This window comes from Musca domestica, unplaced genomic scaffold (genome assembly GCF_030504385.1).
Source record: "Musca domestica strain aabys unplaced genomic scaffold, Musca_domestica.polishedcontigs.V.1.1 10, whole genome shotgun sequence".
NCBI classification, from domain to species: domain Eukaryota; kingdom Metazoa; phylum Arthropoda; class Insecta; order Diptera; family Muscidae; genus Musca; species Musca domestica.
Window position 1 is genome coordinate 1,865,422 of NW_026712115.1, and position 144,179 is coordinate 2,009,600.

General features: G+C 34.9%; 5 protein-coding genes across 10 annotated transcripts in view; 1 reads left to right on the forward strand and 4 right to left on the reverse strand.

The window, feature by feature from the left end:
* Window positions 1–4,904: 4,904 nt before the first annotated feature.
* Window positions 4,905–37,272, reverse strand: LOC101893740 (spermine oxidase). 2 transcript variants are annotated; one of them, XM_020035022.2, is made up of 2 exons: window positions 37,122–37,272; window positions 4,905–7,601 (listed from the first exon to the last, which is right to left on the reverse strand). In XM_020035022.2, exon 2 carries the CDS (start codon window positions 7,482–7,484, stop codon window positions 5,970–5,972), a length of 1,515 nt encoding a protein of 504 aa, XP_019890581.1. In that variant the 5' UTR covers window positions 7,485–7,601; window positions 37,122–37,272; the 3' UTR covers window positions 4,905–5,969. The 2 variants fall into 2 exon arrangements, with proteins under 2 accessions (XP_019890581.1, XP_011290450.1); XM_011292148.3 differs by having other exon boundaries at window positions 36,991–37,272.
* Window positions 37,273–38,822: 1,550 nt separating this feature from the next.
* Window positions 38,823–41,461, reverse strand: LOC101890237 (exocyst complex component 3). Its single transcript, XM_005178334.4, has 2 exons — window positions 40,282–41,461; window positions 38,823–40,217 (listed from the first exon to the last, which is right to left on the reverse strand). The coding sequence occupies exons 1-2, from the start codon at window positions 41,251–41,253 to the stop codon at window positions 38,976–38,978; spliced, it is 2,214 nt and encodes a 737-aa protein (XP_005178391.1). The 5' UTR covers window positions 41,254–41,461; the 3' UTR covers window positions 38,823–38,975.
* A 2,127-nt stretch (window positions 41,462–43,588) lies between these two features.
* On the reverse strand, window positions 43,589–45,348 carry LOC101893908 (uncharacterized). The gene is made up of 3 exons (XM_005178356.4): window positions 45,078–45,348; window positions 44,786–45,013; window positions 43,589–44,049 (listed from the first exon to the last, which is right to left on the reverse strand). Exons 1-3 carry the CDS (start codon window positions 45,195–45,197, stop codon window positions 43,651–43,653), a joined length of 747 nt encoding a protein of 248 aa, XP_005178413.2. The 5' UTR covers window positions 45,198–45,348; the 3' UTR covers window positions 43,589–43,650.
* Window positions 45,349–47,821: 2,473 nt separating this feature from the next.
* On the forward strand, window positions 47,822–53,103 carry LOC101890411 (uncharacterized protein DDB_G0281497). The gene is made up of 2 exons (XM_005178335.4): window positions 47,822–48,879; window positions 48,973–53,103. Exon 2 carries the CDS (start codon window positions 49,445–49,447, stop codon window positions 52,238–52,240), a length of 2,796 nt encoding a protein of 931 aa, XP_005178392.1. The 5' UTR covers window positions 47,822–48,879; window positions 48,973–49,444; the 3' UTR covers window positions 52,241–53,103.
* Window positions 53,104–92,180: 39,077 nt separating this feature from the next.
* LOC131803706 (arfGAP with SH3 domain, ANK repeat and PH domain-containing protein-like) overlaps window positions 92,181–144,179 on the reverse strand; it is a 53,588-nt gene continuing 1,589 nt past the window's right edge. For 4 of the 5 annotated variants that reach the window (XM_059125280.1, XM_059125277.1, XM_059125278.1 and 1 more), the window contains exons 2-17: window positions 144,144–144,179; window positions 105,072–105,144; window positions 104,126–104,271; window positions 103,801–104,055; window positions 101,728–101,813; window positions 100,205–100,644; window positions 99,973–100,132; window positions 99,628–99,903; window positions 98,831–99,311; window positions 98,645–98,764; window positions 98,185–98,575; window positions 97,181–97,693; window positions 97,039–97,115; window positions 96,776–96,823; window positions 92,871–93,152; window positions 92,181–92,557 (exon numbers count right to left, since the gene is read on the reverse strand). The exon at window positions 144,144–144,179 is cut by the window's right edge. In XM_059125280.1, the coding sequence (XP_058981263.1) occupies window positions 92,360–92,557; window positions 92,871–93,152; window positions 96,776–96,823; window positions 97,039–97,115; window positions 97,181–97,693; window positions 98,185–98,575; window positions 98,645–98,764; window positions 98,831–99,311; window positions 99,628–99,903; window positions 99,973–100,132; window positions 100,205–100,644; window positions 101,728–101,813; window positions 103,801–104,055; window positions 104,126–104,271; window positions 105,072–105,144; window positions 144,144–144,179 (3,582 nt within the window). In that variant the 3' untranslated portion in view covers window positions 92,181–92,359. The remainder of the gene's footprint in view (window positions 92,558–92,870; window positions 93,153–96,775; window positions 96,824–97,038; window positions 97,116–97,180; window positions 97,694–98,184; window positions 98,576–98,644; window positions 98,765–98,830; window positions 99,312–99,627; window positions 99,904–99,972; window positions 100,133–100,204; window positions 100,645–101,727; window positions 101,814–103,800; window positions 104,056–104,125; window positions 104,272–105,071; window positions 105,145–144,143) is intronic. The other variant, XM_059125282.1, reaches the window with a different exon arrangement.

A 144,179-nucleotide genomic window follows, 5' to 3' on the forward strand; every position in this document is an offset into this window, starting at 1 on the left:
TACAAGCCAAACAGGTAGACCTCTATACTTGCAATTTTTTCGAAGTTAACCTAACTTATCTTCTTTGTGCCATGCCTTCCACCATTCTATGGATGGTATATTAACTTTGTCATTTCGTTTGTAACTCCTCGAAATATTCCTAATAGACCCTAAGACGATCTAGCGATATCTATCTGTCTGTCTGTTGTAATCACGCTATCTTTCGAACGAATTGACATAGAAGGCTAAAATTGTACATACATGCATAGTTTACCAGTAGGCAGGTTAAGTTCGTAACCGATATTCGGTATTTTCATGATTTTAGCGACAGTATTTGCCGGAATCATTTAAATTTCGTATTGGGAGATCTTACTGGTTACTACAACCTATGGAAAAAAGTTTCGTAAGCAGGTCCGCGTCTTCGTATAGCCCCTATATAACGGTGCCTCCAGATATTCGGTATTATCATGATTTTAGCGACATTATTTACCGGAATTATTTCATATTTCGTATTTGCTACAGTCTATGACAAAAATTTTTGTTTGCAGGTCCACGCCTTCGTATAGTCTCCATATAACAGTTTTCATTGGTTTTCAAGTGGTAGATTTCGGAAGTTTTTTTTTTAAAATTTTCAAGATCCTTACAAAAGGTTTAGGGTATTAAATGTTCGGCCCGACCAAACTTAGCTGCTTTTTTACTTGTTTTTGGATTAAAAATAATGCAGAGCGTCTAAAAGTATGCCATTAAAATGCTACAGATAATTGTGGACAATTTACATATTACTCTAACATCATGCGTAATATAGACCAACATAAAATACATATTTGGAGAAAATATTTTCAGTGTCACTCTTAACATCTTAGCTGTAATTTCTGCAACAATATTTAGTGATGTAAATATGTGTAGCTAAAAATATAACCGAACTTTTTGAAAACTACATATTTAAGCTCTGATTTAGGCAGATATATGCGTTACAAATTTTCTTTCATGAAAATACCCGATTACTACAAATACTCAAAAAGTTTATATTAGCATTTCTAAATTGTTGCTGATGTTTCCATTTTGTTGTTCCACACATATATTTTTTGTTTATTTAATAATTCTTTTTTGAACATTATGCTGTATATTAAGTGTAATATCTTCAGTGATATTTAATTTGTATGTAACATCTTGCAAAAGTAGTTTCTTTCTATGTTTTTTGTATATAAATATAATTCACAATTGCATAGCAACGATTTATTTGATCTGTTATAATATATATATTATTTTATAATTATTACAAATATTTGCCATTATTTTAATTCAATTTTTTTATTGTGTATTTCAATACAATTGTCTTTATGGTGTGATTAGGCAGATGGTTTACAGGATATTGTTTAATAAAAAGAAAAAAATAAATAAACTAAGATTAAAATTATTACAAAAAAGCTGTACAAGGAGCGGGTGTAGCTAAAAGACATACAAAGGCGGTTAAAAAACAAACAAATTTTGATGGAAAAAGAATTAAGGAAGGAGCAGTACCAAAAACTGCGTCTAACAGTACGTTTACAGTAAGTACTTTACAGTAACAGTACGTTTAGTAAACTCTGTAGATTTAAATTTATCAATTCCATTCCAGGGTGAGATGAAAAAAACTGCAACCATCTTCAGACTGCTGTCATTTCTAAGCCACTCGTCCGACAGCTGTTAAAATTATTCCAGTGACAGCTCATTATATTGTTTACAAGCGTACAAAAGCATTTTGGTGAGAATTTTTCAGAAAAAAGTTATTCGTGATGGAATTCAAGCGTGATAGTATGATTTCTTTATATTTGGTGGAAAACCATAAGTGGTTATCGTTAGAGCACTCCAGCATTTAAATGTGAATAAATCTTTTGTGTCTGGTACCATCGCTCGTTAGCGTGATACTAGTAGCGTAGCCCGATGTCAAGGAAGTGGATGGAAAACAGCAACATCAGCAGAAATGGTTTGAAAAGTAAAGGAGCGACTTGATCGGAACCCGCGTCGCAGTGGCCGAAAATAGCTCGTGAGCTGAACATATCGCAATATTCCATTCGGCAAATATTGAAAAATGAGCTCGGGATAAAGCCATTGAAATTCCAAAAAGTACAAAAACTTGCACCGCAATAGAAAGAAAATAGACTCAAAAGAGCGAAAAGAAGTGTTGCTTCGCTGGGCCGAAAGTGGTGAATTGTCAAATTTGGTGTTTTCCGATAAGAAAACATTCCAGCAGTTTGTAAACAAACAAAATGATCGTGTTTACTTGCCACAGAAGCCAGCGCCGGCCATGGTGATGATGTGGGCTGCCATAACAGCCGATGGTCGCTCTCCGTTCGTATTAATCGACCGTGGCATCAGAATAAATGCCGGTGGGTGTATTAAAGCCTTGGGTACTCAAACATTTTGGCCGCAGACCTTGGACATTCCAACAGGACTCAGCACCATCGCACTCAGCACGCGCCACTCAGGAATGGTTACAAAATGAGGTTCCTCGCTTCATTTCCAGCTCACACTGGCCACCAAAATTTCCGGATACCAATCCGTTGGGCTATTGTGTCTGGAGTATTTTGGAAAGCAAGGTTAAAAAATACCAAAGTGTTGATCACCTCAAGCAAGCGCTTCGCCGAGAATGAGCCAAAATACCGCAGAGCAATATTCGGGCAACGTGTGACGGTTTCATTGGCCGTTTAAAGGCCATAATTCGTGCCAAAGGTGACCAATTCGAACAAATCTAAACTTATTCTAAAATTTGATGCTGTTTCTGACATTTCTTGCTTTCATTCAATAAAATTTAAAAAATTTAAAAATTATGGCATTTGATATTGTTACATTTTTTTATCTCACCCTGTATACGCCAAGTAAATCTTTTATAGTGGAGTTTAACCTTGCAAAAAGTTACAGCCTTTTGCCGTGTTTACCTTCTTTATGAGAATTTAGTTGACGTGTATGCAATGCATTTGGCTATTTAAATCCACTGGGTATAGTTAATTCGGGAACGTGTAAATGTACTATAACTTGAATATTATGTTTGCTCTGTTCCAAACCTGCAAGAATCTAATAGATTTTTTCGATATCGTAAGAGAAATAAGTTATGGTTATTAACAATTATGGTTATGGTAGTAACATTTTTAAATTTGACAGATCGGCTATAACTCGAAGTAGGAAAGAGAAAGCTAAGTCAAATTTTAATTTATATTTTACGATACTTTCCATTAAATTATCCTTATCTGCCATAACCGCCTTCGATATCTCTTATAAAATGAATCTCAAGGTGTATCTTTAATACTTAGCTTAAAAAAATGTTTTGTGTTTTCCAATTGATATATGGTATATCATGGTAGAATTAAGAAGGTTACCTCATTTTAAATAAGCATATTCAGCCCTGCTTTTTATATAATTAACCTTGTCAAATTTAACTGCCTTTAAATGTTTTCAAACCTAAAGTTTTATAAAAAAACCAAATAAATGATACCAAAAGATTACCTTATTAATTCTACCATGTGCCATATAAATTAACAACAACAAAAAACAAAATAATATACAATCATGGCCAGAAATAAAACGAAAAAAATAATAATAAATCAAAATGTGCGGATTTTCAAATGAACAAAATGAATTTTGAAACAAAAAAATTTAACGGCTACAAAGCTAAAGAAAACGGGGATAAGAGGATAATGAGGGGTAAAGGCTGTGGTTTCAAGTCCTCATATTGATGAAAATTATCTATTTTTGGTGAGTGGACATTTTATGCAAACACATGCTTTGGAACAAATATTAAGTGTATTCTATTCTATTCTATCTAAGGAAAAGGTCATTGAAGAGAAGTTATTTTCCATCCAAAGAAAACCTCGAAAACCTCGAAAAAAGCAATCTGAAAGATCTTCCAATGGGACACAAAAGCAGACCTCTTTATTTAGGTCTTACATCCAAGGATCTGCCTTTTTATATATTTTTGCAGAAATTCGATCCTATTTGTAAAAGGACTTCGTCAGGCCTATTATATATAGAAAACCTTCTAACATAGAAAAACTACAAGATTTTAAAAAGTATTCCTCAACAGGTTTTCTACGAATAGAAGTCCTTTTACAGATCTGTAGATGGAAGCAGTCTTACATGACTTTCATAAATGCTTTGGAAGGTCTCCATATGTTGGGTAGGCAATAGCAGTAGGTATTTTCTGAATAGAACATTTTTAGAATGGCTTCTTTGGACAGAAAATACGAAGCAGAACTTTCACGGACTGAAGAATTTCGGCAGACAACTATATGCAGTAGACAGTCTGTCACAAGGACTACTTATAAGTGTTTTTTTTTGTGGACAGAGGGCCACTAGCAGTTCTTTTGTGGTCGCAAGACCTTTGAACGGAACACCATAATCTGATCTTCTATGTATAGCAGAACTGTAGTAAGATTCTTGCAGACAAAAGACCTTCAGCAGGATTCCTTAAACCTTAGACATTTGGCAGATCTTCTATGCACCTCAGCAGGTCTTTTGTGGACAGAAGACTTTCAGCAGGCTTTCTACCGAAGGAAAATATTAAGCAGGTCCTATGTGTACACAACACCTGCGGCATGTCTTCTGTGGTCAGAAAAACTTCAGGAGCTCCTTTGGTACTTCTGTAAACAGACGACCTTCAACATGTATTCTGTAGACCAAAGCCCTGCAGCAGGCCCTATGTGAATAGAAGACCATAAGTCTGTAGATTTCGTCCAGGACTTTTGTGAACAGGAGACTTTAGTTCGGGTTTCTCTTTGCAGAAGACCTTTAATTGGCATTTCGTGGGTAAAATTTTTTCAGTAGTTCTTCCATGGCTAAAAGATCTTCAGCAGAAAATGATGGTCTTCCATTCATAGGCATTCAACTGAATGTAATCTATTCATAGAAGACCTGCAAAAGGATCAGAGGACCAGCTGAAGTTTTTCTGACCATAGATGACCTGTTGAAGTTTTTGTGTCAACAGAGCACAAAACTCCTCAAGTAGATATTAGCAGGTTTTTGTCCACAAGAGACCGTTAGCAGGTCTTCCATATACAGAAGACATTTAGAAAGGACTTTTGTCAAATCTTGGTATTCTCTTGACAAAAGATATTTCAGGAACAGAAAAACTTCTGCAGGTGTTCTAAAAATCTCTAAAGAAAGAAAACCAAAATTACTATTGATCCTCAACAGGTATAAAGTTGACAACACATAGAAATATTTTTCCGGCATAAGTCACTGGCTCTCTTCTTCGCAAAAAAAAACAAAGGAGCGTAAGGTGAACACGTATAAATGATGGGTCGAAATTGAACTAAGTCAGCTTACAAGTCTTATGTTCTTTTACAAAGAAGTCAGCCGACGACTTAAGCCATTAAAACTATTTTTCTATATATCTGCATCTTAAGACTTAAACTGTGGACCTTACGGATTATTCTCTTTAGTTGTCTCCCTATCAATTTAAGATTATCTGGCGGTGTAAGTGGTTTCCGTGGATAGAAATGAGACCTCATACGAGTTTCAGACTTTTAGAGATTTTCTACATACATTTTTTTAGAATAAAATATTCAAAATAATCTTCACTAACACCCTTCTCCAGTCCTGGTATTAAAAAACCCTGTCAACATTGTCATCTTGCAGAGACATACAACACTTTCTTCTTCTTCTTCTTCTTACTGTATTGTCCCTTGAAACCACCGTGCGTCTCTATGGAATATAATGGAAGTAAAATGTTGTGCTTTCTTTGAAACTCAAAACATAGGTTAACGTTTTTTTCTCTCTCTCACTCTCTTTCTTTTTCTCTCAAAGGTAACCGCAATTTTTGTTTCCTTCTCTCAGCTTATTTTCTTTTGTGACAACCAAAAATTGATTTATTTCACTTTTTTTTCGTTTTATTTCAGGACTTTAAATGTCTCTAAGGATGTTAAAAGGTATTCGGCGAAGAACTTTTTCTGCAGCTCCCCACCAATTACCTAAAACATCCAAATCACTTAGTGACATTTAAAGTCCTAAAATTGTTATAAGGATGATTTGACAGCAGCCGAGCAGTTCTTCCTCAGCATGCCGTAAAAATCGGCCAAACGTGTGGCCTCACGCCACCCCGCTTCCACGGCACCGTGCACCGTTGAAAAGTAATGATCACTGGTTGCCTCACCGGCAAATTGCACTATGGGTTTATCACAACGTGATTGATTGTACAGTGGTTCTACCGTGGGTTCACCATTCAAAACAGGTTTGGTCGTGACCACACTCAGAGGTTGGGCCAATTCGCGGGCACTGGTACCCACCTCTTCGGTGTACATGGAACGAAATGAATAGGAACCACGGAAATTCTCGTTGGTATACCATTTGGATACCCGGAAATTGCTGGGTTCAGGGATGTCCCATTGCAGGAATTTCCTGAATAAAAACATACAACCATCTAGGATTTCATCCTCTGGCAGTGTTTCCATGTGCCGACCATTGGCACCGATGATCCAACCACTCAACAGCCTAGGTTGATTGTGATCACAATAGAAGCCGAACACATCCTCCAGCCATGCCCGGCTTGTGCTTCGAATCTCCTGGATGTCTTCGTCACGCCACAGCATTGTGAAACCAGTCCATTTGTCGGGCCAAAACTGCTGGGGAAATTCAATGAAAATTTTATTCACCGTGCCAAAGGCCAAGCCATCTATGGCCCGTTGTTTTTCCACCGGTAGTTTCGGTTCAAATAACTTCAGTTGTTGTTCCTTTAACACGCCCAGGGACACCGTTAATATCACGTGATCTGCCACAAAGCTATCACCATCCACGCAGCGTATCTGAACGCAACAATCATTGCGATTCCATTCAATTCTTGCCACCTGTTTGTTGAGCAGTATCCTCTTCTCCAATATTCCCCACTCCTTTTTCACCTCTCGCGATTTCATCAGCAAACGTAAGAACTCCACATAGCCCTTGTCTTTCCAGTTCAGCAGAATATCACCTTCACATTCCCAATATTCTAAATAGCCCTTACCCGACACATCGTCCAGGGTGTCGGAAGCCTCAACAGAATTTTCAAATTTTTTATAGTTTTCAAAAAACTCCTTAGCTATCGCCATATCAATATCGGAATTTTCCGGACGCCTCAAAGCCTCATAGAATTTATTGTTCAAATAACTGCCCAGCGATCCGTTGCAGTTGCGCAGTTCCATTTGTCGTGTCACCAGACTGTCGTTGACAATATCTTTCAGTCGCTGGCTGACGTCTTCAGGTACAACTTCACGATTTGAGCGGACACACTGATAGGATTCATAGACATCACCGGTGGACTCGAGCAGGTCATGTTTGTGGGCCAATTCGTAGACCATATTGTCCTTCTCGCCATGACACCACTGGGCACCCAAGTCGATGACATTGTCGGCAAATGGTATTGTGTGAATCCGACCACCTATCCTTGACTCAGCCTCAACAATTATCACATTTTCGAAACCATAATCCAATAGTTTTGTGGCGCAGGCAATGCCGGAAGCTCCCGATCCAATTATGACTATTTTCGGTTGATTCATTTCCACAGCAGCGACAGTCTCAATGTAGTTGCGTTACAAACTAAGGAGGTTTTTTTGTGGGGGGATAGACTTGGAAGAAAGGATGTAAGTATAAGATCAAACGAAAGGAAGATAAATCTGTAAAGAAAAAAAACATATTGAGAGGATTAGCATTTAATAAAAGAGATATAATTTTGTTGTTGCTGTTGCGAAAAAGTGAATTGTTGCCTTTGTTATCTCTTTTAGACATATTCGTCGGAGATTCAATAATATACATATATAAAGAGTAGTGAAATAACTGACTGACTGAGTATCGGGCAGAACGGTTGAAGCTGTAATATTTAAAATTTTCACGAGCATCAGTCCTGGTACGTTGGTGTGTAATAAAGCTGAGTTTTTCTAAATCCATACTAAAGTGAATGAAAAGTACTAAAATGTACTAAAAATTGAATGCTTTGTATTGGACAAACGGAATGAGGTAGAATTCTGAAAGCTATAGATAGGATAGATGTATCAAAGGAATTTTGGAAATTTGAACCTTTATGTTTCCAAACGTACTACAATTTACTCAAACTTTAATACTTTGTATCGAACAAACGGAATGAGCTAGCTAGGTGTACATACAGGGTTATCAGAAATTTTAACTTTGAGGCTACGAAAAGTTCTAAAAGTGTACTAAACTTCTAAAACGGTACCGTTTGGTATTATTCGAACGGGTAGAGCTAAAAACTTGAAGTTCGGTATGAGAATAAAGGTTGGAAAATAGGATTGATATATGAAGGTGGTTTTCGAAATGTGTACTAAGTGTAATAACTGTACGAAATTGTACTCAATTTCCAACAATTTGGCATATGGTGAATGGATTAAGCTGTAATATTATTATTTATTTTTTTTTTTGTAAATGTGTACTACAAGTGCACGTAGCCTGGATACATGGGGATGGTTTCGAAAATGTATATTATAATTGTACTTAAAGTGCTGAATGCTAATGGTATTGATTGAATTTGTAGAGATGTTATGCTGAAATTTGAAATTTAGATTACTGATGTTATCTGTGTTTGAGATTTGGAAATGTACTAAATGGTACTAAATTTGGTATTGGGTTAAGGAGTAGGGCTGGAATCCTCAAATTTGATATTGAGGTCTCATTGGTTATCTAGTTTTGTGGTTTAGAGGTGGGTTTGGAAATGTGTACTAAATTCAGTAATTGGCGAAATTACAGAGCTGAAGCCCTGAAATTTGATAGATCCCACATATTTTAGTGAGGGAAGTGGCCAGGAAAATGCCACAAAATGACCCGTTAGGTTATGGGATAGAGACGGAATTCTGAAAATAGATATTTAGATACTTTTTGGTAGCTGAGATTGTGATATGAAACCGTTTTCCAGATAAGTACTAAAATTATACGAAAACAAGTAAGCAAAGGCTACAGTCGAGCGGGGCCGACCGTTGAATACCCTACAACAATATAATAAACGATACTGTTTATATAGTCGAGATACTCGAAAGAATTCCACAAGATATTGAGACAAATAATAAAAGAAAACCATCAGGTTTCGTTCTCTAATTTTCGAATAATAGCAACTTAAACTAATTTGCTAATTTCCAATTTATTGGAAGATGTTGCACGTAAATGGTCTTCCTAGATCTGGAACCAATATTTCCCAAAGACCTATAATCTCTCAGAAGTGGCAAAAGATTAACATTTATTATTGGTTTTTGACTGAAAGGCATCTTTATGAGATACAGACATTTGATTATATTCTTCAACGAAATCAGCGCTAATGAAATAGTCAGAAGTGCGTCTTTCCTGTATTTGTGAATTCTCCAAAAAGTCACTGGAATGGACATTTTCGTATTTTGTCTACAAAAGTTGGCAAACTATTTCGCACATTGAATATTTTGGATGGCCATCCAAAACAGCTTGGCTTTTGCAATGTCCGGTAACCCCCATTCAAATGTGCGTGAGGATCGGGCGATAATTACGACCTGCTGACAATTTTGCAGTTTTTTGGTCCATTTCAACCCCTAAATATATGGCGATCATCTCCAAAAAGAGTAGGCTTCTATTCTGACCCTCATCTTATCCCCATGCAAAATTTCATAAGGATCGGGCCATAAATGCGATCTGTATATGATATCCTGATATCCTAACTACTTAGTTTTGTTAGCTGTAGAAATATTACCAAATGTTTAATTCAAAATGAAAATATGCCAAAAATATGACAAAATTGAAAAAATATGAGAAAATTTTACAAAATCAATATTTTCATCTTTAGAGAGATATTTTTATGCGATTTTTTTAGACGTTTTTTGTTTCCTGACAAGAGGCCATTCTGAATTAATGAGAACTGTCGAAATCAGTTCAGCCGTTCTCTACATATAAGAGATCTTTTAAGCATATCTTCTTTGATAGACTATATATCGCACATATTTTGCTATATATCCGTTTTGTTGGATGTTAACATCAATGTAAAGATCAGAAGTAACCTTGTCATGGCTTTGTGTTTTCGCCGGGATTTAAAATATTCGCGTTTAATGAAAATTTTTGAATTTTTTCAACAAAAAATATATGGCCTATTTTACCCGCTAAATATTATCCGATGACCACCCAAATTGGTAGGCTTCTTCCCCGCCCTAAACTCTAGCTACATGCGAAATTCGTCGATTGGTCTATAATTGCGACCTGTATAGCTACTGCAAAATCCAACATTTTTTCAGTATTTGGTCCATCGTTAGGATCGGGCCATAATTGCGACCTGTAGCGTGATTACAAATTAACATGGACAGACGGACAGACGGACGGACGGACATACATAGCTAGATCGACTCAGCTCGGCGAGCTAGGAAGATCCATATATACTTTCCTATATGGGAAACCAATATTTCGAGGTGTTATATAAATTCTGGCCCAATCAAACTTATAATACCCCCAACACATAGTGTTGTAGGGTATAAATACTAAATGTTACTAAATTTGGTATTGGGTGAACGCATAAAGCTGGAATACCGAAATTTTATATTGAGGTCTATGTTGATATCTGGAGGTGGTTTTGCAAATTCGTACCATAATTGTTCGAAAAGTTCTAAATGGTACACATTTTTTATCACTGTTGGTGTCTAGAATGAAGTGATGTAGATTGTTTTGGATATGTCACTGTCCGTGTCTTTGGTAAAGGTTTTGTAAATACGTCCTATACCTGATCACTGTTAGTAAATAGGATGGAGAGATGTAGATTGGATGGTAAATTGGATGTAAGTCCATTGTGCAAGGGTTTTACAAATAACTCCACGGCAAACTTCAAATGAACGATTTTTAAGACTATTTGGTGTAAAAGGAAAAAAATTTCCTTTGGACTTTACGAAGAGGAAAAACTTGAATAATATATAAAACCTTGAATGTCTGAAAATTTAGTACGTTGTATGAAGTTTTGATTAAAATATTTTGTCCTAGGCCTAACACTAACCGTTGGAACGATTCTTAAATTCACTGGCGAAGCAGTGGGCAATTGCGAGTATATGTATATTTTATGATTAACTTGGTCCAATGACTCATCAAGGCCCCGGCCACACTGGTTAAAATAGATCACGCACGTTGCGTGTTTTGCTTCACAAACACCTTCAACTGTTCGACAAAATTCAACTCAATTTATTTTAATAATTACAAGGATTGGGAAAGTAGAGCTGAAATAGGAAGACATGTGTATCGGCGTTATGAAAGTTTACAGCGCATAATAACCTATTTACAAGAGGCAAGTTTCCCCTCTTCCAATTTTTTAAAATTTTCAGACTACGATTCCTTCAAATCCGATGATTTTCGGTATATAGGGTGAGATGAAAAAACTGCAACCAACTTTAGACTGCTGTCATTTCCAAGCCACTCCTCCGACAGCTGTTAAAATTATGCCAGTGACAGCTCGTTATATTGTTTATAAGCGTACAAAAGCATTTTGGTGAGAATTTTCCAGAAAAAAGTTTATTCGTGATGAAATTCAAGCGTGATGGTTTTATTTCTTTATATTTGGCTAGAAACCACAAGTGGATATCGGTAGAGCACTCCAGCATTTAAATGTGAATATATCTTTTGTGTCTCGCAGCATCGCTCGTTACCGTGATACTGGTAGCGTAGCCCGACGTCAAGGAAGTGAACGGAAGAAAACAGCAACATCAGCAGAAATGGTTCGAAAAGTAAAGAAGCGACTTGATCGAAACCCGCGTGGCAGTAGCCGAAAAATGGATCGTGAGCTGAACATATCGCAATATTCCATTGAAAAATGAGCTCGGGGTTAAAGCCCTTAAAATTCCAAAAAGTGCAAAAACTTACACCGCAACAGAAAGAAAATAGACTCAAAAGTGCTAAAAAGTTGCTTCGCTTGGCGAAAGTAGTTAACTGCCGAATTTGATTTTCTTCGATGAGAAAACATTCGTTGTCCAAACAACAAACAAAATGATTGTGTTTATTTGCCAAAGAGGTCAGCTGAAAATGAGCACCTTTGGTTGACCACCAGAACTCAAGCGCCGGCCATGGTGATGGTGTGGGCCGCCATAACAGCCGCTCATATTAATCGACCGTCGCATCAGAATAAATGCCGAATATTATCACAAAAATATTCTGGAGGGTGTATTAAAGCCTTGGACACGCAAACATTTTGGACATTCCAACTGGACTCAGCACCTTCGCACTCAGCATGCGCCACCAAAGAACGGTTACAAAATGAGGTTCCTCGCTTCATTTCCAGCTCACAATGGCCACCAAAATCTCCGGATACCAATCCGAGCTATTGTGTCTGGAGGTTGGCACTAAAAAATACCAAAGCGTCGATCACCTCCAGCAAGCGCTTCGGGAGAAATGGGCCCAAATACCGCAGAACAACATTCGGGCAGCGTTTGACGGTTTCGTTGGCCGTTTGAAGGCAAAAATTCGTGCGAAAGGTGACCAATTCGAACAAATCTACACTTTTTCTAATATCTGATGCTATTTTCGACATATTTTGCTTTCATTCAATAAAAATAAAAACAAATTAAAAATCATGGCTTTTGACTTTGTTGAATTTTTTATTTTATCTCAACCGACAGTGACTATTTGGACCAACACAATTTTAAGTGGTAGGACCAAAAGGACCTATGCCATCAGTCATATAACTACAGGGGTATATATGGCCAAAACGTGCTTTATCGAAATAACGGGTTTAGGCCCCAGGTGTCCATGGACCAAATTTATTTCGGGACATTTAAAGTCAATCTGGGTATGTCCGTCCGACCATCTGTCTTTCTAGTTGGTGCTCACGATAACTCTCGAAGGGAGTATCCGATTTGATCCAAACTTTGTAGATCGTAATATTTTTTACCGAACTTAGATCGAATTTGGAGATGGGCAATATCGATCCACTCCTGCCGGTATCACCCCCATAAAATTTTCACAGACATTAATTTAGTGTATAGAACAAGAAAGAATCATCCAATGTTGTGTAAACTTTGCAAATCCCCATATTTTTGTCAGTGCTAGGTCACTGACACACAACGGGTCAACATTTTGAGAAATTATAACAAACATAAAAAGCGAAATAAGCTTCTGATTCTATCCAAGTTACACACATCTCAATATTTCCCAACACACTAGATGGATGAAATATATCGGACCCCATTTTCTGGTCAAAATGTTAAATAGTTTAAGTCTTATAAGATGTGAAATAACAGTCCGATTGTATCCAAATTTCGCACATGCCAATATTTCTACCAACACAAGATCTGGTGTTGGTCAACGGGTCAAAATTTTGAACAATTATGACTACTCCAATATTTATATTAACACAAGATCTGGCGTGAAGGTAATAGATATCTACTTACCCCTTCTGCTACCTCCCCCACAAAGTACCAACATTTTGAATAATTGTAGCTCTTATAAAATGTGAAATGAGGGTCCGATTGTTTTCAAGTTTCACCCGTCTCAACATTTCAAGCAGCACAAGATCTGGCATGAAGACTAACGAGGATTAAAATAGTATAAGCGGCCCAAGTTTTGGTAAAATGTCATTAAGTTCGGAACTGTTGGGCGCCATTTTATTGGTAATCTCTATACATAAATGACGGTATTCATATATATTTTAATATCTTTCAAAGATTTGTACCATTTCAAAATGGCCAAGATGTAATACAATTGTTAATGAATAAAGTCGCAGGTCCTGTCATAATACCTTTTTGGCGTTTTCATCAAATCGATGGCTAGCCAAGATCCCTAAGCAACGCTATCCACACTTTTAAAGTAATCGGTCACAAGGTCAGATTGCAACATTCCATAAAACTTATTGTAGAAGACTATGCCAATTTCCAATACAGTTTTCCCCATTCTTTCGTTATTGGAAATAGTTGCCACACAAGTGCTATTCAACAAGATTAAATTGCATTTTCCCAAATACAAAAAGAAAGAGAAATGAAACAAAAAATCTCTTCTTCTTTTAATTGGTTTTGATTTTCTTTCAATCTCTTATCTTATATTTTTGTGTGCGCCAGCAACCATTCAAAACAATTTTAAGATTTTTATTAAAAAACAAAACACAAACTTAAATAAACAGCACAACGAGATGAGTGCTACTTTTTTGTTATTGTTGTGCCTTAATATTCAGCCGTTGACAGATGCAAGTGCCTGCTCAAATGCCATTTTGTCAATGTTGCCAGAAGTTGGCGCCCAAACGTGGTCCTTCCACCCCAAATTCCCACTCTTTCTCCTCCTTACCTAAATAATTCATGAAAAATGTTTGTTCAAGCCTTTTTGTTTGCCAGAAGGCTCCGACTGCTGCTGTCGCTGCCTTGTCACTGGTTTATTTTCTTTTCATTTTCATTTCTTGTTGCCATTTCGGTGCATTTTCATTTCACTGAATGTGCATAATTTTCCATCATATTATGAACACTTAAAATATTTTGTCACACTTTCCCCCCATTTGTCAACGACATCGTCGGCATCATTCTCTGCTTTAAGCGCGCCTCTCATTGTCATATTCCCAGCACCACGAAGCTTGTCATTCAGCCTACCAGTTACAAAATCCATCATTTGCCTTTTCAACACAACAAACGGCGGGCTAAGCAAACAGAACGGTTTACTTTTTCTCCCATAGTGGGTGGGAAGAGTCAACATACAGTAAATCTTCCAATGACCAACTATTCGACCACTCCTCGCCTTGAAACAATTTCTTTTTCCATAAACCATTATGGCCTGAGTTTTAAAGCTTTAATCGAATAAATTCGTTCGTTGTTTCATTTAACCTAAATTAGAAGGTTCCACTGTTCATAAAATAACCGGAAACTGTAACGTTTTCTTTTTTCCTTCTTTAGTATTTAAAGACTTTTTCTCAGATTCAAAGCGGATGTACTTGTGGAGGTACCTAGGATAGAAGCAAGTAAATGCATATTAAGGCAAAATGGCAAATGAATGGAAGCATATGTAATGAGCGAACGTCCATGAGAGAGGGGGTAACACAAATCCATTACACATGTGTTGAAAAAAAGAATTATTCTTATAAACATATCTACAGCCAATGGGTCATCCTAGCCAAATTTCCAAAAAAGAATCTTGAATTAAATCGGAAGGATGGGTTTAGTTTCGAGAATCAAATGCTAAAAGGTATTAAATACTGTACTGTTAGAGCTACAATTCTGAAATTTGGCAAGGAGTTAAGCTAAAATTACAAAAGTTGGCATGAGGATTACATCTGATGTGATGGGATGGTGAAGGAGTGTCAATCTTGGTCGGAGGGGGTGAGATAAGGACGATTTTTATAATTCCTAATTATGGGTATGACAAGTTCAAAAAACTAGAAATTAATACAAGATTGCTATCGAAATTTTCCGGAGGGATGATAGGAATTTTTGGGTATTCATGCTTGAATGGTATAAAAAGTACAAAATTTTGCATGAAAGCCACAATTTGATAGAAGAGGTGAGAAAAGGAGGAATGAAATTCGAACTTAAAATTGTCCCAAAAGTACTAAAAGTGTAAACAATGATCCGTAAGAGGTAAACGTTTAAAATTTTAGGTAACTCTTGCCAAAAATAGCGGTAAAATAAGCATCTATTTTGTGGACATTCGTACTTCAAGAGAACGAAAGGTACTAAAGGTACGAAATTGACATAAAGCGTTGTATAGCAGCAAGAAATTTTGGATGAGAGTCACTCGTGGTTGGAAGGGGTGAGATAAGACTGAAATTATTTAATCAAAACTTCATGCGAGGACCTCAATATCAAACTTCGGGATTCCAGCTCTATGCATTCACTCAATACTAAATTTAGTACCACTTATACTTTTCGCATAATTTTAGTACTTATTTGCAAAACCGTTCCATATCTCAAGCCTAGACACCAACAGTTATCGCAATATAAAATTTCCTAGTTTCAGCTATAATCCTTCACTCCATAGCAAATTCAGTTCAATTTAGTAATTTTCGAACAACTATATTACTCATTTCCGAAACCACCTTCATATTATCAAATTTACTTTTCCAACCTTTATTCTCAAACCAAATTTCAAGTTTCAGCTCTATTGTACCAAATGGTACAATTTTAGAAGTATAGTAGCATTTGAGAACTTTTCGTAACCTAAATGTTCGAATTTCCCAAAACCCTTTTATCTATCATGAACTCCACCAGTATATAGTATTAAATTGATGGTACGTTTTAGAACTTTTCGTTCCCTTTCTGCTACCAAAAGGGGTGGGTCGATATCTATCATCTTCACTACAGTTCGTGTGTTAATAGAAATATTGGAGTGTGTGAAATTTGAAGGGAATCTGATGCCTTCTTCGTATTTATGAGCGTTTTTGTTATTCAAAATGTTGACCTTTTTTAGGGAAGGTACCAAAAGGAGTGTTCTGACATATTGCATATTCACACCAAATCTTGTCTAATCGGATACTATCTTCGAGAGTTATCGTGCGCACCAGTCAGACGGGCAATGGACGGACGGTCACTCCTAGATCGACTCCTAATGTCCTCAAACGGATTTTCTCCAAAGGAGCCAATTTCAGTTATTCGGTACCAGAAGGAGTGGACCTATATTGTCCATCTCCAAACTCGATCAAAGTTTGAAAATATTATGATGTACCAAGTTTGGAAGTTTGTAGACATATGGCTGAGCGTATAATATACAATGGGGCGTGCCGTTAACATAGTACAAGGACAATAGAGGGTAAGATGAAAAAACTGCATACAACTTCAGACTGCTGTCATTTCTAAGCCACTCGTCCGACAGCTGTTAAAGTTATTCCAGTGACAGCTCATTATATTGTTTACAAGCGTACAAAAGCATTTTGGTGGGAATTCTCCAGAAAAAAAGTTCGTTCGTGATAGTGTGATTTCTTTTGGCAGCATTCAAATGTGAATAAATATTTTGTGTCTCGTACCATCGCTCGTTACCGTGATACGTCAAGGAGGTGGAGGGAAGGTAACAGCAACATCAGCAGAAATAGTTCAAAAAGTAAAGAAGCAACTTGATCGAAAAACGCGTCCCAGTGGCCGAAAAATGGCTCGTGAGCTGAACATATCGCAATATTCCATTCGGCAAATATTGAGAAATAAGTTCGGGGCAATGCCATAGAAATTCCAAAAAGTGCTAAAACTTACACCACAACAGAAAGAAAATAGACTCAAAAGAGCTTAAAAGTTGCTTCGCTTGGCCAAAAGTGGTGTACTGCCGAATTTGGTTTTCTCCGAAGAGAAAACATTCGATGTCCAGCAATTTGTAAACATACAAAATTATCGTGTTTACTTGCCAAAGAGGTTAGCTGAAAATGTGCATCTTCGGTTGGTCACAAGAACTCAAGCGCCGGCCATGGTGATGGTGTGGCCTGCCATAACAGCCGATGGTCACCCTCCGCTCATATTAATTGACAGTGGCATCAGAATAAATGCCGAATATTATCGCGAAAATATTCTAGAGGGCGTATTAAAGCCTTGGACACGCAAACAATTTGTCCGCAAAAATTGGATATTCCAACAGGACTCAGCACCATCGCACTCAGCACGCGCCACCCAAGAATGGTTACAAAAAGGTTTCTCGAGTGTCGATCACCTCAAACAATCGCTTCGCCGGGAATGGGCCAAAATACCGCAAAGCAACATTCGGGGAGCGTGTGACGGTTTCATTGGCCATAATTCGTGCCAAAGGTGACCAATTCAAACAAATCTAAAATTATTCTAAAATTTGATGATATTTCCGAAATTAAAAAAAAAATGTAAAAATTGTGGCTTTTGACTTTGTTGCAGTTTTTTTATCTCACCCTGTATTCTTCTGCGGCTGTATCTATTGTGAAAAATGTGGCTAAAAATCATCAAAGTACTAAATATCGGATATACCAAACATATCGGGCAGAAAATAGCCTTTATTGGTCCACGTTTTCCTAGAGCCGAAAATAGCCTTTTTTTGTCCACGGAAAACGTATATCAATAGAGGCTATGTTCTGCCATTACAAAGACCAAATTTAACAAAGAAAAATCCGATGGAAAATTGGATTATATACCGAATATCCGAATGTGCAGTGTTAGGACGCTACTGTAGAACGTGGGTCTATTGAGTCAATGTTGTTCCAAAATGTTAGTAGGAGATGTTAAACACTTGTGGTTTATATTATCAAAATAGATAATAAAGGAAAACGAGGAACTACCCGAATATTTTTTGAGAGAGAAATAACCTACCCACTGAGAACCCAAAATATCAAATTACAGTGGAAATTATGATCGGAACCTTTAAAATATCAAATATTAGGAGTTTCCGTTATTTTTGCGTTATACACAAACGTGGGTCGATATACCCGATTTCCGCCCATATGTTTGACAATATTTAAGTAAATGTTGTATGTAAAGTTGGCATTTATCTACATTTGTAGCACTCCTATGACTTTTCATACTTTTCGTACTTTGATTCTTTATAACGATTTTTTTAATATCACCTCTGCATTTTTTTAAGAAAGAGGTCTTTTAGGCTCGACTCGGCTGACTCGTGTAAGGGTTACTTTGTTTAACACAAATATTCCTGGTATGTTGGACATTAATATTGCCGATGACACAAATTCATAGATTCCAAGTAATCTTTTCCTCACCCAACCGCCTACGGGCGTATTCACCATGCTCAGTAATAAAGGAAACCATTTACCTATTTATAGTTCTCGGTGCTATAATTTTCCACACAACTGCACATCCTTGATGTTGCTCATGTCAAAACATGACGTATTTTTCTCCCTCGCATAGCTCTTATAAAATAAGTAACCCTTTAGCTTTTTGTAGTAAAAGATTAACATTAAAGTCAACTTAGACTGATTAAAGGTGCTCGCAAAAGGTGTATAAAAGTTACAACACACTAACACCTACTCACACACACACATATATATTACCCATTTCTTCCTTGATATTAATGCCTAAACAACAAGTGTATATTCTGAACACTATATAACGACAGAGGTACGTCTTTTGTGTCAACCGCCATACACAAGGGTGTGGAAAGTCGTCGTCTGAAAGGTAATTGTAAATATAATTTATAGAGTGGGAGGGAGAGAGTGTAGAAGAGAGGAAGAAAGGGAGACACTCTTACTACCATTCATGTCTAGTCAATGAATGAATGAAAAATGCATTTGAATGAGTAGAGTATACAATGTCCTATAAATATGTACATATGGATGTATGGTGTACATACGTGCATTTGTTTACATTTGTAATATTCTTTTATTGTTGTTTTATTTTGTAAGTATAAAAATATGGTGCAAAGTTAACTTGGTAACATTTAATTGAAATTATCAACAATGGTAGTCATCGTTCTGGCTATGAGAATAGATGAAAGCGATGAAAGTCAGTTGACACATAATGTTTCATATGTAAAGTGACTTTTCACATTGTATAGCATACCTTAAGGCGATAAAAAAATTTTATTTATTTATCGAGCCCTATATAACAATTTTTGATCCCAAATCGGAAGAAAACCTCGCAAAAATATTGAATGTTGACATTTGTTTTGTCCATCCGCCAGATAAAGAATATTAGATTACCGATTTTGCAACAATTTAAATTTTGTAAATAAAATAATTACTAGTTTCAAATTTTTTAATTTTTCTACTATTTGCTTGAGGGCATGCCACTTTAACCTGTTGAGCAGTTAAGTCACCTTTGTCGGATGACAAGAGGATTAAACATGTAAGTTGCGGCATAAAAGTTAGACCATAACTAGTTGGTTACAAAAACATATAATCGTATTATATTTGTAAAGTGCACAGCAATGAGTAAAGAAGAATGTGTTTTTTTGTGTGAGTCTCAAAGAAAAGAATCGCACGACAAGAAAGAAACAACACCAAGTGGTTGTGGCAGGGTCAATGCAACAGTTTACAATTTTAAAGGTTCAAACTAAATGGCTGATTGCACATTATGTTCAAGTAGCATACTTTAAGGGTGGATAAAAGAAGATAAAAGACAGTATACAGGGTGAGATAAAAAAACTGCAACAAAGTCAAAAGCCACAATTTTTACATTTTTTTTTTAATTTTATTGAATGAAAGCAAACAATGTCGGAAATAGCATCAAATTTTGGAATAAGTCTAGATTTGTTCGTTTAGGCACGAATTATGGCCTTCAAACGGCCAATGAAACCGTCACACGCTGCCCGAATGTTGCTCTGAGGTATTTTAGCCCATTCCCGGCGAAGCACTTGCTTGAGGTGATCGACACTTTGGTATTTTTTAGTGCCAACCTTGCTTTCCAAAATACTCCAGACACAATAATCCGACGGATTGGTATCCCGAGATTTTGGTGGCCACTGTGCGCTGGAAATGAAGCGAGGAACCTTATTTTGTCACCATTCTCGGGTGGCGCGTGCTGAGTGGGATGTTGCTGAGTCCTGTTGGCATGTCAAAGCTTTGCCGCCAAAATGTTTGCATGCTCAAGGCTTAAATACACCCTTCAGAACATTTTCGCCATAATATTCGGTATTTATTCTGATGCCACGATCGATTATTACGAGCGGAGAGCGAACATCGGCTGTTATGGCGGCCCACACCATCACCATGGCCGGCGCTCAATGGCTTTACCCCGAGCTCATTTTTCAATTTTTGCCGAATGGAATATTGCGATATGTTCAGCTCATGAGCCATTTTTTCGGCCACTGCGACGCGGGTTTCGATCAAGTCGCTTCTTAACTTATCGAACCATTTCTGCTGATGTTGCTGTTTGCTTCTGTCCACTTCCTTGACGTCGGCTACCCTACCAATATCACGGTTACGAGCGATGGTACGAGACACAAAAGATGTGTTCACATTTTAATGCTGGAGTGCTCTATCGATAGCCACTTGTGTTTTTCCAGCCAAATATAAGGACATCACACCATCACGCTTGAATTTCATCACGAATAACTTTTGTTCTGGAAAATTCTCACCAAAATGCGTTTGTACGCTTGTAAACAATATGATAAGCTGTCACTGGAATAATTTTAACAGCTGTCGGACCAGTGGCTTAGAAATGACAGCAGTCTGAAGTTAGTTGCAGTTTTTTCATCTCACCCTGTATACCTATAGTAACAAAATAAGAGGGTATATTATCTTTGTTTTTCCGTTTAAAAATCTACAAAATTTCGGTATATTGACGATTTTAGCGACATCATTCTCCCGAATTGATTCAAATTTCGTATTCGTAATGGGTACTACAAATCTGCGTAATGAGTACTACGTATGCAGGTGCACGTCTTTATTCGGGCTCTTTGAGGATTTTAGCGACTTTATTCATAGCCCACATACAATGGATTTCATTTAAGCGATATTTTCGGAATTATTCTTCGTATAGCCGTATATAATTATAGACTTATTTAAAATTTTTCAAAACTGACTTTTACTTGTTATGAGCTAATATATTTTCTTTGAAAATGGTCACCTCTTGTGGGGGAGGTACTAGAAGGAGTAGACCGATATTGTCCATCTTCAAACTCGATCTATCCTCAGACCTTTTTTTGTTAAGGCAAATTTTGGCGTTATCAAATGATATATATCGCTGAGTATATAACAAGTAAAAAAGCAGTAAGTTCGGCCGGGCCGAACTTTGAATACCCTCCACCATTTGGAACGAATTAGAAAATATTAAAAAAAATAAAATCCATTGAAAATTCGGAAGGTGCCGATATATGGGGGGATATACGCTATTGTGGACCTATATAGACAAATCTATGTCTGGGGGTAAAGTACTCACAAGGAACTCATTGTGTGGATTTTCAGATATTTCCATTGGGAAATGTGGCTAAAATCATCAAAACCCCGAATATCGGGGGTACCGTTATATGGGGGATATACGATATTGTGGACCTATATAGACAAATACCTCTCAGGGGTTAAAGTGCTCACAAAAAATCCTTGTGTGGATTTTCAGAGAATACCATTGGAATATATAGCTAAAATCATCAAAATACCGAATATAGGGAAGTACTGTTATATGGGGGATATACGATATTGTGGACCTATATAGACAATTCCGTTTCAGGGGTAAAGTGCTCACAAAGAACTCCGTGTGTGGATTTTCAGACAATACGATTGGAAAATGTGGCTAACATCATCAAAATACCGAATATCGGGGGTACAGTTATATGGGGGATATACGATATCGTGGACCTATATAGACAATTCTTTTTGAAAATGCCCACAAGGGACTCCTTTTGTGGAATTTCAGACAATTTCATTGAAAAATGTGGATAAAATAATCAAAATACCAAATATCGGGGGTACCGTTATATGGGGGCTATACGATATCGTGGACCTATATAGATAATTCTCTGCCGAGGTATAAAGTACCCACAAGGAACTCCTTGTGTGGATTTTCAGACAATTCGGTTGAAAGATGTGGGTAAAATCATCAAAATACCGAATATCGGGGGGTACAGTTATATGGGGGATATACGATATCGTGGACCTGTATAGATAATTCTCTGACGAGGTATAAAGTACCCACAAGGGACTCCTTTTGTGGAATTTTAGACAATTTCATTGAAAAATGTGGATAAAATCATCAAAATACCAAATATCGGGGGTACCGTTATATGGGGGCTATACGATATCGTGGATCTATATAGATAATTCTCTGCCGAGGTATAAAGTACCCACGAGGAACTCCTTGTGTGGATTTTCAGACAATTCCGTTGAAAAATGTGGCTAAAATCATCAAAATACCGAATATCGGGGGTACCGTTATATGGGGGCTATACGATATCGTGGACCGAACTTGACCTGCCTGCAGACAAAAGAGAGATCTGTGCAAAATATTAGCTTCCTATCTTAATTCGTTTAGACTGTAGCGTGATTACAACAGACGGACAGACGGACGGACAGGGCTAAATCGTCTTAGAATTTTACGCTGATCAAGAATATATACACTTTGTTGGGTCTAAAATGATTATTTCGATGAGTTACAAACGGAATGACGAACTTAATATACCCTCCATACCTTTTTTGGTGGAGGGTATAAAAATGAAAAGACACAGCATCTCAAAATTGAAAGAACTGCACGGGCTATTTGATCGTATACATAATATGTTGAAACTCATATAGCGTATACGCCATAACCTTACTCTATAGGTGTCTCCTGCAGAGAACCAAATATCGGACGTCCAACGCGTCGGCTCAAAGTCTGAAGTTTTCTCCGACTAGTCTCACCGACGTAGGTCCATATTCTGAGCAATTTATCTGAAGTATTTTTTCTTGTTGTAGAGAGAGAGAGAGAGTGGGAGTTTTTTGTGCTAATATATTGTGGATAAAATAAATGCGGAATTGTTGTCGTTGTTCTCGTTTTATTCGTTTAAAATATTTGTATTGTAGGCATATTGTTAAAGGAAAACAAGTAACAAAAATGTAAGTTCGTCGGGTCGAACTTTGAATACCCTCCACCATTTGGAACAAATTTTGAAAAATTTAAATCAAAAATCCGTAAAAAAATTTTGTTATTAGGGTCTATACGAAGACGTATAGCCATTAAAATATTCAAATTCCAAACTTAAAAAAAAATCGGGGAGTAATGTAGTTCAAATCATTAAAATATCGAATGTAGGGCGATACCATTATATGGGGGCTATACCAAAACGTGGACCTGCACAGACAATTTTCTGTCATAGGCTGTAGTATCCATTACGAACTTCAAATACCAAATTTTAAACATTTCCGGTGAACAATGTCGCTTAAATCACCAAAATACCGAAAATAAGTAGGTACCATTATATGGTGGCTATACCAAAACGTGGACCTACATAGCCCATTTTCAGTACTAAAAATCCTGCAGACATAATATACATTTGAGTAAAATTTTATCAAAAAACAATACTATTAGAAAACAATATTGCCCACATACCCTGGGCCTAACTTTGTCCAATAACCCCAATATTCAATTAATATTATTTGGTTTTTACCCAATTCCAAAAATTGTTAGAAAATTGTAAAACAAATAAAATTTTTTCTAGCTCCTTCAATGTGAAACTACGCCGTGGATGTTGGAATTTTAGATCAAAATAATGCTAGGAACACAATTGGAGCGAACGACGAATTTCGCCCTACGCGGCGACAAAATGAGCCGCGAAAATTCGTCGTATGGAACACAATACCGACGAAATTATAAAACAGCTGATGAAGTTGTTTACTTTTTGCTCATTTGTTGACTACAATGAATTATACAAGAACACATAATTCTTTACGTTCTCTATTATAATTTCACTTATGTCCATCTTCTCTATTATAAATTCACTGATATCCATCTTCACTCAGGCGCAAGTACACAAATAAATAAACAAATTAATTATGTTTTTTTATACGAGTAACAGATAGTAGAGTGACCATAACACATTTTAAAGTAAAAAGTAACTTTATTTACTAAAACACATAAAATTCGTACAAGTATGGCCACCTTGTACTGTTTTGTTCGCCGGTCGCCGGCGTATGAAATAGAAATAAAGCTAATTGAGTTCGCGGCGACCGACGAAATTTTCGCCGGTGCCGTGATTGTGTGCACTTCCATATACACATATGTGTTTTATTTTTGACGACGAACATACGCAGCGAAAAAATTCGTCGTTCGCTCCAATTGTGTTCCTAGCATAACCCTTTATAACTCTTATTTTTTTCGGTAACATTCCCGATGACCTTGTATACCAGAAAAGTAAAAATTTGAAAATATCGCAATTCTTAATTAAAAAAAAAAAAAATTAAAAAAAAACATATTTTTTACCCTTCATTTGGGTTACTTAACGATGTAAACTTTCATAATCTACCGAATTTTTCTTGTACTTATGGAAGAAATTGTATTTGATTCGACAGTGTTATTAGGATGATCCACTAGAAGTCCATGTAATCTTGTAGATTAAAAATACCGTCAGATATTGTTGATTATTTTATTCTTCATAAAAATTATTTTAATTTAATGACTAACATATGCTTTTTTGCTCCAAAAATGTAAATTTGGCATTTCTTCTTCTGAGCCAGAGTCCTTCGCCTTTGTTTTCCAATAATCAAACCATAGTTATTAACATTTCCCAAATATTTTAAGGATCAGCTCTTCACTCATAACTTTTTGGCTTCCGGCATCATTTCACCGAAGAAGAACAAAAGCATACAAAAACTATTGTCATTTTTTATCAGCAAATTGCAAAGCTTTATGTAAAACTTAACCTCTAACATTGATGTTATGTAATATTCATAAAAATAAATCTAGTCTCTGCACTCATGTACACACACCCACACACAAACTCAAACCACAAAATAAATATTTCAAAAGTAGGTACCACAAAAATGCTCAAACAACAACAGTAACAAAACATTTTTCATTACAAAATCACTAACGAAGCTCGAACAAAAAAAACCTAGGAAACGGAAACCCTGAACTTCCGAGTATAACAAAACTGTTTTTGATACATTCATCTTTCAGGCATGCACACACATTTGACACTGGAAATATTTGTGTTGTGTTGTATATGTTCGTGTGTGTGTGTGTGTGTTTGTACGTGTGTCAATAAACAATAACGGCAGTGACAGCATTTAACTTTACATTTGCTGATTTGGCGCCAATATAGCTGCCCTATTGAGTTCCATGTGTAAGAGATGAAACAACGAGAGAGAGAGAGAGATAGAGTGAGTGAGAGTGACTAGTGGAAATGTATTGTCAACAATCCTGAGATGGATGGTAAAGGCCTTTAACTACCTTGTTCACATTACACCAAACACTAAAGTAAACCTCATGAAGTTAATTGAAATGCATAAATGTTCGTGAGTGTGTGTATATGCCATAATGCACAAACTAACAATAATAATACCAACAACGGCAAACTATTAATTATTTTCATATTATCTTAATGCATTTTTATACTATGTATAATTGTATTGTTATTAATTTATAACACATGTGAATGTTTGTACATAAAATTACATTACATTGCTTGTATGTACAACGATGTGTTTAAGTTTACATGGACGGAATTAAAGTCAAGGAAAGTCGATTCTGTGACACCATATGCCACCATACTAAAATACCATTGGGTCTTCACATTGAAGACCAGTAGGACTTCTCTCAGAAGATGACTAAGTCTTCTTGAATAAGAAATGAAATAAGAGCTATTGATGCCCGTTTGGGTACCAGAGGGACTTCTTTTTGTAAATCAGTATGTTTTTTAGAAGATCTGAGGATCCTTATGAAAACCAGAAGGACTTTTTATGAAAGATTAGAAAAAGAACATACAATAGACCGGGTCTTCTTAGATAAAATCGCAAACTAATATAATAAAATACCAGGGGGGTCTTCTTACGGAAGGTTTTCTCAAGGAAGGCCAAAAGTTCTTCTTAAATATGGCCAAACTTGATTTTCTTAAAGACCAGACGGCCTTCTTTTGGGAGACCAAGAGGACAACTTAGAAAAGACCAAAACATATTTTCATAGAAGACCAGGAAGTCTTCTCATTGAAGACCAGAAGGTCTTCTAATTTAAGACAAGAAGGTCCGTCCTCTAATTGAGGACCTCTTTATTGAAGACCAGATGGTCTTTTTATTGAAGACCTAAAGATCGTTTTATAGAAGAGCCGAAGGTCTAGTTATAGAAGACAAGACTCACTTTTTATAGAAGACAAGACGGCCTTTTTATAGAAGACCCGGAGATCTTCCTTTAGAAGATCCTAAAGTCATCTTATTGAAGACCCGAAGGTCTCCTTAAAGAAGACCAAAAGATCTTCATATAGAAGACCCGAAAGTCTTCTTATAGAAGACCCGAACGACTTCTTATAGAAGTTACAAAAGACAAGGCGCTCTTGTTATAAAAGAGAAAACAGTTTTATTATTAGAGACAATGACTTCTTGTATAAGTCCTGAACGTCTTTTTATAGAAACCCCGAAGTCCTCCTTATAGAAAACCCGAAACCCTTATTGAAGACCCGAAGGTCTTTTAATAGAAGACCAAAAGATTTTCTTATAGAAGACCCGAACGTCTTCTTATAAAAGACCCGAACGAGTGCTTATAGAAGCCCTGAACGTATTCTCATAGAAGACCCGAAGGTTTCCTTCCTGAAGACCCGAAGGTCTTTTTATAAAACTCCGGAATATCTTCTTCTAGAAGACCCGAACGACTTCTTATAGAAGCACTGAACGTATTCTTATGGAAGACCCGAAAGTCCTTTTTATAGAAGCCCATAAGGTCTTCTGATAAATGACCATGACGTCTTATCGTAGAAGACTATGATGTCTTCAGATAAAAGTCCATTAGGTTTTCTGATAGAAGACTCTGAGGTATTCTGATAGAAAACTATGAGGTCTTCTATAAGACGGTAATCTTATACAACACCCGAAGATAGAATACCATGAGATCCTCTTATGAAAGGTCAGTGAGTATTCTTATGGAAAACTCAGAGATCTTCTTAAAGAATGCCACCAGATCCTTCTTTTGTACATGCCACAAACAAATCCCGAAAGTGAATACGCTGTCTTACAAGTTGGTGGTGGTGTAGGGCATAAACATGGCAACACATTGTCAATATGGCCCAACAACAAACAACAGCCATGCATAACGGAAGGCTAACAACCGCAAACATTATACACAAATTCTATGGTACATACAAACATACATCCATTCGTTACCATGTGTATGTTTGAAGAAAGTGTAATAGCAACAACAAATGATAACAATGAACATCGGCATATTTTCTTTTAATAGCCCCAAAAAAAAAACAAAAGCATATTGCGAATGTTTGCGAGGATAACAAAACCTTTTGCTAAGAGCAACATGGCACGTGTTGGCTACAGATACGTAGCTACGTGGGGTGACCAGCCAGTAAAAAAGAAAACCTATTAGGATGTTTTTATTAGGGCTAAGCTGAATGAGCTTATCGTCAAATATTTTTGATAAAAAAACAAAAACCACAGGGATACGGGTTGATCAATCGTGCACGTCTTTTGACGTCTTCTCTGTCATACAACATATGTAGTTTGTATTTGTGTGTGTACTGTATTAAAAGTCATTTCAAATTCGGTTGTGAGCAAATTTCATGTTTCGCCATTAATTGGGAATAAATTTAAATTAAAACTCGGACTTATTTACTTATTTATTATTACTACTATTTTTTTTTTTTTTTTTTTTTTTTGAATAGCCCTAACATTCTATTCATGTTTTGTGCATTGATCTCAAATCCAAATATCTATCATTTAAGTTCTAAACCAAACAAAGTCATTTGTTGCATATTTTAAAATTCCATTTGACACAATAAGGCTCTAGTACAAAGTTGCATTTTTCCCACTTATTAAATATTAATTTTGAACATGGCAAGCAACGCGCTGTCAAAAAAAAAAAATATTAACTTTTTAACTAAATAAATTATATTAAGTCGAACAACTTTATTCAATCTAGCCGAACATGTTGTAATGGTACAATAAAGAGGTGTTTCTAAGTGTGCCCGAATTTTGCCAATTTTGTGTATGCATTTATAGTTTTGAAATTTGTTGTTGTGAATAGTTGCTTTAAAAAGGTAATATTTATACCCTACAACACTATGTGTTGGGGGTATTATAAGTTTGATTGGGCCAAAAATTATGTAACACCTCGAAATATTGGTTTCCCACATAGGAAAGTATATATAGATCTTCCTATCTCGTCGAGCTATGTATGTCCGTCTGTCCATGTTAATTTTTAATCACTCTACAATTATTCCCCGATCTTTACGAAATTTATAATGGAGGTCAGAATTGAAGCATATTGCTGTTAGAGATGATCGCATAATATTTAGAGGTTGGAATGAACCAAAAACTGAAAATTTTTCTTATTTTGCAGTTGCTCTATAGGTAGCAATTATAGACCAATCGAAGCGGAAGTTATCATGGGGCTAGAACTTAGGGCTGGGTAGAAGCCTTTCAATTTTGATGGTCATCGGGTAATATTTAGTGGGTGAAATTGACCATAACATTTGTCTTTAAAAAAAGTCAAATTTACCATTAAACCGCGAATATTTTCAATTCCGGCGAAATCACAAATAGACGAACAGGTCAATTCTGAGCGTTACGTAGATGCCAATAGTAAATAAATCGGATATATATAGCGAAATATATGCAATGCGTATATGCCAAGGAAGGGGATGTTAGCTAGAATGCTTATATCTTAAGAATGGCTGGACCGATTTTTACAAATTTTGTCAATTCGGGCATTCTTGACTCCAAATGTCATTAAACTATAAAATATGTAAAAAAAGCGTATAAAAAGATGCCAATAATGATGTTAATATAGATTTTGTAGTATTGTGTGATATTTTATAATTTTTACATTTTTTAGCGCATGCGATTTTTTCAATTTGACTTGAAGTATAAAATTTGTAATAATTTTTCACCGTACAACAAAAGTTGGGGTTATTATATACAGATTGCAATTATCGTCCGATCCTCGCGAAAATTTTCACAAGGGTAGAGCTAGGCTCAGAAGGGCTAGGTCAAGGTTGAAATGGATCAACAACTAAAAATGTTTCTTATTTTGCTGCCTTTATAAAAGTCACAAATAGAAACCAAAGGACATGAAAGCAGTTATAGCAGTTAAAGTTTAGTACAGCGGGTAGAATGGACCATATGGGGCAAATGACATAATTTCAAAAGCGAAATCTTCCAAAATAGATTTGGACATAAGGGGGCTTCTGACATATTGTTGTATTGTAGGGTATCACATGGTCGGCCCCGCACGACTATTGCTTTTGCTTACTTGTTTTTATTTATTTTTATACCCTCAGTCAGTAGAGAGGATATATATCATCCGATACGGTCAAAACGTGCCTTATCAAAATAATGGTTTTATACCGTTTCAGGACATTTGGAGTCAATCTAGCGATGTTCCTCCGTCCGTCTGTCAATCTGGCTGATGCTCCCGATAACTCTCGAAGGGAGTATCCAATTTGGTCAAAACTTGGTACACCGTAATATTATTATCAAACTTAGATCGAGTTCGGAGATGGGAAATATCGATCCACTCCTTCTGGTACCCCCCCCCCCCCCACCAAAGGTCAACATTTTCAAAAAAAAAAAAAAAAAAAAAAAAAGATTTTACTGCACAGAAAGAGAAAACATAAACCGATTTTGCTCCAACTTTACAAATCTTAATATTTTCTTCAGTGCTAGGTCTGGTGCGAAAATGGACAACATCGGTCCACTCCCACAAGTACCTCCCCCACAAAGGGCCAAAATTTTAAATAATTATAACTCTTATAAAATGTGATGTAAGAGTCCGATTGTCTTCAAATTACACACATCACAATTTTTTCATTAACCCAAAGTCTGGTGTGAACATTGTATATATCAGTCCACTCCCTCTGGCACTCTCTCACAAAGGGTCAAAATTTTGAATATCCATGAAACTCATAAAACGTTAAATTAACATCCGAGTCCATTCGGACTTAGCACATCTCAATATTTCTATCAACACAAGATGATAGAGATCGGACCATTTCTTCTGGTACCTCCTCCAAAGAGGTTCAAAGTTTGGAATAACCAAACCGATAAAAAAAATCGGAAATATGCATTCGTTTCCCTTCATTTTTCACACATTCCATTATTTCTACTAAAAAAAAGACCTGCTGTGAGGATTATAGACATTGGACCATTTCTTCTCGTACCTCCCCCACAAGGTTCAAGATTTTCAAAAACAAAACGCTCAAAGAAAGCGAAATAAGCATCTAACATTCTTGCTAACCCAAGATCTGTTGTAAATATGATATATATCTGTCAACCCCTTTCTGGTACCTCACCCACAAAGGGCCACAATTTTCAATACTTTTATCTGTCATAACTTGCGAAACAAGTCAGTGACTCTTTACAACTTGCTATATCAAAATATTTCTCTCAACCAGAAAGCTGAGATGAATATGGAATTTATGCACACATATGTTTTTTTCCAGTAGGTAGGTTAAGTTCGTGAATGGGCCATGTCGGTCCACGTTTTCATATAGCACCCATATAACATTACCTCCCCGACATTCGGTATTTTGAGGATTTTATCGACATCATTCACCCGAATTGTTTCAAATGTCGTATTCCAAATTTGTAAGGGGTACCACAGCCTATGCAAAAAAAATCGTATGCATGTCCGCGTCTTTGGCACTTCCTTTATTCGGTATTTTGATGATTTAAGGGACATTATTCGCTGGGATTTTTTCAAATTTTTTATTTGAAGATCTTAATGGGTGCTACGGCCTATGGCAAAAAATACTTATGCAGGTCCGCGTCTTCGTATAGCCCTCGTATAAAGGTCATCATTATTTTTTGGAATGTGTTTTTCAAGTTCCTTCCAAATGGTTGAGGGTATTAAAAGTTCGCCCCGGCCGAACTTAGCTGATTTTCTCCTTTTGTTATTAACTCGGTTGGCAATAAATTTTCTATGTTTTTTTTTTTGATAATGGTGCGGCTTCTATGCATCTACAGGGTATGATGAAAAAACTGCAACCAATTTCAGACTGCTGTCATTTCTAAGCCTCTCACTCGTCCGACAGCTGTTAAAAATATTCCAGTGACAGGTCATTATATTGTTTACAAGCGTACAAAAGCATTTTGGTGCGAATTTTTCAGAAAAAAAGTTATTCGTGATGGCATTCAAGCGCGATAGTGTGATTTCTTTATATTTGGCTGGAAAACCATAAGTGGCTATCGTTAGAGAGCTCCAGCATTTAAATGTGAATAAATCTTTGGTGTCTTGTACCATCGCTCGTAGCCGTGATACTGGTAGCGTAGACCGACGTCAAGGACGGAAGAAAACAGCAAAAGCAGCAGACATGGGTCGAAAAGTAAAGAAACCCGCGTAGCAGTGGCCGAAAAATGGCTCGTGAGCTGAACATATCACAATATCCCATTCGGAAAATATTGAAAAATGAGCTCGGAGTAAAGCCATTTAAATTCCAAAAAGTGCAAGAATTTACACCGCAACAGATAGAAAATAGACTCAAAAGAGCGAAAAGAAGAGTTGCTTCGTTTGGCCTAAAGTAGTGAACTGCCGAATTTGGTTTTCTCCGATGAGAAAACATTCGTTGTCCCGCAGTTTGTAAACAAACAAAATGATCGTATATACTTGCCAAAGAGGTCAGCTGAAAATGTGCACCTTGGGTTGGCCACCAGAACTCAAGCGCCGGCCATGGTGATAGTGTGGGCCGCCATAACAGCCGATGGTCGCTCTCCGCTCGTATTAATCGAAAGTGGCATCAGAATAAATGCCAAATATTATCGCGAAAATATTCTGGAGGCTACCTTGGGCACGCAAACACTCCAACAAGAGTCAGAAGCATCGCACTCAGACGCGCCACCAAAGAATGGTTACAAAATGAGGTTCCTCGCTTCATTTTCAGCTCAAAATGGCCACCAAAATCTCCGGATACCAATCCGTTGGACTATTGTGTCTGGAATATTTTGGAAAGCAAGGTTGACAAAGTGTCGATCACCTCAAGCAAGCACTTCGCCGGGAATGGGCCCAAATACCACAGAGCAACATTCGGGCAGCGTGTGACGGTTTCCTTGGCCATTTGAAGGCCATAATTCGTGCCAAAGGTGACCAATCCGAACAAATCTAAACTTGTTCTAAAATTTTATGCTATTTCCGACATTTTTTGCTTTCATTCAATAAAATTAAAAAAAAGGTAAAATTGTGGCGTTTGACTTTGTTGCAGTTTTTTTATCTCACCCTGTACATGTCGTGTCTGCAGAAACATATTTTCCAAGTGACGCTTTTAATTCTATAGCTATGGGGGTCAACAAAATTGATGCAAAATTATATCTGACACTTTTACCTTTCCAAAATGCTACAATTTCTTTTTCGGGTCCAGACCTAACCAGTTCATTAAAATTATGTTTTCAATAAAAAAAGGTTTAATTCGCGTAGCCGTCGTTGGAATTACAAACATTTTCTAAATTGTAAACATTTGTAAATAGACGGCCTTCGGCCGGGGCTTGAGATTTTCTCCTCTGGGTTTGTAGAAAATGTGAACACAAGGAATGCTAGCATGGCGTACATATCTATTTTACTTATTTATTTAACAATGTTCAACAATTAATGCATCCTAGGCCTCCCCTTATCGTCTGCCTTAATTTAAGCTTACGCCAAATGTTTTCCTTTTTCACATTTGTTTAAAACCATCCCAATAGAGGAATTTAAATCTATATTTTAACTTCGGTTGTTTTGTAACAAGTTTTCGAAATTGGAGTGCCCACGTCTTTTTTAATTTCATGTTCAACATTTCTCAAGTTGCATTTTGACTTTTGCGATGCAAAGCAAACTTTTTTGTGTCCAACATTTACCCTCGAGCCAAGAGAACAGTTGTCCTTGGCACATAAAATGGTCAAACATGAAATTTACATTTGAAATCTGAAATCGCAATATTTTGCGATAAACACAAAAACAAACAACCAACAGCTGTTTTTATTTTCATTACCGTCCAAGGAATATGCAAAAACAAAATAAAATAAAATAAAGAAGAGCCAACAACAACATTCCCCATCTCAAAACAACAACAAGAATCTAAAAACTTTCACCCAGGCAAGTTTTATTTAAAAGTTAAATGTTGTAGTCCACTTTTGTCGGCATTTTAAAAAATTTTAACTTTGTTTTTCTAAACTAGCCATGTTACAGTTGCTGTTCTTGTTGTAGAAATGTTTGTCGAAATGTGTAAACCGAGTCGAGATTTCTAACATCAGGGTCAGGCAGGATAAATGATGTTTATTAGGACTAAATAACATCATAGCCAACATGGGCGTACCACACATTTGATTATTGAGTCAGACACGAATAGCTATCTGGCCTAGAGCATGTTAAGCAACCAAACAAAAAAATGTATTGGTGGTTGAGAGCGAAGAGTTGCCAGAGTTAGGAATCAATATGGGAAAGTTCCACAGGTAAGATGTTGTCAAGGGAATCAAGGAGAAACTTTAAGAATGACTGACATTGCTGTTTGTAATATTATTTAAACACAACCCATAGTACAAATGATTAAAGGTAAATTAATTCAAATAATATCCAGTTCCGTATTTTTGCCCTCCACCAAATTTATCAATAAAATATATATGATCATCATAACATTGTAAGTCGATGTAATGATCTGCCTTCATTCTGTCAGTTGAAATCAATATGCAGTCTAAATTATTTCAATAGGGGCATTAAAATTTGGCATGAAAGTTTTCTCCGCCTTCAGGGACAGGATAGTGGAATGTCCAATAGATTTTTGGGTAGTTGTGAATCAAATAAGCAGTCTGGGACTGCTGTCCTAACTTACGAGGCGAATGATTGGCGCCCCTAAACTCCACCCAGTCTGATGGAGTTGCCGTAAGCCAGTGACACCCAAAAATGAACTAGCCGTACACAGTGAGGAAATCCTCGACCTCATAAATGAGATGCTACCGAGTGGTTCCAGCCTAACTGACCTCCTCGTCGGCCTAATAAATAATCTCACCCTCGGTCATATGAGGACTCTAATCCGCCAAGTAAATGTGTGTGCCATGCTAGAAGATAATGTCATTTCAAAAAAGCATACCCATCTCTGCATTCTCTGTAATTTACCTTGTCAAATTTCACTGCATAAAAATTAGGTTTCCATCTCCGATTTGTGTATTCATAATGGATTTATAAATATATATTTTGACAATGAGATGTTGTCAAACGAATTATTTTGAAAAAATTGTAGACATATGTATGTTTGCATGAATTTACCTTCTTGATTCTACCATGGTGTGTGCTATCTGATCCGCTGTTTAATTTTATACTTAAATATAACCTCCGAATATGTAACCAGGGTTCAACTAAGACGTTTAAGGCCACTCTAACAATCCTGGACGATTCAATCAGGAACTGGGAAGTATCAGATGAATGAATTCATAAAACCTATAGAAATCCAAGAAGGACTTACTGGCAAAGAGAAGCCTTATGATCGGATGGCGTTATGCCATCGATTATACAAAATAAATCATCACTTGTATACACCACCCTGGAAGCCATCTAAAAAGTTTGTCTGTATCACTTATATTTGCCTCGTCTATGGAGAGGTTACAGTGACACTACACCGAAAGTCAGACTAGACCAATCAGCTATCATCATTTCTTCTAATGGCCCTGGAACGACTGACAGATATGGATATAAAAACAGGCGAGCAACTCGTTGAAACAACTCTTCATGAAGTGATCAGTTATATTGGAGAATAAAAACTACACACCTTTTGTGGATAGCCAAGCGGCACTTACAATCGATTTCTATGCAGTCCTTGGGTGTCTAAAATCTGCACGCAACTCTCCGGCTTTGTTGGTTATTTTACTATAAAAGAAAATTAAAAAGCTGAGTAAATGACACGACTGTGTTCGCAGTCAACAGACCTTGAGATTGCCAACATCTTAAAACCTTCTCTTTGTCACTTTACCAGTGCATTATAACTACTTTTCAGATAGAAAGCAAAAGCAACGAATCGGGGTGTTAAACCGGGATCTACATCCTTTCTCTGAGACTAACAATTCGCATCTACAGCAAACTTCAGGCTACATTCAAGCTTTATGTTCGTTGCTCGTAGTTCCGTCACTTCCCGCTTTGCTTCCTCTAATAGCAGGTCAAATTTGTTATTTCCATCTTTAACGGTCATCTGATCATGACTCAAAGAATCGCCAGTCTCCCTCACTAAAACTTCATTCACGTGCAGTAGCGTATGATATCTTAAATTGGGTATTTGGCACAATCTCAAGTTTTTAGCATGGATCTTCCTTCAAGCTTAAGTCTGTATCTGTCATATTATGCTCAACAACTTCATTGCACGACTCCGGAACAAGCTTAAATTCTTCCTCTAACTTCGTCTGTGGCAACCAATTCGTCTCCCCTTCTGTCTGAAGATCTCAGATATAAAACCCCCTCGGCAAGTGTGTACACCGCAACCAGTTTTCTGCTGAAGTCTCTATATCTGACTCAGCATCATGGCGGATAAATGGCCTCTATATGGGAACAATTTAAGCTATAGTTTTAAGCCAGTAATTTTCCACTCTTGAAGACAATTTTCAGCCTAGCTTACAGAATTTCCTCGATGGTAAGGACAATTTTTTTCAGCAAATATGCGGAGATTTTTTCTACACTTTCTCAAGGAAATTGTTTATTGTACGGAATCCTGAAACCTATATATAGGTGTTTAATGATGAATGGCCCGATAGAACTATTGGTTTTAAGAAGAGCTTTATCACGATATTTGGTGTTTTGGTGACAATGGCCATATTTATTAAGGGATTTCTTTATTGTATGCAATACTGAAACCTATATTTTTAAAGGATTTCTTTACCTCAGCTAACTAAGCGCTTTAAAGGTCAAAACATAGTTAACGTTTCGCTTCATTTTCTTGCTTGTAAATATCAAATTGTATAAGAATATCAGAGCCGCTCTAGAATTCTGACTCTGTTGCGATTTATAAATTTGTCCAACGAAGGAAGCAATGTGTTTCTGTTTCACCCATTCAAACTTCCAAAAGTATCCTTTTTTTAGATACCACGGAACAATCTGGCAACATTTGCAGGAGAGTTTGGAAAAAAAATTGTTGCTGTTTTTATTTCCTGCTTGCAGCATTCGAAAATACCTGGCATTTGTTGTTGTTTTTGTTGCATGATTCAATTTGGGGTTTGTTGCTGGGCATGTTGTGGTTGAGTACTTGAATATTTTTTCTTTGTAGTTCAAGTCTACAAATATAGGCGGTAAGATGATAATCAAGTCATACCAATAAAACATCCTTGCGATAGATTTTAAAATAGATTTTTTGTTTGAAGATGCCTGACAGTACGCACTACCATTCAACGACTGAATGGTGCGTGTGTTTACTGTCGCAGTTTTATGTGATTATTAATTGTGTGAACTCCAGACAGCCAGCCAGTCGGAATCTACGTTTAGAAGAGAATGAAAGACCCTTGTACTCATCCCGCCGCATGACAAAATTATGTTACAAAACCATTTTTTCAAATTCTTTTTCGTTTAGGCATCAATTCAATTTAATTTTCTTATATCTTTTGTGTGTTTTTCAATTATTCTCACACTCACTCACTTGATTTTAGCTATATTTGCTTGCTTTTATTTCACTTAAATTTCAAGCTTATACATATTCAATTACACTCCATTTTCTTCACTTAGCCCACAAGACTAAAGCAATAAATTTAGTATAGAATGTGGGCTTACTTTGCTTTCGCTTTGGACTCCAACAACAAAATAAAAAAAATGATAATACAAAAAACTATTCTGTTTTTCTATTTGACAAGGCGAACGTCGGTCAAGTCAGCACGCAGCACGCGCGTTCTTTCAAATATTTCTTGTACAGAGCGCTCTGTAATACTTCTCTTAACAAACTGATTTCTTAGCTTTAATCAAATTTCCTATGTGGTGGGCCTATCTCACTTGAATATTTGTAGAGAAGAAATGGTAACTGTAGCAGAGGGCAGCAACAACTCACCAGCAGTTCAATGAATTCTTTACCTTTCTGTGCTTGGTGAGTGTGTCTGTTTGCTTATCCCCATCCTTGTTCTCTCAACATGTACTCAATGGATAAACATATGTAGAGAGAGTAAATGAAAGCACGTTTTTAAATTAGACAGTTGGGGAAAGTCTACAAAATGTACAACAGCGTCAGACAACATTGAACACAATGTATGACGCTGGCGTTTTGGGTATGTTATGGCCATGGCCAGCGTGCGAAAACAAACAAATCGATTAACGTACCGCTCACGGGAAGACACAGAATTTTAAATTTTTTTAACTGTATGGGTGAAAATTTTGAAGTCAATCAACTCTAAAATGTTAAAAACATTATGAAATGTAGGATATTAGAAAATAAGTGAAAGGTAGATGATGACATCGGAAAGTACGTAAACAATCACGTCCAATTCTTGAAAAATCAATAAATGTGTTTTTGAAGTCGAGTAGGTCGATTGCGCCAATCAGCATGTTGACTATGCAAATGCGTGCTGAGAGCCACCGGCATAAAAAGCTATAGTAATTTCCCATTGTCTATACACTCTTTAGTCTATTCCAGAAGTACACCAATAATACGATTGCCTTTCTATAGTTCCCACGGTACCAACCAATATTCAGTGTTTTTGTGATTTTCCCCACATTTTTCATGGAAATGTTTCAATTGTTTTTTGAGACTCGTAATAGATAACAAATCCTGTGGCCGAAAACAGTCTTTGTTTAGCATCAAACAGGTTTCGATGTTGCTGTGGGAGGATTGTGTAAAAAAGCTATTAATATGAAAACAGCAGAAGCAAAGGGCCGGTGGATTTTGTGTACAAAATAAACAAGCCTATCACATATTAAATATATATTCGACAATACTCTGCAACGTGTTTGGTTTGGATTCAGGAAATACACACATAAATACAACAACGAAATGATAAAAACCAAAAGAGTACTCGGCAGAAGAAGAATCTGCTCGATTTCAAGCGTATTCGAATTCCAATTGGAAACGAACAGAGAGATGGAAAAATAAATTACGCTTGTATTCACACGCAGGCGTAACGACGCTCGAATTCGAGTAGAGAGCGAAAGTCACTCGAGTTCCAAACTCTTCTACAAAACCGAAGGTTCAGACTCGGCGTCGACAAACTTTAATGTTCACAACAGTTACGTCTTAGATATGTACGACAAATCCCTACAAGCATTAGTCAGTGTGTTTCTCGCTCTCTCCCTAAGACGCCACTTCTGCGACGCTCCAAAAAAAAACTCTACTTAGTCTAATTATCTCATCATCAATGCATTTTTTCACAAGTTAGAAATTAAAAAAAAAATCGTACATTATTACAATCCTCTTTTATGGCCTCTAGATTAATTTATATTCTTTCAGTCTGGTTATTTTTTCTTTTAACAATCGATTTAACATCACTCTATGTTTTATAAACATTTTATTGACTTTATAAAATATTTATTGTTATGCCCTTTTACATTTCGTTTTATATGTATTATAATACTAGTACACACGTTTGCAGGTGACCTTGTGTCTGCCGGTGTAACATTTTTAGGAAGGAATATTTATTATATTTACCACAATTTATCGTTGAACACAATTTCTTTAAATATCAAATCTTGCTTGTCGATTGTAACCATCGGTTTCTTCGATTGATTTGCATCCTGTACTTTCTGTCTTACTTCGGCTGCTTTAACATCGTTACGAATATAGAATAGACGTACAATTTGTTCCTCTGTCAAAGAGGGATAATTACCCAAGAGAGTGTGTAAATCTAGGAGTAAAACTTCCAGATCGCACACCAAAAGTCCCGAGAGCATTGAAATTAATTTCAAGGGAGAATCGTTTAGCGAAAGATTCGGTGCGATTTTTTCAAAGAACCTCTCCAGACGCTTGGCTTCTTGAGTGATCTTGGTTTTTATCGCTTCACAGTCGGATGTGGGACGGGATAGACGTTTCGAAAGCATGGCGCGTATATAACGTTTGGCCAATTGTTTTTGAGCTTCGTTGATGACCATTTCGAAATTGCAAGGCGTCAAATGATTGTAATCCTGAAAATAGTCTTCCAACGTTATGCATATGGTATCTACGGAGATAGTAGATGTCAGCCATTCTGGTTTGAATAATTCATTGAAATAGCCATCCAAATCCAAAAAGGCCTCTTCCAGTAGGTAGCCTGCTGCTTGTGTACGAATAAGTTGGAATGTTTCAAGCAATTTTTCAAAATCTTCGTAATGTTCGGTACGAGCATTGGGCCAATATTTCTGCTTTAGCTGTTGGGCCAAATCCAAAATCTGTTGGCTGTTATTCACAATAGCTATTATGTGATGGGTAAAAAATTTAATTTGATCACGTTTAGGGAAGTGGTGCTCCTTCAACTCGACCACATATTTCAAATAAGTTTGGCCGAAAATATCCAACTGTCGTACGCTCATGACAAGAGCTTTGAATGTCAAATCGCTGTGTATTGTTTCAGTGACCTGCAGCAGTTGATTGATCATTTCAAAAAGTATCACTGCTGCAGGACTGTGATAATATTGTTCAGCTTGATCGGGTGTCTCTTCCGAGAACCATTGAGAACGATCTTTTTCGGCTGTATTTGCCATCCATTCAGTGAAATTCTTTTGCATATTGCCCAAATATTCATCTTCCAAAGTGCGAAGGCGGCTGGGCGGCAATAGCGGACCCACCAATTGTTGTATGTTAACATTTAGGTCAGGATGGCGCATTAGTTCATAGCCGGGGTAGGTGTTGATGACCCAGGAAAGTAAGGAAACATATTCATTGCCCTGCAACCCACTGGCAATATTTTCAATCTGTAAAAGAGAACAACTTTAAAAAAAAACTCCGTTTTTCACATAACCTCTCACATTGACTTACATAGTTCGACAATGCCTCATGGTACATCCGTACATATTCCTCAAATATATTATAGTGCGGTGGGAAACAAGGCACACACAAAGATTTCACCACTCTTAAGTCGACCAAAATATTCCGCCGCAGCATCTCCAAGTCCTTGACCAACCACATTTTATTATCTTCCCTCTCCTCCACCCGGGAACCTTCAATACGTGTCACCACAGCTTCTTTGAGGACATTCATTGCCATAGCCCGCCATTGACGTGGACGTCCAGGTGGCCTAAATGAAGTCACCTTTTCCTGTTGCAGGGCAAACTGATCGTTCTTCTCCTCTCGTTCAATTATACGCAAGGCCGTAACAATGTACTTCGGTTCCTTACGTACCGTATTTAGTGTTCGACTCAGTATCAGACGAAGTTTCTTCTCCAGAGCCTGGGCCACGCTATCAATTTTCTCAAAATGAGTCTTCAGCGTTATTCTATCAGAAGCATGCTGCTTCGGTTGTTTGTGCAGTTCATACAACAAATCATCTCGGGCATTTTCCAAGTCAGCCAAACATTGATGGGCGTTTAACAACTTGTCCTCATCGATTAGAGCCATTGTCTTTTGAACACTCGACTCCACATTCAATATGTGTTTGATGTTCTCCACAGCAGTGGCCAATTGAGAATGTTTGGTATTTTCCTCACGTACATCTTCCAGTGCATCGTATAGTTCGGGTACGCCCTGCATTAACTTTTCCACTTCACTGATGCTACGCTTTACCTCCCTCACATCTTCCAGACAAGCTTTTAGCTGTTTCAGACCAACCCGTACTCCTTCTAATTGGTTTTGCATTCCGGTCTTGAGCAGTGCCTCAACGGAAGCTTTTTTTCGGGCCACTCGATGACGATACTGTTCAACTTTTTCCAACTGTCCCGGACGTTGCAGCATGTTTTTAATGTCTTTTAAAGCAGCCTGGCGTGCCTCCTCTTCCAGCTGTTGTAAATCCATGTTTTCCCGGGTTTTGAAATAGGTTTTTGTGTAAAAACAAAAGATTTTCAAGGGACGTAGATAGAATCAGTCCACGAAACAAATATGTCAAATATGCTGTCATGTCAAATGACACACAAACACAGAAAGTTGAGAAAAAGAATTTAACCAATAAACATAGTATTGAAACAAAACAGAAGAGAATATTCTCTGTTTAGAATAGAGGAGCACAACAAACTTATAAAGTGGTCTCTCTGTATAGAAAAAGAGCAAAAGCAAATTGGAAATTTGTTGATTTTAGGGATCTAGAAACAGTGCATTAACATCTGATTTTAGGGATATATAGATCGAGTAATGGAAAGCGGTTTAAATTTGACATATTAATTGCTATGTTCCAGTACCTGCAAAAATCTACCAGTTTTTCAATTTTCTTCGATGCCATAAAGGGAAAATTGGCTATCGTAGTAAAAACTTTTACATTCTTGCAATTCTGCATTTGCCTATAACACTTTCATATTCCATATGTGCATTTGTTTGCAATCATGGTACAATAAAAAGGTAAGGTAGATCTACCGACTAATTACAATTTTTTTCGATGTGTGCCCGTCTTCTGGCAATTTTGTGTATGTATTTGTTGTTTTGAAAAATAAAAACAAAATGTTTTCAAAATCAATGAATGGAAGAAATTTAAATTGCGGCGCTCGCATTAATAATATTAACCATATTTGCCATGGAATTGAAAGATTGAACACTTAGGAACATATTCTTGAGAGAACATCCAGACATTTCATTCATCTTTCGCGCTATTTGACTCATTTTAGAAATGTACCAATAATATCAAATAACTGAAAACCACTTTTTACCTACAATTTTGAATAATTCTGACAAGAAGCGGGCATATTCCTCAGGGCTGTATTTCTGTAGTTTTACGAAGCTGTTCTACATCCTTATTGTACCATAGGTATTTATTTTTCAAAACAATACACACACATACACAAAATGTGTATATGTTTTGACAGGATAGGGTACCGAAAGAAAACCTTCTGTAATTTTGCCGTGAATGCTACAAACATTTATTGTAAATAGTGATCATACAGTATAATCATAAGTCTTACATAATATTAGTGAAGTTCTGTTTTTATCATTATAATGATTTAAATAAGTCAATAAATTAAACCTTCGTATATGCCTACATAGAACCAGTTTTAGGTGTCAATAAGAACCTGGGGCTGGATTCTTGTTCTATGAATATATGAAATAAAAAATATTTCCTTTATAAAATTTTTCATTTGACATTTCTTTCCTTTATAAAAGTCTTCATTTCACATTTTCATAGAACAAGAATTGAGGCCCTGGCCAATATTTTTAGCATCCATACAATAACATGATGCAATCACATATAAGGTAGGGTAGGCTATTGAGCCTATATACACATACATTATCAGGATTTATTGCATAATTCTGGTTTATTCCAATAACTCTGCTTCTAGAAAAGTAATTGACGCTATTTTGAATAGTTTGTGCACCCATAACTGGGGTTTTTTACTTTTTATATATGCCATGTTCCAGAAGTGCAAGAATGTAAAAATGTTTACTACGCTAACCGGGGTTTTCCTTGTGATATCGAAAAAATTGCAAAACTGATAGATTCTTGCAAAAACCGGAACAGAGCAATAAAATTTCAGATATTTTCAAACCATACACATATGCTCTGTTTCAGAACCTGCAAAAATCTACTAAATTTGCAATTTTGCTCGATATCATAAAGCGAAAATCTGTTATCGTAGTAAAAAATTTTACATTTTTGCAGTTCTGAAACAGACCAATATTGTTGTGTCTTGTTCAATTTTCCCTGGAATCTGAACTTTAGTGGCTCATATCACATTTCGCAAAAATTAATGTCAATAAGCATGGAAAAACTATCACCGGTAAAAGCATAATCTTTTTCGTCATGTACCTAAAGGAAAACTTGTTCCATTTTTCATATTCAGATAATTTTCAGTTCCTATTTATTGTGGACAAGCGAAATGAGAAAGGAAATTTATGAGCCAATGTTAATCACAATGACCTGCTTTGTTATATAAATACGAAAGCGAATACGAAAAATTTACAATTCCAAATTTGTTTTTCAAAATGTTGGTTCACGTCGAAAAAAACCAAACAAGTAAATAAACTAATTTGAGAACGTGTTTTTATTTCGCATTTACTTTCATATCAGCATAAAAAGCGGGGCTTCATGATATTGAGGTTTATTCGACAGATTAATAGATTACAAGTTGTAGTTGCTGGCTACAACTTTCAGATTTTTGATTTTGGATGGCGATTTTTGTAAAAATTGTCAAAGAACAAAAACAAAATTTTAAAATTATTATTTGTACACATGGAACAAAATAAAGTCCTATACCTAGGCAACAAAGTTCAGTCTATTTCCTCTTTGACTATGTCAAATAAAACCTCCGTTTCATTCGTATCCGATTGAATGTTGGGTATGATGTAGTTTTCACTCTGGGATTTTGTATCGCCATTAGCTGTTATACCAAATTTTCGATGATACAATAATTCTTGTACTTCTGCCATTGTTTTATAAGCAATATTCTCCGGCATTGTGCGTAATGTCATAGCCATGCTATCCGCAAATGCACTGAAAGCGTCAATTTTACGCGTATTTACAATTTCTCTATTTGCTTCGTCAACTTGTTCTGTATTAACTTCAACATTGTATTGTCTTTTACGAACCGACTGTATTGTTAGGCTTTGGTCTGAATCATATGACTGGGTGTTTGAGTCTTCCAACAATATTGTTTCATCAGTATGTTCCTGGAATAGAAAAAAAAATTTTCGATAAACTAAAGGAGATTTGAGCACAACATTTTGGGAAAGTCTATTTGGATTTTCTTTTTTGTTTGGATAAGCAAACAATTGATTTTGTAAAATTCTGTGTTTTTGTTAAAGTATGTAAAGGAAAACTTTGCCAACATTTTTATTTCTTTGAAGGATTTGATTTTCTCTAAGGATTTGATGCAACAACAAATCTTGACTTTAAGTTGATAAAATTAAATCAAATCCTGCGTGACCTTTTCATAAACCATGAAAATACTGAAAATCATGAAGACTTATAATAATGATGTTGGTGCATTTATGAATCCAGTTGCTAAATAAAAGTTCTTTCCAATGAGCTTCTAATAAAAAATGTTCTTTAAATAAACGATGATACACTATTATAGATGAATGCTATTGTGAGTGTACTGAACTGTCCCTTTTTACTCGGGGAAGGCAAGCCAGTTCAAGGCCTACAGAAGGTCGACCAGTAAGCCCATCTGATTTCTAAATTTTATACTTTTATTTTTCTTTAAATTATACATTTCAGCAGCTTGAGGTGTAATTTGGCGGTTTAAATTACATGTATCGAACGATCGACCCAGAAAGCATGTCATGGTTCTATCCTGTAGTCATTTGCATTTTTCAAAACAAGCACATTATTCACCATTAAATTTCAGATTAACGTAAAATATTAAAAAGGTTAACATATTAACAACTGAAACAAAGTACTTACACCATTAACACTAGATTTTCGCTTTCTTTGCGTTATATGATCATCCAAGAATGTCATCTCCCCATACCAATGCAAGGTAGGTATATACATATCATCTGGATCAGTTCCAGTCAGTATGCTCTGCTCCACCTTTTTCTTTTCCAGTGTGTACGTACTTCTCAGAGACTTGATTTTTTTCTTAACCTCTTCCACGGTCATATTGAGTTCGTAGCCAATTTCATTTAGAGCCTAGCTTAAAAAGGTCGACTGAGTTTTATTTATACACGTATATTCAAAAACAAACAGTACATACCCTAATCTTCATCCTATTTTGGCGGAATGTGGCACTGTTTGTATTCCATAAACACTCATGTTTTCGATACAGTGAAATGCATTTTAGAATACGCTCTCGTTTTATTCGTTTTTTGTCCATATTTGAACGATTGCACTTAATTAGTAAACAAACGTCCAGTCAAGTAAAAAATAAGTTTTTGTGTTTGTTGCAGCATCTGTTTGCCAATTATTTGTGTCTATATGTCTTAGACAGTGACGATGACAGTAGAGAGCATGTTGTCATTTAAATGTTTACTATCTAAAAGAATACAGGTAGTCGCATCGACACAGCTGCTGGGACAATGAACTGTCAAACCAATTTTAAAATTGAAAATTTTGAATGATTGTCCATGGCAGAAGAATATAGGTAGATAAATCAACGCTTGGGAACATTGATATGTCAAAATTGTTAAAATGTTTTGTCAAAAATAAGTAGAGTTTTATACGTTTTCTTATACAACACCAATCGGAGCTTGTTATGATACCCATTTTTTTAACAATTTTTACAAATATCAAAAATTTTTCATTCAACATTTTTAATTTCAAATTCGGTTTGACAGACCATTGTCCCAGCAGCTGCGTATTTTTCTACCATGTTATTGTCTTAAAAAAACAATTACTCTGTATTTACAAACGACTATACAACCCAATATGTGTGTACGATAACCCTATATTTTGTACAAAATTTTGTTCGATAACTCAAAATGTCACGAAATGCTGAGAGTTTGCAAAATCTCACTGAACATTTTTCTCAGCAAGAGTTATCTAATAAAATTAACTGATGGAAAAAAGTGTTTTGTGGCCGTTGCAAAAATATTTACGAATTTCAGCCATTAGCTTTATTTACAACAATTAATATCTATGTTATTGTTGTTGAATTGCGTGGCAGAAGAATACAGGTAGATGCATCAACGCTTGGAAGCATTGATATGTCAAAAAATTGTAAATGTTTTTTCAAATGTAAGTAGATTTTTATATGTTTTCTTATACGACGTCATTCGGAGGTTATTATAATCCGCGTTTTCAACAATTTTTACAAATTGAAATAATTTTTCATTTAACATTTTCAATTGCAAAATTGGTTTGACAGTTCATTGTCTCAGCAGCTGTGTCGACGCGTATACCTATATTCTTCTACCATGTTGAATTGTATTTGCTGTTGTTTGCTGTTACCTTCTAATAATTCTACATTGCAATGTAAAAAGAAATTTAGGATATATACAATAATAACAATCGTGTTGAAAGAGGTGGAGATTGTTGAGATGGGGAAATTGTTGTTGCAATCTAATATTGAATAAAGTAGAAATTTACGTTACAATTCAAATTTATAAAATAAACGAAAAATAATGCTCCAGTACATGCAAGAATCCACTAGTTTTGCAATTTTCTTCGATATAATAAAGGAAAAATCGGTTATCGTAGTAAACATTTTTAAATTTTTGCAGTTCTGGAACAAACCGAAATCTACCAACTACTTTCCTAACAATTGTTCAGTTACAGAACTGCAAGAATGTCAACATTTTTACTACGATAACCTTTTGATATCGAAAAACATTTCAAAACTAGTAGATTCTGGAATAAAACAAATATTTGCATATGAATTTACGTATGGATGGAACAACGATAATCGGAACATGGCATTATTAAGTATGCGCAACCAGATTGTGGAGTAAACAAGAAAGGTGTTGCCACCTGAACATCTGTAAATTGATGTAAGCCGTAAAATGCAAAACTTTACGAAACTAGAATGTACTGGAAAACCCGTGTATTAACAATTTCAAATGCACTGATTAATTACATTGCACTCTTCAGCGCAATTTTTATTAAAATAACAGGCATTTATTACTTATGATCAAACTGAATGTTATTATTACATTATTTTATTTAAATTATATCGTATTGATATAATTGGAGATCATTTTCTTATAAGAAACACGATTTCGTAAAGAAGAAAATAAATTCAATACAATTACTCTCTCCATCTCAATTGCCAATTAGTGGAGTTTCGGCCGATCGATTCAAGCCGACAAGCCGTTAAATGCACATAACAACAAATAAGTGAGCATTGAGCATAAAATGTGCTACCAACCAGACCGACCAACAAACAACCAAAAAATAAAAGTTATCTTGAGGGAGTTAAATCGTGTTGAATTTGAATTGGTAATAATTGTGTTAATTTGTTATTACGTCTGTGTTAATTTGTGCTAATTTGTTTATTTATGTGTGTGAAGAAGCAGAGAGATTTTATCTGATGTTGCCATATCTGAGATGTTATGTTAGAGAGTGGGGATTCGTTTAAAGGAAAAAGAAAAGGTTTTTGAAAATATGGACCAAGTTGTATGTAAGAATTGGTTGCCACATAAGTTTTTAGTATACAGATTTGCTAAATAGATGAACTATTCGACGAATTAGAGGTATTAGTGTCCGCATAAGGTGCCTTCTAGTGCTTTCACATTTTTCTGCGAAAAGTGTACAAATTTGTAAACCACCACATTTGGATTATGCACTTCGATGAATATAATAATATTTACTTCTTAAATGTTGAAAGTGAAAAATGGTTTTAAATTGCAAGTTTTTCCAGTAAGTATCTTTAAACTCCCAGTAACATAACTGTCACAATTCGCCTTTTCGGCGAAACAAGTGCCAATGCGGTTAACTAGTAATGGAAACATTGATGATATCCCGGAATAATGGGTGATTTCTCATTTCAAACCTAGACATGGTGTTTAGGTGTTTTGTCCTGACGACTATTTGTTAATTTAATAAAATTTTAAAAGATCCATTGTTACGTTCCTAGTAATTTACAAAATTCCCAAAGATCGATATCCATAAACTCCCACAACCCTCTGGCAACACTATTGCCATTGAAAGACCGTCAATTGGGGGGTGAACGTTAAAAAACTAGTAAGTTGATCGTGTATCGTGTGTAAAGTCGAGCAATTCGTCTTCTTACTATTGTGTGCTAGAGTCCGGGATCTTTCCATCGGAAAAAACAAACATTGCCGCGTTGAAACTCACCAAAAGAACAATACGTCGTGAAAGAGTGCCGAACGAATGGAAAACAAAATACTTTAAAACAATCAAAAGAAATGTATAACAAAAGAAAAGAAAAATAAATACACTTGTCCCCCGCACACTCCATGAAAATAATTGTACAAAAGCTTTGATGTGTTTGCTCGCTCGCTCGTAAACTTACATAACCCAAACATAGCACGCGTTGCCACCTTACACCTGTGCTACCTAGCTATCTGGCTGGCCAGTTGGGCTGGTTGACAAGTGACAGTAGCCAGAAAGAGAGAATCGAGAATCCATTCATTCATTCATTTGTTCACGGCTCGATAATTTTTTTTAGTGATATGGTAATGCTCAAATGCCCATGGCAGTTCAAATTGACTATCGTCGTTTAATGTTCGTCCCGTACGTTCGTTCATTCTCCTCTTGAAGGGGAATGTCAAAGTTATTTACTTCTGATCGTGCCGTGTTGTTCATCAAATCGTCATCTTTTAATTTTACGTTTTATTTTCTCTGTTCGAATGGGATTTTTTCAACACTTGCTTGCTGGTATTTTTGGCTGTTTTTATTCTTCTTGGAAACTCAAATTGTTGGTGGTGTGTGGAATAAATATAAAGTAAAGGAATTTTACTGCCGTCACAATAAGAATTATAACAACAACAAAAGGCGTAAATTACATACAGCACATAACCACCAGAGAGTGGAAAGTGAGAGAAACAGAGGCGAAAGATAATATGGTGCAATAAATGTTTTCTTTTTAACAAGCAAAAGTGAGCAAATAAAACTTACGCCGAAATCAAAGTCAGTGAAATTTTGTGATAATCTATCAGATATTTTTTTGTTTCTTTTGGCATTATAAAAAGATATAAGAATCACCAACTTGGCCCGTCTGGTCGTCCGTCGTGGTCGCCGACATGGTTTTAGTGATCGTTGCCGCCACCATTGTCGTCTCCTGTTCGTCGTATACACAAAATAAATAAAAGAAAAATAATATGTTTGCGTCGAAGGTAGTGGTGGTCGTCGACGTATAGTTAAAAGAATTTTATATATAATCAACAAAAAAGGAATATCTTTAAACAAAACAAAAAGAAAACTAACTAAAAGTATTAAAAGTTCCTCTGGCAAAATACAGAGAGAGAGAGAGAGAGAGCGCAACAAAGTGAGTGTGAGTGCAAGATAGCGATTGCGAGTACGAGTCAACCAACCCACCACCCCCACCAACTTCAATTGTTATAAAGCCCTTTTTAAATAACAGCAAACACACGTACACTCGCTCATACAAACTAGTTCGAACGCACGCACACTCATCATTGCCAAAAAGCAACAACTGGAAAAATGGCTGAATCAGGGATCGATTTGGATTTCGACTTCGAAATCGACTATCAATGTCTAATGGATGAAGACAAGCTGGAAGATGTATTGCCAGCGGTCAAGGTTTCCGGACCTCATTCTGATGAGGTGGAATTCTATGAATTGAAATCTGCAACGCAATCCATACGACCCGATAGTATTCCGACCTTTAAAACTGTCAATCCCACCTCAAGGACACAGCTAAAATTGCAATTGCAACGTGAGCAGCAACAGGAAATGGAACGCTTGGAAGCCGAAAAACGGGAAGCTGAGGCTTTAGAAATGCAGCGACAACAAATGCAACAACAACGTCAGCAGCAGCAACAACAACAGCAGCAAATATACAATATACAACAAAGTAGTTCCCCACAAATTGTGGCTAACAGTAATGGCAGCAACGGCAATCGCAACCGCTTCGACAGTCACAATTCCAACAATAGTTTTAATACCACACCACAATCCTCCAGTCCAATGACATTAAAGGTACCTCTACAAAATATCGAGGTGGATGTTCCTCAACAGGTGCTGCAGGTGCGCACAGTACTTGAGAATCCCACGCGTTACCATGTGATACAAAAACAAAAGAATCAGGTCCGTCAGTATTTAAGTGAATCCTTTAAACAGTCCGAATGGAGTGGTCAACTGTTTCAGAACAAACACACGGGTGCCTCAGCTTCGGCGGGAAATCTTAAACTAATTGGTGGCAATAACAATCAACAGGATCGTTCTAGCAGTTATACCGGTGGCGGAGGTATGGTCAACAACAGCAACAATGAAAACAATGCCTCACCTCGGCATGTGCGCATAACACCAGCTGGATCTAACACTCCCAACAGCTCATCCATGATGGATGATGCCATTACCCTGTCACCCTTTAGTGTCGGTAGCAACGGCAACAATTACTACAATAACAGCAACAACAATAATAACCTCAATTCAGTTACTGAATTACAAAACTCCAAAGTAAATGGTAAAAAATCCAACTCCCTACAAAGCCGCTCAAATCCAAACAACTTGGTAACCCTTATGCGTAATACAAATCTCTTAGCCACCACCAATGGTTCGGGTCCGGGCAGTATTACCAGTCCCCTACACTCAACACCCATGTCACCTGGGCTTAGCTCAGTGGCCACAAGCAACTCGGAAATACCATCGTTTGAAAGTGATGCAGATTTGGATTTCGATGAGATTCTGCATGGTTGTGATTCGCGCAATCTCAACGACACCATGAAAATGGATGAGGGTAATAACAGTGCGGCCACAACGCCCAGTGGCAGCTACCCAACCGAGATTCAAGTCAAACAAGAACCCAATTCATTTAATGAAGTCGAGGCCAGTGCCTTGGCCAAGGATCGCCAAAAGAAAGACAATCACAATATGATCGAACGACGTCGTCGTTTTAACATAAATGATCGGATCAAGGAGCTGGGCACGTTGCTACCGAAAACCAATGACCCCTACTATGAGGTTGTCAGAGATATACGGCCCAACAAAGGTACCATATTGAAAAGTTCTGTGGACTATATTAAATGTCTGAAACATGAAGTGGCCCGTTTGAAGCAGAATGAGTATCGTTTTCGTCAAACCGAAGCGCAGAATCGTCGATTGCTCAACCGCATTAAGGAATTGGAAATGCAGGCCAAATCACACGGCTTGCCTTTGAGTGATTTCAATGTGACCTCAGTATCAGCTCCCACCAATAGTGCCTCATATTTAAAGTGTCCTAGTCCCACGTCGGCGACAGCCACAGCGATAGCAGCCTCTTCATTGAATCATCATTCGACACCGTTGATAAATGAAGCCACAGCCCCAACAACAAATGCGGATACAAAACCACCACCGAACCTACTAAATGGTGGCAACAGCAACAACACTAAAAACAGTCTCAGTATTAATACCACCAACGATGATATGATGGAGGATAGTAAACCTGTGATAATGCAAGGTGATGATCCGATGTTTTCGGCGCAAAATGGTGTGCAGTTAATGTCCTCAGCTCCTCATTCCCCCAACACCAACTGCAACAACAACAATAACAGTTTGGCGAGTAGTCTACATGGCTTTGGCTCATCGAATGGTAATGATTGCGGTCACCACAATTTGTCCATTGATGATTTATATGTTTGTGGTGGCGGTGGTGTTGGTTCCTCAATGCCCTCGCCCTCTGGTGGTGTTCACAATAACAACGGCTCATGTGGCTATACAAACTCTCCAAGCTGTTGCGGGACCAATGAAAATGGCAGCTCTCTTATGTTAAATAACAGTTGCTGTAATTTAATTGGCAGTTGTAACTGTTCCCATAATCATTTGCATCTTGGGCAACATCACCAGCACAACCAACACAATCATCATCAGAATAGTTCCAGTCTTTTACAATGTCCTCCAAGTCCCAGCAATGGCAGTACGGGCAGCAGTCCAAATTTTGGTTTATTATCGGTGGGTGAAGGTGGCCATTTGCATTATCACCACCATCATCATCATAGCGACAGTTATCCAACATCGCCTTCCTCCCTACAACATGGTCGTGATCCCTTACTATCGTCATCACATCAACACACCCTGGACGGACAAAGTCATTTAGATACTTTGGACCCAACGCAACATCATCATCACAACGATTTGCATCATATGCGTGATGACAACGATGATCCTACGCATCCTCATCATCATTCTGTAGATCTCTCACATGCCATTATGGGCGATCAATTGGGCATGGTTACATCGGGTCCCAATGAATCGTTATTGTTATCACCGGATACGTTGGATATTGATATGCCTTGACGGTAACAGGTAGCTAGCTGCTGTAATGTCACAAAAACTTCCAACTATATTAACAAAAAAACGAGAGGAAAAGTTAGCGCTGCTCAAATATGCATCATTTTGGATGGTTAAAAAAAGTAGTTAAACTGTAGCTCAAAACGTAATAAAAATAAGTTATGTATAGTAGTTTATATGTGTGAGTGTTTTTGACACCACGACCATCCATAATTTTTAACTTTTTTACAGGCGGGGGGATGTATTTGAATTTTAGTTTAGCTGTTGAAATGTGATACTAATTTGTTATGTTTTTATTTTGTTTGTTTGTTATAGGTGAATTTTGTTATTTGTGTAGATACACGCAATGTCCGAATACGAACTCTCGAATCAATGCAAATTTTTCTAAATCGATTTCTTGTTAGATGTTTGAAGTTGAAGTATGAACTTTTCAATGGATGTTGTAAGGGTAACTAGTGTGTCAGGCACGCGAAAGTTCCACTTTGAAAAAAGGATTGCTATCTTAAGATCGTTAAAGTTTAAATTAGGATAATTGCCTGGTTGACATGGTCCCGAGTGGATGATCGAAAATGTACAAAAAAGAACTCATTCCAGGTTGGAAATGTCTTATAAAAATACATTCTTGTAACCTTAAACGAGATTTTTTAAATTTTGTCTTGATGAGTGCTATCTAAATCTAACTTATTTTCTAGATTATGTTGTGGTTCTTCAATCGAAATCAGAAGTTAAAATGTAGAATAATAGCAAAACAAAATAAGTTCCAGTTCGGTATCGGAGTAAGGGAAGTGATAATTCAGCGGAAAAGTAGGCGCTTTCCATTGTTTCTTTTTAAACAACAACAATTTAAAGGTAATCATTGTATGTTCTAACCATCAAAGACAATTTTATAATTATTCTTTGTATAGAAGACCTCCAGAACAACTGAAAGAGGGGAGAAGATCTACGGGACTTCCATGTATAAAAAAACGCATAAAGAACACTAGACATAGCAAATTTCCAGGCGGCTTATAAAATACCTCCGAAAATTGTCTATCTATAGAATGTTTCAAAACCACAGCAAATCCTAGGAAGCTCATTTATTTTATCGGTAGATTCTATTCGTCGCTATTCACTTACAAAAATAAAATAAATAGTTTCTTCAATAAAATCTATGTATTTTCTTATCGATATATCTCCCTTCAAGTTTTTCCCAAAATGGATCATGGATGAAACCTGGAAGTAGAGCTAAAATAGAGAGAATGCTCATTAATTTTCTTGTTTTTCCAGAAACATAAACTATAGAATAAGGAAAGAACTGGGCCTCAATTCTTGTTCTATGAAAATGTGAAATGAAAACTTTTATAAAGGAATGAAATGTCAAATGAAAAATATTATAAAGGAAATATTTTTCATTTCATATATTCATAGAACAAGAATCCAGCCCCTGGCCAGAAACTATCTTGATTTTTCATCAATTTTTTATGTAGAATTCACACTCTGAAATCCTGTTGGTGGTTCCTTTATGGAATTTCAGGTGTCTAACCTTTGAGTTATTCTTCGGTACTTAAATTGAGAAAAGTTGCAACTTTTTCACTTCGTAATAAACTAGTAATTTTAAGCTAAAAATAGAAAAGATTACAAGAATCGGTTTATAAAAATCTCTTGATATATATTTGAGTAAAAGATTCTTTGTAGTTACTTGGGATTCTTTGAAGTTACTTGGGCTACTTGGACAATATTAACTCTTTGGTGCTATTACAATCGTATGGTCAGGTTATATCTTACTTTAAAAGGTCTCAAAAAAAGTTATTCAAGTCTGTAGATAAATCACAAATCGCACAGATTCAGCTAAACTAAAATTACCCACTCCCCGCCAAATCCACCATAGGACTTATGTTAATACCCATACGCATGTACTTTAAATACAAAGATAAACGCAAAAACAAACAAAAAACCGAAAAAGCAATGACTACTTCATATACATATTATACACATATACATTTTTATTATTATTGTTAATTATAATTATTTTTATTATTATGATTATTATTATTGTTGTTAAGGAACGGCGGCCAAATTACTTTTGACAAATTTTTAAATTCTATTTTAAAATTTGTTTGCATCAACTTTTTGTATTATTTTTTTGTATTTTTATTTTTTTTTTTTAAGAAAATTGTGTTTTTTGTATTTTTTATTTGTTTCGTTGTCTGTTTTAAGTTATATACAAAGAAAAAAGGCATTATTTTTTAAGTTTATATAGAAAAAGCAAATTCATTTTACCAAACTATATTACATAGGAAATAGTCGTTCCGAACAGTATCGCGCGAATCTTTGTAACAATGATAGCGTCAACTAAACTGAAAAAAAAAAAACAACCCCCATATCACTAGTTTGTTATGAATACATTAATGTACTATTTAACATATTAAGGAAAGAAAAAAAATATTTTTTGGGACAACGACTATTTTTCGTTGAAATGCAATATATATTTTTTGTAAATATCGATGCTGTTTCGATATTTGCCAGCGATATTGATTTATTATCTTTTTTTAACTCTAAGAACAATTGTTGATTATTTTTATTAAGAAACAAAAAGAAAACGATAAGTCAAAAAAAATACATTTTTAAAATTAAAACAAAAAACAAAACTCTCCTAACTTAATATCCGACGATTTGTTGTTGTTTCTTTCATTTCAAAATTGCAAAGTAAGTTTATGCACCGCCACAACAACATCATCATAAATTTATTTAATTGCTGGGCATTGTTGTTGCTGCTATTTTTTCTTTTCATTTGTTAGGTTTACTTTTGTTATCATCACCATGTTCAAAAAAAAAACGAGAAGTTGTGTGTGCGAGCTGTGTGTTGTACCCCCAGTCTGGAGCGAGAGAGAGGGAGAGCGTGTGGTGGTAGCCAAGCAAACCCTATTATAAATCATCAATCAAATAGCATTAAGAAATTGAGATTTGATTTGATTGCCCGCCTTGCCTTGAAGAATTCGATAATATTTCTGGGAAACACATTCACCGCCACACACGCCCCCAAAAAAATCTAAGTACACGCTTAACCGTCTTAATAATATTTCACGTTAGGATCATTTTCTTTTTCTCGTATCTGTTTAAGAACACCTATTCCCATTTCACTGTTTGAAGTAACATTAGCAAGAGCAGTCTTGCTATTTGTTAATTTAATTTCCTTTTTATCTCTGCTGACAACTTTGTTTAAGATAATGCCTGGGAATAAAATTAAGGCAAAAACGAGTGAACATAAAATAACCTAAATCCAAAACGTGGAGTGCGAAATAATAAGAGAATGTTTTCAAAGAAATTGTGATCATAAATCCATCAATTCAACATTGCTTGTTTTTGAAGAAGTTTCATCATGAAGATGTAGATATGTACGTACTGTGTTAGCCCACTTGTTCAGCCAGTCCTATTCTATATATCAACTCTCGCAATTTTCGCTCTTTTTCAGTCTATATAGGCATTTTATTTTTAAGGAACAGAGCGCACGAATAAGGAAGATGACAAGATGTTAAACATTTTTTGAAAGATAAATGAAAATCTGGAGTTTTGAAACTGTTGAGGATCAAAGGAGGGTATCTACAAAAGTGAGAAGGTCTAAAAGAGATCGATGAATGTGGTTTTTGAAGGACTCAATCTAGAAAACAAAGGTATACTTTTTAATATTTTTAGGGGGTCCAATGAGAACGCTTGGATCGGGTTCTTATGCCCGGCAAAGAAAGAAATGGACACTGTAAACATAGTTTTTGCTATAGTTTGAAAAACCAAAAGTCTTCACTAAGTTGTTTTTTTTTATTATAGTGCTCCGAATTCTTTTACAAATGTTTGGACAGCCACGCGAGTACCATAAACATGTTTTTTTTTATCATATATGTCGTTAAATATGTATTTTTTAATTCTATTTTTAGTTAATGTAATAAAATTTTTTAAATTAAAACAACAACACATTCATTTGTTTTTTAATAAATTAACAGTATTATACATACTTTAAAACTGTAGAGATGGGGAGAGGTACTAATTCCTATCTTATTTAAAAAATTAATAAAAACTTCTCAAGATTATTTTTTGTTTGCTTTTCTTCTTCTTCATCATTAACAATTTCAGATGTGTATCACCACACCAACTGACTTGATGAATATACTCTGGCATAACAACCGCTACACATTTCTACATACATGCATGTATAAACATTAAAGCAAACACATCAAATTTAACTAAAGTAGTTATCGCTTTCACACGATTTTTGTGATAAAGTTATTTTTGCTGCTGCCGTTGTTGTTGCTATTTTCCTTTTACTTGCAGCCTATACACATGTTTCTTTTTTTATAAAATGTATAGCTGTTGTTGTTAGAGAATAGCTTTTTTTGCAAACAAATCTTAACAACGTTTTCTTCTTTTTTTTTTTTGTTTTCTGCATACTTGGATAGGCAAATGGGGAGTTAAGAGGAACAGGAGTGAGTGGGATTTGGTGGAGGAGACACAGACATATATAAATGTGGATTTTTTTTAACGATTTTCGAAGAACCCACAGGGGTTCATAAACGCAAACGAAATTGAATGGACCAAAAGTCCTGCATAAAATTGGATTTTGAGGGATTTTTGAAAAATACCAAATACGAACACAAACGTGGATCTTAAAATTTTCTGAAAGAATCCACAAGGTCCATAAACATAGACCATTTTAGTGATTTTTAAATGGACTCCCAGAGAGAGAGGGAGAGAGACAGAGGAATTAAATATCAATATAATAGGATCATTTCAGTGGACTCGGAAACTTTCATAAACTTTGGAAAGGAGGTTATATTAAATATATCATTCCGTTTGTAACACCTCCAAATATTCGCCATAGACACCATCAAGTATATATATTCATGACCAGCATGAAATGCTAAGTCGATTTAACAATGTCCGTCTGTCTGTCTGTCTCTTCTTCTGCCTGTTGAAATCACGATACAGCCAATATTTTTTGACGTAGAGCTTTTAAGTTTGGCACAGTAGTTTGTATTGTGTCTAGGATGGTTGGTATTAAAAATGAGTCCACGTTTTTTGATAGCTAAATGTTTTCAACAATTTATCTAAAAATTGATATTTGTAGTTCGTTATGGGTTCTAGCTCCAGTTTCGGTACATTGTATATATAGGTAAACCATATAAGGGTACCTCCCGATATTCTGTATTTTGATGATCTTTGCCATATTTTTCCACGGTTTTTTTTTTAAATGGTATTTTTTGTTAGTAATGGGTTCCAGCTTAGGTGATAGAATATTGGTTATATAGATCCACGTTTCGTATAGCTTCATGTAACGGTGCTTCCCGATATTCGGTGTTTTGACGGTTTTATCCACATTTTTCCACGGATTTTTCTAAATATTGGTATTTGTAGTTCGTAATGGGTTCTAACTCCGACATGCATTCACATTGTAGGTTCACGTTTTCATATAGCCCGCGTATAACGGTTCGGTGTTTTGACGGTTTTACCCACATTTTCCATTTTGACTAAGAATTGGTATTTATAATTTGTAATGGGTTCTAGTTATGGTGGCAGAACATTGAATATCTAGGTCCACGTTTTCCTATAGCGCACATATAACGTTACCTTCGGATATTCGGTATTTTAACGATTTAAGTCACATTTTCTAATAGATTTGTGTGAAATTTGGAATTTGTGGTTCATAATGGATTCTACAACCGGTGTCAAAAAATTATAATATGTGTCAACGGTGTCTATATGCCATAAGCCTGTACTTTTTAAAAACACTTTGAAGGACACAATTCATTCATTTCACATTTTTTTGAGGAACACAAAAATGCGCAATGTTCGCGATCTTTAGAAGGATCAGAAGTTTTGGAAGGAGTTAAAGGGATTCCTAGACGATTTTATTTTATTTTAAAAATATAATTCAATCGGATTTTTTATTTTGATGCGGCTATAAACGAGGATTTTTTAAGGATTATTTCCGCCTTCGGGGAACAAAACTGATTGTGATGTTTCGACTCCCGTAATGCTGTGCTTATCTCCACATAAACACTGGTGTGTTGTGCGATTCACGTACCGATCAGTATTACAGATTTGTTGTCAGGATACTGACTGTATAATGTTAGGTTAGGATAAAGAACGCGCGGTTGTGACCCTTCTGCCAAATTGTGTCCATCCTAAATAAGAAAATGAGAAAAGAGAAGAGATTGGGAAAATAATGTTCGACTACCTCAATTTCTTCCCCGTCTTGGCAGGTCCTACAGTAATCAAAATCGTCGCTTCTCCATTTAGAAGTCATGCCCCTAACGCTTCAGTAAACTATGATATTACCTACCACAAGTTTTAGGCCATGTTTCGCCATGGAGATGAACGAACATGTTCTCTGCTCGGATATCATAGAGACATTATATCCCCTTTCATCAATTTTTTTGGAATTTCCCGGAATAATGTCGACTTCCTCTACGTAAAGACTTAAGTGCGGCCCGAGGTGTGAATGTACCTGTCTAAGAAGTCGAGTGGAACTGCTAGGCTTTGAGTTGCGAAGGATTCACTTTCGCTTCCCACAAAACAGGCAGTATTGAACAAAGAGTTTGACAAGGCCGCAGCTGCCGAACTCCAGATAACTCTCTCGGCGTTAATTATCGATATCACCTTAGCCTAGGAACCATATCTTTTTTTAACAATAGTTATTTGCGGGCTAAACCGTAAGAAGTATGGGGTTTTTACCTCCACAAATGGGTACATGGTTGGCACCTGTATAGTTGCGACAAGAAACTTAATCCCAATACTTATTTCCAATTTCAATAAAGAAGACATGGTCAGGGTAATGCTGAATGGTGGTGATATACAACTAATATACTTTATCTAAATATCTTACGAAGAACCAGACACACCAAACACGTCCTGGACTTACTAAAAATGGGAGCACATGCAGCATCATCTTAGGAGGTGCCGCAAAAGCCCATAACTGGGGACGCAGCGATACGAATAAAAGATGTTAGTATTCAATTTTATACCCAACACTCCGACGTTTCAGAATGGTGTAAGAGGGAAAGGCATTGATATCACCCCTTCAATATGGAAGAGAGGGTATTCTAGGGCTGCATAAGGCCTTCTAACTATAGGCGACTTGTAGAAGGCCTCATACTAATTGAAGACCTGCAGAAGGCTATCTATTGATAGAAGACCTTTATAAGGAGTTTGGGATGTTCTTATAGCCATAAAAGTCCTATGCATGGTTAGAAGTATTTAAGTATTCCATAAGCACTATATATTGCTTTTTTAATGTATGACAAACTCCAAGAAAAAAACTGCAACTTCTTGAGTACTTCAGACATCAACATGAACATTTGATAGAAAGAAATTTCTACCTCAAAACGCACATTTCACTCTTTGATTAAATGAGCGATGTGTCCTTTTCTTATTTTGAGCACAAATGCAACACATATGTTCCATTGGTCTTAAATTCCCAAACCGAAGCGAAATGTGAAATATATTTTTTGAAATACATATGGATTACGTGAACATTTAGTTCGTCGAGTCTAGACAAATATTTGCTGCTAAGTTGTGTTTTATGTTCTAATTAATAAATGTTTATAAAGTAAATAAAATATATACATTTTTGTTGGTATTTACTTTAGCAAAATTAGTTTGTCTATTAAACAACACACATAATGAATTGTTAATATTATAAAAAAAATTGACATAACAGTGTATTGTTTCTCTCTTCGGCTTTTTGTTTAGTTAATAATAAAATTTCATGTCATATTATTTTTAGCGGTTTTTTTAGTTTTTTATTTTATTTGATTTTCAAATATTCCAGTTGGGTTTTTGACTTTTCGAAAGATGGAAAGAGTGGAATATTTTCGGTATAAGAATTTGGGATATTACAAATTTAGCTTTTCTATTTTTGCTATGTACACAAATATGAACATTTTGCCAAAAAACAAAATGCTCAATATGACTCCGCATTATTGATCAAATTGTTTATAAATATTGGAATTTTGACAATTCCCGGAGAAAGAAAGTTATATTATATGTAAAAGTTCATACTCTGTACCATAAATCAAGCATTTCGATTGAAACACATCCAAATATTCGTCGGATCATTTTATTGATCACCAAAAAATTCTAAATCCATTTAGCATCAATCTCGAACTGAAGCATTGCACTGTGGTCCCAACCAGTGAAAAAATCGAAAACCCGATAGCAATAAATTTTAACTTAAGTGCTGCAGATGTTGAAATACGGAAGCTAGAATCTTGCATTAAAAAAAGGAATGAGCTAGAAATTCCAACTTTAAGTTAACGAAAAGTTCTAAAATGTTCTAAACTTCTAAAATGGCACAATTTACCAAATTTTGAATAAAAAAGAAAATAATTAAAAATTCTTTCAAATTTAGATACAACAGAAATACAACAAAATATACATATAACACTAAAATATTTAATACTTTGCATTAAAAAAACGGAATGAGCTAGAAATTACAACTTCAAGTCAACAAAAAATTCTAAAATTGCACAATTTGGTATTATGGTATTATTTTGAATGAGAAAGAAAATAATTAAAGTTATTTCAAATTTAGATGCAACAGAAATGCAACAAAATATACAGATTTGGTATAAAACAATATTGTTCCTTCATGTCCAATTTTGTGGAAAACCCTCAATATTTCATTCATGTTTTATGGGGTTTTCCGCATATATTAATTTTGTGACAAGAGTGCCAAATAAACAAAATCAATTGTTACATCTTTAAAGTCTATTTGACACAATAAGCTCCAGTACAGAGTCGCATTTTTCCCACTTTCTTTGAAGTTGAACAACTTTTCTTATTGAGCCATGCTTAATAGTACTGTACTAAGGTACTAAATTTGGAACAATTTGGTTTAGGGCAGGGGAAGCAGAGAAACTCAAAATTATTTTTTGATTGCATGTGTTTTATTATAACAAAATAAGTGTTTATTGCATCTCTTTACATAGTGAGAAATAATTTGTTGTCTTTAAATTTTCTGTTTTCAAAACAACTCGAACTTTTATAATTTTATACCCTCCACCATTCTAGGAGGGTATATTTTCTTTGTCATTCCGTTTGTAACTCCTCGAAATATCTATAATAGACTCTACAAAGTATATATATTCTGGATCAGCGTAAAATTCTAAGACGATCTAGCGATGTCCGTCTGTCTGTTGTAATCATGAATATCACAGCCTATGACAGAAAATTATCTGTGCAGGTCCACGTCTTCATATAGCCCCCATATAACGGTACCTCCGATATTCGGTATTTTGATGATTTTAGGAACTTTATTCACCGGAATCGTTTCAAAAATTTCGTATTGGGAGATCTTAATTATTACTACAACCTATGGAAAAATTTCGTATGCAGGTCCACGTCTTCGTATAGCCCCAATATAACGATACCTCCCGATATTCGGTATTTTCATGATTTTAGCGAAATTATTTACCGGAATTATTTAAAATTGGTATTTGAAGTTCATGATGGGTACTACAGCCTATGAAAAAAAAACGTAAGCAAATTTTTCAAGTTCCTTCCAAATGGAGGATCGTATTAAAAGTTCGGCCCGGCCGATCTTAGCTTCTCTTTTACTTGTTTAATTCAAATTTGTTTGGTTTTTAACGTTAATATGTAATTCAGAGCTATATTTACACAATTATTTCACTTATGATTTATTTTAAAAGAAAAAAGATGATCCTTCTCCAAAAATATATAATTTGACATTTTCAGAAATGTTAAATAATTGTGATGAAATTTGTGTTTAATAATTTCGGACATAACATGCTAACCATCCATGTTGACCCTTTCAAAAGTAATGTCGATTACCATGGTCTGACATATGGATTTATGCAAATAGTCGTAGAAATGTACGATGAAAAAAAACACATATTATGTGTTGGGTCCTAAAAGATTATTTCTTTCAATTACAAACCGAATGACAAACATCACGTCCTGTTATTTTTCCTAATATTAACTTATTTCATAGAAATCTGGGTATATGAAAATACTTACTAATTTGGAAGGACAGTTGATTTGTCGATCAATGAATTTCTACTCCTAACTTGTGAATTCAAATACAATTTCTGTCAAACAGATTAGATTTGTTCGAATTGGTCACCTTTGGCACGAATTATGGCCTTCAAACGGCCAATGGAACCGTTACACGCTGCCCGAATGTTGCTCTGCGGTATTTTGGCCCATTCCCGGCGCAGCACATGCTTGTGGTGATCGACACTTTGGTATTTTTTAGTGCCAACCTTGCTTTCCAAATTACTCCAGACACAATAGTCCAACGGATTGGTATCCGGAGATTTGCATTTATTCTGATGCCACGGTCGATTAATACGAGCGAAGAGCGACCATCGGCTGTTATGGCGGCCCTCTCCATCATCATGGCCGGCGCTTGAGTTCTGGTGGGCAACCGAAGGTGCACATCTTCAGCTGTCCTCTTTGGCAAGTAAACACGATCGTTTTGTTTGTTTACAAACTGCTGGACAAAGAATGTTTTCTCATCGGAGAAAACCAAATTCGGCAGTTCACCACCTTCGGCCAAGCTAAGCAACTCTTTAGCTCTTCTGAGAGTATTTTCTTTCTTTCTTTTGCGGTGTAAGAAATCAAACTATCACGCTTGAATTCCATCACGAATAACTTTTTTTCTGGAAAATTCTCACCAAAATGCTTTTGTACGCATGTAAACAAAATAATGAGCAGTTACTGGAATATTTTTAACAGCTGTCGGACGAATGGTTCGAAATGACAGCGGTCTGAAGTTGGTTGCAGTTTATTCATCTCACCCTGTAATTTGTAATTTCAGAATTATCGTATATACCTATTACATATTGCATTACTTTTTAGCTAAATCTTTAGCAGGCAATTTAATGACTCATGCGAAAATCTTAATAATTATGTGGGCTCAAGCAAATATCATATACATTTTCCAAGCATTTTTGGTTGGAAAAGCCCCCAAACCCTTACACACCCATTCGCAATGAATTACTTTAAAAAAATCAATATGTATACATCTACATGATAAATAATTAGATATTAATACATATAGGCATATCTGCATATGTATTTATGAACGCTTGTGTTGGGAATTCCTCCTGAAATAAATAAATAAAAATCCCCAGACTGTGTTATTCATCGGGGATTACGACCATTGTTTTTCTTTAATCAAAACAAGTGTCTAAACTTTGCTCGGCGTCTTCGGCAATGTTTAGATAATTTTCTAGAGATTATTATTCAATTGTTGCAAAATCGTCAGGCGAAATCCCATTATTGTTGTTTTTATAAAAACAACGTTTGTTTATGAGTGGAGAACGATGGTAATGTTTACCAGGGGTAAGGCAGGGAATACCTAGGTTTCGGAAAGAGCCACCAATCCTCATCAGTTCCCTTGTTTCTTGTCTGGGATATTCTCCCCAGAAGTTATTTAAAAAAATAACTTCTATGACAAAAACATTTTTTACCCAAGTGACGAGATCGTAAGCTCAATAGAAGAGGAACAAAAGAATTACAGAAAACTAAAATTCTTTTGGAAAATCTTCTAAATCTTACAACCGCACTTATAAACATTTACATCTTTCTCCACTTTGTTATGCTTTCGTTCAACCTGAACGAAGTAACATAACCATGTAAGTTTGTTTTGTCTGTTACAACAAAAACCCCTTCGTCGACCGTGCCTGTGTCTATTAATAGAACAGAGTTTGGCTTGCTTGTTTGGGATACCATAGTATTTTGTTGTTGCAAAATCGTCAGGCGAAATCCCATTATTGTTGTTTTTATAAAAACAACGTTTGTTTATGAGTGGAGAACGATGGTAATGTTTACCAGGGGTAAGGCAGGGAATACCTAGGTTTCGGAAAGAGCCACCAATCCTCATCAGTTCCCTTGTTTCTTGTCTGGGATATTCTCCCCAGAAGTTATTTAAAAAAATAACTTCTATGACAAAAAACATTTTTTACCCAAGTGACGAGATCGTAAGCTCAATAGAAGAGGAACAAAAGAATTACAGAAAACTAAAATTCTTTTGGAAAATCTTCTAAATCTTACAACCGCACTTATAAACATTTACATCTTTCTCCACTTTGTTATGCTTTCGTTCAACCTGAACGAAGTAACATAACCATGTAAGTTTGTTTTGTCTGTTACAACAAAAACCCCTTCGTCGACCGTGCCTGTGTCTATTAATAGAACAGAGTTTGGCTTGCTTGTTTGGGATACCATAGTATTTTGTTGTTGCAAAATCGTCAGGCGAAATCCCATTATTGTTGTTTTTATAAAAACAACGTTTGTTTATGAGTGGAGAACGATTGGGTAAAAAATGTTTTTTGTCATAGAAGTTATTTTTTTAAATAACTTCTGGGGAGAATATCCCAGACAAGAAACAAGGGAACTGATGAGGATTGGTGGCTCTTTCCGAAACCTAGGTATTCCCTGCCTTACCCCTGGTAAACATTACCATCGTTCTCCACTCATAAACAAACGTTGTTTTTATAAAAACAACAATAATGGGATTTCGCCTGACGATTTTGCAACAACAAAATACTATGGTATCCCAAACAAGCAAGCCAAACTCTGTTCTATTAATAGACACAGGCACGGTCGACGAAGGGGTTTTTGTTGTAACAGACAAAACAAACTTACATGGTTATGTTACTTCGTTCAGGTTGAACGAAAGCATAACAAAGTGGAGAAAGATGTAAATGTTTATAAGTGCGGTTGTAAGATTTAGAAGATTTTCCAAAAGAATTTTAGTTTTCTGTAATTCTTTTGTTCCTCTTCTATTGAGCTTACGATCTCGTCACTTGGGTAAAAAATGTTTTTTGTCATAGAAGTTATTTTTTTAAATAACTTCTGGGGAGAATATCCCAGACAAGAAACAAGGGAACTGATGAGGATTGGTGGCTCTTTCCGAAACCTAGGTATTCCCTGCCTTACCCCTGGTAAACATTACCATCGTTCTCCACTCATAAACAAACGTTGTTTTTATAAAAACAACAATAATGGGATTTCGCCTGACGATTTTGCAACAACAAAATACTATGGTATCCCAAACAAGCAAGCCAAACTCTGTTCTATTAATAGACACAGGCACGGTCGACGAAGGGGTTTTTGTTGTAACAGACAAAACAAACTTACATGGTTATGTTACTTCGTTCAGGTTGAACGAAAGCATAACAAAGTGGAGAAAGATGTAAATGTTTATAAGTGCGGTTGTAAGATTTAGAAGATTTTCCAAAAGAATTTTAGTTTTCTGTAATTCTTTTGTTCCTCTTCTATTGAGCTTACGATCTCGTCACTTGGGTAAAAAATGTTTTTTGTCATAGAAGTTATTTTTTTAAATAACTTCTGGGGAGAATATCCCAGACAAGAAACAAGGGAACTGATGAGGATTGGTGGCTCTTTCCGAAACCTAGGTATTCCCTGCCTTACCCCTGGTAAACATTACCATCGTTCTCCACTCATAAACAAACGTTGTTTTTATAAAAACAACAATAATGGGATTTCGCCTGACGATTTTGCAACAACAAAATACTATGGTATCCCAAACAAGCAAGCCAAACTCTGTTCTATTAATAGACACAGGCACGGTCGACGAAGGGGTTTTTGTTGTAACAGACAAAACAAACTTACATGGTTATGTTACTTCGTTCAGGTTGAACGAAAGCATAACAAAGTGGAGAAAGATGTAAATGTTTATAAGTGCGGTTGTAAGATTTAGAAGATTTTCCAAAAGAATTTTAGTTTTCTGTAATTCTTTTGTTCCTCTTCTATTGAGCTTACGATCTCGTCACTTGGGTAAAAAATGTTTTTTGTCATAGAAGTTATTTTTTTAAATAACTTCTGGGGAGAATATCCCAGACAAGAAACAAGGGAACTGATGAGGATTGGTGGCTCTTTCCGAAACCTAGGTATTCCCTGCCTTACCCCTGGTAAACATTACCATCGTTCTCCACTCATAAACAAACGTTGTTTTTATAAAAACAACAATAATGGGATTTCGCCTGACGATTTTGCAACAACAAAATACTATGGTATCCCAAACAAGCAAGCCAAACTCTGTATTATTATTCAATCTAATCAATCAAATTATTACGTGCCCGATATCGGCGTGTTGAATTACGCATTAATTGACTCTAATTTGGAAATTCCATGTAACTCTTTCTAGGTGACGTTTTTCTTGAAGGAGTTTTCAAAACAATACAAAATCTTAACATCTAACGGGACTTTTGTAAGGTGACCCACAAAGACGATAATTTAAGAAAAAAAAAAAACAATAATTAGATTATTTTTTATATTCTAGTATTTATTTTCACTGAAATAAATGAATCAAGACTTTATACAGTTAAAAGAAATCGAACTACTCCTATTGAGTAGGTCTGATTTAAACACAATAAAGAGAAGATCGGTATAAAATTTTGTCGCGAATTCCCCTAAAATTGTTTTAATATTTTTATACCCTCCACCATACATAGTATGGGGGGTATATTAAGTTCGTCATTCCGTTTGTAACTCATCGAGATAATAATTTTAGACATAAAGTATAAATATTCTTGATCAGCGTAAAATTCCAAGACGATTTAGCCCTGTCCGTCCGTCTGTTGTAATGACTCTAGAGTCAAAACAAATAAAGATAGGAAGTTAACATTTTGCACAGATCAGTCTTTTGTCTGCAGGCAGGTCAAGTTCGAAGATGGACTATATCGGTCCACGAAATCGTACAGCCCCCATATAACGGTACCACCCGATATTCGGTATTTTGATGATTGTAGCCAAATTTTTCAATGAAATAGTTTGAAAATCTACAAAAGGAGTTCCTTCTGAGTACTTTACCCCTTGGAAGAGTATTGTCTAAATAGGTCCACGATATCGTATATCCCCCATATAACGGTACCTCCCTATATTCGCTATTTGATGATTAAAGCTACATTTTTCAATGGAATTGTCTAAATATCCATTCTAAAAGTTCTTTCTAAGCACTTTACCCCCTGATAGAGAAATGTCTATAAAGGTCTACGATATCTTATGGCCTACATACAACGATACTCTCCGATAGTCGATATTTTGACGATTTTAGGTACAAATATTTACCGGAGTTGTTTCAAATTTCGTATTTAGAATTTGTAATGGGTACTACAGCCTATGACAAAATCTTGCGTATGCCAGCCCACGTCTTCGTATAGACTCCATGTAACGGTACCTCCCAATATACGGTATTTTGATGATTTTAACAACATTATTCACCGAAGTTGTTTAAAATTTCGTATTTACAGTTCGTAATGGGAACTAGAGTCTATGCTAGAAAATGCAGGTCCAGGTCTTCCTATAGGGCCCATAAATCAGTACCTCGGATTTCGGTATTTTGACAATTTTAGATACGATATTCACCGAAATTGTTTGAAATTTCGTATTTGAATCGAAATATTTTTAGCACAGTTTTCAAGTTGCATCTAGATTGGTTGAAAATTGTGGCAGAAATCTTCAACATACCGAAAATAGGGAGATACCGTTTTATGGGGGCTATAACAATTAGTGGACCCATAGCGAATATTTTTCGCAGGGAGAGAACAGACCTATCAAGAACCCCAAATGGAAAGAAACCTTCAAAATACCGAAAATCTGGAGCTACCCTTATATTTGGGGCTATACCAATCAGCCTGCATATAATATAAACGTTGGTGCGAAATTTCAAAGCTGTAGGTAGAATTTTGCTTGCTTCGTTGAAGTTACCCCTGTTTAGTATTGAAAATGCACGATTTGTTCAGTTTCAGATTCTTTTAGTTCAAACTTCATACAACGTACTAAATTTTCAGATTCAAGATTTTATATATATATATATATATATATATATATATATATATATATATATATATATATATATATATATATATATATATATATATATATATATATATATATATATATATATATATATATATATATATATATATATATAATATATATATATATATATATATATATATATATATATATATATATATATATATATATATATATATATATATATATATATATATATATATATATATATATATATATATATATATATACTGGTGGCCAAAACTGAAGCAACTGAAATTACAAGGAGAATGAATGCCCTGTAACTTTTTCAAAAATTAAGAAAATGAGAAAGTTTTCTTGTTTTAAATTAGGTACTTTATTCACTTTTAAAAAACCTAAAACATAAAACCAAAATTCATTTTTATATAAAAAATAATAATAATTAACCCGATTTTGGCTTGGACAAAACAAAAGCAACTCTGTTGTACTTTCATATAACCGCTGCAAATTCAATTGTTTTTACTGTGATATTTATCGCTTTTTGCTTCCTTCGACAGTTTCGCTTGTCATAAATCCTTTTTGAGAAGTTTCTTACAACAGTATGTGTTTTTATTTTCATTTTTTAAGTACTGCGGAAAAAAATTTTAAAAATGGCTAAAAGCAAATACAGTACCTGAATAAAACAACAAATTATCAGTGACTATCAGAACAACATATCACAGAAAATGATTTCCGAGAAATATTTCATAAATATTTATGTGATTTCATAATTATTTCTGTATACTAAGTCGGTTTTTTGAAACTGGATCAGTAGTAACAGTCCATAACGGATGAAGGCCGTGAAAAACTTCAGCCCGTACTGATCCACAAATTGTGAGAGAAATAAAAAAAACAACTATTTAAGAGTTCAACTGGATTGGTGAGAGAGCAATCATTGGATATAAGCTCGAGATCAGTGCCTAGACGAGTAGTGGCAGCTGGTCTGCATGCCTGTAAGACATCAAAAAACCATTTATATCTGAAAAATCAAAAAGGCATTCGGAAACGATAATATTAAGTGGAATCAAGCTCAATGGAAAAAACATTATTTCTGGGATGAGTCTACGTTTAATATTAAAGGCTCAGACATGAAAAATTTTACGGTGAGAAGACCAAAAAATGAAGGACTCAACCCGCAGTGTTGCAAAGGTACAGTGAAGCATGAGGGAGGGTCAAAAATGGCGTGGCGCTGTTTTTCTTTCTATGGACTTGGGCCTATCCATAAAATAAAGGAAGTTGTGGATCGGTTTGTTTACAAAGATGTGTTGGACATCACGTTGTTCCCTTACGCTGAGTAAAATATTCGGCTGATTTGGGTGTTTCAGCATGACAATGATCCCAAACTTGTATCAAAACTTGTCAAATATTGGTTGGGGGAGTCAAAAATTCATGTTTTGTTATGGCCGGCACAATCACCTGACTTAAACTCCTTAGAAAACCTTTGGAGTATCGTAGATAGGAAGATCAAGAGAGATTCGGAAATAAATAAGCACAACATTTTCTAAAGAATTCGGGGTGCCTGGGAAAGCACATCCAAGGATCAAATTGAGCATGTTATAGATTCAATGCCTCGTAGGTGTGCAGCTGCTATCAAAAATAATGGTTATGCTATCGACCAAATTTAATTATTTAATTATTTAAAAAACAAAAATAAAAGTTGCTTTAGTTTTGACCAAGCAAAAATTGGGTCATTTTAGTTTTCCACATATTATTTTTCGTTCAAAATTATTTTTGTATTTTTATTTTTAGTTTCTTGAAAGTGAATTAAACCCCTCATTTAAAACTGGAAAAATAATTACAATTTGTTTATTTTTGTAAAAGTTACAGGACATTTATTGTCTTTGCGATTTAAGTTGCTTTAGTTTTGGCCACCAGTGTATATATATATATATATATATATATATATATATATATATATATATATATATATATATATATATATGTACATTGTATATACATCCAACATCCAATCCAATTTTTCTGTCCAAAACGATTTCAACACTAGAAGCCAACGGAGACCTGAATATCAAATTTCGGAATTTCTACCCTTTCACCCAATACAAAATTTAGTAACATTTATTACGCATATTTAAAACAATTTGCATCGCTTCCTCCTTGACACCAACAGTGATCCGGAATTGGTACCATTTAGTACTTTCCGAACAACAGATACATTATTTTAATGCCAAATTTAGCAACATATAGTACTAATCGCATAATTTTAGTATTTATTTGCCAAACCGTTCTATAGCTTAATCATAGATACCAAGAGTGACCTTAACTTCAAATTTCAGAATTGATTCCATTTAGTACTTTTCATACAAAACAACCTCCAAATCTCATCAATCGATACCAAAAGTGACATCTATATCAATTTTCACGATTCAGCCCTATCCCTTCATCCAATTCTAAATTTAGTATGATATGATTTGATGTGAAATATACATTTCAAAACCACCTCCATATCACAATTCCAGATGCCAACATAGACCTCAATATCAAATGTCGGGATTCCAGATCCATCTCCCAATACAAAATTTAGTGCCATTTAGTACTTTTCGTACAATAATAATACATATTTTAGAAATCACCTCCATATGTACGGGCTACACATAAACAGCGACCAAATACTAAATCTCAGATTATCTGTTCACACAATACCAAATATAGTACTTTTTGTGCACTTGTAATACATATTTTCAAAACCAGGGACCCCAATACAAAATCTCAAAATTCCAGCTTCATCCGTTCACCCTAAACTCTTCCAAATTTAAAACCAATTCGCACAGTTCGCACATCTTGAATGCATTTTCACAACCACGTTCATGTATCAAACTTATTTTCCAGCTTCGATGCTCATACCAAATCCGTTCACATAATGGTACAATTTTAGAAGTTTAGTACCATTCTAGACATTTTCGTAACCTTAAAGATCGAATTTTGAAATTTGTGATTCTCATTCCAAATTTCAGAATTTTAGCTCTTTCCGTTTGTCCAACCTTTTGGTATTTTTATTTAGTATGGCCTTATCACACGCCTACGCACCAATACTGACTCTCAAGATTCTAGCTTCAGCCGTTTCGTCTGGGTTGATTATAGGTCGGTTATTTCACTATACTTTTATTTATAGGTTATGCCATGTTAGAAAAATACAGGTAGATGCATCAATGCTTGGGAACATTGGTGAACTGCCGAATTTTGTTTTCTCCGATGAAAAACATTCGTTGTCCAGCAGTTTGTAAACAAACAAAATTATAGTGTTTACTTGCCAAAGAGGTCAGCTGAAAATGTGCACCTTCGGTTGGCCACCAGAACTCAAGCGCCGGCCATGGTGATGGTGTGGGCCGCCATAACAGCCGATGGTCGCTCTCCGCTCGTATTAATCGAATAAATTACGAATATTATCGCGAAACCATTCTGGAGGGTGTATTAAATCCTTGGGCACGCAAACATTTTGGCCGCAGACCTTGGACATTCCAACAGGACTCAGCACCATCGCACTCAGCACGCACCACCCAAGAATGGTTACAAAATGAGGTTCCTCGCATTTTCTCTTAAATTCCAGCGTACAATCGCCACCAAAATGTCCGGATACCAATCCGTTGGATTATTGTGTCTGGAGTATATTGGAAAGCAAGGTTGGCACTAAAAAATACCAAAGTGTTGATGACCTCAAGCAAGCGCTTCGGCGGCAATGGGCCAAAATATCGCAGAGCAACATTCGGGTAGTGTGTGATGGTTTTATTGGCCGTTTGAAAGGTGACCAATCTAAACTTATTTTAAATTTGATGCTATTTCCGACATTTTTTGCTTTCATTCAATAAAATGTAAAAAAATGCTAAAATTATGGCGTTCGACTTTGTTGCAGTTTTTTATCTCACCCTGTATATCGCTTGATACTGTCAAAACGAGCCTGGGTCTCTTTGCCTTAGGCATGTACTCACTAAAACACTCGAAGGGAAAATCCGATTTGGTCCAAACTTGGTACATGCTTATATTATTGTCAAACTTAGATCGAGTTTGAAGATGGTCAATATCCGTCATTTTCTTCTGGTACCTGTCCCAACAAAGGACTACAACAATAAAGAATTAAGTTAAATTAAACCGTTATATGGTAACTATACCAAAACGTGGATTTTCAATACCAACCATCCTAGACACAATACAAATTGTTCTGATAATTTTAACGCTCTACGTCAAAAAAAAAAAAAACTGTGGACTGTATCGTGATTTCAAAAGACAGGCAGACGGACATCGTTAAATCGACTTAGAATTTTACGCTGATTATAAATATATATAGTTTATGGGGTCTACTATGAATATTTAGGGATGTTGCAAACGGAATTACCAAGTAAATATGCCATCCTTTCCAAGGTGGAGGATATAATAAATGCATTAAAAAAAGTCTTATGCCATGTATATTTTTTTGTTCGGTTCCACGCCTCTCACACCCGCCCCTGCCGACCGAGGGGGCAACCTCCCTATAGCGTAGAGGGCGCGTACACGTCAAAGTCAGGACCAAGGCGGGTTAGCAATGGTTTCACACCGGCTACAGAAACTACATCAGCCAGTGAATAAAATACAAAAGTCATTTTAAAAGTTACACACAAATAAGTAAACATAAATTTACAAAGCAACAATCTACAAGGACTGCACATTGGCCACGTCTACTGTTCCGCATATGGGATTGTATACCAAATGCCATGTTAGAACTTTTTGTAGAGAATTATTTGAAGTAATAATGGATATGACAAATTTAATCCAAATCCGGTGGGCTAACGCGTTTATATGTGAACGTACTGCCATAACGTTCCGATGCCATTCAGAGGTTGGTATCATACGTGATTTTCAACAAACTTCACTAATTTAAATTATTCTTCATTCAAATTTTTGAGTTATAATAATGTTTTGACAGGTCATTGTTGATGCGCCTACCTGTGTCATATTATCATGATATGAAGAATTTTAAAGTTTAATACAATATTTTTGTAGCAGCTGTTTACTTGATGCATTTTTCTAGAAGTCGTCCGATAAAGTTTTTGCAATATTTATACAAGAGAGAGAGAGAGAGGCAAGTTTCTCTGTACAATTTACAAAGTAATTTTTACGAAAAATGTTATCGTACAAAACCTATTGTAATCATTATCTTGGCAGGAAGTTACACAGTGGTTATCATGGTAGAAGAATGCAGGTACATGCATCGATGATCGAAAACATGGATATGTGAAACTTATTTAAATGTTTTTTTTCCATACGATGCCAATCGGAAGTTGTTAGGATAAGTTTTAACAAATTTGAATATTTTTCATTTAAAATTTTCAATTCCAAAATTGATTTGAGAGCTGTGCCGATGTATTCTTTTACCAAGGTTGCTACGAATTTAAAAATTTCCAATATGAGAAATTACAGAAAAATTACCTCGTTTTTACCTCGGAATATGTTGGTGATATTAATTTATAATACAACACAAATGGACAACACATTATAATCTTAATCTCTGATTTTGAACTCATATTATGATTAAGTTTCCTGCAAATGAGTATGTTAAGATATGTATCAAAAAAGTTTTGATTTCCAATTTGTGCAGATACAAAATTGTGCCAAATTCAAACACATCCAATACTGGTATGGTCCGGTTCAATTTGTTTACAATTATGATAATGCTCCACTTTTGAGCGAGCACCTGACATTTGAGAATTCTCTATAAATTTGATAAAGCTCACATAAAACCTATTAACATTTAAGATAGTACAAATATTAAATGCCTCCGGTGGTAATTGTTGGCGATAATGTCTACAGAGCGATGGATTGGCCATCTGTGCACCGATCAAATTCTAGCAGTGACGAAAAGGTTGCAATAACAACTTTTTTTATTGCTGCTATTTTGTCTCGTGATTCAGTTTGAAGAAGTTGTGCTGCTGATAACCGATTACCCGATTTTCGAAACGGAATGTCATCTGACCAGTGCATGTTAAACTCAGGGGGGAGTTGTCCCTACTAAAATTCACACACCGTGGAATGTTTTGGTAGAAAATACGAAAATTCCAGGTCTTTGATAAGGTACAGGCGCCCCAAAACGATGACTCGTGACTAGTTTTTGAAGAATAGTTGTCGAAACCAATGAAAATTACCATACCTATTGTCATCCAAGCAATGCATGAATTCCATGTATGTTAGTGTAAAGGGGCGTTCCAAATGTGACAAAATGAAGAATATTAGCAAATTGGGGGTTTTTCAAATGTTGCTTTTTCTGATAAGACTATTATTTTAGGGGAATGTGTGATTTCCCGTTCTTAGAGCTAAACAACAGCCTATCAACAATTAAATCGAATTGGCTTTTCCGACGGTAACGGCAAACCGTTTGTGATTTGAAACTGTCTAAATAGAGGTATTTTTTAAAATAAAATGTTTGGAAAATGAATCATTGAAAATCATTTTTTGGGTACAGTATGACGATTTTCAGCTTAATAGAACAGCCGAGAACCCCATAGCATATATACTACATTATCAAAAGCTTCATTAAAGTCTGAATAAAAGACAGTTTGTTTTTTATTTACAAATCGGTTAGTAGATCTGTCTTTCTAAAAACGATGCTGAAAACCCGAAATTGTTCTTTTTTCTTAAATCTAAAAGTTTGAAAATGTTAGGCAATACACCTATAATTATTTATGAAACATCTATTGCCAGGTTTTTGAAGTAAAAGTAAGCTATATTTAAGGGGTAATTCAATATTTTTTGTAAGAGGCAAGTTCACTAGCACAAGATTCTAGGATATCGGTTGGAACGCCGCCGATGCCTGGGTAATGAGTAACATACTCCCTTCAACTAGATGTAACCAGTGCTCAGATGTGCCCATTTTCTCTCGAGAGCAGGATTGCTTAAAAAGTGGAAGATTTTTAAGGAGTCTACTCTTCCTGAGTCGCCCCTGTTTGAAAAATTAGAGTGGAGCAGAATCACTCAAAATAGATCAACAGTTTGCTCTAAGAGTGAAAATTTGTTTGGCGATTTGTGTGTGCAACAGCAAACCAAAGTTGATGTTGCTGTGAACTTTGAAGGGAGGAAGGCAGGAGGTTCATTTTGCAACTGCCCAGCGAACCAAATGTCGGACGTTCGAGTCTGAAGTTTTGTCCGACTCCTCGGACCGACGTAGGTCCGATTCCTGAGCAATTTGTCTGAGGGATTTTTTGTTTTCTGCGTTTCTCTCCCTCTCTCTCTCTCTCTCTCTCTCTGTGAGTTTTTTGTGCTTATACCATAGACAAATTAAGGTATAGACTAAAAAGTTTTAAAATTTACCCCTTCCGGCAGATGTCACTATTGTTGATCTTGGGCCAGTCAAGTCACTCAGGGCTAGTGAAGTCACTCGACTTCGAAAACAATTTATTCATTTTTCTGCTATTTAAGTTCTATATTTTTATATTTCACGTCATATTTGGATAATGTAAAAATAAACAAAGTCACTGTTTCGTTTTAATTGATAAATAATAAAGAATCATAAAAATATTCAATATTTTGTATTTTGAGAGAATTGAGTGAATAGACTTTTGCTCTCTCACAGCATGAACGACATCTATTGAAGCACTTTTTTCGAAGATAACAGATGAGACAACTTTTTAGTCTATACCATAGACAAATTAAGGTATAGACTAAAAAGTCTATATCATAGTCTATACCATAGACAAATTAAGGTATAGACTAAAAAGTTGTCTCATCTGTTATCTTCGAAAAAAGTGCTTCAATAGATGTCGTTCATGCTGTGAGAGAGCAAAAGTCTATTCACTCAATTCTCTCAAAATACAAAATATTGAATATTTTTATGATTCTTTATTATTTATCAATTAAAAACGAAACAGTGACTTTGTTTATTTTTACATTATCCAAATATAACGTGAAATATAAAAATATAGAACTTAAATAGCAGAAAAATGAATAAATTGTTTTCGAAGTCGAGTGACTTTACTAGCCCTGAGTGACTTGACTGGCCCAAGATCAACAATAGTGACATCTGCCGGAAGGGGTAAATTTTAAAACTTTTTAGTCTATACCTTAATTTGTCTATGTCTATACCTTAATTTGTCTATGCTTATACGTTGTGGTTAAAATAAATGTGTTGTCGTGCAGTCGGGAAAACAAAGCGTTTGTTAATTAGTGTTCAAAGTTGACGAAAACAAAATGTATATGATACTTTACATTTTATACATATTCAACAGTTATTACTGATTTTGGTTTGCTCCTACTCAAAAACGAGGAAAACATGCTCACTCCTATTCGGATGACATCGAAAAAATGAGTTTTCTCCATTTTTTTCTGCTCCCAAAAGCGCACTCGCTCGAATTCAAGTAAGTTTCACTCTTTGAGCAAAATCGAGCAGTTTTTCGGAGGTCTGGATACAACATGTTTCTGTTAAGATAAGACAAGGGTAATTATATAGTTCTGCAGTATAAATTCCATAAAGACCATCAGATTTATCCTGAGTATAGGACGTTTAAATAAAATTCAGAAATATATTTGCAATTTCAATATTGTCTAAAGATTCCTCACTTTCTGAGCTCTCTTTTTATAGTTTACGAATTAGAAACAAATTAAAATCATAGATACAGTAGACTATGCATATAAGAAATTCGTTAAAAATTGCCAATTTTTTCTTATATGCGTGTTTTTCTTATATGAATGCACTTTATATGAACTATGCAGTGAGAACATGAATGGACGACCAATAGTTTATGCTTCATATTAGATTGGGCACTTAAAATATACAGGGTCCGCCATATAACATTTTCTTTCTGAACTAGAGATTATTTCGGAATAGTAACTATTAGCTCTTGTCTGATTTAAGAGATAATTAGAATGAATATAGTTGTGTATATCCTTGGACAATGCTGGTGAATATTGCGATATACTTTGAAAATCATGACATTGTTGAGAAATATGTGCGAAAATTGGAAGCACCGCCAGTTTTGTATGTAAATAAGCAAAGTGATCGTATTTGAGGCACTAAAAACTCGCACGCATACGTTGAAAAGCCGATGCACCCAAACGAGTTACTTTTTGGTGCAGATTTTGTCCAGAGGCATAATTGTGTCATTTTCCTTGAGGAAGGAGTGGCCGTTACATCATTGGACCACATAGAATGAATTTTCGTTGACAAAAATTGAAGGGAAGGAAATTTGAAACATTTGGTTTCAATAAAAAGGCGACGCTTGCCGAGTCTACACTAGATTTTTTGTGTCTTATTTTTGAATATCGCATTATCAGTCGCAGAGCTGACACCGTTGTACTACTATTTGTAAGGTCAGAGACAAATGACGTTTTGAAAGATAATCTTCCTGAAGAAAATGTGGAAAATACGTGAGGTCTTGAAAAAAGTTTCTTACATCCATTTTTTTCTGTATAGTATCTGCTTATATGCATGGTCTACTGTATTTTTTGTCATTGACTACTTTGAGCAATTCACAATTTTGTTATATACTTTAATCATTTTAAACAATTAAAAAAAAAATATTAAGTTTCGGTCCGAATTTTTAATACCCTCCACCATTGGGTAAAGAAAACCTTTTTATATAAAAGTATCTGAACTCAAACGTGTTCCACTTTAAACTACAAATACCAGTAAGACCGTTTGTATAATGCTGGAAAATGGTCAATTTTTCAAAAAAAAAAAAAATAAAAACGGGGTGGGTCCGTTATAAGGGGCCACGCCAAAACGGGAATCTTTCTAGGTCATTTTATAATTCAAAGATTGTCATCTTCCAAGTCTTCTTAAATACCAAATTTGAAACAATTTTGTGGATAAATGTGACTTGGATTATCAAAATACCAAATATCGGTGGGTATCGTTTTATGTGCGCTATAGGAAAAAGTATTAGTCCTAAATATTCAATGTTCTGCCAACGGAGCTAGAACCCATTATGAACTATAAATCCAACTTTTAGACAAATCCGTGGAAAAATGTGGCAAAAATTATTAAATCACCTATATACATAAACCTATATATACTATATTCCGCCACCGGAGCTAGAACCTATTGCGAACTACAAATACCAATTTTTAGACAAATCCGTGACAAAAATCATCAAAATATCGAATATCGGGAGGTAACGTTATATGGCGGCTATATCAAAACGTGGACCGATATATCTCATTTTCAATACCAAACATCACAATACAATACAAATTGTTCTGCCAAATTTTGAAGCTCTATGTCAAATAATGTGATTTCAACAGACGGACTTCGTTGCTGATTATGAATATACAGGGTGAGATGAAAAAACTGCATCCAACTTCAGACTACTGTCATTTCTCAGCCACTCGTTCGACAGCTGTTAAAATTATTCTAGTGGCAGCTCATTATATTGTTTACAAGCGTACAAAAGCATTTTGGTGAGAATTTTTTAAAGCGTGATAGTGTGATTTCTTTTGGCTGGAAAACCACAAGTGGCTATCGTTAGAGCACTTCAGCATTTAAATGTGAATAAATCGTTTGTGCTCGTTACCGTAATACTGGTGCGTAGCGCGACGTCAAGGAAGTCGACGGAAGAAAACAGCAACATCAGTAGAAACGGTTCGAAAAATGAAGATGCGACTTGATCGATACCCGTGTCGCAGTGGCCGAAAAATGGCTCGTTAGCTGAACATATCCCAATATTCCATTCGACAAATACTAAAAAATAAGCTAGGGGTTAAGCCATTGAAATTCCAAACAGTGAAAGAACTTACATCGCAACAGAAAGAAAATAGACCCAAAAGAGCTAAAGAATTGCTTCGCTTGGCCGAAAGTGGTGAACTGCCGAATTTGGTTTTCTCCGATGAGAAAACATTCGTTGTCCAGCAGTTTGTAAACACACAAAATTATCGTGTTTACTTGCCAGAGATGTCAGCTGAAAATGTGAAGCTTCGGTTGGCTACCAGAACTCAAGCGCCGACCATGGTGATGGTTTTGGCCGCCATAACAGCCGATGATCGCTCTCCGCTCGTATTAATAGACCGTGGCATCAGAATAAATTACGAATATTATCGTGAAAATATTCTGGAGGGTGTATTTAAGCCTTGGGCATGCAAACATTTTAGCCGCATACCTTGGTCATTCCAACAGGACTCAGCACCATCGCACTCAGCACGCTCCACCCAAGACTGGTTACAAAATGAGGTTCCTCGCTTCGTTTCCAGGCCACAATTGCCACCAAAATCTCCGGATACCAATCTGTTGGGCTATTGTGTTTGGAGTATTTTGGAAAGCAAGGTTGGCACTAAAAACTACCAAAGAGTCGATCACCTCAAGCAAGCGCTTCGCCTGGAATGGGCCAAAATACTGCAGAGCAACATTGGGGCAGCGTGTGACGGTTTTATTGACCGTTTGAAGGCCATAATTCGTGACCAATTCGAACAAATCTAAACTTATTCTAAAATTTGATGCTATCGCCGACATTTTTTGCTTTCTTTCAATAAAAAAAATTAATTTAAAACAATTTAAAAAATTTATAAAAGTTGTGGCGTTTGACTTTGTTGCAGTGTTTTTATCTCACCCTGTATATATTTTATGGGGTCTAGGCGAATATTTAGGATGTTACAAACGGAATGACAAAATTAATATACCCTCCATTTCATGATGATTGGTTATGACTACCAGAAATTGGTTGGGAAACTTATTATTTGGTAATGGAATGGTAGAAAACTTTTCGGTAAAAAATGTAACTCTATGCCCAAATTTCAGGGATCTGCTTATATGCTTTGATTTATGTTTACACATGGTGAAGGGTTCGTAAAGTTCGACAAGGCCAAACGTAACTCAAATTTTTCTCTAACCGAATATAACATTCATTTCTTTCTAAAAATCCGTTTCGGATTATTGACAAAAAAACTTGTTACTCTCGCACTCATTTAGAGCCAAATAACTTTTCCCACAACACATGTTACAAAGAATATATTTATATTTTTTGAGTTGTTTATATACTTCATTTTTATTATCAGATAAATTATGAATATTTTACATTTATTTTGTATATAATAGTTTTATATAATTATATATCTTTTTTTATTTTCTGAGGTACTTAGCAAAGTGTAGAATGTTTTATTTTATTTATTTTTTTTTTGATAATTTGTTCTTTTTCGTTAAAATAACACTCTAAATATAATAGTTATATAAAGATTGTAACGCATCGTATAATCTCTTTCCGATTCTCTATAGATATTTGAAAAGCGTTTTTTGTTTTGTTGTTGTTTTCTTTTGTGATAACTATCCTTGATAAGCAGGATTAACAAACAATTGATTTAGGACTTTTTTATTTTTTTCGATTTGTTGTTTTTTCGCTTAAAACAAAAAATAAATAAAATGTATAAAATAATAATACTACTAAACATGTTTTACAAACATTTTGTCTTAAAGAGTATTTGTAGTTGTTTTTTTTTTTTTTTTTTTTTTTTTGGAATTTTGTTTTGTGGTCAACAAAGTTATGTTTTTTCCATTTAAACGGGGAATTTCTTTCGTTTTTGATTTATTTTATTGTTTTGTTTATTTTTAGTTTGTTTTATTAATTTATTATTGGCTTGTGATTTGTTTTTTTTATTGTTTTAAGTGTGGCTTTTTGTTATTAGAAAATAAATAATTTATGGCAGCTCTAGATAATTATATTCACATTTAGTTTAGAAATTTATTGTTATGTTGATGATGTTTTTTTTTTTTAACCAATCCATCTTTGTATCCAGCCACAACAGAAGCTGTCTGTTACCATCCAAATGGGAATTGAGTATTTAACTGAGAGTGAGAAACGAGTTTTTGACGTAAAATCAATATTTGATAATTTTAGAATTCGTCATCGCACACGATTCCAATTCGAATGTTTTTTCTGGCGATTTTTTCTTTGTATTTTTCTTGATTTCTGTCTTCTCAAAATCTAGGTAAACAAGTCAAGAGTAACGAACCAACGATCGAACGAACGCCGTCAAAAAAAAAAATACAACAATCGTATTTATTTAATAATTAATTTATTGGACAACTTTTCGAAAACACATACAGTGGAACCCAGGGAGGTGCCAAACCAATAAATTGAGACAAACTTCGTAGTAGTGCAATTTTTATGTCATTTATGCGAAAATTTCCTCGAGGAAATTGGTCCATCAATATTCAAATTAAGGTTGTTGCACTGTATTTTTTATTTATAATGAAAAAACACACAACAACAATAACCCATCTACACGTGTTGTTCATTTCCAAGCCAAACTCAGTTCATTGATTTCGAATGAAATGAACTTGGCTTCAAACGAGACCCACAACAAAAAGTGGCCTAGATTCTTCCTGAAATAATTGGGACAGACCATGCGCTGCTGATTTCAGAATAAAATTAAAAATTTGCCCTCTATAAATGTATGTAGGAGTTAATGTTTACAAAAAAAAAAAAAATAATAATAATAATAATCACGGGAATCCAACTCCATATTTCGTAAACATTTTTTGTTAGAGCGAACAATTTTAGAAAATACAAGTAAAGAATCAGCTAAGCGAAAAACTTTTAATACCCTCCAATATTAAGAAATAAAATTGAAATATGTAAAAAAAAAAGATCGTTAAAAAATGTCTCTATATTTATCAAAATATCGAATATCGGGTGATACTGTTATATGAGGGCTATGCGAAAGCCAATTATCTCCCAGAGAAGGCCTATTGTTTACTCTAAATACCAATTTTGAGAAAATTCCGTAAAAAAAAACTTTGCTAAAGCCAAAAAAAACCTGATATCGGGTTCAGAGATGGTCTGTTTGACAGTTTTTTGGGTTTTGGGTTGTCGAAAAGTTGTAAACGATATATACGTGTATAAAACATAGAAAAGTATAAAACGACATAAACTTCTAAAATACTGTAATATCCCACGTTGGTTGATAAACGTTTAGATTGATTTGCGTCGTTGCAATTTCAAGTTGCGTCGCACAGTGGGGTGAGATCCCCAAAAACGGAGATTAATTCAGGGAAGCATTCTATCGCTCTGAAATTTTGCTCAGACATTCATATTACCTCTAATATGTTTGGCATAAAAAATGGGACATATCGGCCCACGTTTCGGTAAGGCCCCCATATAGCGTCACTTCCTGATTTTTTGGTATTTTGAAGGTTTCAGTCATAATTTCAAACGCAATCATGAGTATCTTGACATTTTGAGTTCTGAGCGGACAAAATCTCTCCCTGCTAAATTTTGTGAAGATAAATCCACTATTAAGTACTGACCGTATATAACGGCAGTTCCAAACTTTATGTATTTTGGGAATTTCTCTGTGCAAAATATATAATGGTACTTCCTAATATTAGGTATTTTGAGGGTTTCAGACAGAGCTTTTTACAAACTTATTATTTGGTATTTTGTTTCCCAATGGATGGAAGGAAATATTACAAAAATTGCCTATATAAATCCAAAATTTCAGTTAAACGAGAAAAAATAATTTATTCTTTATAAAACCTTCTAAATCTGAAGACAAAAATACTACACATTTTTATAAGGAAAGGAATAATCATAAAGAAATATGTATACAAAATTGGTTGGAAATTAAGCCTTCCTATCTGAAAAAAATATATGTGACTGACATTTAAAAAATAATCCTTATTATCCTCCCTTACATAATCCTTATTATCCTCCTCTTATTGTCTTTAATAGGATCATCAGTCAAAATTGAGGGAGAACTCACTCACCACTGATTTTTTTAAGAGACTGAAATACTTTTATGTATAGTTTTATATATAGTTTAGAATTCCAGTCAATAATTGGATAAAACCCCAAGAGAAACTTCTTTAGAAAGACCAAAAAACAAATAAAACAGAGAACAAGATCAAAGTACATTCACCGCAAAATCAGTTGACTATTTTCACCATTTTTTAAATTAAACAAAAACGGCAAAAAAAGGGCAAGAGTTTTTTTTGTTGATTATGAAAGATGACATTCCATACTAAAATACAAAATTAAAATTTTAAGGCCTTCTCGATATTATTTTTTTAAAACTCCATATACTTTTCGGATATGGCGAAATTATGGTAATATTTTAAATTAATTTTTAAAATATTTTTACATCATTATTTTTAAAACTTTTTTATTCTAAAACACTGATAACTACCTGTATTCGATGTTTCAATTTTAAAATAATAACTTTTGATGAAAAAAAAAAAAAAAACTAAATTATTGCACTTCAAAAACACCAAAGAGAATTTTTTTCCTTCTTCTTGCGAAAAAGTGAAATATTTCTTAACTTTGCCACTGTGTAATTAAAAAACTAAACAACGTATGCATTTGAAATTACGGTACTGAAGTAGAATTTAGTGTTTTATAACAGTTTAAAAACATTTATTCCAAAAAACGAATTTCATTTTTGAATTAATCTCCGTGTTTTGTGATTTCACCCCTCTGTGCGTCGGTCCGAGCTACATTGTGGGTTATTATTTTTTTGCATTTGCAGTGCCTGTGGTGCTAAGAGCAACTGTCTGGTTGTGGTAAGAATTTATATGTGATTCGCCAGAGTACATAAAGGACGTAAAAAATGAGTCAAAATTAATAAGGAATTATATTAAATCGTGAGAAAATGCTGTTAATGTAGGAAGAGCTCTTGGACTAGCCCCTACAACTGTAAGAACAATCTGAACAACATATGAAGAGAGTTCAATGTAAGCTAAATAAATTACAATTTTGTAAATAAATTACAAATATGTAAATTAATTTAATTTTTTTATGTTTTTTTTTTCTTAATTTATTGTTTTGTTATTTCTTTATAATAATTATAAACAATTTTTGAAGTAAATGGAATAAATAAAAATGTATTCATACTTGTTTTTTATTAAAAATATAACATTTTTTGCTTTGTTTTGAATAGTTTCCCAGTAAATTAAATTTCAGTGCATTTTGTATATGTATAGAAAAAGGTGATTCGATTTAAGTCGTTTTGAGTTGCGTCGCGATTCCCTGGTTCCCATTAACGACGCAAGTCGGGGCTCTATTGTATTATCACATTTTTTCTACTGCCAATGGCATGAAATGGAACATCTTTTTATATGCCTTTGTATTCAACCACCACGTTTCTGTCAAAAACTCTTATTATTTGTTTAGGTTTACGACTTTCTGTATGATACGTCGGAAAAGTATGTCATATACGTCAGAATTTCTGACAGACCATCTATGATCGGGATATACCAAAATATGGACCTTCATAGATATGTTTCTGTCATAGGACGAACACCAAATACCTAAAGACAACAATTCCGTCGGAAAATGTTACATAAATCATGCAAATACCGAACATCGTTAGGCACAGTTATATAGGGGCTATACGAAAATGTGGGCCTATATAGATAATTTTTTATCGGAGAACACAGTACTCAAGGTCCGCAACAGATACCAATATTTATCTTTTTGAGACCTTCTGCCTAAAACTACTTTTTTCTTTCAGGCGTCAACTCGAAAATAGACCAAACAAAAATTTATTTAAAGGGAAAGGAATTATTTTCTATTTTGTTTTCTTTGGAACATCGATGCAAATATTTTTTTTATCCTACAACACTATGTATTTGGGGTATTATAAGTTTGATTGGGGCCAAAATTATGTAACACCTATATATGGATATTCCTAGCTCGCCGAGCTGAGTCGATCTAGCTATGTATGTTCGTCCGTCCGTCTGTCCATGTTAATTTGTAATCAAGCTACAGGTCGGAATTATGGCCCGATCCTCACGAAATTGAAAATAGAGGTGGGGATACGGTCAGAATAGAACCCTATTGTTTTTGGAGATGATCGCAAAATATTTAGGTTGAAATGCACCAAAACAGAAACAATTCTTAATTTTTCACGATAAATTTTTTGTAAAAAATACGAAAGTTTCCACAAAACCACAAATGTTTTTAATCCTGGTGAAACTACAAATACACGAAAAAGTCACTTCTGACCCTTACATTGAAGCTCATATCCAAGATATCGCATATATAGCCAAATATATAAATATCATATATCAAAGAGGGTGATGTTTATTTAGACCGCTCATAAGTCAAGAAGCGCTGGACTGATTTTCACAATTCATTTCATCAATTCGGAGTGGTCTCTTATCAGAAAAAGATAAAATTTAAGAAAATCGTGTATAAATATGAGAGTAAAAAGTGAATACTTTTTGTTACATTTTTTTTAAATTTATTGTGTTATATTTTTTTATCGCATGCGATTTTTTCAATTTGACTTACAATTTTGAATTGTACATTTTTTAAAGTTATTCTACATCCCCCAATACCGTGTTGAAGGTATTATATATAGGTCCGAATAATCGTTCGATCTTCACGAATTTTTGCATGGGGTTGCGTTAGCGTCAGAATTTAAATTTATGGGTTCAAATGGACCAAAAAAATCCTGATTTTGTAGTCGCACTGCATGAGGAGAGAGATAGTTACAGGGAAAAAGTCGAGCATTTTGAATGACTATTGCATTATATTTAGCTGTAAAATGCACCACGAATATACAGGAGACTTTTAGTGAAATTTGATGAATTTTAATTTGAATTCATCCTCCAAAAATGATGTTTTGTAGGAGATTTTTGGATAAACTCACATAAAGTACGGTTATTCGCAATAACACTATATACCCAAAATTAACGGATTTCAAGAAACCTTAATCTAGAAATTTCAAAAAAGTTTGAAGAGAGGCCCCCTCTTTTTACTTTATTTTGCAAAACGCCGATGTAAGTATCTTTTATTTTTATATCTACTTTTATAACCTGCTGATTTCCTCTGTAACTATTTTTTGTGTTGTGCAGTGTAATGGTATGTTTTTTTCTTTTTATGGCGTTCGCCCAATATTATGCATACGGACATTATGAGCCAATTCGAATATAAAAACATATTGGAAAATAGAATGCTCCAAAACGAGGTATGTAAAAGATTGGTTACAGGAAAATAGACTATAGTCTTCTAATCTCGATAGTATTGAAAAACTTTGAAGAAACTGAAAAAAAGAATTGATACGCATTAATTCCCCAATAAAAAAAAATTATGGAATGTTATACAAAAAACTTGTTACGAAGTCTATCGTAAACTTATTGGTAGTATTCCATCTAACAAAAGCTTTGAAATTTGAAACACATCTGTTCGCTGCCAGTTTGTAGCAAAAAACTTAGTTGATACTTAAATAGCCAATTTACTCTAATGGGAAAGAAGTATGGAACAGCGTTGGCTTGTTTGTTCGTGATACCATAGTATTTTTTTGTTGCAAAATGGTCAGTCTTAATCCCTTTATTGTTGTTTTTATAGAAACAACGTTTGTTTATTAGTAGAGAACGATGGTAATGTTAACTAGGGGGTAAGGCAGGGAATACCTAGGTTTTGGAAAGAGCCACCAATCCTCATCAGTTCCCTTGTTTTTTGTCTGAGGTATCCTTTTTTTACCAAAGTAATCGTAAGCTCAATAGAAGAGGGACCAAAGAATCTTCTAAATCTTACAACCGCACTTATAAACATTTTCATCTTTCTCCACTTGTTTTTATTTCGTTTTGCATGAACGAAGTAGTATAACCATGTAAGTTGGTTTTGTCTGTTACAACAAAAACCCTTTCGTCGACCTTGCCTTATCTATTGGTAGAACAGCGATAGAAGTATATTTTTTTCTATTAAAGATTAAACTCAATTTAATGTGAGTAACTTTGACTCGCAGAGAGTTTAATACCAATTTATTCGGTATTTTGTTTTTTACCATAGCCGATGAAGTAGTAAAGTAGAGAAAGACTTTGATCGTTTCATCAAACAGAAAAGGATACTTCACAGCATGTTTTCGATTAAAAGTATTTTTCAGTGATTTATCTTCCAAGTGTTCCATGTTAAATTTACAAAAAATTGCAGAAAAATAAACATTTTGGGGGCTTCCTCCTCGTTTTTTTACATTAAAGATGGGGTACATCGGCTCAATCCTTTGGATACCTCCAACAAATATTTTGTTTCCTCTGGTCAACGTTTTCCATAAATCGCCAATAAAAAGAAGAAAAGTACAAATAAATGAAAGGAAGTTCCGGCATTGTATTTAGTAAAAGAGTTAAGATTTTTAATGATACCCAACAAAATATTTACCGCCAAAGACGTAACTGAATCCTGTGTTAGAGAGATACGGGACTAAATAATTTTAAAGTGTTGATTCGATCTCGCATCGTGATCATGTCTTGCGCGACTCCTTTGAGAAACATTCGTTGAAATGTTTTAAAAATGTTTGAAGCTCCAGAAAAAGTATTTCACGAAACAAAAAGTAATAAAAAATCATTTTCTTTGCAATTTGTTGCGTTTTAGATTTATCCACAAACGGTAAAAACAAAAATTAAAAAAAATAATAAAGTTGTTCCAAATTGCGGATGCCATTTCCTTTACATCCGCAATTTGGAACAACAACGCAAACATTTATATTTATATTATACAGGGTGAGATGAAAAAACTGCTGTCATTTCTAAGCCACTCGTCCGACAGCTGTTAAAATTATTCCAGTGACAGCACTTAATATTTTCACAAGCGTACAAAAGCATTTTGGTGAGAATTTTCCAGCTGGAAAACCACAAGTGGCTATCGTAAGAGAACTCCAACATTAAATGTGAATAAATCTTTTGTGTCTTGTACCATCACTTGTTACCGTCCGACGCCAAGGAAGTGGAATGAAGAAAACAGCAACATCAGCAGAAATGGTTTGAAAAGTAAAGAAGCGACTTGATCTAAACCCGCCTCGAAGTGACCGAAAAATGTCTCGTGAGCTGAACGTATCGCAATATTCCATTCGGCAAATATTGAAAAATATCCCTCTTTATTGCCCCTAGCAAATTCGTTAGATTTTCAGGCGCCATTCCATCGGAGTTATAACTATGGTTGCTGTCGAACTTCCCAATCGCACTGCAATTTCGGACAGAAGGAGGCAACCACTCACGTTTGGTTCTCGCCATAAATATGACCAGGGAAGGAAATCTTACATCCATAGCAATAAGCAAATTGAATTCCATTTTCCTACATTCTTTATAATATATTTGCGAAAGAACTTTCAACCCCATATTTATTCCGTGTTGCGTAATAATTCTGGGGTTGAAAGTTCTGTAAAATATAATAGCGGATATATGTATATGTTTTTGTTTTTCTTTTTCTTATTGTTATTATTGAACTGATGAGGATTGGTGGCTCTTTCCGAAACCTAGGCATTCCCTGACTCTCCTGCCAGGTATTCCCTGCCCCTGGTAATCATTACCGTCTTTCTCCACAAATAAATAAACGTCGTTTTTATAAAAACAACAATAATGGGATTATGCCTGACTATTTTGCAACAACGTAACTCCTAAATGTTAAGTCACATGGAAATAAAAAGAGCGAATGTTTTAAATACAAACATTTTTCTTACAAAAACTTTTCAAACTGCAATGAAATGCGTTAACAATAAAGTGATTAGAAATTTTCATATTTTTTATCTGAGGAACCCAACAACATGGACCTTTGTAGAAACTTTGCAAAAAAAAAATAATTATTCCCCACTAATAAACAGATATGTTTGAGTACAACCAATTTGAAATTCCCACAGTTAGTTTTATGAAGTTTTGGAAACAAAGAGGGTCATAAAATAAGTCACATTTTGCACTTAAACTATCAAGACTTTAGTGTTAAAAATCAAACAAAAAGGGGATTGAATTTTTTCTTGAAGAATATAATATGTATAGGTGAGTGTGTGATTCTTTTATTTGTCTTAATGTTATATTTAAATATATATCTATATGTATTTACTGTTTTCTTGGAACTTGAGTAAAAAACAAATCTAAGTATTACAGAAAAAAGGGTGAATTAAAAACAATCTGGCCATCAACATTCGCTACAATTTCGTTATCATTTTTAGAGGGAATTTAAATTCATAGACATACATACAACAAATAGGATACTTGCTACTATTCGAATTTTCACTTTCACCCGAAACACGAGGATTACTATAACATTTTGTTTGTTTTTTTACGTTTATATATATAACTACACAATATTATTATCATCAATTCTTGTTATTAGAGCAATTCCAAATTCATAGATTTGTTTTTGTTTTTAGTTGTTCGATTAAATAAAAATATAAAAATTATTTATACATAAATAATACAATATACATAATTATGTTTTAATCTAATAAGCAATAGCATTTTTTGTAACATTAATTACATAGGAAGAAGTGTTTTTGTTTGTGTAGTTGTTGGTTGGTTTTTCTAAAATAATAATAATAATGATAATAATAGGTGAGGTTAAGTTTTGTTTTACTTTTTCAGTTTGTTTTTCCATTTCGTTCAAACAAATACTTATTAAAAAAGCAATACGTTTTTTACAATACTCAAGAGTCTAATTGTTAAATGATAAGGAAATCACGGAGATTGGTTTTGTTTTTAATACAAATTATAATAAAAAATACTTTACAGCGGGTATTATATACAAAAAATAGTAGTAGATTTTGATAAATGTAGTTGCAGGTGATATATATGTTTTTGTTTCTCTCTTTCTTTGATAAAAATGTAAGCTGTGCAACGCATGATCTAAGGTCCTGGGAAAGGGAGTTTTAAACATCTGTCAAGTTTTCGAAAACATGTTTAAAGATTTGGACTTTGTTAATAAGTTCTAGGAAACTTTGAATCAATATAACATTATATTGGGATTATACCAAAAGTGGACATGGAAAAAATATTTTTCTTCATGGAGGTATTTTGTCTATTGAGAAACTTATGTACTAAATGTCAAAATGAAAATAAAATAGAATTTTTAAAACCGTTCAACAAAAAATTTACTTTTACCGACAGTTTCAGCAAGAACTTCTTCAATCCATTTAGAATCAAGAATTTCAATTCACACGCAAATGGATTGACATTTATGGCCAAATTCGTTAAATAAGAATTTATGTGAATCAAATAAACTGGAGATAGACCAAGAAACGACCCTTTATTAGAAGTCTTAATCTAAGACCGGCCGGAACTGTTGTTTAAGTCACATTCCTCACACCTTAATGAGTTAAGCGTACATTTTCTAAGAAATTTCGAGTATTATTTCAAGTCGAATTCCCGAGGTAAAGCAAACATTGGCTCTTCGTTTAAGAGGTGGAATAGAGAATTTAACTCAAAAGAGTGCAGTATTCCATGTCTTCGATCTGAAAACCGAGGGTAACAGTAGAGTGGTCTCGCACAATCTGCAATATTCTTTATCATCAAATAGTCAACTTAAATTTCTATCCTTGAGCTTGACAGCTCTTATCGAGGCTTGAAAATTCACAAAATTCTGAACACTTTTCCAAGGTTCTAAAGCCGAAAAGCCAAGCCCTGTCAGTGTAATCATGAGTGATAAGACCCATATCCATCTTAGCGTTACGTAAATAACCTAACTTCACGTTTCTGGGGCACTGAAAATCTGCGTGTAACACATGAAGAGCCATTACACCCGCTCAAAGTCACTGTATGGTGTGATGTTTTCGATGGAGGAGTCATCAAACGTTTTTTTTCTTCGAAGACGTCGCGGGCCAAACGGTTACTGTGAATGGTGAGCGCTACAAAGCAATCATCAACGACTTCTTTTTGCCGCAACTTCTTGAGTTGGGATTGGAAACATGTGGTTCCAACAGGGCGGTGCAACGGCACACACTGCACGTGCCGCAATCAGCATATCGATTGGATGGACGCATTTCCCGGGATGCGAGATCGCCTGATTTGACCGCTACAGACTTCTTTTTGTGGGTCTTTTTGAAGCCGCAGGTATTTGTCAACAAGCCTCAGACTCCTTCAGCTTTTAAGATCAATATCCGTCAAGAATGTGAGGACCTATCGTCGGAAGTTTTGGCCAAAGTGATAAAAAAAGTGCCAAAAAAAGGCTCAAATGACAATAAACTGTGAATGTATTCCGTAGATCGTCTGTGGAAGAAAAATCGTATGTATCATTTCAAGAGGGAAGATCTATAATCCTTGTATTTTAAAATATCTTTCATCGGTTCCAACATATATCCTTCTCGACTTCTATGGGTCAAATCTCTATAGATAAAAGCCTTTCTTGAGTTTTTTAGCTAAAATACTTTCTAAACGTTGCAACATTGAAGTCTTTTATTGGTTGTAGTTGTTCTATAGGATTTTTTAGTCTTATCAAATTCTTTCCAAATAAAAGAAATCCTTCTTTTGATGGACATGTAGCCGTACCAGTTTTTAATTCTATGTGGAAAGTTATGTAGTAAGTTACATAGTTATGGTATATAACTTGACACACAGAATTAAAACTAGCACGGCCAGAGGTTTGATCAACGAGAGATTTCTTTTATGATGGAATTTAGTGGGACAATTTTCCAATCGAAAAGCATTTGATGAGACCAAACATTGCTATAAATTCACTTTATATCGAACGTTGAAGAAAACCACTGACGTCTTTTTTTACGTTATTCAAAATTAAATTTACCATATTATGAAATAGTGTGTACAAATTGAAAGATACTCTACGAAAGACTTGAAATAAAAACATTTATAAAAAATACATGACAGTATAAATTCGACCTTTTAGTTTAATAAAACAAAGTAAGTTTTCTTTCCCTTTTGACCTTTCAGATCATGTGTTTTTTTGTTGATTTTCAATTAATTCTTTTTTCATTATAATTGTTTCTTGTATTTTTACGGTTATAACTTGTTGTTTTATTAAATATTATTTTTTTTGTTTTCATTATTATTAATAATAATAGTAGTTACACTAATAGTAATAATTACATTTTATAATACGTTTGTGTGTTTCTTTCTGTTGTTGATGTTTTGTTTTTAATATTGTTTTTAGTTTATGTGTGTTTTGTTATATGAAACATTTCTAATTTTTTATTAAATATTTTATTCGGCAATATTTTTGTTGGGTTATGTATGTACGATCTTACACAAATACAAATAACCTTGAGTTAAATTTTGGAGCGGAACAACACTTTTGTTGTTTTTATAATAATTTTTTTAATGTAATATGCTTTTTCTGAATTTTTCATTTTCTTTTTCAAAAGATCTACTATTATCATCGGCTAAATACAACATTACCTTCTGCTTGTTTTATATTTTGTTATATTTCTTGTTTTGCTTTTGTCATAAAGAGATTTGTAACGTTTGTTTTGTGTTATTGTTGTGTTTTTTTTTTCTTTCTTTAAATCTACCTTTACTATATATCATTATTATTAAGATTAATTATTATTATATCATCTACTACATTTACAAAGTTCAATGGTATTTTTGTTGTTGTTTGTTTGTTATGATTACAAATTAATACTATACTACCCATTTGTTTTGTATGTTTCATGTTTGGTTTTTTAATCGGGTAACATATGGACGAAACTTACGGGAAACATGCCACGACGCGATGGATCACCTTCGATAACACCCTCCATCCAATTTTCATCATCTGTTCGTTCGTTGAGTACAATGAGGACTTCGCCCTCCTTGAATTCCAATTCATCATCATTGTCGGCAGAGCAATCGTATAAGGCACGACAACGGCGATGACCAGCCTGCAAGTATAAGAAAACAATAAAAATGACATTAAGACAAACAATGCTGGAAGGGATCAAATGAGTTTCCTGCCTATTTGAGAAATATCTCAAAATATCTGTAGATCGACTACTTTCAATTAAAATATTTAAAAGGTGTTCTATATTTCAAATATATTTAGAAGACCTTTACGTTACTGAAATCCTTTAAGAATTTATATCTGGTTTAACTCTAATGAACATTTCTTCTTGTATTCTAAAAATTTTTCTTTTTTTCATTTAAAAAATACAAACAGAACAAAAGTATAGTAATCCATGCATTTGAAATACTTACATAGTTATATTTATTTCCTCCAGTTGTTGCTGTCAGTACACTGCCACTAACTCCGGAACCACTTGAACTACCGCCACAAATACTAAGGCCACCGCAACCGCCTCCACCAACACCACTACTACTGCATGGACCCTTAAGGAGATTATCGGGCGACGAATTAATACGATCGTTATCACTCGATGATAAATTTGATTCGGCTGAATGGTCTAGGCCGCCGCCTGAGGAATCCATATCAGTGTTCCATGACTCATATTCGGTGTAATTGGTTGATTGATTCATAAGCTAGAAGTAGAATAGAAGCAGAAGAGAAACAAAACAAACGAAATATAATTTTAAATTGCTTGTAAATTCAATTGGACATTCTACGACGACCAAGACGACGACAACAACGGCGAATCATGGGAAAAAGAGTTAATTTGTTGAGTTAAATTTCCCGATAAGTTATTGTAAAAAAGGGGAGGAAGAAACAAAATAGAAAAGGCATACAAGCAGACAGCCACAAAAAAAGAACGCATACATTAACGATTAGAAAATTAAGTAGTTGATTGATGATGGGCAAATAATGATTAATAATTCAATTGTGTTTATTTGTTTGGTTGTAACAAAACACACAATTCTCCATGAAGCGCAGCAACTTCAATGAGGGTAGAGATTAAACTTGTAAATAACAACAATCGGAACAATATAATTTTGTAATGTCGGGTTTTGATGTGTATAAATTTTGTTTATTTATTTATTTTTTGTTTCATTCTGTTCCCACTTTTGTTTTATTGAATGAATTTGCTTGTGACATTGTTGTGGACGTAAAGGGGGAAATAATGATACAGAGTATTTGTATGTGTCTGCGTGTCCGTTTAATAGCTCCATAAATTGAACGATAAACTGTTGATAGTTTGCGATAAATATCATTAAATATTATTGCCTATATAAATCTCTGCGCTATTCATGGCCAATAAAAAAAGTATTTTGTCGCCTTGTACAGAAACCTTTCGTTCTTATTTCTAACCAGATTTTCTTTCCACTTCGAATAAAAATGATTTGCAAATTTAGATGAGCAAGACGTCCGTCCGTCCATGTTAATTTGTAATCATTTTGCTTGTCAAATTTTACTGTATGGAAAGCAGGCTCCCATCTCTGATTTGTGTATATACAATGGATTTATAAACGTGAATTTTGACAATGAGATGTTGTCAATTAAATAACTTTGAAAAAATTGTAAACATATAATTGCATGACTTTACATTTTTCATTCTACCATGATTTGAGCAGTACAGTATGGCATTATTTCAAATAATCGATTAAAATGTATTTGAATCTAAGGAGATTTTTTGATATATTAATTTATAGCCTTTGCTTGTGTATTTTGGCATGTTTTTTTCAACTGGAATATCAAACACTGTTTGTTCTTTTATTTGAAGTTTTACATCCTTCTTGATATTTTAATCAAACGACTGTTCAAAGATAAACCTGAGAAAACAAGCTAGATTCATTTTACAACAATGGAATGTTTTGAGGAGTTTTGTACCATATTAAGCCAATATTTTTTCAAACTCAAAATTACAACAAATTTAACATTTTGAGATATGTGGCTGTAAATTGTTTTGTAAATATAGAAGCATTAAATGCATCATAATCTCTACATATTTTCGTCAACTCATTATCTACAACATTTTGGAGAGATGTCAAACCTAAATTCGAATTCGGTTTAGATATCGTTATCGCGAAATGCAAAAAGGCGGAACTAACAAGAAATTGAAAATTGATTTTTGGAATGAATATTGTGAATGTCAATATATTACTTTATTAACTTAGAAGAACCTTCATTGGACATGTTTAAAGTTTACATTTAAAAAGTTTTTTTTGCAACAACAATTTATATTTTAGTCAACGCCTTAGAACCTGGTGGCTATTTCCTGGTGCAACAAATCTACATAAGCATTTTATTTATAACATATATTTAGATTAGGTAAACAAGAATTCTTTCTAGAAAGTTGGAAACTTAAAGAGATATTTTATGGAAAGAAGACTTATAGTATGTACAAACCTCTCGGTACAAAAAGTATTATTGGTCAATGCATATTATAAGATTATTCCAGATTTGAAATCCGATATTGAAGAAATAATGCATTAAAACGCCATACACGTACGAGAAACTAAAATGTGATACATATAAAAATTACATATACAGGGTGAGACGACAAGGAAGTGGATGGAAGAAAACAGCAACATCAGCAGAAATGGTTTGAAAAGTAAAGAAGCGACTTGATCGAAACCCGCGTCGCAGTGGCCGAAAAAGGCTCGTAAGCTGAACATGTCAACAAATATTGAAAAATGAGCTCGAGGTAAAGCCATTGATATTCTAAAAAGTGCAAGTACTTACACCGCAACAAAAGGAAAATAGACTCATAAGAGCCAAAGAGTTGCTCCGCTTGGCCGAAAGTGGTGAACTGCCGAATTTGGTTTTCTCCAATGAGAAAACACTCGTTGTCCAGCAGTTTGTAAACAAACAAAATGATCGTGTTTTCTTGCCAAAGAGGTTAGCTGAAAATGTGCACCTTCGGTTGGCCACCAGAACTCATGCGCCGGCCATGGTGATGGTGTGGGCTGCCATAACAGCCGATGGTCGCTCTCCTCTCGTATTAATCAACCGTGGCATCAGAATAAATGCCGAATATTATCGCGAAAATATTCTGGAGGGTGTATTAAAGCCTTGGGCACGCAAACATTTTGTCCGCAGACCTTGGACATTCCAACGGGACTCAGAACGATCGCACTCAGCACGCGCCACCTAAGAATGGTTACAAAATGAGGTTCCTCGCTTCATTTCCAGCGCACAATGGCCACCAAAATCTCCGGATACCAATCCGTTGGACTTTCTGTCAGGAGCATTTAGGAAAGCAAGGTTGGCACTAAAAAGTACCAAAGTGTCAATAACCTCAAGCAATTGCTTCGCCGGGAATGGGCCAAAATTACGCAGAGTAACATTCGGACAACTTGTGACGGTTTCATTGGCCGTTTGAAGGCCATAATTCTTGCAATATTGATGCTATTTCCGACATTTTTTGCTTTCATTCAATAAAATTTAAAAAAATGTAAAAATTATTGCGTTTGACTTTGCTGCAGTTTTTTATCTCACCCTGTAAATATATACTTAAAGCCACAGCATAGGATTGAGATTCTGATATTAAAGAAATACTGTTCTACACTGAGCTGAAGTTGAAGTTGGTTTTGGTAGATTTTGGCTTTCTGCCCATTTTTGTACTCTACGGAAAGGAGAAATCCATAGGACCAAACTTTCCACAGCTTATTTTTTTGGATGAACGGATGAACTCTATAGAATTTTTGACACCTATGACCAAATTTAGACTGACAGAAAAATTTCTCAACGGTAATATAATACAAAAAGGTGAACTTGACTCATTACTTCTGTATTAACAAAAAAACATTGGTCTGAAACTAACTTAAACAAATTACAATCAATAAGATGTTTATTGCCATGAGATAACGTTTGATGTAATGTAAGCTTTGGGGAATGGTATAGTTGTTTTAATCGTTTCTCTTGCAAACTCTAAATTTTAATATCATTGTTATTTTTTAGTAATAAAAACTATTATTAACATAATTTCATTCCAAATGAAATATCATGACAATTTCTAAAGAAAATAAAGCACATACACAAATTATAAAGATCAATTGACTTTCAGATAGAATACGAAACAACGATTTCAACAGCAGTGGTTACAAAAACAAATAGCGAAATATTAGGGCATTTGAAGTTTCAACCAATTAGTAATGGGGACTCCATAGAATAAGAAAATATAAAAATACAACAACAAGATCTAATATAAAATATTACGATCCAACATAACGAAATGAGCACAAAAACACAAGAGTTCTAGTTTTACCGTTTCTTCACTGGGCTGAGACAATTTCAATAACTTATTATGTTTGCGCTGAAAAATAGTATTTTGAAAAAATAGGTTTTGTAAAAAGTATAAAAAACGAAACAATAAGAAGAACCACAATAATAAAACACAAGAATTTTCTAAATTTTTCAACAAGAAGAAGCAGGTAATTTATAGCTTTATAAAATCCTGGTAATGACGGCAACAATATGCAGACGAGTAATAGCAAGATAAAGCTTTGTTATTCCTAGAAGTGGACTTACCTTTCGGGGTGGCGCAATGGGTCCTTCATCGATTGAGCTGATACTTTCATTTGATTGGCCGTTGGATATTTCACGTTCTAAGAGGGTATTCAAAATTAATAATCTAAGGTTCCAAGGAGAGTACGGAATAAAATATATTTACCTGCAGGTGGACCTGGTGGTGGTATTTTTGGTCTTGACAATGCCGATTTATCTACATGCTTTAATGTGGGTATTTCTCCAGCTGGCGGCAGTACAAGCTTGGCTCCGGCCAAGTGTAAATTCCGATTTAATGATTCTCCACTGGGCGAACGTTTGTGACCAAATGTTGTCATGGCCGGCATAATGTGATGTCCTGCTGTTGTGGGACCACCATTTGGATCCTGTGAGACAACCAACTTATCAATACGCTCATAAAAGCTACCACCATGTGATGCTGAACTATTGTGGCCGCCGCCACCCATAATACGTGGACTGCTGTCGACGGAACGCAGTAGCGGCAGGGTACCATATGAAGCTGGATCCATTGATTGATTTTTATGATTGTGCGTTCGTATGTCATTTGTATCGAAATTTTGTGAATGCCTAGGCGGATGTGGTAATGTACCATAAAAATTTGATGATGTTGTACCGGGTGGCGGTGCCGGAGCTCGTTTCTTTAACGAGTTCATATTGGCTGTAAAGGAAATGAGAAGAATTGTTAATCAAAATAAGAAGTTAAAAAAAATAGTAAATATATTCTTAGTCTCTTGAAAAAAAAAAAATAAATAGGCAAGGAGGGCCTAGAAATCGTCTACAATTTCTGGCAAGAAATCTTGAAAATTCTTAAATAAATAATAATGAAAAAATATTCTTGAATATGAAATCAGCAGGTTTTTGAAATTTGTTTTAAAAGTCCACGATTTTTATTTAGTAGCAAAAATTGGCAAAGAATTCTTTGACAATAATAAACACTGAAGGCTTTCTAAAGATTTTTTTGGAAAGGTTATCCCGAAACTACGGACCTTTGAAGTGCTGTTCTTTAAATTGAAAATCCTCAGGGGTATGTATATAGGTGAATATGTAATATAGGTGACACTAATGGTTTCCTTCATAAAATTACTTTTCAACACCTTACATAACTGTTTCCCTTTAAGATCTCCTTCAGTTGAAGTTAGTCATTCTCACCTGTGGATGTTGATTTTCTAGCTCCTCCACCGAACTCATTGTTACTTCTTGCCAGACGGCCACTTTGGCTTGAGGCTGAACTGGGACTTGAACCACCGCCGCCAACGGCACTACTACTACCACCACCTCCAACCCCGACGCCGCTACCACTACCAACAACTCCAGCAGCTACTGCAGCATTAATGTTACCAGCACTGCCCAAATATTGGCCCAAAGACATTTGCTGTTTGGGAGATGTGCCTGCCGATTGTTGATACATCGGCAGGGTGAATTGTCGACTGGGACAATTTGCAATAGGACTAGAACTACTTTGTATTGAATCACAAGTTGAGGAACGTGAACGTAATACCGGTGAATCACCGCCGGCAAAACTGGGAGGACGTGAACGCTTCTGGAGATAAAAAAAAAGAAACGACAATTATGAAAACGTTCAAAGAAATTTAAAAAAAAAAAAACTTACACGCTCATCGATAACCGTATCATCATCCGAAAAATCTGTTGAGCCATCTTCGTTTGGCAGATTCCAATCTGTATTGATGTGATCGAAAGCACTTTTCTCACGTCGCATGGCACACTCAATCTAAAATGAAATTTTCAGTACTTCATTAATAATGTCAATTTAATTGAGAGCACAATTTTTACTTACCAATTCCTTACACACATTATGGCCCATTTCTTTGGCTATGTCCAAAGCGGTTTTATTCTGGGAATTACGTATCTCATAATCGGCCCCAGAGCGCAGCAGAAGCTTTATACACTCACGCTTATCGTGTGCCGCACACAAATGCAACGCCGTATTTTTACCCGTCACATTCAATATACTGGGTGGATTTGTGACTTTATTTAAACCTTTTGGTGGCATATTCTGTATAAGGAAATCAACAATATGCAGCGTACATCCAGTTTCCCGAAGGACAGCCAGATGTAGTGCCGTAACACCATCATCCCACGAGGGTAAGCAACATGTGAGATCTGCACCCTCTGCCCACACTTGCAGCAGTTGACTCATATCGGCATTAACCACGGCCTGTTCAAGATCACAGCGTAAATCATTCTCATCGGCACATGTACGCATCACATATCGTTTTGCCACATATTTGGCACGTATAAAATCGTATCGTTGTTCCCTGCGGACAAAAGGTGGTTATTTCCCAAATACTTTTCTCCATCAAAAAAAGCTTCTCGACAACTTGTATGTAATTAAAGTTACTATTTAACGTCTTTTTCCGTTGCTTACAACTTAGTGAAAAATTGTGTTATTAATGTTGTTAATGGACAATGTAACTTCCATCTAAGTACTATTTTATAGAAGATTAGCCTGAACAGCCAATATGCTATAACATACTAGGCTATGAAGGTTTCTTTGCAGCTTTTTGTGTAATGTTAACTTATATAAGTTTCTCTATAAAAAATGGCTTAAACTTTCTAAATTAGCATTCTTACATTGTACTATCCGGTGTTAGTTTGCCCTTGCCCAGTGTGGCTTCCATTATTTCATTTAAAGCATGATTACCCATGGCACGAGCTATCAATAAATTGGCTGTTGTTAGATTATCCAATGTCAGACTTTGTATCCGTGAATGGTGGACGCCAAGATCCCGATGGACACCGGAGCATTGAATACAAACAAGAATACCAAAATTCAGACTTATCCAGGTGACATCATTGCGTGAGCCACAGTCACAGCATTGATCATTGCCTGGCAATAATTGGACGTATCTGAAAATTAAACCAAACCCCAAAAACTTTAATAAAAATTAAAATACTTTTGCAGCACTTGGAACAGACCTGATAACAGTCTTTTGTAATTCCACCAAACTTGGACTCATTTGGGGATTTGCGTGCTGGAATGCTTTAGCTAAAGCTTTTTCTTTACAATTCACCAAAACAGCCATCCAAGCTTTTTGATCGGATTCATCTTCAGCCTGAAAATGATATGGACGATTGTCTGCACAGAAAGGAACATAATTAATTAACATATCGCTCCATCAAAGCACATATTTGGTGGGATAATACTTACAACTGATTAAATCAAAGCCTCGTTTATCATCCGGTACCGGTTTGATTTGACATGTCAGCAAATTTACTCTTGTCGGCGGTTTGGTTTCATCGGCATGACATATGTCAAGAAATCCATCACTGGTCACCCGACATCTTCGTTTTTGCCAAACTCTTCGCACTTTCCCTTCGCTTTTCTTCAATAGATGGCCGGAACGTGTAACACCATGATGTTTATCACCCTGCAGCTGATGCAGTGAATAACCCGTTCCACCTCCACCCTTGTCGGTGGGTACATTTTCCACACGTTCAAAATCGGGTGTGCTCCGCAGCAGTGTTCGCAATTCTAAGAGGCTGCGACGGTCTTCATCCTGGCGCTGTTTAATTTTATGCAATTTGTCACTTAAATCACTGATATATGTTCCGAAATGTTCGATCGTTTGGAGGCCATCTTTGAAATAGCTGTGGGGATGAAGTGAAAAGAGTTGTGGTTAATGGAATATTTGTTAGCAAGTTTTCAATATGAGTTTGCCTTCCAAAATTGTTGGATGGAAAATTAAACTTCCAACGTGTTTAATTTAAACTAAGTTGCTTTCACCCTACTTTTCTACAGAAAAAGGTGCCTTCGACTAGCGTTTCTATGGAAAAACTTGCCATGAAACATTTTTTCTATAGGAAAAATTGCTTCCCCATATTTTTGGACAAATTTGTGGGAAATGTGGCAAAAATCATCAAATTACCGAATATCGGGAGGTACCGTTATATGGGGGCTTTCAAAATATTTTTTATCAGAATACTGAAAACAAATTATTTGATTCGATATCGAAAATTTTCGATCGAAATTAATTTTGCATGGGACTTATTGATTAACAAAATCAAAATTTCAATATTAAGTTTTGCATCGAAATTTTTAATTTAATCAAGTTTGAGTTTATATAGAAAAGACTTATTCTTCTATCAGAAAGGCAGTCTTCCTCTATGAGAAATGTAGTCTTCTCACAATTTTTTTATAAGAAAAATGACCTTCCAAGCCTAAGTAAAGACGTATTTATGCTCAATAACATCTCAATTTATTTCTTGCCTCCCACAGCCAAAATACCAGACGCAATACGCCCACCTCAGTTTCAATCACCCGGTATAATTGGTGGTGTCATTGAAGAACAGCCGGCTTAAATTTTACTATTCAAATCATGCACTTGATATATAAGGTAAGACATATGGACACTTTATGCGATAAACCTGTAGCAGGCACACATACTTAGAATGTGGCCTATGCAATAGCTCGTCACTTATTTGTCTACGTTACACAGGGAGATTGAAATTGAGATTGCGCTGGTGTGATGATGGCTATGGACTTAAATTATTGTCGCATTTATTTTATCTTTTAGATGCCAACCAAGAGTGGCAACGTTCCATAATCAGAGATGAATGTAAAAAAAAAAAAAAAACAACCAATGATATCCATAACAATAAACAACATTCAATACATCATATCGAATTGATTCGCATCGTATCGTACCGTATTGTAGCAGGCAACATACTTACTTATTCAAAGCATGATAGTATTCGATGAAATGCTGCAGCAGTTCGATGCCAGTTTTTGTTTTGATTTCCTTATATTTCAATAAATACTGGAAAGAAAAAAAAGAAAAAGAAGAAAATAAACAAAAAGCCCAATAAGAGCAACAACGAATTTAAATGCAAAAAATAAATAAACAAACAAAAAAAGGAAGGTAAACAATGTGTACTGTGTGTTTTTGCACACAATACAGGAAATGAGGGAGGGGATGGGCAAAAATTTGTCCAGCTTATATTACATTAATGGATAATAATGTAATCGACTGATGGCGGTGATGGATGGACAGATGGGGAGAGACACACACAATGGGAGGAAATTTAATGTGAAACAAAAAATGCGAACAACAATTGGGAGCGATATAGAATAAAGTACAAAAATTTGTCTATAAAATGGTGTGGCCCAAGGTTATTTTAAACATTGAGAAAAGAAAAGATGTATTATATATATTTTTTCAATAAGAAGAGTTGTTTCCTCAACAAATTTAAATAAAAAAGTTATCCCTTAAAATTTTATTATAGAAAAGTTGTCCATCAAAGAAATTCTCAAATCTACATTTGAAAAAGTTTAAAAAAATTCCTGCAAGCAACTCTTCTGAGGGAAAATCTGCCTTCTAAAAGCTTATCTAGAGGAAAATATGTGTTTCAACAAATTTTCTACGAAAAAACTTGTGTTCCAAAAAATTGTTTATGGGAAAACCTGTGCTAGGCTAGGATTTTTACAGCAAAATATGTTCCCCAACAATTATTCTATGAAAAACCCGGTTCTCCAACAACTTTTCTTCTTTTCTAACTTTTCTATATGAAAATACGTGTTCCAACTACTTTTCTGTAGGAAAAACTGTTCTCTACCAACTTTTCAATAGGAAAAAATGTCCTCAAATAATTTTTCTATAAGAAATAAATCTTTTAAAACATTTGCTATGAAAAAGTTTTATCTCAGCAGTTTTTTTTATAGGAAAAGCTGTCCTTCAACAACTGTTCCACAGAAAAAACTTTTCTCCCTAAAAAATTTTCTTCCAACAACTTTTCTGTTGAAAACGTTTCATTTGATTAAGTCTTCTATTGGAAAATTGACTTCCAATAATTGTTCCATATAAATATATATCACATATATGAAGATGGCCTTCTGCCAACTATTCTCTGAGCAAAGTTGCCCTCCAAAAACTCTGCCATGGAAAACGTTGCCTTTCGCCGACACTTTTTTGAGAAAAATATCCTTTCATCAGCTTTACTTTAAGAAAAGTTACTTTTCAACAACTCTTCTTTGGGAATCATTAATTTTTAATTAACTTTTCTATGAAAAAACGTTCTAAGAACATTTCGATAGATATAGTCAATGGAATTTCTTTGGCAACAGTAGTTCTTCCTCAAAAACCTTTTTTAACCATTGGAATCGCTTACTTCGGAAGGTCTATGAAGAAGACTCACTTTTGTAGAAGCTCATCTATAGGGAAGACACAGCACCCTGTTCGTCTGTAAAGAAGTCTCCCTGACCTCAGCTCGTCCGTAAAAAAGTCTCCTGACGTCAGTTCGTCCGTATAGAAGACTCTCTGCTCGTCTATAAAGAAGATTGCCTGGGCTCAGCTCGTCTGTAAGAACACTTCCCAGCTCGTCTATAAAGAATACTACCTGACCCCAACTCATCTATGAAAAAAAAACTCCTTGACCTCAGATCGTCTGTAAATGTCCCTGACCTCATATCTCATCTATGGAAGACTCCCTTACCTCAGCCCTCTTTGAAGAGGACTCCCTGGCCTCAGCTGGTGTAAAAAAGTCTAACTGTCCTCTGCTCGTCTATAAAAGACTTCCTGACCTCACAGGCCGACTATGAAACAGACTCCCTGTCAACTCCCTTTCAACTATGCGTTAAATGTTTTGCTTCGTATTGAAAAAATTATCCTCCGAATAATTTTCATACAACTGTTTGTTGTTAAACTGCTTTCGATAAAAGCTATTGTGTCGGATCCATCCCATTGTGTTTTCATGTAAATACGAAAATTAAACGAATAACGCGAAAATTTCCATGAACTGTTTACATACTTCACAGGTCTGTAACTGATATAGTCGACGTTCTTTTTCCATTTCATCGGCCACAACAGCAGCATCGATTTCTGTTCGCACCATACCCGCCTCTTTGGCCTGGGCCTTTTTCTCCTTTTCGATTTTAATGAACTTCGCTTCGTAGTCTTTAGCAGCCTTGTCGAAGGGCCTCTTCATGTCGCCCTTGACACCACGTAGCTCACTTTTCAACATTGAATCGACCGGAAACATGACAATATTGTTGATATTTTGCATCTGGGCGGAGAAAAAGAAAGAAAAAACAATTAGCTCAGAAGAGGGTAAGAATAACGGATGCCATACTTACCAATGTCTTCATTAATGCACTCAACTCTTTTGTCACCACTGAGAATTTAAGGAATGCCGCTCCTATATCAGGTTCATCCTGATCGATTACCTTGCCGCCGAGACGTTCAAGGGCCCTCACCAGAAACATTTCATTGTCGACATGAGCTGTAATAAATGAATGAGGATAAGTTGTAAATTAATTAACTCTTAAAAGGGCATGTGGGGTATTCTTGGAATGGTAAAGCAATTAAGCCGTACATCGTCGAACAAGGTGTTGTGGTTGGTGGTGGTAGTGTTGGGTTGGGGTATAGATTGTGTTAAGTATTTTATGGAAATTAGTTTATGACAGGAGGACAGGAGACAGTGTCGTGAAGAAGGAAAATGTCACAAGATGTGCGACATAAATGACATTTTTGTTCTCAATTTGCGAGTTTGTTGATAGCAGACTATTGGGTCGGTGGAAGAAGGAATTGCCGCCTAGAGGCCTAAGAATATCCTTGCTTTTCAAAATTCATCTTAAAAGTTTTTCTCTGATTTTTTCACTGTAACATGTGTGCACATTTTACATTGGAAATTTGTTTGTAGCAGTTGGGTCGAGTGAGTGAGTGGATGCCTCGTTGTTCGCTTTACTATATGTGTTAGTGTGTATCTGTGCTACAAGGAGTATTTGAAAATAAATAAAAAAAAATCCATACTTGTATGAGTTATCTAACTATACCATAACAAGTTGTTGCAGGTGGCGGTTGTGGTGTTGATGTGTTGTTGAATTGGATAGATTGTCGTTGCAACCATGGCTATGTTTGGCATGCAACAATATGCTTGCACACACGCTTTACCCACTTGTTACTACTCAATTTAGAGACACATCCATTGCACTTTAATACATATAGGAGGTATGGTGATGGTGGAGTGGAGGTTAATTTCGCTGGAGGTGGATTTTTTATTTTTGTTTTAAAAATACTTACTATTTCCTGAATTGTGTATGGCCTTGACTGCTTTTTTCAGTTTTGTTAATCCTTCACGGTCAAATTCCAGGCGCTGCAACGAAAGAGAAATATAATGGAAAGTTTAGTATTGGTCATGTTAAGAAGGGTCAACAAATATTCTTCTAGTAAGAAGTTTTCTATATTCTAAAAGTTTTTTTTTTTTAATTTAAAGACATTTTTGATTTAGAAGTCACAAAATTAGATCTGGTACCTTAAAAGAAACACCTGGTATGAAAAGTTGTGCAGTTCTAGTTATAAGGGTTAAAGATGTATATTTTTATGTATTTTATGCTTTGTCATTTATAAAAAAATATTTGAGCAGTGACGAATCTAACTTGAAATTGCGGGTTGTGAGATAAATATGTGGCTCTTAGGCGAATCTAAATAAGTTGCCGCGCATAGGTGGTAAGTCTGAGGAGAGATTCTGGGTTTAAATGTACATGTACCAGTAATTGCTTGAAGAGCTAAACAAGCAATTGCAAATTTATTGACATTCTACCTAAACACCTTATCTTTTAAATTTCTAGAAAGACGACTACAACGACTGCTAAGACGACATATCATGGGGAGACGAAATGGTTGTAAACCTCAAAATAGAGGATCTCCTTTGGGTGCTTTATGTGGACGACTCCGCAGTGATCAAAAAACTTTGGACAAAGACATGCAATTCTCTGAATTCAAGTCTACCTTTCTGTAGGTCTTTGTTCCGATAGGCTGTCTCTTCGGTTGAAAGAAAATTCCAAAGTGATATCTCTCCCACGGGATGGATGAAATTCCAAACTATTATCTATAAAAAAAAGACTCTCCGAATTCATGTGTCTTTAGTCAATAAACCTGACCTCAGTTCGTCTATAAAGATTTCCGTATCTAAGCCAGTCTACAAAGAAAACTCCCTACATATGAAAAAGACTCCTTGAAGTTAGCTCGTCCTCTAGTCAATAAACCTGACCTCAGTTCGTCTATAAAGCTCTCTAGCTCATCCATGAAAAAGACTCCCTGACCTCAGCTCGTCTATAAAGATTACTCCCTGACCTCATCTCATATTTAAAGAAAAGTACTCCCTCGTCTCAGCTCGTCTATGAAGAAGGCTTTCGGCCTCAGAGGGTCTACAAAGAAGACTCCCTGACCTCAGAGTGTCTACAAAGAAGACTCCCTGGACTCAACTAGACCTGAGCTCATCTATAAATAGGATTCTCTGCCATTAAGGATGTCTAAAATTTTAAAAATAAAAAAAATGGTGCCATGGTACAATGATATCAAGGTAGGGCTATGATACCATATGATTTCAATTTTTTTATTTTCTTGGCTTAATATGCCATCTTTATTTGTTTATGTATGTGTTTTCTTTTCAATAACAAAAAAATTGTTCAGATAACATTCAAATTCGGATGTTTTCAAAATGTTTATTTCATCGTATGCATCGACAAAATCTAGACTTTTTGTAGCGAAATAATCATTTAGAGATATATAGAACCTGGTTTTGAAAAGAAGTGTTGACCTTTCATTCAGTTTTCGCGGTTTTCAATTATTTATTCAAAATAAATGCTACAAGCTGTTTGATTTTGTTATTGTTTTGATACTATTTCTGACATTACAAGCCAAACAGGCAGACCTCTATACTTGCAATTTTTTCAAAGTTGACCTACCTTCTCTTCATTGTACCATGCAATCTTGAAGCTTTTTATTTCCATTGATTAGAAAAAATCTTCTTGGACATTTTTTTTATTCACGACTGTAAATTTTAAATTTTCATATTACTTCAACAAGAAATTCAACCATTTGCGGCGGTGGCAGAATTTGTGTAACAAATATCAATCTTGTTAATATCATTGACTATCAGCAATGCTAGAGGAAATCCGACGAACCATATTAAGAATTCCAAATTTAAAATCTCCGCTTTTTATTACTTCCATATTGAATTTAAACAAAAAAAATATATATATATTACAATTTCCCCCCAGTTACCAAATGTGGAGGCAAGTGTTGTTTTATCGATGATACATAAAAAAATAAAAACAAAAAATTAAACGCCACGAAAGAATTTATGAATGAATGAATTAAAATACGATGTGCACCACTTAACATACAAAAATCTTCTATAGACTGGAAGCAAAAAAGAAAAAAAAAGAAAAAACAAAACCAACTATAAGTAGATCTAGAGAAAATAAAAATAAAGGCAATAGTGCTTAAGATATGATGAAGAAGAAGACAAACAAGAAATTCCCCCTCTTCAATCTCTAGCAAATTGAAACAGATTCATTCCAATTCAGAAAGTGAGTGCGACGGCAACGTCATTGACAATAATAACAAGAACAACAATCACAACAAATCGGTGTATAAAAATGTTTTCAAAATGTACACGAGTAAATGCCAAAAAATACAGAAAAAAGAGCAACAACAAATACTGAAGCGTACATCTGTCAAGTTGATTTTTTTTTGTGTATAAAATGGGAATCGCAATTCCAATTTTTGTTATCCAAAAAAATGAAAAGAAAACAAAGGGGCCACAACAAACTGTCAATAGCTTCAATACAAACACAAATCTTAAATTGTGTGTATTTTTGTGATGGATTTTTGGAAGAAAGAAAACTTCAAAAGCTTAGCCTCCATCGAAAATGAAAAGAAATCTGCGGCCGAAATAAAGTATTTGAAAGCAACTTCAAAATGTCTTAAAACGGAACTCAATCTCTGGTTTTTCTTCAACAATTATTTACATCCGGTATAAAAGTGCTATAATACACAACATTGCATGTATGTACAACATAGCAAACCCAACCAACTAATTGTTGGGTGACCGATATATCTGCGCAAAATCAGAACGAGCTTCTTAACGAATTCCATTAACTAGTGTATTTATTGTCAAAATTCTTTTTAGAAGATATCGCTTTTTTAACTTTATGCCTACAGAAATTATTCTACATTTCCCAACAAGAATTTAACCCAAAATTTCCTCATTCCCCCTATATATGTCTGAACCCTTATGACTTTGTTTGCTGGGTATTTACACACTTTTAAACATAAACATGTTTAAACTCTTTATGTGTATAGGCAAGACAGGCACATTGACGTATGTCGTCCTACATGTGTATATTCCCCATCTACCCTACAAAACTCTCCCTAAGTATGAATGTAGTTTAAGTGCAACAGGCACTTAACCGAACAACAACAGCAAAAGCAACAACAACAACAAGAAAATGGAAACTAAATAGTTGATTGCAACAAATCTTACACGAAACCTCTTAAGAAAGAAGCAAAAAAACAAACAGGACATGAACAAAGATTTACAAACAACAAATGGGGTAAGTGTACCAGTAGTCGGCACTTTTAGTATTTTCGCGTTTTTAATCGTTCGCCATTCTGAGCGGAACTTTTTAATTGTAACAAAGTTAATTTATTCATATTCGAAATTTTGTACAGTTTTTGCAATAATAAATAAAGTTTTAATAACTTTTTATTAAATTTCATAAATTTGTAGTTTTATGAAAACAATGCTTTTTTGCCAGTAGTCGGCACCACTTGCCAATTGTCGGTATGGCATGTTCCAACAGTCGGCATACCAATTTTTTTGTAAGAATAATTAATAATAATAATAAATTTATTCACTAAAATATAATATTTTTGTTTAGTTAAACTGATTCGACGTCTTTATTCTACTTTTCTTAAGAATAAGGATTGTTGAGGACCTTCACAGACAAAAATTTAATTTTTATTAGAATAAATCATCTTTTCTTAGCGAAATTGTACACAAAGATAGCTGACAATATATTTGAAGTAAACAAAATACATTTAGTTATAATAGTTTCATTTATTTGGGCTTAAAAATAAAAAGTGCCGACTACTGGGACATGCCGAACTTAGGCACACTTACCCTGTATGACCTTAATTTATTATTGTTCAAGGAATAGGGATGGGGAAATTTTACAACAAGGGTAGGAAAGAATGGTGAAACATCTGAAATGAGTCCAAATTGGAACAGAGAGGAGCATAAGGATATATAGATAGACCTATGAGTTGAACACATAAACTTCTATCTTAATACTAGGGGTAGTAGTTGGTGAAAAGATGCGAACTAGTTTAATATTCTAAAGGATCTCTTTTCTCTTTTCGGTATTGCTCTTTAGCCACTATAAGTATTTTTCGATTTTTAATTTTCATACGCTCTAAAAACTATTAAATTATCAACGCCATTAACTTCTCATTTTTAACTAATCCTATTCTAGGAGACATTTTGTTAGGCCTATTTTGCCCCATACAGCATTATTAGAAATGACAACCAACGTTTTCTCTCTCTGCATTACAAGTATCACAAAAAACAACTATTCGTTTGAAAAATATGGCTAAGATTATCAAAATAACCAAATTCATTTTTCACTCACTAAGAATTGAAAATACAAAAATTGGCCAAGATTAGGTTTAAATTTAAAAATACTTGAAATCAGGATGTACCCTTTATATGGGACCTATATCAAAAACTGGACCGATATTGAACATATTTTGTACCAATGATTCCAGATCTAATCTAAAGCTCTCTATTACATTTCAAAACACTATCTTAAATTTTGCTCATTTTCATTTAGGAGCTAATGTCAGGGAGGTCATCTTCTTTGTAGCCGAGCTGAGGTCGGTGATTTTTTTAGACCAGTTTAAGTCAGGGAGTACTATTCCTTCCATACGAGTTGAGGTCAAGAAGTCCTCTTCTTTATAGACGAACTGAAGCCAGAGAGTCTTCTTTACAAACGAGCATGCGTTAGGGAGATTTCTTTGTAGAAAACCTGACGTCTTCTTCAGAGACAAGCTGAGGTCAGGAGCTCCTTTATTGACGACCTGAGGTCAGTTTGTCTTCTTCATGAACGAGCTGAGGTCAGGAAGTCCTTTTCTTTATAGACGAACTTAGGTTAGAGAGTCCTCTTCTTTATAAAAGAGCTGGAGACAGGGAGTCTTCTCTATAGACAAATTGAAATGGGTAGCCTTCTTAATACACGATCTGAAGTCAGGGAGTCTTCTTAATAGACGAACTGAACACAAAAATTTTGTTTGGCTTCTTTATTGAGGGGTTGACGACAGGATAACCTACGAAACAACAAAAACTAAGTGTTCTCTACAAGAGTAGAATCTACTCGATTTCGAACGAATTTTGTTCCCACTCACTCCTATTCGAGAGATATCAAAAATTTGAGTTTATTCGATTTTATTTATTTTAGGATTTCGAACAAATTTTGCTCCCACTCACTCCTATTCGAGCAACATCAAAAATTTGAGTTTGTTCGATTTTATTTCTTTTGGGATTTCGATCTACAAACCTACACAATTAAGTCCATTTATTGTTTCCATTCATATCAAAGGTGACCAATTCGAACAAATCTAAACTTATTTAAAAATGTGAAGCTATTTCTGCCTTTTTTGGTTTCAATATATATTAAAAAACCATCGTTCTCCACTAATAAATGAACGTTGTTTTTATAAAAAACAACAATAAAGGGATTAAGCCTGACCATTTTGCAACAACAAAATATTAAAAAAAATTAAACATTATGACCTTTGAGATTTCGAATTGTCTTCAACAAAAAATATGGACTTTAGATGGACAGCTCAGTCAACTGAAAATCGATTTATTTACTTCCCGACACAAAATCGAACTATGTCGATTTTGGATTTTTTAATTATCGCAAATTTAAAAATCTATTTCAAAAAGTCAATTTTTTTCGAACATTTCAAAATTCCCAGTAAGGAAATTTTACAGCTTTAAGGGAGAGCCTTCTGTATTTTCTGATATATTTTGTTGTAACCTTTGTGTGTCATTAGCAAAGTTTTCCTTTTCCATAATTGGTTTTCCGCCTAATCACATCCATTAATTATTTTACTTGCAACATAAAACAAATTGGCAACAACACTTAATCAATGACTGAAAATTACAACATTTGACGCATTGACCTCTATTTTCCACACAAACAAACAGCATAGACACATGAGTATTTTCCCAATAGACAATAGTGTTGCCAATAGTACTTTTAGGGCGGATTTTAAAGAATATTATCCGAACCTTTTTCGTGGGAGTTGGAAGATATTTTCTAAAGGACTATCGGTGCTTATATGATGGATTTAAAACAATTTTCAGTGAGTTCATTTTTTCTTAAAAATTATCAGAAATTTCATTGCAGATTTTTAAGAATATTTTGGACGGAATATCAGAGCTTTTAAAAGAACAATTTTATAAGGATTTTCGGAGCTATAATCGGGTACTTTTTCAAGAATATTTCCCAAGAACGACCAGGACTATAATGGTTTTCTTTAAGTTAAAGAAGGAGGATCGGGGTTGCGATCGAGAATCTATTTTTTAATATTGTAAGAAGGACTCTAATCACTGATATACCGTTTGTATTACCTAGAATTATCCAGAAAAAAAGTTATATGTGAGGGAATTCAAGCGTGATAGTGTGATTTCTTTATATTTGGCTGGAAAACCACAAGTGGCTATCGTTAGAGCACTCCAGCATTTAAATGTGAATAAATCTTTTGTGCCTCGTAGGGTAAGTGCGCCTAAGGTCGGCATGCCCCAGTAGTCGGCAGTTTTGAAATTTAAACTTAAATAACTAAGAATATAATTGACCAAATAATGAAATAATTGCAAAAAACGTCAACAGTGTTCTCTGCTCTCTTTCTGTAAAAAAAAAAACAATGAGCTCCGATCATTTTTTACGAGAGAATAACGGTTTTCGTCAGTGAGTGTCTCCCAACGCGTGCAATAGTGCTTGTTTGTAAAGAAAAAATTAGTGGTGGCGTCAACTTAATAATCGATTTAAGTAAATTAAATTTAATACTTTTGGAATCAGAAATATTTTATTAAAGTAAATAACAGTCTAAAGATCATTTTATAACTTAAAAAATTTACAAATCAAGCATTTTTCTGTTATATTATTTAATGCCGACAATAGGAACAGAAAAAAAGAGATTTGCCAGTAGTCGGCAGGGGGTGCCGATTACTAGAAAAATATAATTTTTGACCCATTTCACCAAAACTTGAGAAAACTACTAAAATATTATACAAAAACTACACAAATAAAAAAATATTTTTGTGTCGGCAGTTGTTTTTATTTGTGATTTTTGACCAACTTTTCTAAATTAAGTAGGTTTTTTAAATCAGCTATTTGACGTTTTAGATAGCGGTGGCATTTTTGAAGAAAGGAAAGAGATCAATTCACAAATTCCAAATATAAGAAAGGTACTTGTTTCTTTTTATTTAATTTAATTTTTATTTTAATTGAAAATCAATACGTTACTGAAGGTAACCATACTATTCTTGATTTTCTACCTATATTTGGTTTAGAATGATAATTAAATAAAACACTATTTAAAAACGAAATTAATTAATTGAACTGTATATAGCATTGTTTTATACTATTAGATATAAAAAAATTCAAAATAATATTTTTTTTTACTGAAATACTATATGCCGACAACTGGCAAATAGACATGCCGAGGATTGGAAAATCGTGCCGACTACTGGCAAAAAACTACTATTTTAGTAAAATTTCAAATTTTGCCAATTTAATAAAAACAAATTCAATTGTTGTTTATTATTTCTAAAACTAAACAAAATTTGGAATCTAAACAACTTTATTTTTCTGCAATTGAAAGATTTCACTCAGAATGTTGAAAGATTGAAACATTGAAAATTCTAAAAGTGCCGACTACTGGTACACTTACCCTACCATCGTTCTTTACCGTGATACTGGTAACGTAGCCCGACGTCAAGGAAGTGGACAGAAGAAAACAGCAACATCAGCTTAAATGGTTCGAAAAGTAAAGAAGGGACTTGATCGAAACCGGCGTCACAGTGGCCGAAAAATGGCTAGTGAGCTGAACATATCGCAATATTCCATTAGGCAAATATTGAAAAATGAGCTCGGGTTAAAGCCATTGAAATCCCAAAAAGTGCACGAGCTCACACCGCAACAGAAAGAAAATAGACTCAATAGAGCTAAAGAGTTGCTTCGCTTGGCCGAAAGTGATGAACTGTCGAATTTGGTTTTCTCCGATGAGAAAACATTCGTTGCTGGACAGCAGTTTGTAAATAAACAAAATGATCGCGTTAACTTGCCAAAGAGTCCAGCTGAAAATGTGCACCTTCGGTTGGCCACCAGAACTCAAGTGCCGGCCATGGTGATGGTCCGGGTCGCCATAACAGCCGATGGTCGCTCTCCGCTCGTATTAATCAACCGTGTCATCAGAATTATTCTGGAGGGTGTATTAAAGACTTGGGCACTCAAACATTTTGGCCGCAGACCTTGGTCATTCCAATAAGACTCAGCACAATTGCACTCAGCACGCGCCACCCAAGAATAGTTTCAAAATGAGGTTCCTCGCTTCATTTCCAGCACACAATGGACACCAAAATCTCCGGATAATATCCGTTGGACTACTGTGTCTGGAGTGTTTTGGAACGCAAGGTTGGCACTAAAATATACAAAAGTATCAATTACCTCAAGCAAGGGCCATGAATGTCATAATTCGTGCCAAAGTGAAAATTGGTTCAGATAAAGCTATAGCTACCTAATATTTCATCCGATTTGATATTTAAGTCTCCCAAAGTTATAACTTGCATTCTATAACAATGATATTCGGTATACGATGTCATATACAGCCAAGAAACTCCCTTGCAAATCTGATTTGGATATAGCTCCCATATATATATTCGCCCGATTTCAAATGCATTGTGCACCGAATGTATAATATGAGCCCAAACTTCATGAATGTGAAATTCCGTGCCGATTTTTTTAAATTGTAACCTGTAGAGCGACTGCGGAATCAGGAAATGTTTTGGCCCATTCAACCTTATATATTTCAAAAACAATATCATTCTTCTATTCCATAAAAAAAATCAGGTAGGAGCGGACGATAATTGCGATCTAGCCAAACCTGGCAACTCTGTCTTTTCAAGTAAGGCAATCAAGCAAAACATTTACCAAGCGCTAAGGATTCACTCAATTAATGTAATGAATTATTTATTAATTGCCGCAAACAAAGAGTTAACTTTTTTAGAAATCTAGCAAGAAATGATGATTATCATGCCTCACCGACTGACTGACTGACTGACTGATAGACTCACTGAGTGTCTGCTAGCTCAGACCGTCAAGTAAGTATGATTAATTCTATTTAATTTGTTGCTTTGCTTTTGGCTTTGTGTTCTACAAAAAAAAGTGGTAACGAAACTAAACTTTTGTCGGCTAAATTTGATTGCATTTTACTTTGGCTTGTTTCTGTTTATTATTTTTTTTCTTTTTTTCTGAACGACAACTTCATCGCAACTCTCCACACATGAACGCAAGCCAGTCATTATTTGTTGGTGCTAAGTGGACTAAAAGTGTTGGCTTATTGGCTGTGCAAAATTAGAGCTAAATGAGGTTATTATCGTGGCTATAATTCATAAAATTAAGTACGAGAAAAAAAACTTTTTCAATTTGATGATTTTATTTTGTTGACTGTTGTGCGGAATAAATGGATGTACTTACTTTCATTTGGAGTGTTTAGGAATAAACCTAAAATACGTTTAATGCCCTACAAGAATGCAACTTCTAAAGGCATAAGTCTCAAAATAAGCTATATCATCACGTATAATAGCTTTAAATCAAATTGCATTCTACATTCATTTTTTAAAAACATGTATACGTTTTACCATTAATTCTATACTTTTCTAATCTGAGTCCAAATCTCCAACAATACTTTTTTGATAATTGAAAAATACAACTTAAAAAAATTTAAGCAAATCGGTTGGAAAATATGGCCGCAAACCTTACAAATTTTCAGCAGGTACCCGCTGGGCGCTTCTCTGAAACGTATATCTACAAATTTGACGCCCAGAAAAGGAATGACACCAAGTTAAAGCAAAATCAATGGAGGCAAGATCCCCGAAATTATTTTTGTTAGACTAATAATTTACAAGGGAAGATGTGATATTTTCAAATAATGGCAAAATTGGGAAATATGACTGAAATGCAAAAAAAATATAACTAAAAATGTTGTGACCCACTTTTTAACACCTATGATTTTTGAAGTAATCCAAAGCTCTGTACAATACTTCAAAGCTTTGAATTGCAACTTTTGTGAAATATAGCTCAACATATTCGAGTCCCCTTGGAAATGGTAAAGGCTTTATAAGAGCCATAGCCAAAGTTTGGCCTGAAATCACAAAAATTATTTCAGGAGTTTTATCTACGAACCGAATACTATCACATACTTTTTAAATTTTCCACCCATCAGATTGGTTGTGTTAAATTCTAAATCTTTACATCTTAGATGTAAATCATCTTAAAACATCTTAGATGTAAATGTTTAGAAGTGCGGTTGTAAGATTTAGAAGATTTTCCAAAAGGAGTTTAGTTTTATTTAATTCTTTGTTCCTCTTCTATTGAGCTTACGATCTCGTCACCAATGATTTTTGAAGTAATCCAAAGCTCTGTACAATACTTCAAAGCTTTGAATTGCAACTTTTGTGAAATATAGCTCAACATATTCGAGTCCCCTTGGAAATGGTAAAGGCTTTATAAGAGTCATAGCCGAAGTTTGGTCTGAAATCAAAAAATTATTTTAGGAGTTTGATCTACGAACCGAATACTATCACATACTTTTTAAATTTTCCACCCCTCAGATTGGCTGTGTTAAATTCTAAATCTTTCAACCGCACTTTACATCCTAGATGTAAATCATCTTTAAACATCTTAGGCGTAAATGTTTAGAAGTGCGGTTGTAAGATTTTCCAAAAGAAGTTTAGTTTTATTTAATTCTTTGGTTCCTCTTCTATTGAGCTTACGATCTCGTCACTTGGGTAAAAAAAGTTTTTTGTCATAGAAATTTAATTTTTTAAAATAACTTCTGGGGAGAACATCCCAGACAAAAAACAAGGGAACTGATGAGGATTGGTGGCTCCTTCCGAAACCTAGGTATTACCTGCCTTACCCCCTGATAAACATACATCTTTCCCCACTATTAAACAAACGTTGTTTTTGTAAAAACAACAATAAAGGGATTAAGCCTGACGATTTTGCAACAACAAAATACTATGGTATCCCGAACAAACAAGCCAACACTATTCTATTAATAGACAAGGCACGGTCGACGAAGGAATTTTTGTTGTAACAGCTAAAATCAACTTACATGGTTATGCTACTTCGTTCAGGTAGAAAAAAAGCATAAAAAGTGGAGAAAGATGTAAATGTTTATAAGTGCGGTTGTAAGACTTAGAAGATTTTCCAAAAGAATTTTAGTTTTATTTAATTCTTTGGTTCCTCTTCTATTGAGCTTACGATCTCGTCACTTGGGTAAAAAAAGTTTTTTGTCATAGAAAATTAGTTTTTTAAAATAACTTCTGGGGAGAATATCCCAGACAAAAAACCAGGGAACTGATGAGGATTGGTGGCTCTTTCCGAAACCTAGGTATTCCCTGCCTTACCCCCTGCTAAGTCGAGTCGAACAGTATTCGTCCTCAGGTTCGCTTGCTTCTGTAGCCTTAAGGCTTCCAAAGTCTTAGCGAGTTGCCAATTTTATAATTATTTTATGTATCCCAAAATAAAAGAGGGGTTTTTTCCGTTTACCAACTTTATTACTCTGTTGTTCGATCAGAATAGAAAGATGCAACATCATTTCTATGCCCAGCTAAGCATAAGTTTAATCATAACCTAAAATAGAACTTAACTACGATTTGAATATTTATTACTTTGCAATTATAGGTATTTTTCATATACATTGAGTTACTGAGAGAAAAAGTTTAGCATAATGGCCCTAACTATCGTTAAGTTAATGGATACGTGAGAGCATTCACGCACTAAACTTCGTTAAGCAAGAAAAAGCGTTAAAATAGAGTACAAGAGAATCATAGTTGAGTGTAAGCATAGACAAATGAAGATATAGACAACGAAAAGTTAGTTTTGTCTTTTTTTCCAGATGGCTCTCATCATGTTTTGCATAGTCAACATGCTGATTTACGCGTTCAAGCCACTCGACTTCGAAAACACATTTTATCGTTTTTCAAGAATTTCACTGGAATATTCCCATATTTTTCGATGTCATCACGTACTTTTCACATTTCTTTTATTATAAAATAATTTTCAGCTGACAAATATCCTACAGTTTTTGTTATTTTTAACATTTTTGAATTGAGTGACTTCAAAATTCCCACTCAAACCCCTGAAACGATATGGACGACATCTGCTGATCCGATTTTTTTCGAAGATAAACGGTGAGAGCATTTCGTTGTCTATATTTTCATTTGTCTATGGTGTAAGTGTTAATCTATCGCTCAGCTTATGCTATCGCCTAACATAACATGCGATGTAACGTGCATTAACATATTACATTCTCTTATGTTAGTTATTATGTTAAATTAACTTTATAATATGTTAAACATATATAAACGGGCTGCTACAGCTTTAGAATATAAAGTTTTGTTTTTTGTTTTTCCTTCAGGAGCGTAAACAAACAAATAACTCGGTCTACCAACGCAATACAACTGAACATAATTCCCCGTAAGAATCGTAGCCTAAATTAAATTATTGTGAAGTATGTTTACTATTAACCTAATACCATTGCAAATGCGTGAGAATCTATATTTCCTAATAAAATAATATCCAAATTTGAACCGATTTTATAATATGACAAAAAATGTTTTTAGAACAAATTCCATCACACATGCCATACTTCATTAATATTTGATATACATAGCATGCTTGGTGCATCAAATACATGAAATCTGTGGAAAAAAATATATGGAAGCTATGTCAAACCTCATCCGATTTCAATTTAATTTGATAAATTTATTTTTGCACCAAATTTTGTGTCACATTCTAAATTTGAAGACTGTATAGATATAATCTAAAATCTAACATTTTTGGAGGTACCTTCGATTCTGATGCTATATCTCCAGTTTAAAGTTAAATTTCGAATCAAAAGTACAAACATTTCCTCTTTTATAGATATAGATTTTAGTTTTTTTTTTCTTGCAAATTGAAGCAACAATATTGATATGAACCTTTCAAAAAATGTAGTAGAAAGGGGAAATTAACCCCCTAACCCTTATTCTACTAGGGTTAAAATTCTCGATCAAAATAATAGCGCATTAAACGCCCAAATCGAAAGAGAAATTTTCAAATAATTCTCGAATTGTTGTCAGTAATATTTTTGAATACACTGTATACCTTAAATGTAAAGATTTCAAAAAAATTCTGAAAATGGGGGAAGATGTAAAAAAAATTCCAACTACTTAAGTTGCTTTGCGATGTAAACTTTCAAAACGCCGATACTCGTTTTTTCTAAAGGATGATATTTTAAGAGCTATAGGAAAATTTTTGACCGCGACTGCACCTCAAGTTCATCCCTTTAGTCCGTTTCAATGTTGTCTACCAATGCGTCAATTGAAGCGGACTTGTCTCTATGGAAAAGAGCTTCCACAAAAAAAAAATAGTTTAAAAACGTTAAATCGCACGATCAAGGCGACCAATTGACCGGTCCCGAACGTGAAATGAAATGTTCATGGAATTCGCCTGTAAATAAGTCAATTGGTTTATTTTATTAATTTATTATAAATTCTTTGTATCGACAACATAATTTTAGATTTGTCTTATTCAAATTGTTCCCTGTAAAGCGGAAGCATACAAATTATTAGATTCGCTTTTTCATATGGGAGCTATAGCTATATCTAATTTGATGTATTTGCTTCTAGACTGAATTAGGTCAGATTTCAGGATTATTGGGTAAATAATGGCTAATGTCAGCACAAATGGAATGAGTTTCGTATGTAAGTTTCAATTTGGCGGACCTCGGCTACGATATATATATTTTTTTTATAATACTTCTTATAGGGATATCATGCGCTCTATTGCAATGTTATTTGGTACAGAAAATATAAATGTCACCGTCAAATGTGATTAAAGACGATTGAAAATAGAAAACGTCTCCCATTTATTAGTTCCCTCTGAGAACAAATTATAACTGCTCTAAAGTCAAAGGTTGATAGGTGGTATGATATAATTCAAATAAATTCTTTTGTTACGGGAGCTCTACTAAATATACATAGTGATGTAGGGTATCATAAAGTCGGCACCGCCCGACATTTCACTTTTCCTTACTGGTTTTACTTGTAGATTGTTTATATTATGTTTAAATCATTTAACAATTTGTAATCAGGATTTTCGTGACATTTCCCACCCTGAGTGGATATAGAACTCGTGTATTTGACTTGTCAATCACAAATAATAGCTACACGAAATTTCAGGCGAGCACACACACACACACTCACATAGCACATATCATTGACTCACACACACCCATTATTTGCATTTCGAAATTCCATAATCTGCTGATATTTAATCGATAAGTTTTGAAGTGTAAACACAAGTATGTTATATTTATGGACAGTGGAACCTTTCATGAACACACATCCTGATTTTTTCTTTGAAATGTTTTAAAAGAATCCTAAAATTTGTTTTTTTTTTCTTCTCCCAACGCTGGAAAATAGTTTTTCTTATTGTGAATAAAATGAAAGTGATTTCATTACCTTATTTAAAGCGTGCATGCATAACAACAAAAAAATGTAAATATTCTACAACAAAAATTAATGGCGCCTAAAAACGCTTGAAGTTGCTGATTACTTACTAGCTGATTACATTGTACTGCTGTTCATGTAGTAAGTATTTAAAATAGCAAAAACAAATGAAAAACTGTTACTCATAGCGCTTGTCAAGAAAGAATGTTTTCAATTGCCGGTTGTATATTGTTGTTATTGTTGGTGCTGCTGCTGCGCGCTCTGTGTGTTTATTCAGAGAGCAAACAAAAAAATGGGTTATTAAGTTTAATAACTGAAACGACCTTGTGTCAAATTTCTGATTTGCAGCAAATAAAAAAAAACTCCGGCGCAACAACGTCAAGCCACGCAAACAACGATGCATGCCGGCAGACCGTTTGCGACGAGCGATTTGTGGTGGGTGGGTGATTGTTGATATACTAGCTGCCATTGCGAATAAATTGGTTCATTGGGGAACAACAACACACATAGGGTATAATTTGTTTTATACATTTTTTTTTTTTTTTAATTTTAAAAATGCAATGGGAATTTAAAATATGTTCACGAAGGAATTTGTATGAATTTGGATTCCATTAGAAAGTCGTCTAGGGATAGAAGGGACATTCAGGGGGCTGGAAACACAACGGGTTATTAACCAAATCAAAATCATATAAAAAAGCAACAATCCCTTTTAAAACAAATTCCACAAAACCTGACACTTGGAATTGTTTTGAATTTGAACTCACTTCACCTCAATAAATCTTTAAATAACAAAGAAAAAATATTTTTTGCATTTACTGTTTACCGGGGAATTTCAGTTATTTATTTGGCGGTTTTGAAAACGGGTTTCGGTTTCTTCACTAATAGTGTGTCCATATTCATTCTTGCTTTTTCGTTTCTTTCACATAAATTCATTTCAGTTTTCATTCATTATTCGAATAACAAACGAAAGAAGACGATAGCGCAGACGAACTCAGATGTCAGTGGGAACAATAGATTTGCATTTATTATTTAAAAGTATTTGTCATTGTGGGGTGTTTTATTATTCATTGACTTTTATTCTCCAAAATATTCACACATTATTTTTTTGTTTGTTTTATTTTAAAATAGGAACCTGTTTTGTGTTCTTTGTTAAATCAAAGGAAAAAAGTCATTAATATTCGTCGTCCATTTTGTATGGAGAAGTAACAGTAACTTGAAATAATTGTTATTAGTTCGAGGGAATACAAAAGAAATTTTAATTTAATTTTAAAAGATTTTAATGTCTTGATAAGCTTTGTGAAATAAATAGAAAACCCGCGAAATATAAAGAGAATTATAAGAGAACTTTAAGGTTACGAAAATGAGAATCAAAGTTGGAAAGTAAGTTTGATATATGAAGGTGGCTTTGGAAATGTGTACTACAAGGGCACGAATTGTACTAAATAGTACAGTATTTTGTACAAGTTGGTATTGGGCGATCAGATGGTATTTAAATCTGAAATTTGGTATTAGGGTCCCTGTTCATATGGAGGTGAATTCGGATTTGGTATTGGTTGAAGGGACATAAATTTCATATTGAGGTTTGTGTCTAAAAAAGAGATATGGAGGTGGTTTTAAAATGTGTGCTATAATTGTATGAAAAGTACAAAATTTGGTATTGGGTAAAGGAAAAGAACTCAAATCCTACAATTTGGTATGGATGTCAAGTTCTTCTATGTCCATGATGACTTCCATGAAAAGTACTGAATGGTACTATATTTGGTATTGGGTGAAGGGATAGCGGTGAAATTCTAAAATTTGAATGGCATAGACGATACAATATTTTTTTTTTTGTTTTCGTTCGTTCCCACGCCTCTCACTCCCACCCCTGCCGACCGAGGGGGCGACCTCCCCATACGTAGGGAGCGCGTACACACCAAAGACCGGGAATGGTGGGTTAATTGTGAGTTAGTGGTGCCAGCTACAGTCTAGTACATCAGCCGGCAAAGTAATAGGTAAAAATACACTATTGAGAAAGGAATTAGAGCAAGACATATAACATTTATAACAAATATAAACAAATAACAGTGAAAATAATATATTAAACAAAGACTACTGTTCAAAGGCTGGTGTCTATTGTTTCCGCAGAGGGAATTGTAGTCTAGGTGCCATGAAAATGAACTTAAAGATTCTGACAACTAGTGCACAAAGGCTGGGTCTACTGGTTTCGCAAAGGGAGATGTAGATCAGGTGCCGCAAATATGAGCTTTTTAAAATAAAAAATAGGTAGAACATATACAATCACATGTGGAGAATAGATCTTTTAATAGAGTTCAACTACCCAACATACCAAAAATACAATACAGCTTGAGAATAATATTATGAAAATAGTTTATCGTAAGAATTCTTCAACAATGCTAGAGAAAAACTTTTTTGCACAAACTTTTCTCAAATCTGTCCTTTGTTGACAAATTTGTTTTAATTTTTTTTTTTTTTTTTTTTTTTTTTTTTTTGTGAAAATTGTCGACAAAAAATATTTTCTTTGGTTAAAATCAAAATCACGCGAATTTAAGACCCATTTCTGGACGAAATACTATTACATAGGCTATTGTAAATTACACATAAGGATCTCAGTGGGTTACTGATTGCGAAATTAGTTCTTGCGAGATAATTTAAAAGGTTCGAAATTACGAGTTCTACGAGAAGGAATATTATAAGTAACTTCCCCAGTTAAAAATGAGCATCAATCAAACCGCGTGTTAATTTGATAAAAAATATAAACACAAGATTCTTGTAGAAGACACATATTACATTTTACAACAAAAATTGAAAAGTTTTAAAAGGAACGTTCCACAGAGAATCCAGAAAAGTTCAGTAGCAGTGGATAAATGTCTTGTGTTAGCACATACATTAATGGCGACTAAAACACGAGGCTGGTATTATTTCCTTAGTCCAGATTAAGTAGCACTGGAAGCTGAGGAATGCGCAAAACTTGTCTTCCCCACCTTTGGGCTGACAACTAATCAGAGGCCCCGTAGACAAGTTTGTATGACAAAAGAGAGACGGAATATTGCGAAGATGATCGAGAGATTCTCAAAATGGCCAGAAGATTTTATCCACATGAGTGCGAATGCGACTGAGGATATAAATATGTTTCCGCTGGCAAGTCCTAACTCGGAGGAAAAAGTTAGAGCTCTTACCCAAAGTAATGAAGCAAAGAAAGAGGAAAGGCTTAATATTGCATCATAATTGATCGAATCAGCCGAATCAAATAGTTAGAAGATGACCTAAAGGCAGTCAATGATTCAAAACTGGGGCTTGAAGATTTGGCGCAGTCCTTGATTTCTAAATTTGAAAGAGACCTTCCGGCTATGTGAGAAGAATCTGAAAAGCCACAGCGTGGCCTGGAAAAAACTAGTCCAAGATCTGGAAACTAAGTTGGAACAGAAAAAAGAAAATTAGAAGCCAAGGTGGAAAAAATGGAAAGGCATGTACAAAAAGTGTGATTGGACAATGGGAATTTGAGAAGCCACAGAGAACAGAACAGGCAAAAAAAGATGAGATCAAAGAAAGAAATACGGTATATATGGGAACTTCGCCGAAAGAATGCGAAGATATTTTTGGCAAAGATTATAGCTATTGTTTCATGTATGGAGCAAACGAATAAGGCAAATTTAAGCAGCTGCAGAATGCATCAAGGAAGCGGAAAAAAGGAGGAAGGAAAAGTAAAAAAGTATAGTACTGATAACAAACACCGGCAATCCTCATTTAAAAACAGCCGCGTATAAAATAAATCACCAACGTTATAATCCCGGATGCCGTAAGAAAAAATTATGGTTTGGATGATTGCACTCAGCAACAACAAAATCACAAGGATTTTAGATGAAGGGTGTGGTATTGGGGAGGGAAGATGGATAGAAAAGTGGAGCCGTTTCCTGCACGCGTTTATCTAGGATTATCAATGTATAGTCCAATTCATCCGCCTTTTTAAATAATAGTACTTTTCAATAAAAATATTCGCATTTAAGCCGCCTGGGAGAACCAATCAGGTAATCGCCACTTGTACCCTACAGCGGCCCCCAATTATCTATATATCTTTTTTAGATTCAATGTCATGCTTAATGACACTATCAATATTTTCACTCAAAAACATATTCACATTTTAACTCCAAACTTCAGTTAAAATAAGCTATTAAAAATCAAATTTCTGCTGAAAGATGTTGGGTTCCTGTTGAAAAATGTTGAGTTCCACTTCCTTGGCAATTCGTGTCTAGAGATATTCGTGGGAAATGTGGCAAAAATCATCAAAATACCGAATATCGAGAGGTACCGTTATATGGGAGCTATACCAAAACGTGGACCTATACATAGAATGTTTCGCCACCGGAGCTAGATTCCATTATGACCAACAAATACCAATTTTTAGACAAATCCGTGAAAAAATGTGACAAAAACCACCGAAATACCGAATATCGGGAGGTACCATTATATGGGGGCTATGCCAAAGCGTGCACCTATACATGCAATGTTTCGCCACACGAACTGGGACCAATTATGACCTACAAATACCAATTTTCAGACAAATCCGTGAAAAAATGTGGCAAAAATCATCAAAATACCGAATATCGGGAGGTACCGTTGTATGGACGTGGTCCGATATATCTTATTTTGTTCTGCTAAATTTTGACCCTCTATGTCAAATAATGTGAGCTGTATCGTGATTTCAACAGACAGACAGACGGATATCGTTAAATCTTAGAATTTTATGCTGATTATGAAATATATACTTTATGGGGTCAACGACGAATATTTAGGCATGTTACAAACGGAATGACAAAGTTAATATACCCTCCTTTCCAAAGTGGAGGGTATAATAATACTGAAAAAAGTGAGTTCTCCGCTATTCTTGTGTTTGAAACAAAGTGGTTTCATCCATCATTGAACCAACCATCTTGCTACATAATATGATACGTAACACGAGGCAGCATCTCATAGCACCCTCCATTCGTTCATCAATTGGAAAGCCTTGCAACAATGTTGCATTCAAATTTGTGGATTTTAGTATTATTTCTAAGATGTCATAACTCGACGCGGCACGTACTAGAAAAACAAAATAGAACTGACTGACGCCACAATATTTTGGGATTATTCATTTTTGGGATGGGGTGGCCAGAAGGGAACTGACGTTGTTGCTGCAGCAACCATTTTCTATGGCCCCCCATATATAGCGATTGACGTAAATGCATTGTGATTACGAATTTTGTCAATTTACTCATTGAGCAGAAAAAGGCGACAAGCGAGCAGAACAACAACAATCACAACGACGACGTCGACGTCCATGCGATTCATATTTTGTTTCGAATTTGTTTGTATTTCTGTTGCCAACAGGCTGGCACTCAGGCAGCCTGGTGGCACTTGCAACCTCGATTATAATCGATGTACGAACATGGCATCGGCGTACACTGCAATTACCTTTTCTGAAAAGTTTGCCATTATTTGGTTGTTATAATAAAAGAAAAACAAGAAGAAGATGAAGACAAGGAAAGGGGAATAGAAGGATGAAGGGAGGTGAACCAGCGATCGTTTAGGGTACAATTTGTGGCACTCGAATCTGTGTACGTCACAAGAAATACACTAAAGGATTCTGTCGATGTCGTTGTTGTAGTTATTGGTGTTGCTATTGCCATTTTCAGTTGTGATTTGACAAATTTGTATGTTTGTCTAGTTGCTTGCATAAAAGAACACGTTATGTTAGTCGCACGGTCGGTCGGTATTATCGATGAAACAATAATTGTTGCAACACGTCATTTATAGATTGGGTTTTGGGTTTTTTATTTTATTTGTGTATTGTCAAATATGGGGTGTTCATTCGATTGCCGATTGGGTGTCGATGTTATTTAAAAAGCAAAATAATGTCTTACATTTTTAAGTGATTTTTGCCATAAATAGTTATGTAACCTGCCGGATAAAAAAAATGGACCATAACATTATGGTGTGATAAGAGTAAGATATGGCTTTTTTTACGGAGGGCCCAAAATATGTGATAAACACTCTCAATTTATACCCTACACCACAAGGTGGTCAGGGTATTATGTCTTTGTGCATTTGTTTGTAACAGGCAGAAGGAAACGAGATAGACCCATAGTTCCTTTTGATGATCTGCATAGAATCACATTCTGAGTCGATTTATGCATGTCCGTCCGTCTGTCCGTCCGTCCGTCTGTCCGTCCGTCCGTCCGTCCGTCTGTCCATGTATTTTTGTAAACAAAGTACAGGTCGCATTTATTGCCCGATCCCGATGAAATTTTGCAAAGGTCTTTTGTTTGGCCTAAGGACGAACCCTATTGAAATTGGAGATAATCGGTCAAAATTTGGATATAGCTCCCATATATATCTTCGTCCGATTTGACTTTTATTGTGCACCAAACGTGTAATATCAGCCCGAATTGTATGGAATTTTGCACATACACCCATATTAGGCCTGAAAATATGTATGCCAAATTTGATCGAAATCGGTTCAGATATAGCTATAGCTCCCATATATATTGTTCATCCGATTTGTTATTTTTGTCCACCGCCACCGTAATATGCACTATGCAACAACAATATTCGGGGAAATATATCAAATACAGCTCAGAAATACATTTGCTAAATTTTATCGAGATCGGTTCAGATTTGGATATAGCTCCCATATATAACATCGTCCGATTTACCTTTTATTGTGCACCAAACGTCTAATATTTGTCCAAATGGGATGGAATTTGGCACTTACGACCGAATTGAGTCTAGTAGCTAGTATGTCAAATTTGGTTCAGATCGGTTCAGATATAGTTATAGCTTCCATATATATTATTCATCCGATTTGTTATATTTGGTACCCACAACCGTAATATGCACTCTGTAACAACGATATTCAGGGAAATATATCAAATACAGCTCAGAAATATCGTTGCCAAAGTTTATCGAGATCGGTTCAGATTTGGATATAACTCCCATATATATCTTTATCCGATTTCAAGTTAATTGTGCACCAAATGGGCAATACAATTCCGAATTTAGTCCTTTGAACTTTAAATTATAATTATAATCATAGCGTGTATGATTGAATTCTCCCATAGAAACTTTTAATTGTTATGTGGAGCTCTACTTAATTAGCAAAGTGGTGTAGGGTATCATAAAGTCGGCGCCGCCCGACTTTAAGACTTTCTTTACTGGTTTTCATTGAACAAATTGAACGTAAGTGCACATACTGAAAGTTTGTAACAGGCCCAATACTTTTTATTCCTAATGCAGTTTGTTTGTCGAGGTATAAGGAAATGATTCTAAAACACTCCGAACCGAAAGAGAAACAAGATGTTAAGTGTGATTCATCGAAGTTATTGAGTGATTAGGTTAGATACAATTCTAACAAGTAAAAAAGCAGCTACATTCAATCGGGCCGAACTTTTTATACCCTCCACCATTTGGAAGAAGCTAAAAAATTTCGAAAAAAATTCCGTCGGAAAATACCGCTCTAATGAAAGCGGTTATATGGGGGCTATACGAAGACGTAGTCCTGCATAAGTAATTTGTGTCATAGGCTATAACTGTTCCGGACCATATATACGAAATTTGATACAATTCCATTGAAAAATGTGGCTAAAATCAGCAAATAATAGGGGGTAAAGTACTCACAAGGAACTCCTTTTGTGAATTTTAAGACAATTCCATTGAAAAATTGGGCTGAAATCATACAAATACCGGATATCGGGGGATTCCGTTTTATAGGGGGGCTATACGATATCGTGGACCTATATAGATAATTCTCTTTCAGGGAGTAAAATACTCATAAAGAACTCCTTGTGTAGAATTTCAGACAATTCCATTGAAAAATGTGGCTAAAATAATAAAAATAGCGAATATCGGGAGGTACCGTTATATGAGGGCTACACGATATCGTGGGCCGATATAGCTTATCGTCGAACTTGACAAAAGACAGATCTGTGCAAAATTTTAACATCCTATCTCAGACGGACAGGCGGGCGGACGGACAGGACTATATCGTAAAAACAAAACTTCGAGAACACCCTATTGTGCGTTGCTAGTAGGTGTAGGTGTTTTTATACACTCAGCCATTTGGTAGAGAGGGTATATATCATTTGATACGGCCAAAACGTACTTAATCGAAATAACGTTTTTAGACCCTAAGTCTCTTTGGACCAAATCCGTTTCAGGACTTTTGGAGTCGATTTAGCGATCGACCCTCTGTCTGTCTGGCCGGCTGTTTCACACGATAACTCTCGAAGGAAATATCCCATTTGTTCCAAACTTGGTACATCGCAATATCATTGTTATCAAACTTAGATATAGTTCAGAGATGGTCAATATTGATCCACTCCTTCTGGTACCTTCCCCATAAAAGGTGAAAAATTTGACAGAAAATAATTTAGCTCACAGAACAAGAAAGTATCATCCGATTTTACAAATCCTAATATTTGTATCTGTGCTAAGTTAGGTGCGAAAATGGACAATATAGACATACTCCATCTAATACCTCCCTTACAAAGGGTCAACATTTTCAATTACCTCAATGCTTATAAAATGTAAAATAAGTGTTCAATTGACTTAGTTTCGCATGTCCTAATGTTTCCAACAACTCCAGGTCTGGAATGTAGATGAGATAGGTCGGTTCTGATACTTCCCCCACAAAGGGAAAATTTGGAACAATTATAACTTTTATAAAAATTTCGCACATCTTAATGTATCCACTAACACAATATCTGGTATAAAGATCCGATGTAACGGATCACTACTTCTGGTAACTCCACCACAACCATGAAGCTCATAAAACGCGAAATAAGCATCCGATTTATTTTAAACTCTGCACATCGCAATATTTCTACCAACGCTATATCTGATGTGGAGATGGGATTTATCGGTCCATTAATTCTGGTACCTCCCTCACAACGCGTTAAAATTTTGAATAATAATAACTCTCATAGAGTGCGAAAGAAGAACCCGATTCTCTTTAAATTTCACACATTCCAATATTTTTTCTTACGCAAGATCTGGTGTGAAGATGAGTACTGGTATCGGTCCACCCCTCCTGTTATCTCCCCCACAAAGGATTACAATATTCAATACATATGTCTCTTATAACTTGGGAAGTCAACGATTCTTTCCAAACTTGGTATATCTAAATATTTCTCTCAGCCAGAGATCTGATATGTATATGGAATTTATGGTCCCACACCTTCTCGTACTTCCCCATAAAAGTTTAAAATTCTGATTAACAATTACTATCATAAATTAATTGTTCGACTGTTATTCTTCGGAACTACCCCATAAAGGGTCAATAGTTTGAATTATCATAACGCAAGTCACAATATATAAAATTAAACGTATAGAGCCTGAGGTATACATCTGTCGGCAAAACCGACTGATACTTTCTAACTTGTTATATGTTTTGTTGGTTTGAGAAATAACACATGCAATGTCTGAACTCGGTAACATTTGCGGCGAAATGTAACCCAAACTCTCTATGTGACAATCATATTGATTTGGTCAACGAAACCAAAATCAATGGTCAGTTAAAATTTCAACACATAATATTTCCAATACTCCACAAATAAAAAACAACAAAAAGTTAAAAAGCAGTAAGTTCGGCCGGTCCGAACTTTGAATACCCCCCACCATTTGGAACTAATTTGGAAAATTTCAAAAAATTTAAATTCGAAACTTGAAATAAACGGTGAATAATATAGCTAAAATCATCAAAATACCGTATATAGGGAGATACCGTTATATCGGAGCTATACGAAGACCTGGAACTGCATATACAATTTTCTGTCACAAGCTGTAGCATCCATTACCAACTTCAAATACGACATCTCAAACAATTGCGGTGAGTATTGTACCTAAAATCGCCAAAATACCGAATATAGGGAGTTACAATTTTACGCTGATAAAGAATATATATACTTTGTTGGGTCTGACATGAGTATTTCGAAGAATTACAAACGGAATGACAAAGTTAATATGCCCTCCATAGTATGGTGGAGGGTATAAAAATAAGATGTTAATAACCTGGCTAATGCAATAGATTATATGGGACTTTGTGCAAATAGATTATATGGGACTTTGGTAAGTCCATTTCAAAAATATAATCAGTAGCGATTTGTTATCAGAAACAACTGCAAATGACGTTATCAGATAACATGGAAACAAGCCAATAAACCTAGGACGTCAAAAGTATGGATGGAATCAACAACTGTGAAAATGTTGTAGTTGTTGTTGATTTAGTGGTTATTTTATGCCACAAAATCCAATGAATGAATGGCGAGCTCTCGGACTGAATGAACGAACGTTAGGCCATTAAAGAAAGGAATGTAATATGAGAAGGAATAGCCATTGAGACCATTACACCAGAGCAGAGCTGAGTAGAGTGGAGTGGATTGGTGCCGAGTTGTATTGTGAATGTGTTTGGTTTAATGACCGAAAAAAACGAACGAAACAGCAGCAACAAAACAAATCTCTGCAGACATTTGAAAATGTATCGCATTGTTATAATACGAGTATAACATAATACGTTTTATGTTGGCGCACATTAAATTTGATATTTAAAAAATAAACTAAAAATATGCTACTGTCTTGCTTTGGTCGTCAACATTTGATAGCCGAAATCAATATCGGGTAATATGATAGCGCTAAATAAATTCTCATAATCTTAGCCGAGCGGTTTTGGAATGCTAACTTCCACGACCACCAAACGTCTGTGAATGTCAATAAACCAAAGTTGTAATACCGCCAGTAAGGAAAGAACAAAAGTCGATCGTTAGAGCGGCTGAAATTTGAAATTGCAGATAATTGCTATATTTTATTCTGAATTGATTTCTACTAAATCTGACAGGGACAATTAGTCAATCTAATTGAACAAACTTATTGTGGTTGGTGCATCATTTGAATCAAATCTAAACCTAAAACAATTTCGTCAAATTTTGTTATAGGTATTTCTAGGCTGTGTCGAATGTGATCTCTAGTGCCACATATACAGAGTGAGATGAAAAAACCCCAACCAATTTCAGACTACTGTCTAAGCCACTCGTCCAACAGCTGTTAAAATTATTCCAGTGACAGCTCATTATATTGTTCACAAGCGTACAAAAGCATTTTGGTGAGAATTTCCCAGAAAAAAAGTTATTTGTGATGGAATTCTAGCGTGATAGTGTAATTTCTTTACATTTGGCTGGAAAACCACAAGTAGCTATCGTTAGAGCACTCCAGCATTTAAATGTGAATAAATCTTTTGTGTCTCATACCATCGCTCGTTACCGTGATACTAATAGTGGGCAGAAGAAAACAGCAACATCAGCAAAAATGGTTCCAAAAGTAAAGAAGCGACTTCAAGCTAGTGAGTTGGACATATCACAATATTCCATTCGGCAAATATTGAAAAATGAGCTCGAGGTAAAGCCATTGCAATTCCAAAAAAATGCAAGAAGTTACACCGCTACAGAAAGAAAATACACTCAAATGACTAAAGGGTTGCTTCGTTATCCAGCAGTTTATAAACAAACGAAGAAAATGATCGTGTTTACTTGCCAAAGAGATCAGCTGAAAATTTACCCCTTCGGTTGGCCACCAGAACTCAAGCGGAATGGGCCAAAATACCGCTGAGCAACTTTCGGACAGCGTGTGACGGTTTCATTGGCCGTTTGAAGGCCATAATTCGTGCCAAAGGTGACCAATTCGAACAAATCTTAACTGATTCTAAATATTGATACTATTTCCGACATTTTTTGCTTTCATTCAATAAAATTTAAAAAAGTGTAAAAAATTGTGGCGTTGGACCATCTTGCAGTTTTTTTTATCTCACCCTGTAAATGCTATAGTGTACATATGTTGACTTAGAAAGGGCTTAAATATGGCGAAACAGCTATAGCTATATGTAAAAATTGTCCGACTTTTCTCTAGTCAGACCTTCATCATATGATCCAAATTTGAAAATAATTGTACAATTTGTAATGAGCTAATTGACATGGAATTCGCGGATGATTTTTTCAGAAATTGAAACTAAAAGTTACACGATGATTTTAAATGGATAGAGCTAAGATCTTGACATTTGATGTGCCCGATATAAAAGTGTGTTTTAGGATAAAGTTGGAATGTTGAAATTTAGTATAGGAGTGTTCGTTCGTGATAAAAATGTCGCTGCGAGTTATGTACAATAAATATATGAAAAGTACTCTATTGTAATAAATTTGTACCGTAAGCACTATTGTGAGGATAAGGATCATCATAGATAAGAAGATAGATTTGGAATGAAATATACGAAAAGCACTAAATAGTACTTCATTTGGTGTACATTGTAGGAATAGAGCAGGAATTGTGTATTTTTGTATTTTGGTCACTGTGAGTGTATAGCATTAAGATTAGATGTGAATTTAGAAATGTAGGGTAAGTGCGCCTAAGGTCGTCATGTCCCAGTAGTCGGCAGTTTTGAAATTTAAACTTAAATAACTAAGAATAGAATTGACCAAATAATGAAATAAATGCAAAAAAACGTCAACAGTGTTCTCTGCTCTCTTTCTGTTAAAAAAAAAAAAAAACAATGAGCTCCGATCATTTATTACGAGAGAATAACGGTTTTCGTCAGTGAGTGTCTTCCAACGCATGCGATAGTGCTTGATTGTAAAGAAAACATTAGTGATGGTGTCAACTTAATAATCGATTTAAGTAAATTAAATTTAATACTTTTGGAATCAGAAATATTTTATTAAAGTAAATAAAAGTCTAAAGATCATTTTATAACTTAAAAAATTACAAATCAAGCATTTTCCTATTATATTATTTAATGCCGACATTAGGAACAGAAAAAAAGAGATTTGCCAGTAGTCGGCAGATGGTGCCGATTACTAGAAAAATATAATTTTTGACCCATTTCACCAAAACTTGAGAAAACTATTAAAAAATTATCCAAAAACTATACAAATAAAAAAATATTTTTGTGTCGGCAGTTGTTTTTATTTGTGCTTCTTGACCAACTTTTCAAAATTAAGTAGGTTTTTTAAATCAGCTATTTGACGTTTTAGATAGCGGTGTGATTTTTGGAGAAAGCAAAGAGATCAATTCACAAATTCCCAATATAAGAAAGGTATTTTTTTTTCTTTTTTATTTAATCTCATTTTTATTTTAATTGAAAATCCATTTTCTACCTATATTTGGTTTAGAGTGATAATCAAATAAAACACTATTTAAAAACGAAATTAAATAATAGAACTGTAAATTAGTAATATATCACTGTTTTATACTATTAGACATAAAAAAAAATAATATTGGAAAATAGTGCCGACTACTGGCAAAAAACTACTATTTTAGCAAAATTGCAAATTTTGCCAATTTAATAAAAACAAATTCGATTGTTGTTTATTATTTCGAAAACTAACCAAATTTGGAATCTGAACAAATTTATTTTTCTGCAATTGAAAGATTTCACTCAGAATGTTGAAAGATTGAAACATTGAAAATTCTAAAATTGCCGACTACTGGTACACTTACCCTATAAAATAAGAATACGAAAAATACTAAATTTGACATAGAATGTAGGAATTTTCAATTTTAGTATAAGGATAATTGTGAGGATAAGGGTCATCATAGATACGAGGTGTTTTTTTTTTTTTTTAATGAAGTGTAGGTAGGTCGAGAGTAAAATGTGTACGAAAAGTATTAAATGGTACTAAATCTGACAAATAGATTAGGAATTTAACTAAAATTTTGAATGTTGGTTTAAGAATCATTGTGAGTGTAAGGAGGTTAATTTAGAATGAAGTGTGTTATATGTACTAAATACCACTAAATTTGGTTACAGTGTAAGGAAAGAGCTAGAACTGTGAACTTTTTATATGGATTACTGTGAGTGTGTACCGTTGGATTTATGAATGCATTTCATACTGTGTAGGAAGAGTATTAAATGCTGCAAAGATAGGTAAAGAGTGCAGGAAGAAATATTAAATTGGGCATTTTGAAATTAGAATCTCTGTGAGTGTGTAGATTTTAGATAAGGAGGATGATAATATACTACAAATACAGAAAAGTAGCCAGATTTGGAATGCGCATAAAATAGTGTAAGATAAGTGCTGGAATAAACTAAATATTTTACATACCGTACAGAACGATCGGAAAGATCTACACCTCTGTATATAAGTATGTCTACGATAAACCAAGAGGTATTCGAAAAGACAATTTGGGAATTTCGTACCAGAAGTGTACGAAAAGTACTAGAAGCTAAAGCTCTTTTTGCTATTGATTTTTCTATAGCTTTAAAATAGGAAAATGTTTGTATTTTCTTTTGTTTGTAATTTATGGACCCCAAAACCGCTGTACAGATTTTACTGAAATTTTCCAAGTATACTACAACATCGCCTGAAGTAACAAAGGCTATATAATTTTTTTGAAATTCTACTTGGAACTGGAGATATAGCATCAAAATCGGAAGAACCTCCTAAAAATTTAGATTTTATATGCACACACCTATTACTCGATTACAGAGTCCAAAATTGGAATGCGTAACGGAATTTGGAAGAAAAATAAATTTGCCTAATTATATTGAAATCGGTTCAAATTTGGATATTGCTCCCATATATATTTTCAGCCGATTTCATGTATTTGATGCCTTAAACACGCGGTGTACACCACATTTCAATCAAATTTAGAATGGAATCTGGTTAAAAAATTTGTTTGCCAAGTTATATTGAAATCGGTTGATATAGCTCGATATAGCTCTCATATACATTTTCGGCCGATGTCATATATTTGATGCACCAAATACGCTATGTGTCTCAAATTTCAATGTAGTTTGGAAAGTGTAACGCAATTTAAAACGAACGTACATCCCCAAATTATATTGAAATCGGTTTAGATTTGGATATAGCTCCCATATATATTTTCGGTCGATTTTACATATTTGACGCATATGATGCGCGATATGTATGTCCGATTCCAATGAAATTCAAACAGAAGAAATTTATCTCCGAGCCTGTTTATTTTGTGATAAATTGATTTTAAAATTACTTAAAGGCTTGGGTCTTTGATAGATAAATTCAAACATTGATCGCTGAAAAGAAATAATAGGCCTATCTGCTTACTCAAATAAGGATATTTTGCCCCGCAACACATTGAGGTTGAATTTTTTAAAACCCCAATACATTTTTTTTATGTTTTAGTAGGAATTTCAAAAGACCAAATACACAAAATAAAACATTTTGAACTTTTATTGGAATATCCTACAAAAATTGAAAATGCGCTTTTTAAATTAATGGTAAAATATTTTGATTTTCGTTTCAAAATAGTTTATATTCTATTTATCTTTCATGGATAATCTGAAATTAGCTCACGGGATATTATCCCACATTTATCAACATCCCACACACGAAATTATAGGAATAACTAATTAACAAATTGTGTTTGTATTTTTCTAAGAAACAACAATAACAATAAATATGATTCAATTTCCGTTTCTTTTTTGGCACATGTCACATTAATTATTACAAAATATTTTGGTCTATGAATCAATTCTCTGACGAGATTAAAATATTAGACAAAATTAGAAAGAGAAGAAAAATAAAAAAAAAAAACTGGAAAACATTTGGCCATCATGTCCCCAGACGGGGTGGAGGGGCGACATAAACTATTTTTATAATAAGTGTGTCACTTGATGGTGTAAATATTTTGAGAAATATCCATGTTTCTCAAAATACCCACAAAAAATAAAACACAAACATAAATTCGAGATAACACCGAAGCAACATTTTCAGTTTGTGTCAGTTTATCGATCATTAGACGGCCACAGTTGTAGCCATCATCTTTCGGAACAAAAATAGAAAATTGGAACAGAATTAAAAATCAAGAAAAAAATATAAAATATTCTCATGAGGGTGGTGGCAGACTGAAATCAAGCAGACTCATGTACCCGTACAGCAAGCGGCATACCAGTGTTAAATTATTTTTGAAGCTTGTTGATGAAAAAATTGTACATCGTTTTAGATAGTTTAGAAAATGGAAACAACAACAAATGTTGCAGATTTTTTTTGCTATTTGTTTAAAGAATTTTTATAATTTGCGTGTTTTTTTCTTTTTTTTTTGAAAAAAATATAGAAAATAACAATACCATAAACATTTCTCACTCCTCTAGCCCCATGGTCATATACAGAGAGTGTGTATGTGCGTGTCGGTATCTAGGTGCAAAAATTGTTCGATATTTTTATAATTTATTGCCATCAATATTAACAGATGTGTGAAAACTGTTTGAAATTTTGGTAATATTGTTTTTATTTACCACAGAAATACAAATAATATACACGTAGTTATACAAATATACATATTCATCTTCTATAGAAAATATAAGGTCCTCTACATAAGCCTTTTTATGGACAGCAAGAATTTTTTAGTTTTTCTATGACATTCGACTATTAGGTCTTTTAAAGACATAGCGGTCTTTCATAGGCCAAAGCAGACCTCATGGTCTTCTATTACAATAGGAGAGCATGAGGTTTTCTATTGGTCATAGGAGACATTGAAGCCTTCTATTGCATACAGGGAAGAGAGAGAAAGAGAGACGGTGAGGTTTCCGTTTACCCATATGAGACTTTGATCTATTGCCCATAGGAAATCTAGAGGTTTTTTATAGGCCATAGCAGAACTTAAGGTCTTCAATTGCCCATAGAAGACCATGAGCTCTTCTATTACCTATACAAACCTTGGGGTCTCCTACTGCCGAAAGGAGACCTTGAGGTCTTCTATTGCCCATAGAGGACCATTAACTCCTCTATTACTCATGAGGTCTCCCACTACCTACAGAAAACTTTGAGGCCTTCAATTGCCCATGGGAGACCCTAAGGTCTTCTATTGCCCATAGCAGACCTTGAGGCCTTCTATTGCCCATAGGTCATATATTGCCTATAGGAGACCTTGAGGTCTTCTACTGCCCAGAGGATACCTTGAGATCTTCTATTGCCCATAGAAGACCTTGGGGTCTTCTATTGCCCATAGGAGACCTTGAAGTCTTCTATTGCCCATAGGAGACCTTGAAGTCTTCTATTGCCCATAGGAGACCTTGAGGTCTTCTATTGCTTATAGGAGACCTTGAGGTCTTCTTTTGCCCATAGGAGACCTTGAGGTCATCTTTTGCCCATCAGAGAACTTGGGGTCATCTCCCAGAGGAGACTTTGAGGTCTTTTACAGCCCAGATGAGACCTTGAGGTCTTCTACTACGCATTGAGGTCTATTGTCTTCTATTCTATTGTCTGTAGAATACCTTGGAGGTCTTCTTTAAAGCCCATAGAAGTCCTTGATGTCTTCAATTGTCTATAGAAGACGTTGATGTCTTCTAGACCAGGAAGACCTCGAACTTTTATTGTCCATAGAAGACTTTTGGGGTATTCTATTTTATTAAAAGACCTCTACATTTTTCATTGACAATCCAAAATCTCCATGACTTTCGCAAAGGCACCGAGAGGGGCGAATAGCATTGAGAGAGAGAGAGAGAGAGAGAGAGTGAGAGAGAGAGAGAGAGAGAAAAAAGTTCTTGTCTTATGTATGATGCGTTATTATAATATAAGCTGGCTGAAAAAAAAAAAAACAGAAAACAAGGTGGCAAACAATACAAATTCTGGCATTCCGCCAAAAAATTAAGTCATTTTTTTGTTGTTTTTTATTTAGTATAGCTTATTGCCGCTTTACTGTGATGAATGTGTAAGCGTTTAAAATAAAAAAAGCCAAAGATTTAAATTCATTAAGTATTGCATATATTTCTCCGTATTTGTTGTCAAATATGCGTCTGTCTGTCTGTCTCCCTGCTGATGTTGTTGCTGCTGCTACTGGTCACTGGTGTTCATTTATCTCAGCTGTTCAGTTAGTTGAATCTTCGTCTATCTGTCTGTCTGCTTGCGTTTTAGCAATTATCTGGCACAAATTTCTGTGCATTTCATCTTGCGAAAAATAACAACAACAAGACATAATACCGCCAACACAAAACGTCAAAATGAAGCCAAGCAACAATAACCATTTAGAGAAGATAGACAGCGAGACAGACAAACGAAACAAAACAAAAACTATCAACCATAGTCACCGCATTCAAGTCGAAAAGAGGCAAACACACAACAACAACTACATCACATATTCCAACGTCTTAACTTTACTAAACTTTTTTTCTTTATACCCCATCCCCATCCTATTCTACATCTTTTCTTTCTTTTCTTTCGAAAATGACTACTGAATGAATGACGGCACCGCTGACGATTGATGTACAGCCAAAACGGCAGTAATCATCTCCAAGGTATTCTTTCAGGTTAAATCTCAACAGATACCCACCACCACCGCCACCTAGTACAGCAAATTGATTTCATTTAATTAGCTTAATGTGTTGAATACATTACGATGGATGACTGGGTGGAGGAATGAATGAACGAATGCCTGCATCATCAAGGCTGCAACAGCAGCAGATGATCTGAATTTTATTATTGTTTGCCTGCATTTTTCCTAGCACCGCCACAATTTTAATATGATTCTTGAGCTCTTTAAGAAAGAAGCCAAACGAAAGTAAACGAAATGAACTTGAGATGGATAAATATTGTGGCGGAGCACAATGGGATGTTATAAGACCTATAGAAGAAAAACCAGTTAGCAAAAAATAAAAGTCGTGCCATGCCGACTATTTGATATCATGTATAGAAAAATGGAGTAGGAAATCCGACTAAGATTCATATGAAGTCTCGTACCAAATGTCATTCAAACCAGAAGCAAATTATGGTTTTCAGGTAGCTTTAAACTCAAATCGGCTGCAACATATATGAGAGTTATAGCTATATCTGTATAGATCCTCAATAAATTACTTCCAGAGCTGATAAGATCAATTTTATTTGCGAGTGAAAATTGCTCGCGAAGGGAAGCACTCGAGGAGTACAAGTTTTACAAGTAGTTTACTCTCCGCTCTACTCTTTAAGTTAAAATGTTTGGAATAGAGTAAGAATTACTCTAATAATGAAATCGAGTGATTTTATTGTGGATTAGGGGGTGGTTGATCACTACCTAACTTTCATATGCTTTGTAGATACAAATTGGCGACAATACTCGCACATATACAGGGTGAGATGAAAAAACTGCAACCAACTTCAGACTGCTGTTATTTCTAAGCCAACCGTCCAACAGCTGTTAAAAATTTTCCAGTGACAGTTCATTGGCTATCCTTAGAACACTCCAGCGCACTATGGGTTTTTTTACGTTTATTTTGGCATAAACTCTAATTTCAAAGCTATTGAATTGAAATTTGGTTTGTATGCATTTTTTATGCTTCCAAGATGACCTACCAATTTTCATATGATTTGGGGCACTATTCCATATAGCTGCTATATAGCCGATCTGGCCGATTTGACCCAACTTTTTTGTTTATGAAGCTATTGAAGTGAAATTTGGTTTGTATTAATTTTGTATACCCCAAAGATGACTTACGAATTTTCATATGATTTGGGGCACTATTTCATATAGCTGCTATATAGCCGATTTGGCCGATTTGACCCAACTTTTTTGTTTATGAAGCTATTGAAGTGAAATTTGGTTTGTATTCATTTTTTATGCCCCCAAGATGACCTACGAATTTTCATATGATTTGGGGAACTATTTCATATAGCTGCTATATAGCCGATTTGACCCAACTTTTTTGTTTATGAAGCTGTTGAAGTGAAATTTGATTTGTATTCATTTTTATGCCCCCAAGATGACCTACGAATTTTCATATGATTTGGGGCACTATTTCATGTAGCTGCTATATAGCCGATCTGGCCGATCGGCTATGATGATTTGGAGAAACATACTGCTCATTCATTACAATAATTATACTTTTGCTAAGCCATTTTGAATGTTTAGTTTTAAATCGCTCTAGTTTACGGATGCACTTTGGCAAATGCTTTTTTATATAATTAACAAAATCTTTCACTTGTTTTGATATCAAACGCATTTGGTCTTCATTTAAACTGATATTATTGATATTCTGTAACACATATTTCACAAGTGCATCTTCTGAGCGATTGTTGCTTCTCCAAATTTCAATGAGCGCTGCATGGACAAACACATGTTTATCTGCAAAACACGTGTTGGCACAAAATAGAACAAAAAAGGCTAGTTACTCATTAATTAACACACTTTTGTTAATAACTTGGCATTTATACCTTTTTGCAATGCTTTGCCATTCACAAGTTACACTCCACGGAACACAACTACAATTTATAGATTTTATATAAAGCTATACATAAACGAAACAATTCACAGTATTATAACAACAGACAATTATGACAAAAAGGGCACCTCGTCTTAATTTTACATACCTGCACTAACGTTTTCCATAATTACACATTTTATTTTTTTCAATTTTGTCAAATCAGAAGCACTTGAACTTAGCTGATCTTTACCGCCAGTTGTACCAAAACAAAGTGACTTTCAAACAGCTGACTTTAAAAGCTCGCCAACAAAAAAGGGTTGCCACCCGTATTGATATTAAACATTTTTTTTTCTAATATGGGTATCTACATTTAGGAAATCAGTTAAATTTCAAAATATGAAACCAAAAAAAAATGACTTTATGCCAAAAAATCATGCTTTTTACCCATAGTGCAGCGTAGCCCGACGTCAAGAAAGTGGACGGAAGAAAACAGAAATATCAGCAGAAATGGTTCGAAAAGTAAAAAAGCGACTTGATCGAAACCCGCGTCGCAGTGGCCGAAAAATGGCAATATTCCATTCGGCAAATATTGAAAAATGAGCTCGGGATAAAGCCATTGAAATTCCAAAAAGTGCAAGAACTTACACCACAACAGAAAGAAAATGGTCTCAAATTAGCTAAAGAGTTGCTTCGCTTGGCCGAAAGTGGTGGACAGCCGTATTTGGTTTTCTCCGATGGGAAAACATTCGTCGTCGAACAGAAAACAAATGATCGTGTTTGCTTGCCAAAGAGGTCAGCTGAAAATGTACACCTTCGGTTGGAAACCAGAACTCAATTATCGACCGTGGCATCAGAATAAATGCCGAATATTATCGCGAAAATATTCTGGAGGGTATATTAAAGCCTCGCACTCCTCACGCGCCACCCAAGAAGGGTAACAAAATGAGTTTCCTCGCTTCATTTCCAGCGCACAATGACCACCAAAATCTCCGGATACCAATCCATTGGACTTTTGTGTCTGGAGTATTTTGGAAAGCAAGGTTGGCACAAAAAATATCAGAGTGTCGATCACGTCAAGCAAGCGCTTTGTCGGGAATGGACCAAAATACTGCAGAGCAACATTTGGGCAGCGTGTGACAGTTTCATTCATTCGAAATGTGACCAATTTGAACAAATCTAAACTTATTCTAAAAGTTGATGCTATTCCGACATTCTTTGCTTTCATTCAATAAAATTGAAAAAATTTTAAAACTATGGTGTTTGACTACATTTTGTCCGAGAGCTTATATTCCATTACAGGTGAAAAATCATGCATTCCTTTAATGTTTCTTTAGTTTTAAATTGATAATTACATTTTCCTAGAATTGATGTGCTTGTGATTTTTACAGCCTCTGTTCAAATCCCTAGATTTCGTTCAGGAACGATTTTAATGGACCCTATTATTGATGTTATCAAAATGTACTTGTTTTTAAAAAAGTGGCATCAATGGTCACGTTTCATTTTCAGAAATCTTTATCATCATCATCATCAGACCTCAAAATGTACTGTTCTATATAATATAGAAAAAGAACCACAAAAAATGACTAACACTATTATACAATAAAATACCTATAGAATTCTATTGTCATCAAATGAACATATGTCTATCCATCCATCTATCTATCTACATGCATACTTAACGTTCATATTTGTTTAAATTAGCCATTGAATACAACAAGTATTTTGTAGTTCCCCAATGAAGCTGTGCGCGCACACCTAAATAAGTAAATACAAATAACCTTGATGTCAACAGCAACAGCATTGCCTTTTGTTACAAAAAAATCTACTTTTTTTCTCTTACTGTGACTGTAATTGTTATATATTCAATTGCAAATATGTATTATTAAGCAAATAAAAATATATTAAAGCAGAAAAGGCCTTTTAACAAATTGCCAAAAGTCAATTTATTAATTGACCCAAGGAAAAATATTCATTAGACAATGCGCGCATTTATGGTTAAGGTTGTCAAATGACCTGTTTATAACACATACGAGTTGTGTTTACTGAGTCTCAATTACTATCTTCCTTTGTCTCTCACTCTTTTCATTGTTGGTTGGTTATTATATCACCTGTTATATTGAGAGAGAGACGAGCACAAGCCTTTACTCAAAGGAAAAAAGATAACAAAATATCCTCAACTACCATACTGTGTGTGTACAGGTATGTGTGCGCGTGTGTTATTAAAGAAAACACCATAAAACAGGTGAAGGTACTTATTAATGCACATTTCAAATCAGAAATGTGTTGTTTTAAGTGCCATACACAAAAACAATGTGGAAAAATGATGCCCATCAGCTGCAGTTGACTCTCTCTTTGAAATTAAAAAAAACAGCTGATTTCCTCTATTGGGTTTGGTGATTCCGAATAAAAACATGGAGTTACAATTTGTACAATAAAAGTTATTACAATAAATGAATTGGTTATAAAGTTGTTTGGCACATCTTTTATCTACAATGAAAATTCTCTATAAAATCTTTAAAGGCGCCTTCGGTTTGGAGACGCTACTTTACTTTTTAATCACATTTGATAAAGTATTGTTACTCCACAAGCACTCAAATGTCTCTAATCTATAGAGGACTTTGTAGATATATTTTGTATGTAGTAATTCCATTATTGGGGCTCACATTTATCAAACCAACAAGGACTAATTTTTAATTATTCATTTATAACATCTCAGATTATACAAATAATGCTCAGTATGAATTTAAATATAACAACGACAATAAGTTCGGTGTGCAACATTTTTATATTCCACCACCATGTGAAAATTTTACTTATAAACAAAAATTTGACAGAATTTCAAAAATTTTGACAAAATTTCTAAATATGACAAATTTATTATGTCATCATTGAAACCCGTGCCTTCCTCTCTGACCTAAACGCTAAGCATTTACAAAATATAACGTATAATGATCCATAAAATGACACCTAGACCGACTGCAAAATCGGGAAAAATTGCGTACCCTATTTAAAATTTCGTGATCGGGCAAAAATTACGACCTTTAGAGTTATTACAATTATACGTAGAACGGACACGTAGCTAGATCGATTTAGCTCATCGATGTATAAAAATCGATATGCCAACTGGCGAACTTATATACATGTGTGAGTAGATTTATAAATTTAATGACCTTATGAAAAATGACTCACAGTTTCGGACCTAGTGTTAATGACTCCAAAGGTCCTCCTGCGCAAGATGCAAGGAATTTAAATGGGCCACTGTAAAATAGTTTTTATAAAAACAAAATGTTCCTACTCTAATCTTGATTACTGATCCTTACATGCTGATGAAAAACAATGCCTCTACTAGGCTTGCTCTCAAAAGGCAACAAACCAAAGATGGACACTTAATTGGAAATCTCACATTTATTCAAACAAAGAACATAGAATAATTTGCAAATTAGTGAGTGAATTATAATACCTTTGTTTGGGTTCCTTGTGGCGATTTTTTAATAATATTGTAAAATCTTGCCTATAATGAATTGTTTTACCCGGCACACAGAATACTGTCTCTATTTTTGACAACCCAGCCCCAGATCACTATCAGTTATTCCAATATGGATGGAATAACTGATATTGACGAATGTTTTATATATCGACCTATCACCTCGACCTTTAAGGGTAAACAGGATGATATGGTACACAGCATAATATGCTACACGCTGAAGGCATATTGCTTTTTATTTTTTAATTATTTCATTTATTTATTAATTTAAGATCCTTCATGATCTAGAAATATGTATTACAAAGTTTATAATCCAAAATCAAATTTTGTTAATGCTATCACTATATACTCTTATGTGAGTAATGAAACACAATTATCTATTAGCATGTTTTCTCTGGTAGCAATATCCGTTTGGAGCATTTTATAAAGGAAACAAACTAATTATGATCAAATAGGATTCAAAAATATAAACCAACTTGGTGCGAAAGTATTCTATAGGATATCAAACATTAGAAGAATTAGTAGTTTATGGTGTTTACTACTTGATTTTATTTTTTATATAGGATATGACTTTCTCGAGATCAGGCTGACCATTGACTTTAATGTCCTGCTCCAACATGCTTCCTCACGATCGCACCCCCTTCATGTTGTCCCTCTATTGCAAATAGAAAATAAATGTGACATTGGGTTCAACCTTTTTCAAAATTATTAGGTGAATGTCTGCAAGCAATTTTTCCCAAAAAAAAAAAAAAAAACTTGCACCCATTTGTCATCCTCCCCTCCTTGTGCTCTTTTAAACAAACTATTCTTTATTCTAAAATTAAACAAATAAACTTCTTTATTTAAATAAAAATAAACAAAACTTACCTCTTCCAATACTGCAATGGTTTGACGACATGCCGG

Coding starts and splice junctions, on each gene's coding strand:
- LOC101893908 (XM_005178356.4), bottom strand. CDS start 45,197: ATGGACAAAAAACGAATAAAACGAGAGCGTATTCTAAAATGCATTTCA. Junction 45,014..45,077: donor AAAATAGGATGAAGATTAGG/GTATGTACTGTT, acceptor TTTTTAAGCTAG/GCTCTAAATGAAATTGGCTA. Junction 44,050..44,785: donor GAAAATCTAGTGTTAATGGT/GTAAGTACTTTG, acceptor TTTCTATTCCAG/GAACATACTGATGAAACAAT.
- LOC101890411 (XM_005178335.4), top strand. CDS start 49,445: ATGGCTGAATCAGGGATCGATTTGGATTTCGACTTCGAAATCGACTAT.
- LOC101893740 (XM_020035022.2), bottom strand. CDS start 7,484: ATGAATCAACCGAAAATAGTCATAATTGGATCGGGAGCTTCCGGCATT.
- LOC101890237 (XM_005178334.4), bottom strand. CDS start 41,253: ATGGATTTACAACAGCTGGAAGAGGAGGCACGCCAGGCTGCTTTAAAA. Junction 40,218..40,281: donor ATGAGGCATTGTCGAACTAT/GTAAGTCAATGT, acceptor TCTCTTTTACAG/ATTGAAAATATTGCCAGTGG.